Source organism: Myxocyprinus asiaticus, chromosome 48 (assembly GCF_019703515.2).
Source record: "Myxocyprinus asiaticus isolate MX2 ecotype Aquarium Trade chromosome 48, UBuf_Myxa_2, whole genome shotgun sequence".
Lineage (NCBI taxonomy): Eukaryota > Metazoa > Chordata > Actinopteri > Cypriniformes > Catostomidae > Myxocyprinus > Myxocyprinus asiaticus.
This window is the reverse complement of record NC_059391.1, coordinates 1587829-1693393: the sequence shown is the minus strand read 5'-3', so window position 1 is coordinate 1693393 and position 105565 is coordinate 1587829. Positions and strand designations below refer to the sequence as shown.

The 105565-nt window shown below is 42.1% G+C and overlaps 1 protein-coding gene across 1 annotated transcript; it reads right to left on the bottom strand.

The window, feature by feature from the left end:
- Positions 1-3831: 3831 nt before the first annotated feature.
- ccdc136b (coiled-coil domain containing 136b) lies at positions 3832-89100 on the bottom strand. Its single transcript, XM_051692063.1, has 8 exons — positions 89017-89100; positions 43616-43853; positions 33578-33652; positions 19244-19546; positions 14400-14511; positions 13961-14240; positions 12821-12952; positions 3832-6021 (listed from the first exon to the last, which is right to left on the bottom strand). Exons 2-8 carry the CDS (start codon positions 43818-43820, stop codon positions 6016-6018), a joined length of 1113 nt encoding a protein of 370 aa, XP_051548023.1. The 5' UTR covers positions 43821-43853; positions 89017-89100; the 3' UTR covers positions 3832-6015.
- Positions 89101-105565: the final 16465 nt, after the last annotated feature.

Below are 105565 nucleotides of genomic sequence, written 5' to 3'. Positions count from 1 at the left end.
GCCAGTTGAGACACGCTTATTTTTGGACTATCAGAGTAAATGGGAGGGTGTCCTGTCATGTGTAAACGGTGCGCTCATCAGCCCAGCATGACAAAGTCACAGCAAAAATAGACGGTGACTCCGACTTGACTTGGTTTACGGTGTAACTCATGTACATATATTACATGTTATTACAGTTAATCACAAATAAGAAGAACTAGGTACAAACATGTTTACAAACATGTTTAAAGCGGAAGTGCGCAAGTTTTGCGCATGAGGTGATAAGGACATACTCAATAATATTATACCCTTTCCCAAACCCCTTATCTAAACTTAACCAATCAGTAGAGTGTGCAAACATGATAGGAAACAAGTAACTGTCACATATTAGATAAAAACGATGTCCAGCGACGTCACTGGCTGTTGTGAAAGTCTTACGAATTCATACAAATCAGCCAAATTTAGAAAAATCGTATGAATCCTTACGATTTCGCCATGAGCGTGTGTAGCTCAAACAATGAACTTAAAAATATGTTTTAAGATTACAGACAGCTTAATTTGGCTGACAACTGGTTTCCTGATATTTTTATGAATACATTTGGAATCTTTTGTATCTTGTTCAGTTCTATTGGTAAAAGTAACGCAAAGTCTGATTTACTTACTCTAAATCCTTTCTGACTTGTATGTTTTATCGCTAGAAGTCCCTGTTCTCTGACTAATGTCACTGTGACACAGTGTAAGTGATTATAAATGTATTGAGTTGCAGTAGTAGTTGGCACAGTTTGTGTTCACCCCTGTGTATTTTGGGATGTCCTCTCTGTGCAGAGCAATGAGCAAAGTGACTCAGCACAGCAGATTTGGGCGCTGATGATCGTGTGTGATCCAGATTTACTGACACACCAATGTGCTTCATCTGCGCTTCACATGGACATGAAGTTGAAACATGGGGTTTTGTAACCCAAAATTCCAAAAATTTTACAGTTACCTATTAAAGACCACAATTCTGATTCAACTTCATCACAATCTGTGAATATCCAGGTTTAGGATTAGAGATGCATTAATTTCTTAGATACCATAATCCCTTTACACAGACAACAACAGCAGCAGTAAATAACACACTTCATAAATCACATACAGGCATCCAAAAATCTCAACCTACAGATAGCAGACATCCTGTCAACTTTCTGCCTAATTAATTACCCTTTGCTCTTTTTAACCATTCCATTCACACTGCAATAATTAGATGCTGTGCATTCTCCCTTTAATTGGTTTACAGTGCTGCTCTGAATTTTGCAAAAATTGCACTAAATTGCAAATATGACCCTGCAAGGCATCCTACGTTCTCTGGCCTCTGGACATTTTGTTATTATTATTATTGCTTTTACTTAATGTTGTCAGTGACACATTCTGTCAGTAATGTGGGCAAATTTCCTCCCTAGTGTTGGCCGATATCGCTAGATTGTCTTTATAGTAGTGCAACAGTGCCGCCCAATTTTTCTGACTTTTACTTGGTTCAGCCAGTATTTTTCACAGAGTTTTCCATAGGGTTATTTTTATTTTTATTTTTTTTAATTATTATTATTATCATTAAAGAGTAAGACATTGACCAAACCAACCAGCTCCAAGGTGAATCACAACATTACAAACTTTGATTTGAAGCAAAAAAGTATTTGACAATCGGACAAAAACACAAAGGTACAAGACTGTGTACTTAAAGACTTTCAAGAGGGAATGAACCACAATCCCAATAAGCATTGCGAATAACATAATTGAATAACGATGTACTGTAAATATATATAAACTATATCAATAAACTGTTGATTTAAATTTGATGATTTTGAGTATAGAAACTTTAAATTTTATTGCAAAATATCCAGATAAATACTGTATAAATATATAAATAAGTAGTTTGAGAGTGAAAAGTGGATTGATTCGATAACATAATTCGCAGTGCACCGGGGAGGGGATGATGACTGCAGAGTTCTTTTGGTACAGCAGTTTCTTTGCTGAGAATTAGTGGGTCTTTTTCTATTACCAGGATATGTGTGGTGTAATAAACACAATAAAAAAAATAAAAAAAAAGATTTTTAAATAAAATTAACTGATGGCTTCAACAGCAGCAAATATTATTAATTTTCAACCTCAGCGCTCAAGGTAGGACTGCCTTTGAAGGTTTATAAGTTATTGTTAAAGAATAATTTGCCTATGATGAAAATGAATAAGATATTTATTTTACTTCCAGAACCAGACAGTAGCACTCTTTTTATTATTATTATTATTATATATATTTTTTTAATGTTTCATTGGTGTTGATATGATTCCAATCATAAAAGTGGTTCACCTGTGGGTCCTGATTTTTATTTTCCTCTTTCCTATATGTATTTAAACGTATACGTCTTGCCAGGACAGTATGCAAGTATCTTTTGTCCATATGTTTAATTTATACATATTTTTTGTCTTACACAAATTAATGCTGTACAAAGAGCTTATAAAATCTTTACATAGATTATATATAATTTCTATCACCAACATAGTAGGCTTTATAGGATTTAGGAGGCCTAAAGATATAGCAGGCTCAGCCATTTTACTTGATTTAGATTCTAGATTTATATCGGTAACACTTTAAAATAAGGTTACATCTGTTACATTAGGTAGCAACATTAATTAACATGAACTATAAATGAACAATATTTTTTACAGCATTTATTAATCTTTGTTAACATTAGTTAATGCACTATGAGCTAACATTAACTAACAATGAACAATTGTATTTTTATTAATTACCATTAAGTTAGGGATCGTGTACAGACAACCAGTTGTTATCACAAAAGTAATCCCCGACAGGGTGATCAGGACCCCAACATGAAAGCGGAGGACTCTAGTATCAGCCTGAAAGGGTTTATTTTGCAAAAACAACAGTCTGACTGTACATTATCCAGCTGATATCATGGCTACTAACCAAATAAATAAATACATGGACTTAAAATATTGATATACATTGAAATTGTGTAATTATGTGAGAAGTAATAAATCGCTTAACAGCTGAAATCCAACTCCGGGTTGCGTTGGAGTTCTGTTGGTGTTTAGTTTGTAATTAATGACTGTCTGGCTGCTCATTATGCATTTTATTACAAGACTACTTGCCAAATAAATAAATAAATGCACATGAAATATTGATTTGAGTTGAAATTATTTATTATCTTACTTGCAGAGATCACACAGTGATCCGAGAAGCAGGAAAGATTACTCACAATACCCAGATAAGTGGTCTGATACGTGGATGTGTAGTTGTTACTGAGCAATATCGGACCGCTATATGGTGCCATTGACCAGAATGATCAGAATGAAGTATTCTAGAGACCTGTGTAATAAAAAATATGAATAAATACTATAATATATATTGTCCATTGTTAGTTCATGATATCTAATGCATTTGCTAATGTTTACAAATGTGTTATAAAATGCTACCCATACTACTTAAAAACATTATCTAGGGTTAGGGTTGGATTTCCATATCTAAAGTCTTCTCAGGTCTGACCTCATGTACCATCTGACATGAATATTTGGCTTTAATTTGTGTATGATATTTGATGGCACTGCTGACTTCCAGGCATATAAATAGATCCATGTAGTAGAGTGTGCAATGTAATCCAGTCTTGCTCATGTTATTTCAAATCTTTAACACATTAGCGAATGTGATACCTAACTTTCTAACAATCTCATGTGTTTTCCTCATCACCCCAATGAATCTAAGAGAAAAGTAGTCACGTTTAAAATTTAAGTAACAAACCTTATTAAAAAAAAAAACAAAAAAAAACAAAAAAAACAAAACAAACAGTAGACAAGAACAAAAACATTTAATTACTGAATACTTTATTATGTCATTGAAATACAACCTAAAAATGTCAAGTTACAGTTAAGAGTAAAATGATGGAAAAACATAGATTGGAATTTCACTTATGAAATTGTGAAATGATGTCATCATTTCTGTTATGGAACAAGACATTTTAGTTTCAAAAAACAATCCTGAATAATGTACAATACACAATACTTGGAGTCAGGCTGGGTAAATAAATGTTTTTAGAAAGACTTTTAGTATCTATTTTAGATGGTCCATAAAATGTTACAACGGCTATACATTTTCATTTCATGAAACAGTGCACACACTAAAACAAACTCTTAATGGTACTTTCTTTTTGTTCTTAATTCTATAAACTGGACAATTCCTTGTGTACTTAGCAAAGACAATTTCAGTGTTAATTGTCACATAAATGAGAGTTCAGAAAGAGATATGTTGTTGCTTTTTTGTAGTATAAGTGTTTCAGAGAGTTGAAACATCACTGGATTTGTCTGTTAAAAAAATGTAGAGATTATAGTTGAACACCCTCTCCTATGCAGGAGGGCTGCTTCACAACAACATATAGTAGCATATAGGACATACACTGTAGTAAAGTTGAATAATAATAATAATAACATAAAAAAAAGAATGTGGCCACTTTGAACACACTGTAAATCACTTTTTTTTTTTAACGCAAAAATCCATATTGCTTAAGTACAGTAACACCGTTAAATTTGATCAGAAAAATAGTTGCTGTAGCTCATGTGACTGGAAAAGGTAACAAAATAGTTTAAAAAAAAAGATGGGCATCCGTTCAATCCTCAAGACAAACCAAAGAGCTTGAGCACTGAATGCATTTCAGGAAATTTAACACTGTGTTAAATGTGGGTCATGTAACAATGATCCAAAGCATATAAGTAAAGAGGGAGAAATAAAAATAAAAGAAACAGCAGGTGACTCGAATGAAGGAAATTCTGTATTTTTGACATGTGGGGTCACCACTTTTATAGATTTTCCTTTATAGTCTTGTATTTACAGCTTACATTTTCCTTTGCCTAAATATGGCAGCTTCTAAAATGAGGTTCAGCTCATATTCTAGGGGCAATATGCAGATATCTAGATACATTTTCAAATGATTAATCTCTTTCTCTGTATAGACATGAAGTTCAAATATGAACACATTCTTCATAGATCAAAGTAGAAATCTATGTACAATCATCTATATGGCACTTTATAGTGTTGCCACATGCTATAACATGCATCATAAAAAAATACTGAACTTCTGTCAGCTAGCTTTAAAATTAAATTGACAGTTTATGGCAGTTATTGACACTCAATGGCATTAATAAAATAAACCATACAAGGTATCAAATAACCAAATGAAGTATTCATTTATATCACAATAAAAAAAGACACTGACTTTGTTCATCTCATATATTGACTTGAGAATAACAGCACAATAACACCCATTTATGAATATATAAATTAAATACAGCCGTATATTGTCCATTGTCTTGTGTAAGGATTTTTTTTTTTTTTTTTTTTTAGATAGACCTCCTCAACTGTGACCTATTGGTCTGTTGCAATTAATAATTTTTTTCTTTTTCACTTCAATTCAATTCATTCACAAATTAATTTAATTGGCTATAGGCTTATCGAAATATTAAAAATAAGCTTAAAACACAAGACAATCAGTAGCTAAATGGATAAATGAATAAATGAATTGAATGAACATCATTAAAACATTTGCTAAATTAATTTAGAAATATATGAGAATATACAAATTATTAGAGGACTATATAGGAGGTGAATGGTTGTTGCTTGGAGAGCAAAAACAATGTGTATGTCACTGAACAGAATAAATCCTCTCATTTCTCATTTCCCTAGATCACTCTGAAAAGTTATAATCCAGCAATCATAGCAAGATTATTTTATTATAATAAATTGTCAACATAAATAAAGAACAACATGTTGCCTTAAAAACGAATACATTTTAATTTAGTCAAATCATTATAGAGCTTAAAATGACTTAATTATTTGTACATCAGAGAACATCATAAAGAACATCCAATATCCACGTTTTATTAGTTTATTACTCAGACCAAAACATAATCAACTTTTTTATATTCAGATGGTACCTTCTGCTCTCTAGGATACAGTTCAGACCACCGGCAACAAATCAACAGTTATTATCAGCATCATTCCTAAAATGGAAACCGAGAACAGATGGTGATGATTACAAGATTCCCATGGTGAGAAACAAGGATATGCACATTTATGGTACAACGGGTCTTAAGGCCACCCAGGAAAAGGTTCTTTTGATTTGATACTCACTTTGCATTTTTCACAAGCTCCTAAAAGTTATGCACAGTATACAGTATACATTTAAGTTCATAACTATCTATGGAGATATACAGCCAGGGTTGGGGAGTAACAGAATACATGTAACGGGATTACGTATTTAAAATACAAAATAGAAGTAACTGTATTCCACTACAGTTACAATTTAAATCATTGGTAATCAGAATACAGTTACATTCAAAAAGTATTTTGATTACAGAAGAGATTACTTTGCATTTTATTGTCAAATATTTTCTTTAATTTAATATTTAGTCCTTTCAGATGGAAAACATTTATACATATAAATGATGCGATACAAAGTGCATTTGAACAGCGGTGAAACACTTTCTTGTGATGTGTTACATTCATACGAGCAGACAGAGAAGTAAGTTTGGAGCAGAAGAAACAGAAATAAACCTTGTGTAAGTTGTCAGCTTTACACTAAGATAAAATGCTATTTCTAGCCATTTTACATGCACATGTTTCCAGGCACGATCACATTCACGTTGGATCATAATTTCTTTTTTTCTAGTAAGAGCTTTGATATTAGGGCAAAAATCATATTCTTGATAATAATTTTTTTATTGTTTTCCTGTAAAAATATCAAAATATCCTAAAAACAAGATCAATTAGATTAATCTTGTTTTAGAAACAACACTGCATAAGATATTTAGGTTTTTTAGAGAATGTATTTTTAACATGTGTATTTTGTCTTACTGTACTAACAGAGTTCTTATAGTCAAAACAAGTGAAAAAATCTACCAGTGCTGAAGAAGTAATTCAAAGTATTTAGAATACGTTACTGACCTTGAGTAATCTAACGGAATACGTTACAAATTACATTTTACAGCATGTATTCTGTAATCTGTAGTGGAATACATTTCAAAAGTAACCCTCCCAACCCTGTATACAGCTATGTATAGATGAAGTTACATTGACCTCACACAGCAGGCAACAAGACTTCTGGGTTCTTTTGATTGAGAAGCTTTTAATAGTGGATTTGAGAGGTGCTGCAGTTTTATTATTCTGTTAAGCATTACATAATGTAATCATGTTTTTAACGTTAATAATGTTATTATAAAGGGACATCTATGGTTTACAGTAAAGTAATATACAGATCTCAAACGTGCTGTTCATGCAAGACGACCAAAGACTTTGCATGACCTGGAGGCATTTTGCCATGACGAATGGGCAACTATACCACCTTCAAGAATTTGGGGCCTCATAGACAACTATTACAAAAGACTGCACACTGTCATTGATGCTAAAGGGGGCAATACACAGTATTAAGAACTAAGGGTATGCAGACTTTTGAACAGGGGTCATTTCATTTTTTTCTTTGTTGCAATGTTTTGTTTTATGATTGTGCCATTCTGTTATAACCTACAGTTGAATATGAATCCCATAAGAAATAAAAGAAATGTGTTTTGCCTGCTCACTTATGTTTTCTTTAAAAATGGTACATATATGCAAACTTTTGAGCACAACTGTATGTAGGTTGTTTTTTAACTATCAACAAAATCTGCTACACCGGCAGCGCCTGCTATCTCTCCTGTATGCCGCCAGAGGTCGCCATCTCCAGAGTATTAACCCTTCATTCACGAACTACATTTTCCATAACCCTCCGCTCAGACTGATTACTCACCCACCTGTTCCACATTATCTCTGTCTATTTAAGTTCCCTGGTTACACGCATTCAGTGCGAAGTCTTGTTCTGCCTGGTCTGCAATTCTGAGCGTTATTTACCATTACTGTTTTCCCTGTGTTTTGACTCCTGCCTGTTCATCGTTTTTCCCAGCCTGCTTGTGTGTTTTTGGACCTATTGCCTGTTTTATGGATTACCCCTCTGTCTCTCGGATATACTTGGTTTGCCTTTCTTGGACTGTCTTCCTGTGTACCGAACCCTTGCCTGCTTTTTGTTTACCCTTTGATTTGCTACTTTGTTGTACTGTTTATACTTTTATTAAACTGCATATGAATCTTAACATTACTGCCCTGGCATCTTCGCTACAGAATACTTCGCCAAACCTAGATCCAGCAGCCTTCCAACAGTTACACAAGCTTGTTACAGCGCAAGCAGCACTCTTTAAATCCGTGCAGCCAAAACCGCAAGTATCTCCGTTGGGGGTTTCCACTAGTAACTCTTCCAGCAGCACATTGCACTCTACAGTTGTTGTTAATCCTCGACTCTCGCTTCCTGAGAAGTTTGACGGATCACCCGGTAAGTGTTGAGGATTTCTCTTGCAATGTGAGCTTTTACTATCTCAACCACCTTAAATGTATCCCAATGATGAAGCTCATGTTTCCTTTATTGTATCACTGCTGTCCGGAAAGGCACTAGACTGGGCTACTTTGGTATGGAGTCGTGAGAACATTTTAAAATGCTCTTTGTCTCACTTCCTAGCTTGTTTACGGAAGGTTTTTGAACACTCTTAGGGTGGTAAGGACCCGGGTGAACTTCTATTGTGCTTAAAACGGGGGAAGAGGTCTGCTGCTGAATTCTTTTTATCCTTTCGCATGCTAGCAGCGCAAACAGTGTGGGTGGAGGACAATTTGAAACCGTTGTTCCATCAGGGGTTAAATCCTGATCTTCTAGCTGAACTAGCATGTCGTGATGAGGGGAGATCTCTTGATGAATTCATCAAATTAGCCATTTGCTTGGATAACCTGATCAAAGCCCGTCGTCCAGTCAGCTCACTACAGACACTTCACTCTGACATCGCTGCAACCAGTTATCCCGAGCCCATGAAAGTGGGTCTTTCTTCTCTCTCCTCCGAAGAACGAGGATGCCATCTCCGGGAGAGATTATGTATCTACTGCAGACAGTCAGGACATTTACTGAGGAAGGGGGACGCGGAGGTGAGTTTGGAACTTTCAAACCTAATTCTTAACCTATTCTTATGAACAGTTCGAAGTTCCTGTTACTTTGCATGTGCTAGATAATGACATCATGTATCTGCCATTTTAGATTCAGGGGCTGCAGGTAACTTTATTGACCTGGGTCTCACCACAAATCTAAATCTGTCTTTTGTCCCCTGTGTCCCTCCTTTACATGTATCAGCACTAGATGGATGACCTCTGGGATCTGGCAAGATTCAACAGATCACCTGTCCCATTCGTCTTCAAGTTGGACTCCTTCATCATGAGGAGATTCAATTCCTAGTCACTCACTCTCCTAAAAACCCGATTGTTCTTGGCCTGCCATGGCTGAGACTTCACAGCCCTGAGATCTCATGGAGAGATGGACAAATCACTTGGAGTGCTTCCTGTTTCCAATCTTGCCTAAAACTTCCTGAACTCATCTCTCTCCCTCCTGTAAGCACCACGACTATCTACACTGAGAAGGAGATGTCGATCCTGCCATATTATTATTCGGATCTCCAGGAGGCAATCAGCAAATCAAAGGCTACACAACTTTCTCCTCACCGTTCCTTTGACTGCGCCACTGACCTTCTGCTGGGCACCTCTCCTCCATGCGGATGAATATACCCCTTAACTGCACCTGAAACTAAAGCTATGGAGGAGTACATATCGGAGTCCCTAGAAAGAGGGTTCATTCAACCATCCACTTCTCCTGCTTCTGCTGGTTTCTTCGTAGGAAAGAAGGATGGGGCCTTCATCCATGCATTGACTACCGAGGCCTGAACACAGTCACCATCAAATACCGCTATCCTCTCCCTCTGGTACCAGCAGCATTAGAGCAGTTACAATGCGCCAAAATATTCTCCAAACTGGATCTTCGTAACGCCTACAATTTAATCTGCATTCGGGAGGGGGATGAATGGAAGACTGCCTTTTCTACACACACTGGCCACTACGAATACCAGGTGATGTCTTTCGGACTTTCCAACAGTCCATCTGTCTTTCGAGCCTATGTAAATGACATTTTTCATGATCTTATTGGCAAATGGGTAATTGTTTACATAGATGACATTCTGATATACTCTTTTTCCCTTGATGAACATGTTCAACATATCAGAGTGGTGCTCAACCACCTTGTTCATCATCAGCTGTATGCCAAAATGGAGAAATATGAGTTTCACCAATCCACCATCTCTTTCCTGGGGTATGTCATCTCCCCGAGGGGGTCACCATGGACTCTTCTAAGGTGCAAGCCGTGCTGCAGTGGCCACTACCTGTGTCTGTCAAGGAACTACAGCGCTTCCTTGGTTTTGCCAATTTCTACAGACGTTTCATCCGAGGTTTCAGCTCGGTGGCTGCTCCACTCACCTCATCGCTCTGAGGAAAAGCTCTGAAACTAATCTGGACACCTTTTGCTCGTCAAGCTTTCGATGACCTCAAACGACGCTTTATGATTGCACCCCTCCTCCATCATCCAGACCCCACTCGACCCTTCTTGCTGGAAGTGGATGCCTCTGATTCAGGAGTTGGTGCAGTACTCTCTCAACGAAAAGTATCTCCCGCCAAACTCCATCCCTGTGCCTTCTACTCACACAAGTTGTCAGCTGCTGAAAGAAATTGCGACGTCAGCAACCGTGAACTGTTGGCTATGAAAGTGGTTTCTGAGGAATGGAGACATTGGTTAGAGGGAGCTTGTCATTCTTTCCTGGTGATCACACATCATTGCAACCTGGAATACATCCAGTCTGCAAAGTGTCTAAATCCTCGTCAAGCTCAATGGTCTCTATTCTTCTCCAGGTTTGATTTCACCATAACATTTCGACCTGGCTCCAAGAAACAAAAGCCGATGCCCTGTCCCGCATTTATGGGTCCACTACTTGCAACAACCCTGTGACTTCGATAATCCCACCAACCCTCATTGTTGCTCCCGTACAATGGGACATTATGGCAGACATCACCCAAGCTCAGAACCAAGAACCCACTCCCACTGACTGCCCTCCTGATAAGATCTTTGTCACAAGCTACTTGCAGGTTAGTACAAAACCGGTTTTGGTGGGAGAACCTAGCGGTCATGGAATATGTTAAAAACTGCAATGTGTGTGCCACCTCTAAGTCTGTTCAACAGCTCCCATCTGGTCTCCTTGAACCTCTGCCTGTCCCTCATCGTCCTTGGTCCCATATTGCTGTGGATTTTGTCACGGATCTACCCAACTCTCAGGGTTTCACTACCATCTTAACCGTGGTGGACCGCTTCTCTAAGGCCTGTAGATTCATCCCTCTGCCCAAGCTCCCCTCGTTTATGGAATGTGCTGAGAACCTGTTCCAGTACGTCTTCCACTTCTATGGCCTACCAGAAGACATTGTCTCCGACCGTGGTCCCCAATTCACCTCCAGAGTCTGGTCTGCATTCTACAAATTTCTCAACGTCAACGTGAGTCTAACCTCTGGATATCACCCTCAATCCAATGGACAAGCTGAATGCCTAAATCAGGACCTAGTTAAATTCCTCCAGGCTTACTGTCAAGTTAATCAGCATGACTGGAGCCATTTCCTTCCCTGGGCCGAATATGCTCAAAACTCCCTGTTCAAACTGGCCACCGGAACCACTCCTTTCAAGTGCATCCTAGGTTTTCAACCTCCACTCTTTCCCTGGTCCGGGGAGCTGTCTGATATAACTGCAGTCAACGACAGGATGCAGCGCAGTGAGGATATCTGGGATCAAGCTCACATCCACTTATAGCATGCTATTCGCTGACAGAGGGAGCAGGCCAATCTCCATTGGCGGTCTGGCCCCAACTATGCTCCAGGGCAGTGGGTTTGGCTATCAACCCAAGATCTTCGTCTTCGATTTCCCTAATCGTCCCGCTCCCAGAGGTTGTGGTAGACCCCTGACACAGACTACTTCCTCACGTCAGGAGCCGCTCACGGGGGGGCATCTCCAGAGTATTAACCCTTCCTTCATGAACTACATTTCCCATAACGCTCCGCTCAGACTGATTACCCACCTGCTTCACATTATCTCTATCTATTTAAGTTCCCTGTTTACACGCATTATGTGCGAAGTCTTGTTCTGCCAGGTCTGCAGTTCTGAGCGTTATTTACCATTACTGTTTTCCCTGTGTTTTGACTCCTGCCTGTTCATCGTATTTCCCAGCCTGCTTGTGTGTTTTTGAACCTATTGCCTGTTTACTGGATTACCCCTCTGTCTCTCGGATTTACTTCGGTACACAGGAAGACAGTCCAAGAAAGGCTTCTTGGACTGTCTTCCTGTGTACCGAACCCTTGCCTGCTTTTTGTTTACCCTTTTATTTGCTACTTTTTTGTACTGTTTATACTTTTATTAAACTGCATATGGATCTTAACATTACTGCCCTGGCGTCTTTGCTACAAAATCAATATTGACTTGATTCAGCAGGCCTGTATTATTTTATTGGACATTTAACAGGTTCATAAATTTAAACTTCTAAAGCATGAGAAATGTGGCATATTAAAATGAAGTCTACATATATATATAATATATATTGTATATTAGAAACAGGGTGATTTATCCCCACAAACAGCACTTTTTGTGTATTTTCAGCTATATTTAAACAAAAAGCAGTTATTTTCTGGGGTTCCAAAAGAACCTGGGAGTGCTGCAGACAAGCGTTTGTGTGTTAACAGGAACTTCATCCAAATATTCAGGTTTACATTTACATATTCAAAATTATAACTTTACATTCAGATTTGCAATTATACATACATATTTATAAATGTTTACTTGCATTTCAGCATTTCATTGTTCATTATTTGAAGCTGTACCTCTTTGCTGTCAGCAGCCTTCTCCAGCTCCTCCCTGCAGCGTAACAACTCCAGCTCCAGCTCAGCTCGCTCCTTCTGACTGGTTTCATACATTTCCCGCAGCTTTTGTAGTTCATTCTTTAGTCCATCACACTAACAGACATTTTTAGTATAATAAGGGAATAGAACAGCAACTACGTGAATCAAATAATTCATGAAAGGTATGTAATGAGTTGATAAACAAAAAAGGGTAAAAATGTGCAAAAGATTTTTCCAAATTTGTGCAAAATTGAGGGACAAATTTCAGATAAAGCCAGAAGCTATAGACTTATATTATAGACTCTAGTGTAAGATTTGTATGTTATAGACAGAGCGTGAAAACTGCAGTACTACCAAATTAACACTTATTTTCCTAATTCCTAATAGTTCACCCAAAAATGAATATTCTCTCATTATTCACTTTGATGCCATCGCAGACAAGCTCTGTAGGTCCTTATAATGTAAGTAAATGGGTGCCATCAGGCTGCTGGCTGTTTGATGATCCAAAAGTCATATTTAGGAAGCATAAAAGTAATCCAAAAGACTCAAGTTGATCATGTCTTCTGAAGCAAATCGATAGGTTGGTGTAAGAAACAAATCGATAATTAAAACATTTTTAAATCATTGCTTCTGGACAGCGCTGGGGTGCTGTTTGAAATGAACAAACTCTCGTGTGATGTTCATTCTTCTGTTGTATACAAAACGCATGCTTCCAACTTCTCGCGGAAAGCAATTTGAGTTGAAAAAGTTTTAGTTATCCATTTGTTTCTTACACCAACCTATCGATTTGCTTCAGAAAACATTAATTGATCAACTGGAGTCATTTAGATTACTTTTATGCTGCCTAAATATGCCTTTTGGACCATCAAATAGCCAACAGCCTGATGGCATCCATTTACTTACATTATAAGGACCTACAGAGCTTCAACATTTTTCATTTTCTTTCTCATTTTCTTAACATTTTCTTCATTTGTGGTCTGCTGAAGAAAGACATTCATAAACATCTTGGTTGGCATCAGAGTAAGTGAATAATGAGAAAATTTGTATTTTTGGGTGAACTATTCCTTTAACTAAATTTTATTGTGTTTCAACGTTTCGACTTTGCAAGGCAGTCCAGTTTACCTCTCTCTGCACATATGTGACCTTCTCCTCAGTCTGTTTGAGTTGATCTCTCAGGGACAGTATCTCTGAGAATCCTCCTGTCCAGCTGGTAGGGGTGACAGGTTTGCCCTCAAACGAGATGTTCTTCTGTATCCCAGCATCCACCAGCCTGCAGCTGGAACTCATCTGATTCACGCTCATATAGGAGCTTCCTGCTTCTGTTTCTGTGCCGCACTGCATGTCTTTTCCTTCCTCTGTCTCTTCCTGCTCCTCTTTAAGAGTGAGGCATGTACTGCCTGAACTGTGACATCACAGCCAAAACAAGACACATGAAACAAGAGAAATAGCTGCATGTTAATGAGTGAAACAAATTAAAGAGCACAGGAATTCAAAATTGGAGTTTTGTGGCATTTAGTCTATGTAACAAAACAGAGATATGGACGGTGGGACAGTTGCTTACTTTTTCCTTTGCAGCAGCTGTAGTCTGTCAGTCAGCCTCGTGTTTTCATGCTGCAGTGAGTGACATTGCTCCTTTAGACTGTTACATTCATCCATCAGCTGACCCACATTACCTAAGCAAATAACACAAGACAACAGAAACCTGTAACTGTCACATACAATATATATAAAAAAGGAAAATATTAATTTGCATACATTTGTGTTATGCAGGTGCTTTCAACCAATGTGGCCAGCAAGATAGCTTCACATATCATGTATATGGTACCTTCCAGGTAAATATAAATACATATGTTTTGTGATTTGTAATCACAATGAGTCTAATACATTGTACTTTTTTTCACCCCTTTCATGCGCTTTCATTGACTGGAACAATCGCATTCCATCCAATGTGATGTCATGCAGGCTCTCAAATGCTTCATTGTCAGAGTTTACAGCATCTTCACATAACATCGAGAATTAACATCATCTGCCATCCTAGAGCTCCTCTCCACTGGACACTCTGTGCTACAAACATTTCTGAAACGCTTCAGGGTTACGCCCTTTATTAAAACTTGTGTGATTTATGGATGTGACTGCACCACGTTAACCAGCTTTGGAAATTGAATGAATTCATCATGCATTGATTTCAGAATAATATCAACTGAGACGTCAGTGGATGCTTCAGTCATAATCTACATGAAAACATAATGCAAGCATTCTCTAATTTCCCTCTGATTATCAGTTAGAATAAATTGAATTGATTGTCTTGGAATTCTCATGTTGTATGACATACATTTCCTTAGTCCATCCCCTCACGTTTTGAGAAATAATAATTATATTTGAAATAAATAATAATTATAAAGGAATACTTCACCCAAAAATCAAAATTCTGTCATTTTTACTCATTATTGACTGTTATTACGTCATGACCTTTGGTCACGAGACATGCAAGAACCAATGAGGTTTGATGTTATTGATGTGTCACCATTTTTGACTTATGCAAGAAGAGCACTCGCGACTCACGTTTGCGGCTGTGTGTACATTCAAAATGCCTTGGTGAGACATTGTAAACTGTGTTGAGTTGGTCCATTCAGATGCATTAATTATCAAATATTTAGATATATAACCCTGAAAAAAAGTATATTGATATACTCAAGGAATTTGCAAAATTTTATTCACAAGTTTTTTTTTTTTTCGTTTTTTTTTTTTTTAATTTTGCAAAACACTTTTATTAAAAAATTAAATGAACCTTGGCAAAACTTTTTTCTCATAAGCACCTACAGCCTATTTTCAGCTTAAGCTATAAACCTATCACTTCTTAACATCCATCCATCCATCCATTTTCTATAGCCGCTTATCCTATGCAGGGCTGCGAGAAGTGCTGGAGCCTATCCCAGCTGCCTCGGGCTAGTCATTCACAGGGCACACACACAGACATCAAAGGATGGCACCATAGATATCCACAGAGGTCTGAGCTAAGCCCCGAAGATCCACTGACCCCAGAACCGTGCCTGCTATTCACTGCTATTAAGCACAACAGTGCCCGCCAGTGGCGTATTCTCCTAGGAGGCAAGAAAGGCAGTGCCTCCTCAAAAATCTGGATGAGAAAAATAATCGACTCTACATAAATAAAACAAATACAATATTACGAAATGTGAGCTCGGATAATTTGTAAAGCAGTCATATTTCTAAAATCACTCGGTCAATCAGCGACACCTGCTGATAAAGTTTCAGAGGTAGGCAGCGTCTCTCACGCCTCCCTTGAGCACATTGTGATCTCACTGTCGTGAATGTGATGGGGGGGACCACCAAATACTGGCAAAAAGTCACATTAGGGGAGACAATGCCTTCAATTAGTGCTGATTTGTTCAATATGCTGCCAATCAATCAATGTGATAGTGCCCGCCTCTCATGCACTCGTCCTCACAGAGGGCCTCCGCAGATCGCTATAGGTCGAACTGATGGAAGTGGAGAAACCATTTACACAGTTAACAACTAAACGACACAGACAACAGCACTTTTGGTCACATTCAAATCAACCTTGACCTTGAAATGGCTTGAAATATGAAATAGTGTGTCAGTGAGGCGCTTTTTAGTAAACGCTTGCTCCTAAAGGTGCAGCTCCATTCCATCATGAAACCTGTGTGAATACAGATATGAAATAGGCTTGTTGTTGTTTTATTGTAGGTATTGTTTTTGAAGCAAAGTAAAAATAATAATTATAATACAATATATAAACTTGATGAGTCTTTGATTTTACTTGATTTAATAAATAGTCTGTTAATATGAACAAACAAAAATAGAAGTATTCTATGCTTATTAACAGTGCAAGATAACATTGATCTTTCATATACTGTACCTTACCTTACAGAAATCTATATGGCAATCAACATATATTGTAAATAAAACTATAGTTCATATATTTGGGCATATACTGTACATATATATATATATATATATATATACATATATATATATATATATATATATATAGGCTACATAGACTATTATATAAATTAGATGGTAACAAAAAGCAAATATATGTTACATATATGATTCAATATACATTTTTAGTATGTTTAGTATATATTTTTAAGTATGTGACTTTTATTTCAAATATTTTTATATATGCCTACTTGTTTCATATATTTTATTGTAATAAATCAGAATTAAAATCTGTATGGGTTTAAACTGAAAGCTATGTAAATGTCAAATGGAACTGAATTATGAATTTACAAACATGGTGATGATTGTGGCCAGATGATTTTATTTATTTTATACTTTTGCTTATATGATATTATGCTTAAAATCAATCATAATCAGTTATGCAATCAAATTCAAATATCCAGGTTCATGTACTCATTTCTCTATACATTCATACTATCAATGTACTCAATTACAGTATATTCAACATGTATGCTGGGATATTACGTTTGTTTCAAATCCAGGGCCGATTTCTCTTCCCAGTCTGCCCGTCTTTCACCTCCAGAGACCTCAGAGTCGGAGTCAGATAGACCTTTGTGTCTGGTTTTTATTCTTTATTGTCTAAACTTTGTGCACTCGAGACAGACACAGGGTGTCTCGATTGCTTAACTCATCTTGCTGAGTTCAGTCATTTATGATACCTAGCAAGATCAAACATGCAAGGGAATTTTTGACTTAACCAAAGCTATCGCACCTCAGTAAGTCAGAGCGACACCCACCCTGAGTTATTGCCTAACATAATGCAGAACTCTGGTACATAGAAAGGAAGTGCTTTGTGCACATACACATAGGGTATTAAAGATCCTAACAAATCTTAGGGAGGCAGACTGTTCTCTCACTCTTTGTCTCAACTCTGAGGCCTCAGATCTAAACTTTGACTTTTTCTCATTCATTTAGTTCCTTAGATGAGACAATACTCTGTATTATTAGTTTTGTTACAGGACTTGGTCCTTGGGTATATCTTTAGATATATCTTTAGATTTATTTACTCAACATTTATAATCAAATATTTTATTTCTGTATCGTTACATTTACTCAATATTCATCTTTATATTGATTTTTATTTCATTTATTATTATTTTTTTAATTAAAGTTGTTATTCCTTCTACAGATCATCTGATTTATTGAAGTAATTTCCATCTGCTGGTCACTCTGCACCACATGGGATACTTCACTGGCCACTGACTGAACCTTGTACTTAGGATAGACTTCACCGGAAATTAACTGCCACAAGCTTCCAGCCGGACTGCGATGCCCCTCACTGACCTCTGCCTGCATCATCTTGGTTATAAAATGGTCTACTCTCTTAAAATGGAATACTTAGATAATAAATAAATTACCAACCAAAGCCTTCATCTGCCAAATAATAAAGGACACTGCATCTACGTGAACTTCTGCAGTCAGTTCGTGATGGATTTCAAAGACTTTGACACTAATCTAAATTACAGTTCATAAAAAATCCTTTAGTTTAAATTGGCCACCAACATCTACTCATTTTACTGATTTAAACCATAACTTGTATTACACATAGATATCTATTATTGGCATTGTATTCAAATTAAATTAAAAATGATGAAAAAATATAAAACTACTGATTTAAAGTTGTTGATTATAAGTATAGAAACAATATAATTAATTTTATTGCAAAATATTCAGATATGTCCAAATATATAAGGAGTTTAAGAGTGTAGGGAGACCAACTCATCATTCACAGTGCATCATGGGAGTGGGCGGTTGCTCCAGGGCTCTTTTGGCGCATTTTGCTCGCCTCGATTATCTGATTCGTGGATCTTTCATTTCAGGGTCATGGGTAGTGTAGTTCTTCACCAGGAATTCTGCTATTCAAAAATTTATTTTAATTATTAAGTTGAAATAACCAGACTGATAGCTTCAACAGAAGCGTATACAGTACCATCGATTAACAACCCCTGAGCTCATAGTATTTCTGTCATTAACAGTTTATAAGCTATCGTTAAAAATCAATTAGCCTATGGGGAAATTAATGGGATTATTACCTCCGCAACCTGACTGTTTCACTTCATTGTATGAAAATCAGTGATTGCAACATTCTTTAAGATAACCCCTTTTGTGTTTCACAGAAGAAATAAAGTCAAATGGATTTGGAAAAACAGAGTATAATAATGACAGATTTATTTATTTTTAATTTTGGGGTGAACTATTCCCTTTTAGGGCTTTGCTTGGCCTTAACTGTTATTACATATTCAGTATAACGCAGTAGCCAAGAACTGAGACAAATTGGAGTGAAGCTTGAGTCTATGATAATCAATCTACTTGTAACTTTCAATAATGTCATGAATGTAGTAACATGACATTCATCAATAAAGACTATAACTTTCATCTCTGTGTCAGTTGTATTCTCACCCTCCCTCCTCTGCTGTTGCCGTCTTTGGCTCTTCATCTCAATTTCTGCTCTGAGTGTGATGATCTCCAGCTCGTACTCTTGTCCTGTGTTCTCAAGTTGAGAGATCTCAGCTCGTAACCTGCAGAGCTCCTCTTGCAGACAGGCGATGTCGTTCTCCCGTTCAGCTGCAGCCTCCTCCGCTGCCTGCTGCAGCACCAGCACTTCCTCCTGTGCTGTCCGCAGCTCCTCCTGTGCCTCCAGCAGCTCACTCTCCTTCTCCTCCTCTAGACTGTCCATCTCCTCCTGAACAGAGCGAAGCTGGGCTACACGGGTTGGGAGACAATAAGGATCTTTGACTTGAAGTATATATCATGTAATATTCATCTACTGTATGTATTTTAAAATACTCGTAATCAGACTACAGATACTTTTTTATAGATTACATGATTACATATTATCAAGGCAACAGCAGTCAATTGCTAATAATTTATTGATCATCCTAATCATTCTCTTTTTTCAATCTTTAAAATTTTTTCATTCTAAATCAGCACACCGCATATACTGTACATGTTCGGTTATTCTTTGAGTGTTTTCGGAAGAGAGGGGGAGAGGAAGGATTGTGCGTATTGCACTCAGAACTGATACTCGCTACTAGCCAGTCAGGTGAAGATGGAGCGGTCTACCTCAGCATTTTACCACTGGATCTATAGAGATAATTTCATTTTTAAGGAGACACGGGGCAAAACCATCACTGTGCAATGTAAACTCTGCCTTCCAAAAGTTGATATTCTGTCAACTGCGAAGGATACATTAAATCTAAAGAAGATTTGGAGGAATGTTTTTTTTGTTGTTGTTGTTTTTTACTTTACATCAAAACGCATCAAAATGCACAAATGCACGCCATTTCATATTCAGTTGGATTAGCGCCGCATAGTTACTTTAAGTTTCTTAAACTGCTTTTGTAATCAGCTTCACAAATATATATGAATGCACTTAAGGTGTAGTGATAACTTTGAGATGTTTTTATGACACTGATACACAAATATAACTGGTCTGATCTCTTACTACACATGGATGGTGTTTGTAAAATACCAAAATTGCATGACCACATTTGTGTTAGTGTGCCCCGGGAACCTTTCCATAATTTTAGAAACTCCAATAAGAAATGCCTGTTCAACTCAAACATATTTGGGTCTGTCACTGATGAAGTGCATAGACCTCTATCAGCATCACGGGGGAAAATATGAAAATATTAAAACTTCCTTCATTTTTCTGAATTTGTGGACATACGCACCACTCGATTAAACCATTCAGAATTAGGTTGAAAGTAATACAAAAGTAATTAGATTAGATTACCCCAAAATGTAATATATGAGATTACGTTACTGATAGCATTTTTTGTCATGTAATTTGTAATAAGTACCTGATTACAATTCACAAGTAATCTGCCCAGCACTGCTGATAAGACACCATTTGTGTAATTTAATTATACAGTAGCCCCAAAAAGTATTTGAACATACAATCTATCCTTTAAAATGTCTGAATTACTTCGGTTTTGAGGCAAACGCTTAGCCTCTGCGCACAATCGAACACAAAGCCTTTCAAAATATACTTTATGAGACTGTGCATGCATACACAGGTGGCTGGCGCATGAGCAATACAACTGCTGTGAAATACTGGACTATTTCTCTTCAGGAGTTTAGACCCATAATTATGTATTTATTGTCCTCGAGGTATACACATGCATCTCCCGACCTTCTTACACACCCGCTCTTGACATGTGCATCCACTGTTGTTGTTTTTTCCTTTGTCTCCTGTTGTTTACCATCATTACATCTTTTTCTAGAAAAATCAGGCCACACACATTTAGTGCTTGAGCACTCTGTTAATGACCAAATTTGCTTCACTCATCCTGTACGCAGATGCCTAGCATTTGCCTCTAAACAAAGTATACATTGGGCTTTAGATAACTCAGCCATCAAACCCATGGGGTTCTCAGTGCACCAAGCAGACAGAGTGAAAGACCTCTCAGGTATAAGCAGAGGAGGTGGTGTATGTTTTATGATCAACAAATCCTGGTGTGATCAGAGGAACGTACATTCTATCAAGACTTTCTGCTCTCCTGATCTGGAATTTCTCATGCTTCTGTGTCAGCCATTCTGGCTACCAAGGGAATTCACAGCGGTCATTATCACAGCTTTGTACATCCCCCCACAAGCCGACACAGACTGGGCACTCAAGGAACTGTATGGGAGTATAAGTGAGCAGGAAACCGCACACCCTGAGGCCGCATTCATTGTGACCGGGGACTTTAACAAAGCCAACTTCAAGTCAATCGCACCAAAATACTTACAACAAATCAGTTACAACACATGAGGGGACCGGGTTTTGGACCATTGCTTCTCTCCCTTCCGGGATGGCTACAAATCCCTGCCCCACCCACCATTTGGCAAATCGGACCACTCTTCCGTTCTCCTTCTGCTCATTTACATGAAAAAACTGAAACAGGAAGCACCCAACCTCAGAACAATCCAGTGCTGGTCAGACCAGTCAGATTCTATGCTACAGGACTGTTTTGATCACGTGGACTGGGAGATGTTCCGGTCCGCCTCTGATGACGACATTTCAGGTTTTAGGCTGATACCGTAACGTGTTTCATCAGAAAGTGCATAGTTGATGTAATGCTGACCAAAACAATACAGATCTACCCTAACCAGGAACCGTGGCTTAATAGCGATGTTTGTACAGCACTTAATGCGCAGACCTCCGCTTTTAATTCTGGGAACGTGAAGCAGCATAAACAAGCCAGTTATTCCCTACGCAAAACTATCAGAGCAGACAAACGCCAGTACAGGGACAAGATTGAAGGACAGTTCAACACAGAATCTAGAAGCATGTGGCAGGAAATTAATATCACCACAGACTTCAAAGGGAATAAAAACTCCGCTGAACACCGCTGCCTCTCTCCCGGATGAGCTTAATACTTTTTATGCTCGTTTCGAGGGAAATAACACAGCCCTCGCAGAGAGAGCTCTCGCGGCTGAAGCTGCAGAGGTTAGTTCACTCTCCGTCCCTGTAGCAGATGTAACCCAAACCTTCTGACAGATGAATATCCGTAAAGCCACGGGTCCAGATGGCATTCCAGGCCGCATCATCAGAGCGTGCGCAAAGCAACTGGCTGGTGTTTTTATGGATATTTTCAACCTATCTCTCTCCTTGTCTGTGGTCCCCACATGCTTTAAAACGTCCAGCATTGTGCCTGTACCAAAGCAACTCAGAATCACTTGCTTAAATGACTGGCATCCTGTTGCTCTGACCCCCATCATCAGCAAATGCTTTGAGAGGCTAATCAGAGTTTACATCTGACCTGTGATGCCTGCCTCACTGGACTCACTGCAGATTGCTTACTGCAACAACCGCTCCACTGATGATGCCATTGCACTTAAACTACACACTGCTCTCTCCCACCTGAAAAAAAGGAACACATATGTGAGTGCTATTTTTAGACTACAGCTCAGCCTTCAACACCATAGTACCCTCCAAACTTGATGTGAAACTCTGGGCTCTGGGCTTAAACAGCCCGCTGTGCAGCTGGATCCTGGACTTCCTGTCAGGCAGATGCCAGGTGGTTAGAATGGGCAGCAACATCTCCTCATCATTCACCCTCAACACTGTGTTCTTCAGAACACAGCCCCATCACCATCAATGGGGCACAGGTGGAGAGATTCAGCAGCTTCAAGTTCCTCGGTGTCCACATCACTGAGGAACTCACATGTCTGTCAACACTGAGGCCATTGAGAAGAAGGCTCACTAGCACCTCTTCTTCCTGAGATGGCTGAGGAACTTTGGAATGAACCACCACATCCTTACACGGTTCTACACTAGCACAGTTAAAAGCAACCTGACTGGCTGCATCACTGCCTGGTATGGCAACAGCACCGCCCTCAACCACAAAGCCCTGCAGAGAGTGGTGCGAACAGCCAGACACACAATTGGAGGTGAGCTTCCCTCTCTCCAGGAGATCTGCACCAGGTGGTGTGTGAGAAAAGCTCAGAGAATCATCAGAGACTCCAGCCACCCTAGCCATGGGCTGCTCTCACTGCTAACATCAGGCAGGCGGTATCGCAGCATCAGGACCCGCACCAACCAACTTCATGACAACTTCTTCCCCCAAACATTCAGACTTTTGAACTCTTGATCATTCACGATACATATATCAGCACTGCACTTTATTAGCCTCAGACTGGACTCACATTTTATACTTATCTTAATAACACACTGGCAACTGACTATCAACTGACAGCTGAATGTCAACACAACACTTCACTGATTACGGGTGGGGGGTTGGGGGGGTGGTACAGTGTATTTTTCTTGTATACAGTCTTCTTATTTTGTATATACTGTATATTGTATATTATTAGGTTTATATTGTATATTGTGTTGTGTAACAAGATGTGTAAATTGTGTTATGTGTAAATCAGATGTTTATTGTAATTGCCATACTGCTATGTTGCTTGGAACTGCACCCAAGACTTTCACCCACTGTTGCACATGTGTATGTGGTTGAGTGACAATAAAGGGATTTGATTTGAACAAAATATCAAAGCAAGGACATCTGCAAACAAATACTGCTAGCGCTTTTCTCAGAACTAACTTCACATTTATACATCATTTTTGCAATGACTTTGGAACTGTTGCAGTAATTTTTAGTGAACGTATGAAGTATGTTTCCCTCAGGTTCACACAGGCAGTGTTGAGGAAGCTATCTGAAATCATGGTTTAACCATGATATTTGTAGTAAAACCATTGTACCCACAAAATTAACCATGGTTACTACTGTCATGATTACTGCTATAATAGTAGAACCACGGTTTTACTAGTAGAACCATAGTTCCCTTTCAAGTTGGTCACTTTAACGCTGCGTCAGTAGCTGACAATTTTTGAGGCCGCTATAAAATCACGGCAATCTATTGGCAGATGGCGAGACACTCCGCCCCTTCTGTGCACATCATTGCAGGCATATAATACAAAGCACAGTGCCATTTCATCAGGACTTTTCTACTTCAGGGTCCCAATTACATCTAATGCACTGCAAACCTGATTAATCACTTCATCCTTTTTACACATCTAAACAGTGAGTGTATTATTTCTCACTGTTGCATGCCAATGATCAACGTTTGTATCAATGCACTGTGGTGTATTTTGATTGCATTGTATTGTGGTTTTTTGGGGGGTAAAGGAAAGGGCCGCTTGTGTCTCATGTCATTTTCAAAATTGTGTGTGTCTCCCTCCATGCCAGCGAGTTTATTCCTCTGTCTCACGGGCACGGGCACTGTTTGCAATGCATGTGCCAGGCCCCATCAAAATTAATTGTGTTGACTGAGAGCTCATGATCTCAAGAAGCTTCCCTCATCGCTCGCTTTCTATCTGAAAGTGGATACCAGTCTCATATCCTCTCGATATCCGAACTCTGTGGCTCCACAGGGAAGCTAGGACGGGATGTGGAGCTCAGAAAATCAGAGCATGAGTTCATACTGACTCAGGCCTTGCGTCTGTCCTCCTCTCCATCTGAAGTGGTTCTGCCTATTTAGTTCACCCATGATGATATGTGGCCTGTGGCTTGCGTGCATGATGCAGTCAGGTTTATTGGACATGAGGAGGGGGATACTTTGTCGCTAGTGGCTTTGGCTAGTGAGAACTGGTCATGCTCAAATGAAGTGCTCACCGGTGTTTCCCCCTGAGGGATTGAAAATCATGAGAGGATGCAGATGCAGAGTTAATGGAGGTTCAAACACAGACAGTTTAGAAGATTAAGCTCGATTGGCCCATCCCTGATGCGCCCAAGCACAATTGACTCTATGAGCAGGTTTTAATGAGTCGGTGCAGAACCAAGTTCTTCTGCCCGGTTCTGTTCTTCCTTGATCTGCACAATCAGTTTGTTAAGAATTGGTGCTCTCCCTACACAATGAGAGTGTGAGTCTCTGGTGAAGCAGAGTCCTTTAAAGAGCTGAGTTGTGCTATATATTTAAAGAGCTGCACACGCCATCTGCAGATCTATGGGTGGGCTTGTGTCCATCGAAAGGCATATCTGTCTTCATTTATCAGAAATGCACGACAAGTCCTTAAGAAAAGGCCTACTTGCTCGATGCCCTGGTCTCGCAGTAGACACTTTTCAGTGATGCTATGAGTGTCATCACTGAGAAGTTCCAATCAGCTAAGAAACAGTCGGCTGTCTATAAGCACATCCTCCTGAGGCAGGGTGGCACAGTAGCACAGCCGTTTCGCAATCCTTCTCTGTCAATGAAGTACAGTGTCTTGGACGCATCAGTTCTCCCCATAAGGCTTAGAGTCTGAGCCACCAGTCAAACTACAACTGCCATGGCCCAGGAATAAGATTGCTCTTTAATCACTCCACCCAATGTAAATGCTTTCTAGGAGAGCTAAGATTTCCTGATGGTCAATGGGCCTTGAAACTGTGACTGAGCCCTACGGAGTGGTCGCTTAGGACCACAAATCCGTGTCCCGAAACTGCCCTCTCGCTCTCCCCACCATTGTGAGCTGGGATCAAGTATGTGGCAGTGGAGAGTCACGTGACACCTTGCAAGGTTCGGATGTGTGAACGGCGAGCTCTGCGCACTTTGCTAGTTTTTGATATTTTTTATGTCATAAACTGGTGAGATTCAATACACTCTGTTCCATAACATTTCTATGAAGACAATATGTCAAAGAATTCAAAATCATCGGGCTCTGGAGACATTAAAAGACACTTACGTGCTCAAGCTGATACCCTTGACAGGGGTGCAGACCAGGGACTCAATTTGGACGGTGCAGCTGGAGAGATTCAGCGTCAACTGTTGAGCATGTCAGTGATGCTGGCGAAGGTCGTAGCAGACTTGGAGGTTCTTGCTGTAATACATCAATCGATTACTGCCATGGAGTCAAAATTCACTGAGTTGGTTACAAGAATGTCGGATGTTGAGAAACAGATCGATTATCTGGAGTCATCAGAGAGGGAATTATCTGCTAATCCACTAGCAACCAAAATAGATTTGGAACGCGTTTGGGAAAAGTTGGAAGACACTGAGAATTGAACAGGCGAAACAATGTCAGAATTGTTGGAATTCCTGAGCGAGCAGAGGGTCAGAATATGGTGAAATTCCTAGATGAGCTCTTTCCAAGTCTGCTCGACATAACAGGCCTTATGCTGGAAATCGAGTGAGCTCACAGAGTTCCGGCTCGGAGATCTGCGGAGGGAGACAGGCCCCGATCAATTCTGGCCAAATTTCTGAGATCATCCAATAAAGATTTCGTGTTACGTGAGGCGAAGAGTAAAGGAAGGCTTTCTTGGAAGAACCACAACATTTTCTTGTTCCCAGACTTTGTGAATCGACAAGATAGAAACATGGTTGATTCAAGGAATGTAAGAAACTCTTACATCAACGGAAGTTCGCTTTTTCTCTGATGTTTCCAGCCAAACTGAGAATAGATACTAAGGATGGCCGCAAAGTATTTACATGTCCCCAGCAAGCATTGTCCTTCATAAAGTCATTGGAATGAGTAAGCCATGGTGTGATTCTCACATTGCTGCCAAGTGAGCCTGACTCACTGAACATTCACTTGACTGTTCGAGGAAGCTGGGCACCTTTTTTCTTTCTTTTTGTGCTGGTTCAGCCTAGCAGCTGGAGTTGGTTTGTGTTGTAACACTTCTTCAGGACAGTGCTGTGGATGAATCTGCATGTTCCTTGTGCTTGTGCCTCCTATTGGCTGGAGTTTGTTTTGTGGAGAATGTTTGTGGACATTGGAAGGATTAAGAAATCTGCTGCACTCAAGTAACAGCTGGCTCACTGAACATTCGTTTGACTGTCCGAGGGAACTGAACTGACCTTTATTGTGATGTGTGTGTGTGTGTGTGTGTGTGTGTGTGTGTGTGCTGGTTCCACAAGCGGGTGGGTTTTTTTTGTGGAGGAACACACCTTCGGGACAGTTAAGTGGATGAATCTACACGTTCTTTTTGTTTATTCTGCCTATTGGCTGGAGTTTGTTCTATAAATTTTCTTCTGTTATGTAATTCTGCCTCACAAAATCTGTATAGAAACACCGGACTTGGGCAATTCGACGGCAAAATTGTCGCGGGGACTCTCGTAGGCGTACATGGATTGTTTGAGTTTAGAGGGATGGAAGCCAGTTGGCGCTGTCGTGCGCAGGGTTAATGTGCACATTTTTCTTTTTTCTGTTTGTTTGGTTCTGGGGGAAGTTCGGTGTTTGATTATTACACTAATGTTGGAATGTGGTCTTTATAATTTTGTTTTGACACACAATCTATTTTTTCTAATATTTCAAAATGTCAAATGTGAATATGATTGGATTGTCTCTCTCCATGTGGAATGTGAATGGGTTGGGGCACCCCATGAAATGAAGGAAGGTTATTTCTTTTCTTAAATGAAAAAAATATGACATAGTGTTTTTTCAAGAAATGCATCTTTCCCTGCAGGAAGCTGAAAAATTTGGGAAGATATGGGGTGGGCATGTTTTCTTTAGTGCTGGCTCAATTAAGAGCAGGGGAGTCATTACATTGATAAGTAAACATCTACAATTCAAATCTCTCAAACAGATTAAAGATAAATTAGGAAGAGTCATTATTGTTTTAGCAGAAATTCAGGGACAAAGGTTGATTTTGGCTAATATTTACGCACCTAACGCTGATGATCGGGGCTTTTTTATAGATCTTGAAGGGATGTTGCAAGGATTGTTGATGGATTCAGTCCTTGATCATAGTGAAGCAAAAGTGTGTAAGCCCCCTAGAGCAACACTGACACTTCTCAGGATGTGTAAAAATCTTGGTCTTACAGATATTTGGAGACTTTTGAACCCATCTGGTAGGGACTATACATTTTTTTCATCAGTCCATAAGATTTATTGTAGAATAGATTTTTTTTTATATCTAAGTCCCTCATTTTATCTGTTGTTGATTGCTCAATTGGAAACATCTTAGTCTCAGATCACGCCCTGGTGAGTTTAGAGGTGTTGCCACATTTAGAGAAAAAGAAATCATATAGTTGGTGCTTTAATGTATCCCTTTTGCAAAATCCTGATTTCCAACAAATGTTAAAGGCTGAAATCAATCAAGACCAACTGGTCCTCAGTATCTTCTGTGGGCGTGTCTTGGGAGGCACTTAAGGTGGTTCTTAGGGGTCGGATCGTACAGTATGCCTCATTCATCAAAAAATCCAAAGCACAAGAACTCGTGGAGTTGGAAGGGAATTTTAAAAGTGCCAAGGCAGAGCTGAAGTGCCGAATGTCACCTGATGGCCTCAGAGAATTGACCCGATTTAAATACAGATATAATACTATTTTGTCGCGGAAAGTGGAGTTTTGGCTATTCAGGGCAAGACAGTCATACTTTGAGTTGGGGGACAAAGCAGGGAAGCTTTTGGCTAGATATATAAAGCAGAGAGAGTCTTTTTCTACCATTCCCTCACTGAAATCTGCTGGTGGTGAAATTTTTACCTCGGCCTTTGATATTAATAATGCTTTTAAAGAATTCTATCTTGATCTCTATAGTTCCACGTCTTTGTCTACTGATGAAGATATTAGAAACTTTGTGGAACCTTTAGAACTCCCTAAATTGACGACTGAGCAAAAAAAATTCTCTTGATTATGAGATAACCATGGAGGAGCTTGGCGAGGTAATTAAGGCCCTGCCTACAGGCAAGGCTCCAGGGCCAGATGGCTTTGCCGCTGAATTTTTTAGATCTTATGCTACAGAACTGGCTCCACTTTTGTTAGAAGTTTATACGGAATCATTAAAGAATGGAAAGCTTCCACCAACCATGACAAAGATCAGTCTGATTCTTAAAAAGGACAAAGATCCAAGCGAATGTAAGAGTTACCATACAATTTCCCTGATCCAGCTAGACGTTAAAATATTGTCAAAAATTCTGGCTAATCGATTAAGTAAAGTTATGACATCTCTTATACATATAGATCAGGTGGGGTTTATTCTGGGCTGCAGCTTTTCTGATAACATTAGGCATTTCATCAATATCATGTGGTCAGTGGTGAATGATCAGACTCCGGTCACTGCCATCTCACTTGATGCCGAAAAGGCATTTTATATGGTAGAATGGGATTATCTTTTTAAGATTTTGGAAATGTATGGTTTTGGGAGTACGTTTATTGGATGGATTAAGTTGCTTTATAGACACACGCTAGCGGCGGTACAAAAAAATGGATTAATTTCTGATTATTTTACTCTTAGATAGGGGCATCTGGCAGGGTTGCCCTCTTTCCCCATTATTATTCTATCTTGCCCTGGAACCATTAGCAGCCATGATAAGAAAGGTAGATGATTTTCCAGGGGTGTTGGCGGGAGGTATGGTGCATAAGCTTCTGCTTTACGCAGATGATATTTTATTATTCGTCTCTGACTCTACTAGATCTACATTTGTGCTCAAAAGTTTGCATACCCTGGCAGAAATTGAGAAATTTTGGCATTGATTTTGAAAATATGACTGATATGACTGTGTTTTATTTAAGGATAGTGATCATATGAAGCCATTTATTATAACATAGTTGTGACCGAGGCTCCTTTCGGCACAGATACGCTGGCACACAGCTGGCCCCAGGGGTTATGCAAGTATGCGTTCCCACCAGTGAGCCTACTTGCACAAACCCTGTGCAAAGTCAGGGACGACGAGGAGCAGGTCATACTAGCACCCTACTGGCACACCCAGACTTGGTTCTCGGACCTCACACTCCTCGCAAATTCCCCTGAGGAGGGATCTCCTCTCTCATGGATGGGGACCATCTGGCACCCATGACCAGACCTCTGGAATCTGCACCACGATGCAGTTGACGGTAAGTCTCTCGGGAAGCATGACTTGATCATCAATTTCCTTAGAGGCGCGAGGAGGTTGAATCCTCCCAGACTGTGCCTCATTCTCTTATGGGATCTATTCGTGGTCATGTTTGAGCCCCTGGAGTCAGTTGAGCTAAAGGCAGTCTCTTTGAAGACTGCCCTCTTGACTGTGCTCACGTTCATCAAGAGGGTAGGGGACTTGCAGGCGTTCTCTGTCAGCAACATGTGCCTGGAGTTCGGTCCGGAATATTCTCACATGGTCCTGAGACCCCAACTGGGCTATGTGCCCAAGGTTCCCATGACCCCGTTTCGGGATCAGGTGGTGAACCTGCAAGCGCTGCCCCAGGATGAGGCAGACCCAGCCTTTTCGTTTCTGTGTCCGGTATGTGCTTTGCGCATCTATATGGATGGCACGCAGAGCTTCAAACGCTCTGAGCAGTTCTTTGTCTGCTTTGGAGGACAGCGGAAAGGGAGCACTGTCTCCAATCAGAGGGTCGCCCACTGGGTTGTTGACGCCATCGCTTTGGCATATCACGCCCAGGGCGTTCCGTCCCTCCCCTGGGGCTATGAGCACACTCTACCAGGAGTGTGGCGGCCTTCTGGGTCCTGACCAATGGCGCTTCTTTAGCAGACATCTATAGAGCAGCGGGCTGGGCAACACCCAATACCTTCGTGAGGTTCTACAATCTCAGGGTTGAGCTAGTTTCATCCCGTGTGTTGTCAGGTACGAACAGGTAAGTTTGCGGGACAACTGGCTGGGTGTACCACTTGCTCACAGTGCCTTTCCCCTCCTGGAGGGAGAGACGTGTGCTTTTTACCCCCCAGCCGTGTTCACAAGGTCGTGGACCCTGGATGTCCTTCCTCCTTAGCCCTGTGGCAGGCAAGTTCACAGAGAAATTCAATGCCAGCCCAGTACGTGTGCTAATAGGCCCTGTACTGGGGTAGGTGCTCCACATGCACTGGTTGCCTGTATGTAACCCCGTGTGATGTATCTTCCCCATTGGTAAACCCATGTCTTCCTATGGCAGAGTCCTCCTCTGCCACCGGTCGCCGTGTTTGTAGCGCTCCATCCCCTCTGGGTAGGACTTACCACAGGGACTTCTCCACATGCGTCACTGCCGACAAGATTCGGTAAGACCATGTGACATATTTCCACACAATTGCCTCCCCTTCGGGCAGGGTGTGGTCTCCGTGGTGTCTTCCCCTTGGGATTTCCACTCTTTTTTGGGGAGAAAAAAGAAGAGAAGAGGCCACAGCTGGGGCGGTCTGTCCCCATTTTGGGCAGTCGACTTGTCCCCAAGGTGCGGGGGACCGTACGATGCTCATAGGAGCATTGGGGGTGGTTACATGACAGATCTCGCACCGCCAGTCCACGTAACACAGTTCAGCTAGTTGTGGCGTTTCGTATAGGGACCCCTAGTGTCACTACATCGACACAACGTCAAATGAGTGACAGATAGGGAATGTTCTGGTTACTTTCGTAACCTCCATTCCCTGATGGAGGGAACGAGAAGTTGTCCCTCCTGCCACAACAGGTATGTGACCCAGGGAGGAAGGAAGCCGCTCTTTTGCTGAACTTTTGGGTACCGCAGCCACTTGGGCATGCGGCGAAATTAAACAAAAAGACAACAAAAGATTTTCAACCCGGCCCTCCACCGGGGGATGGAGTTGTCTTTTTACCAGCTCCAGGCGAGTGGGTTCCCTGTTCTCTGGGTCGCCCGTCTCAGGGGCGCTTTGACGACCTCCGTGGGTTCTTAGGCGCCGGCTGTGAGACAGGTGGCGTCTGCTTCCTGCGGTGGGCTCCATGCCGGGCCCGGGCCGAAAGGGCGGGCTGTGGCGGAGCCAGTGCAGTCACCGCAGGGGGATGCCCTTGGTGACGAGCAGACGGGGTGCGGGACTTGGTGGACCTGCAGAAGAGCCATGGCGTGCAGGGCAGGGGCGGCTTGTCCAGCAGCGCTGTAGGCTTTAGACATCAGGGACAATGTGAGCCTACAGGGCTTGGACAGGAGCTTAGGGCATCCGCACCAGGTGGCGGAGCTCTGCGGGCATAGGTGCACCGCAAGCACCTTATCCACTGGGGGAATCGCCATATAGCCCCTGGCCACCCCGCCATCGAGGGTAGTGAGAGCAGGGGAACTGCGGAATTGGGGTCGGACAGTAAAAGGTGCCTCCCACGATTTCGTCAGCTCCTCGGAGTGGGGCGTGGCTGCTTTGAGCGGCGCCGCGAGCCCAGGAACCAATCATCAAGCCGCGAGGGTTCAGGGGAGAGCGGAGGGTTCCACTCTAATCCGATGCTCGCGGCCGCCCGGGAAAGCATGTCCGTCATTTCGACATCGGCCTGTAACTGGGCAATCGTCCCCGAAGGGGGAAGCCCAGCTGAAGCTTCTGCGTCTGACTGGACAAGCCCGCTCTCCGATGCTGTGCTCGAGAGCTCATCATCTTCGTGGGCTCCGAACAAGAAGCCAGACTCGCCGTGAGATGAGCCGGCGAACTCATCTGGAAGCCCGATTGGGGCAGACGAGCGTGCTGGGGAATGGGAGGTCCGCGGGGGGATACCCGGCGGAGATGATCCCATTGGGTTCCCCAAATCGCCCCCAGTGCTAGCCGCGCTGGCCTCATACCCGTAGGTAGAAGGACCGAGGCGGGGAGCCGCTGGGGTGGCTTGCTTTCGTAAGAAAAGTAATGTTGCGTTGGTCATGTTCTTGCAATGAGAACATGAACCATCCACAAACGCTGCCTCCGTGTGGGTCGCGCCCAGGCATGAAAGACAGCGATCATGACCATCCGAAGTTGAGAGATAATGACCGCAAACAGGAATAACACACAATCGGAAAGGCATCTTTAAAAAGGCGCGTCTTTAGAAAGACGTTCCGTGTGTGCCGATCTTTTAGAGAAATATATACTCTTTTAGAGGAAAAAAGCTCTTTCAGAAAATATACTCTCTTGTTTTCTGCCGAAGCACCCAGGGGCATTCTCTGCAGTGCACCAGTGCAAAGGAGGGAGAAGCTGCTGAAATGCGGCGTCAGATCCAACAGAGGTGAATGAACAGTAGAATTCAGCTCAATGAGCATGGCCGTTCGGCTCCGAAGAGAAAATCTGAATGAGTGGTTGCATACCAGCTCCTTTTATACCCGTATGTCCGGGGGAGTGACATGCAAATACCACTCACCAATTTTCATTGGCCTTTTATCAAAGACCAGAGGTGTCTCGGGCTCCCAAGAGTGGCCCCTAGTGTCACTACATCGACACAACATCGAGTGAGTGACAGATTTTATCATTTCAAACATATCCAACTTCTGTTTGTGAAATGTTTTGCTTGAAAAGTGTGCTTGTGTGAGTGTTATTTCCATTATAAATAAATGCCCCTTGGTTGTAATATTTGATATCTAATGCAAATACATTCATACAGCTTTAAGTGTTACTCAAGTGTCCAAATACTTTTTGGGGTGACTGCAAATCAACCTCTTTAGGTTTGTGTATGGTGAGCATATCTTACCTTGCAGGTGCTGGATCTGTCTTGCGAAGGCCTCTGCCTGATGTGCACTAGCTAAACGCTCATCCTCAAGAAGACCTAAACAGGGAGATATTTATTTTTTTTTTAGATAAAATAGATAACTATTTAATATTTTTTTAGATAACATGGGTAACTACAGTTTTAGACAATGTTTTAGGTATGGCACAGATTTAAGTATATTTCAAGATTTATTTATTTATTTATTTATTTATTTATTGCAACATAATTGTGTTAAAGTGAAAGATGATTGTTTTTTTTTTGTTTTGTTTTTTATTTCTAAACACATGTTCAGACTGTGTCTAAAGTTAGTGTGATTTTTTTTTAATTATTATTATTATTTTTATTTTTTTTTTGCTATACACATGGAAATATTGAGTCTGTTCCAAAACCTAGTGAGCATCCTCCAGAGGCAGCATTTTAAGACATAATTTCAATTCCAACAGGTAGGTATCTTAATTATGCTGCCTCTTAAGATATTTTGTTTAAGCCAAATTCTAAGGTAGTATCGTATGTATCCAGGGTTGGGGAGTAACGAAATACAAGTAATGGGAATATATATTTAAAATACAAAATAGAAGTAACTGTATTCCACTACGGTTACAATTTAAATAATTGGTATTTAGAATACAGTTACATTCAAAAAGTATTTTGATTACTGAAGAGATTACTTTGCATTTTATTGTCATTTGTTTAATTTAATATTTAGTCCTTTTATATGGAAAACATTTATACATATAAATGATGCGATCCAAAGTGCATTTGAACAGCGGTGAAACACTTTCTAAAGATGTGTTACATTCATATGAGCAGACAGAGTTGGAAGTAAGTTTGGAGCACAAGAAATATAAATAAACCTTGTGTAAATTGTCAGCTTTACGCTAAGCTGAAATGTTATTTCTAGCCATTTTACATGCACGTTACCAGGCACGATCATATTTTTTATCAAGAAAATTCACGTTGGATCATAATTTCTTTATTCTAATAAGAGCTTTGATATTAGGGCAAAAATCAAATTCTTGATAATAATTTTGGTATTGTTTTCCTGTAAAAATATCTAAAAATCCTTAAAACAAGATCAGTTTGATTTATCTTGCTTTAGAAACAACGCTGCATAAGATATTTAGGTTTTTCAGAGAATGTATTTTTAACATGTGTATTTTGTCTTACTGTACTGGCAGTTTTTATAGTCAAAACAAGTGAAAAAATCTACCAGTGCTGAGTAAGTAATCCAAAGTATTTAGAATACATTACTGACATTGAGTAATCTAATGAAATACATTACAAATTACATTTTACATCATGTATTCTGTAATCTGTAGTGGAATACATTTCAAAAATAACCTTCCCAACCCTGTATGTATCCATCCCCAGGAAGGCGATCCCAGAATGCACCGTGATGAAATACTTAAAATCCATTCACTACTGTAAAGTACCGATAAATAACAGATTAATATGATACAAAATCGACTATTTTACCCAAAATGTGAATGTGCTGTGCATATTTAGGCTCATTAGTGTCATTACTCTTGTGTCACCTATATTAAAATCAGTTGCGATTTGAGTGTCCCGTGCGCTGCGTGTGAGAAGCGCTATTTGAATGATGCACGGAGCTGCTACGTAGAGTGTTCCAAATCACTCTCTTATGAGGCATCATTTCAGCAAGGATGCTTCCATAGAAGACAGCTGCCTATGTAAGCAGGAGACGGTGAGGTAGTTCACTGAGTTTAGGAACAGACCCCTTGTCACTCTGTACTGTACTCTTAAAACTCCAGAAGTATCAAAGTCTACCAAGATCAGGGATATAATATATATATATATATATATATATTTTTTTTTTTTTCACATGTTTAATGTGGTAAGAACACCAGTCAGGGAAAACGTGCCATTTCAGGACATAGAGTCACCTAGTTTAGGGAGATCTAGCCTATAGTATGTTGTCACGCCCTAGCTGTGACGAGCCCAATTCAGGAGCAAAACCTGAAGTCTTCAGAGCTCTGGCTGGGGATGCCAGATCTCTGCTCAAGAGAATTTCCCACAGAGAAACATCCAACAACTCTACCAGCTCCAAAAACCAAGGGTGATTGGACCTCTTCGGCACAACCAATAGCGAGGTTTCCTCATATTCCCAAACCTTGCACAACACTTGATTGACACACTTATTTGCATTTCGCTGGCCATTTGTGAGCAAGGCCCTCCAAACCCAGTAGAGTCATGGAGTCCTAAAGGCGACACTGTGTAATCTCAGCAGAGACAAACAGGTCCAACTCGGCTTTCCCCAGTATCTCCCAAATCCTGTTTGAGGACGAAGTCTTCACTGTCCCGGTCTGTCTCACTGATGCGAAAGCAAGTCAGCCCTGTATTTCAGGTGACCGGGGACATGCATCTCACGTATCATGAGGGATGGGACTCGCTCTAGAGGAGAACTCGACACGCCAGAGCCAACAGCGGGCACAAACTGATTCCCCCTTAATGATTTATCCATGCCACCACCATAGTACTGTCTGTATGAATAAGAACATAAAAGCTCTCAGAGCCAGTTGGACTGCCAGCAGTTCTAGACGATTTTTGTGCCACATTATTCACACACCTTTCCAGGTGCAAAATGCTGGATAACGTCATGGTTACTGGTGTAACCTCCGTTCCCTGATGGAGGGAACGAGACATTGGTGTCGATGTAGTGACACTAGGGGTCACTCTTGGGAGCCCGAGACACCTCTGGTCTTTGATAAAAGGCCAATGAAAATTGGCGAGTGGTATTTGCATGCCACTCCCCCGAACATACGGGTATAAAAGGAGCTGGTATGCAACCACTCATTCAGGTTTTACGCTGAGGAGCCGATATAAGGTCCGGCCATTTCATTGGGTAGTTCAGCGTTGTGGCAGGAGGGACCAACGTCTCGTTCCCTCCATCAGGGAACGGAGGTTACACCAGTAACCATGACGTTCCCTATCTGTCACTCACTCGACGTTGGTGTCGATGTAGTGACACTAGGGGTCCCTATACAAAACGCCACAAGGCTGAACTGTGTTACGTGAACTGGCGGTGTGTGGTGGGAAGACTTGCTGTGTGCCTCATAGCCAGCGCACCAGGTCGACACGTAACCGCCCCCAACACAGTTATGAGTGTCGAACAGCCCTTTTTGGGGACAAGTCGACTACCCAGAGATAGAGACAGGCTTAACGCAGTCGTGGCCTCTTTCCCCTTCTCTTTTTCCACTCCCTAAAAAAGAAGGGGGATTATCTGACTGGGCCGACAGGTCTAGTCAGGGGGTGTCCCTCCCAAGGGGAGGACACCGCAGAGACCACACCTCACCCCAAGAGAGGGGGGGATATTTAAGTGGAAGAATACATCACATGGTCTTTCCAACCATGTGGAGAGCCTTCAAGATAGATCCTGCCCAATGGGGGAGGAGTTACTACAACATGGAGACTGAGGGGCTCTGCCCAAGGAAGATGCAGTTTGCCAGTAGGGAAACGAACTAGCGGAAGATATAGATCGCATGGGGTTAGCCTTACAGGGAACCGCCACATGCGGAGCACCTACCCCAGAACCGGGCTCTTAGTTAGCGCGTGTACTGGGCCGGCAGCGAGTCTCTCCGAAAACTCGACTGCCACAGGGCTCAGAGGAAGTCAACCAGGGAACAACTTTTGTGAACACTACTGGGAATTAACAGCGCACGTCTTCAGCTCAAAAGGAGGTGGAAGGCGCTATGTGCAAGCGATACACCCGGCCGGCTATCCCGGGCTTATCCGCTTGTGTTGCGTGCCACTACCTGGGACGAAACCAGTTCCACCCGGAGGTTGTAGAACCTTGCAAAGGTGTTGGGTGTTGCCCAGCCCGCTGCTCTACAAATGTCTGTTAGAGAGGCGCCTCTGGCCAGGGCCCAAGAAGCCGCTACACCACGGGTAGAATGGGCTCGTAGCCCTACCGGGGGCGGCATGTTTTGGGTGAGACATGCCATAGTTATGGCGTCAATGAGCCAGTGGGCGATCCTCTGCTTGGAGACAGCGCTTCCTTTCCGCTGTGCACCAAAGCAGACAAAGAGCTGCTCAGAGATTCTAAAGCTCTGCGTGCGATCCAAATAGATGCATAAAGCGCGCACCGGACACAGCAACGACAGGGCTGGGTCTGCCTCCTCCTGGGGCAGCGCTTGCAGGTTCACCACCTGGTCCCTAAAAGGAGTGGTGGGAACCTTGGGCACATAGCCCGGTCGAGGGTCTCAGGATCACGTGAGAATAGCCCGGACTGAACTCCAGGCACGTTTCGCTGACAGAGAACGCTTGCAGGTCACCTACCCTCTTGATGGAAGTGAGCGCAGTCAGGAGGGCAGTCTTCAAGGAGAGTGCCTTAAGCCCGGCTGACTGCAAGCTCAAAGGGGGCTCTCTGTAGACCCTGAAAAACTACAGAGGTCCGATGAGGGAACAAGGCGCGGCCTGGAGGGATTCAGCCTCCTGGCGCCTCTTAGGAACCTGATGATCAGATCATGCTTCCCTAAGGACTTAACGTCAACTGCGTCGTGGTGTGCTGCTATGGCAGCAATGTACACCTTCAAGGTGGAAGGGGACAGCCTCCCTTCCAACCTCTCTTGCAGGAAGGAAAGCACTGATCTGACTGCGCACCTCTGGGGGTCTTCCTGAAGGGAAGAACACCACTTAGCGAACAGACGCCACTTAAAGGCATACAGGCACCTCGTAGAGGGAGCCCTAGCCTGAGTGAACGTGTCTACCACTGCAGGTGGGAGACAGCTTAGGTCTTCCGTGTCCCGTCCAGGGGCTAGACATGGAGATTCCAGAGGTCTGGGCGCGGCTGCCGGATGGTGCCCCTTCCCTGAGAAAGAAGGGCCTTCCTCAGGGGAATTTGCCTGGGGGGAGCTGTCACGAGGAGCGTGAGGTCCGAGCACCACGTCTGGGTGGGCCGGTGAGGGCGTACCAGAGCGGGCAGTGGGAGGATTCTTGGGAGGCGAACAGGTGCACCTGTGCCTGACCGAATCAACTCCAAATCAGCTGGACCACCTGAAGGTGGAGTCTCCACTCTCCCTTGAGGGTAACCTGTTGTTACGGCGTGTCCGCTGAAGTGTTGAGGTTGCCCGGGATGTGAGTGGCTTGCAGCGACTTGGTGCTGCTAACTCCGTTGGAGGAGACGGCGGGCGAGTTATGACATACAGCAGGAGCGCAGACCGCCTTGGTGGTTGACATATGCTACCGCTGCCGTGCTGTCTGTCCTTGGAAGGGGGCTTTGGGCACCCGCGCCAGGTGGCGGCGCTCTGCGGGCATAGGTGTACCGCGAGCGCCTTTATCCACCGGGGGATTGCCGAATCACCCTTGGCCACCCCACCATCGAGGGTAGTGAGAGTGGGGAAGCTGAAAAGATCGGGACCGGGCAGTAAAAGGTGCCTCCCGCGACCTTGTCAGCTCTTCATGCACTTCAGGGAAGAAAGGAATGGGGCGGGGCGTGGCTTTGAGCGGCGCCGCGAGCCCAGGAACCAATCACAGAGCCGCGAGGGTTCAGGGAAGAGCGGTGAAATCCACTCTAACCGACGCTCACGGCTGTCCGGGAAAGCATGTCATCATCTCCGCGTCAGCCTGTGACTGGGCGATCGACCCCGAAGGGAGGAGCCCAGCTGAGGCTTCTGACTGGACGAGCCCGCTCTCCGATGCTGCGCTCGAGAGCTCATCACTTTCGGGGGCTCCGAATAAGAGGTCGAACTCGCCGTGAGACGAGCCGGCGGACTCACCCGGAAGCCCGATCGGGGCAGACGAGCGTGCTGGGGAATGGGAGGTCCGCGGGGGGATACCCGGCGGAGGCGGTCCCATTGGGGTCCCCAAATCGCCCCCAGTGCTAGCCGCGCTGGCCTCAAACCCGTGGGTAAAAGGACCGAGGCGGGAGCCTCTGGGGTGGCTCGCTTTCTTACGAAGGCGAGCCGCGACCGCAACGTTGCCATGGACATATTCTCGCAATGAGAACGTGACCATCCATGAACGCTGTCTCCGCGTGAGCAGTGCCCAGACATGAAAGACAGTGATCGTGACCGTTAGAAGGCGAGAGATAACGAGCACAACCAGGAATAACACACAATCGGAAAAGCATCTTTAAAAAGACGTGTCTTTAAAAAGACGTTCCGTGTGTGCACTCTTTTAGAGAAATATATACTCTTTTAGAGGGGAAAAATGCTCTTTCAGAAAATATACTCTCTAGTTTTTCTGCCGAAGCGCCCAAGGGCATTCTCTGCAGTGCACCAGTGCAGAGGAGGGAGAAGCCGCTGAAATGCGCCATCAGATCCAGCAGGTGAATGAACAGTAGTATTCAGCTCAGCGAGCATGACCGTTCAGCTCCGAAGAGAAAATCTGAATGAGTGGTTGCATACCAGCTCCTTTTATACCCGTATGTTCGGGGGAGTGGCATGCAAATACCACTCGCCAATTTTCATTGGCCTTTTATCAAAGACCAGAGGTGTCTTGGGCTCCCAAGAGTGACCCCTAGTGTCACTACATCGACACCAACGTCGAGTGAGTGACAGATAGGGAACTGCCGCACAGGGCACCCCAGCCTGAGTTGGATGTGTCTGCCGTGACTGAGTGCATCAGCCTTCTCATAGAACAAGGGCTTTTTCCAAATATTTAGCTCAGCTAGACAAAGGTGTGTCACTAGGAGACATAAACAACTGCGTGTGACTATATGTAACGAGACACTTGAGTTGAGTTAGTGCTGAAGAGGCCTCATATGTAACAAACCCAAAGGGGTTACAGCAGCAGCGGCAGTGATCAAGCCCAGCATCCGCTAGAATTGTTGCAGTGGTAAGGCAACCCCCAGCATTGGCCAATCATCTATGTAGTTCAACACACAGATGCTGCTCAGCCTCAATGGAGTGAACACCACATCGATACATTTGGTAAATGTAAGGGGAGCCAGGGTCAAGCCGAAGGGAAAGACTTTGAACTGGAAATCTTAAGAATGACCTATGGCAAAGGCCATTTGGTCATGAAAGTATGCTTCTTTCAGGTTGATCGACACAAACCAGCAGGAGATTTTCTGTCAGAACAAGAGAGCACAATATTACATTTAGCCCACAGTCGCTGGAGCCTCACCACCGGGTAAGTCTCTGCCTTCAGGGGGAGAACTAGAATGTTGGTGTGCATTTTTTTCATGGGACTCTGCCCAGAGGAAGAGTGCGAGCAAACCGGCTGTGCTACGTCACCTTGTCTCAGCGAGATGTGCTTGAAGGCAATCTTGTTGATTGGAAGCTCTCGGTGAAAGCACTCATGGCATCACGAAAGAGTCCCTTCTGTGACACTGGAGCGTAGAGCAACATGGCTTTGTTCTTGTCACGTGTCTCTGACCAATTCAGCCAGAGATGATGTTCAATGCACACCAGGCTTCCCATAGACCTGCCAATAGCTTGGGAAGTGAACTTGGTAGCCCAGAGCTCCAGATCTATGACGTGGTGCAGCTCTTTGAAGGTCTCTGGGTCTGAGCCACTTTTGTCCATGTCCTTAAGTAGGTCTGCTTGGTAGGCCTGCAAGGTGTACAGGGCCAGACCAGCTTGGTCGGCCACAGCATAGGCCTTGCCAACTAATTAGGACATGAGCCTACGTGGCTTGGATGCACCTGCTTAGATTTCCCTGCCAGTGTGGAAAAGAAGGGGCACAAGTGGGCCGTGATTTCCTCTTAAGCAAAGTAAAGCCCACTGCATCACTGCGTAGGGCAACAACTATGTCTTGACCAGCTGGTGGTGGGGGTGCTTTGAGTCATGCTGACTCAGTAAGAACCATTCATCTAGTTGAGAACACTCACACGCATCAGGTGTTCGAGCTGAACTTTTTTGAGTGCCTGGGTGAGAACCTCCATCAACTCAGCCTAAGAGGCAGACCTCTTTTACTGACCACATATTCAGTTTAAGAGTGTAAAATTGTTGAGAACAATGTTTACCTTAGAAGGAACACTAATCTCCATGATGGTGACTTGCACCATAAAACACAAAACAGCATGGGTAACACTAGACAGAACTGTAAACACAACTACACCCCTTATTAATTATCAAAAACAACTATTTACACTCCACATAAGTCCCTAAACCTTACACGGGCCTACATAATGAACAATTTAGGTGCAAGAGCCTATGGCCACTCCCCCAAACACAGCTCAGCTGAAACAACTGTAATACAACATTTCTAATTGAATTTAGGTAATTTAAATAATTTTGTTCAAACCTCAGGGACTACATTTAAAATAATAAAAACATTTATGGAGTAAAATGAAAAAAAAAAAACAAGCAAAATTTGATAATGTACAATTTACTAACAGTCAAATGTTAGTACAAAAACTATTTATTTAGTTTGTTAATGTAAACACTACAGTGATTGCAAGCAGTGGCACAAAAATATATATATATGCTTATCAAACACAGCTGCGTCATTATTTGCTGAAACCATTGTTGTAACCACACTCGTTAATTATTGCAGTGTCTTCAATAACAGATTTGCCTGTCCCTTTTTTTTTCTTTTCTTTTTTTACACAGAGATTCAAACATCAGGACCGGAAGATTAAATTAGACATTTTCTCTAAATCTATTTAGTATTCTATTTGTGCACATTAATTGTTTTATTTGGATGTTTGTTTGTTTTGTTTTTTTGCAAACATGTTAAAAATTATAAATTTGCTCTTTGTGCCTGACCTAATGTTATGCCTGTGATAATTAATGGAGCCCAAGAACAGCAAAGCATGATCACTGGACATGATCCAGGAATGATCGTGTCCCTGCTGCTCAGGAAAGCCCGTCTGGAACCTTCCCTCTGCATGCAGCTGTCTTTTCACATGGCTGTCTCGTTACTCACATTGGAACAGTTTCAGCACTCTGCAGCCTGCTATCATTACCACAGTCCCTGGAGTCCTTGTCTGCTATATAGCAGCTGACTCTTTAATGAGCTATGGAGTGCTATCAATAGAAACTATTTTATTAGGACTGTCACTGAATACAACCACTCATGAAGATAAATACAAAGACAGACCACATTTGATAATGCTGTAATTATCAATTAGCTTTCTAATTATTGTTATCAATTACGTAAGTTCTCAGTAAAGAATCATATTTTTTTCTTGCGTTAGATAGATAGACAGGGTTGGGGAGTAACAGAATACATGTAACGGGATTACATATTTAAAATACAAAATAGAAGTAACTGTATTCCACTACAGTTACAATTTAAATAATTGGTAATAAGAATACTGTTACATTCAAAAATTATTTTGATTACTGAAGAGATTACTTTGCATTTTATTGTCATTTGTTTCATTTAATATTTAGTCCTTTCAGATGGAAAACATTTATACATATAAATGATGCGATCCATAGTGTATTTGAACAGCGGCGAAACACTTTCTTACGATGTGTTACATTCATTCGAGCAGACAGAGAAGTAAGTTTGAAGTAAGTTTGGAGCAGAAGAAATAGAAATAAACCTTGTGTAAATTGTCAGCTTTACGCTAAGCTAAAATGCTATTTCTAGCCATTTTACATGCACATGTTTCCAGACACGATCATATTTTTTATCAAGAAAATTCACGTTGGATCATAATTTCTTTTTTTCTAGTAACACCTTTGATATTAGGGCAAAAATCGTATTCCTGTAAAAATATAGAACAATCCTTAAAACAAGATCAGTTTGATTGATCTTGTTTTAGAAACAACAATGCATAAGATATTTAGGTTTTTTAGAGAATGTATTTTTAACATGTGTATTTTGTCTTACTGTACTGGCTGAGTTTTTATAGTCAAAACAAGTGAAAAAATCTACCAGTGCTGAAGAAGTAATCCAAAGTATTTAGAATACATTACTGACCCGGAGTAATCTAACAGAATACATTACAAATTACATTTTACAGCATGTATTCTGTAATCTGTAGTGGAATACATTTCAAAAGTAACCCTCCTAACCCTGTAGATAGACAAGTAGATAGAGAGACTTGACTTTTTATTGTCAGATGATCACTGTGAGCTGTGTGTGGCTGTCAGGTCGTCTCACCCTGCTGCTCCAGGAAGCTCTCCTCATGTTTCTGAGAGATGTCTCGAGTTTCTTCCAGCTCAAGCAGAAGCTGTAGCACTTGAGCTCTCAACTCCTTCAGCTCCTGCTCCTCAGACAGCTCCTCCTTCACAGCTGTCTTCTTATCCTTCACCTCCCCAGCATCATGCAGAACGCTGCGCTCTTTTTCGGAGATCTCAGTGCTCATGACGCTCTTGTCTGCTGTCAGATCACACTGTCACTTGGGCAAGAGAGACACGGGAGACAACAGATAGATTCTTCAGAGTGGTCAACTACTGAACCAATTGATAATCAAAACTTTCTCATAACCTTCGGTGTTCACTATAAATCTCCAAATTGGAGATTTATTCAAGAATCTCTTTAGGTTTGTAAATAATGAAAAAACCACTTCTGGCTTTTGGTAAAAATCTAAAAACCACCAGATCAGCTTCACATTGCACCGAAGAACATTCTCGCCTCTCGTAGCTTTTGCTTTTATAAAATGGCATTAACAGCAGTATAATAAAATACCCAAATGCTCAGTACATAAGTACATTTAGTACTCATAAAAATCATGAGGAACAGTTTAATTGAGGACTGTTTACAGGTGTTCATGTATTTGTTATATTACAATAGCTAAATGCTGCTCATTCAATCAGATTTTATATCCGCCATCTTATTTGGGCTAGTTATTATAACCACATTATAATAGAGCTGTTCAGAAGAATATATATAAACAATAAGCCCTTTTGATAATGACACTGTAGGTGTGGGAGCAGATTACGCACAATATTATAATTTTAAAGCATTATTATAATTTACAGCAATCTTTACTACACAAATCATCTTCTGCCCGGCATTTCCAGTCCCACACATCGCGGATTTGCATTGAAAAGTAAAAAAATTGTGTACATTGTCCTGCCTTTTTATATATACAGTCAGGGGCGGACTGACCATCGGGAGAACCGGGACTTTTCCCGATGGGCCGGAAAAGTCCCGAAACGATGCCAAAAGGGGCCGCGATATGCTGAAGTGGACAGGGAAATACATGCACTTACCTATCAACCCTCCAATTTTCCTCCAATTACTAAAATTTTATGTGTTTATAAAGATGAAAGGCTCAAATATTTTGACATGTTTTAATGCAGTGAATATTTGCCAAACAGAATGAAGAAGGCTAATATGCTTGAATTCAATATACTGTATGTGGGTCTGAAATCAGTAAGTACATGTATATCTACAGTAACTGTAGCACATATTCATTCAGGGCAGCCTCATGATGGCAATGTCACTCTAGCAATCTTCATGCTGCACCACAAAAACATAACTATTCTGACATTCCCAGTTTGGAGGATTCCGTCTGTGGCTCAGCTATCTTTGGATATTATCATGTGTGTTTGACCGCAATATTTTTTATTATAAATGTATATGTATTATAAATGTATGCAATTACATTTCAATTTCTTTAAAATTGCTTTGAAATTATGTGTGCTGTGAAAAGTGCTATACAAGACTTTTAATTCACATGAAACTGGGGATACACAGCCCGCGAAGATGATGAGCTCTCGAGCGCAGCATCGGAGAGCGGGTTTGTCCAGTCGGATGCAGAAGCCTCAGCTGGGCTCCCCCTCTCGGGGACGATTGCCCAGTCACAGGCTGATGCAGAGATGACAGACATGCTTTCCCAGGCGGCCGCGAGCATCGGGCTAGAGTGGAACCCTCCGCTCTCCCCTGAACCCTCGCAGCTCGATGATTGGTTCCTGGGCTCGTGGCACCGCTCAAAGCAGCCACGCCCTGCTCCAGTGCCTTTCTTCTCGTGGGGGGCACCTTTTACTGCCCGGCCCGATTCCTCAGTTCCCCCGCCCTCACTACCCTCGATGGCAGGGCGGCCAGGGGCTATACGGCGATTCCCCCAGTGGATAAGGCGCTCGCGGTCCCCCTTGCACGGAACTTGGATGCATGGCTTGTGCTTTCCAATCCATCGCGATGGCTGGTCCGGACCGTCCGACTCAGCTACGCGATTCAGTTCACCAGGCACCTGCCCAGGTTCAGTGGTATCCACTTCACCTTGGTGCAGGATGAAAATGCTGCTACCTTGCGCGCTGAGATTGCTACCCTCCTACGGAAGGGCGCGATAGAACCTGTCCCTCCGGCCGAGATGAGAAGGGGTTTTACAGCCCCTACTTCATCGTACCAAAAAAGGCGGTGGGTTGCGGCCAATCTTGGACCTGCGAGTACTGAACCGGGCTTTACACAGACTCCCGTTCAAGATGCTGACGCAAAAACGCATTCTGGCGATTGTCTGGCATCAAGATTGGTTCGCGGCGGTAGACCTGAAGGACGCGTACTTCCACGTCTCGATCCTACCTCGACACAGACCATTCCTGAGATTTGCATTCGAAGGTCAGGTGTATCATACAAGGTCCTCCCTTTCGGCCTGTCCCTGTCTCCTCATGTCTTCATGAAGGTCGCAGAGGCAGCCCTTGCCCCGTTAAGGGAAGTGGGCATTCGCATTCTCAACTATCTCAATGACTGGCTAATCCTAGCTCACTCTCGGGACATGTTGTGCGCACACAGGGACTTGGTGCTCTCACACCTCAGCCGACTAGGGCTTCGGGTCAACTGGGAAAAGAGCAAGCTCCTCCAGGTTCAGAGCATCTTATTCCTCGGTTTGGAGTTGGACTCAGTCTCTTTGACAGCGCACCTCATGAACGAGCATGCCCAGTCAGAGCTGGCCTGTTTGAAGGCATTCAAACAGAAAACAGCAGTTCCACTGAAAATTTTTCAGAGGCTCCTGGGGCATATGGCTTCCTCAGTGGTAAACACCCCATTCGGGTTGATGCATATGAGACCGCTTCAGTACTGGCTTCAGACTCGAGTCCCGAGATGGGCATGGTGCCATGGGACACATCGCGCGGTCATCACACCGGTCTGTCACCGTCTTTTCAGCCCTTGGACCGACCTCTCGTTTCTATGGGCAGGTGTTCCCCTAGAACTGGTCTCCAGGCATGTCGTGGTCATGACAGATGCCTCCAAAACGGGCTGGGGTGCTGATTGCAATGGGCACGCAGCCGTCGGCTTGTGGACGGGCCCGCAACTGCATTGGCGCATCAACTGCCTTGAGTTGTTGACAATTCTGCTCACCCTGAGGAGGTTTCAGCCGTTGATCCAGGGCAAGCACGTGTTAGTTCGGACAGACAACATGGCAGCATTAGCATATGTCAACCACCAAGGCGGTCTGCGCTCTCGTTGTATGTCACAACTCGCCCGCCGTCTCCTCTTCTGGAGTCAGCAGCACTTCAAGTCGCTGCGAGCCACTCACATCCCGGGCAACCTCAACACTACAGCGGATGCGCTGTCACGGCAGGTTACCCTCATGGGAGAGTGGAGACTCCACCCTCAGGTGGTCCAGCTGATTTGGAGTCGATTCGGACAGGCACAGGTGGACCTGTTCGCCTCCCAAGAATTCTCCCACTGTCCGCTCTGGTACGCCTTGACCGAGGTTCCCTTCGGCATAGACACGCTGGCACACAGCTGGCCCCCTGGCCTGCGCAAATATGCGTTTCCCCCAGTGAGCCTACTTGCACAGACCCTGTGCAAGGTCAGGGAGGATGAGGAGCAGGTCATCCTGGTAGCACCCTACTGGCCCACCCACATGTGGTTCTTGGACCTCACGCTCCTCAAGACAGCCCCCCCCGGCGAATTCCCCTGAGGAAGGACCATCTGGCACCTGTGACCAGACCTCTGGAATCTCCATGTCTGGCCCCTGGACGGGACGTGGAAGACCTAAGCGGTCTACCATCCATGGTGGTAGACACGATCACTTAGGATAGGGTCCCCTCTACGAGGCGCCTGTATGCCTTTAAGTGGCGTCTGTTCGCTAAGTGTTGTTCTTCCCAACAGGAAGACCCCCAGAGTTGCGCAGTTGGATCAGTGCTTTCCTTCCTGCAGGAGAGATTGGAAGGGCGGCTGTCCCCTTCCACCTTGAAGGTGTACGTTGCCGCCATAGCAGCACACCACGATGCAGTCGACGGTAAGTCCTTAGGGAAGCACAACCTGATCATCAGGTTCCTGTGAGGCGCTAGGAGGCTGAATCCCTCCAGACTGCACCTCGTTCCCTCATGGGACCTCTCGGTAGTTCTTCAGGGTCTACAGAGAGCCCCCTTTGAGCCCTTGCAGTCAGCTGAGCTTAAGGCACTCTCCTTGAAGACTGCCCTCCTGACTGCGCTCACTTCCATCAAGAGGGTAGGAGACCTGCAAGTGTTCTCTGTCAGCGAAACGTGCCTGGAGTTCAGTCCGGGCTACTCTCACGTGATCTTGAGACCCCGACCGGGCTATGTGCCCAAGGTTCCCACGACCCCTTTTAGGGATCAGGTGGTGAACCTGCGAGCACTGCCCCAGGAGGAGGCAGACCCATCCCTATCATTGCTGTGTCCGGTGCGCGCTTTACGCATCTTTTTGGATCGCACGCAGAGCTTTAGAATCTCTGAGCAGCTCTTTGTCTGCTTTGGTGCACAGTGGAAAGGAAGCACTGTCTCCAAGCAGAGGATCACCCACTGGCTCATTGATGCCATAGCTATGGCATATCAAGCCCAGGACATGCCGCCCCTGGTAGGGCTACAAGCCCATTCTACCAGGGGTGTAGCGGCCTCCTGGGCCCTGGCCAGGGGTGCCTCTCTAACAGACATTTGCAGAGCAGCAGGCTGGGCAACACCCAAAACCTTTGCAAGGTTCTACAACCTATGGGTGGAACTGGTTTCGTCCCAGGTATTGGCACGCAATACAAGCGGATAAGCCCGGGATAGCCGGCCAGGTGTATCGCTTGCTCATAGCGCCTACCACCTCTTTTGAGCTGACGACATGCGCCATTAATTCTCAGTAGTGTTCACAAACTATGTTCCCTGGTTGACTTCCTCCAAACCTTGTGGCCGTCGAGTTTTCAGAGAGACTCGCTGCCGGCCCAGTACACGTGCTAACTAAGAGCCCTGTTCTGGGGTAGGTGCTCCGCATGTGGCGGTTCCCTGTAAGGTAACCCCATGCGATGTATATCTTCCACTAATTAGTTTCCCTATTGGCAAACTGCGTCTTCCTTCGGCAGAGCCCCATCTGCCACAGTCTCCTTGTTTGTAGTAACTCCTCCCCCGTTGGGTAGGATCTACCATGAGACTCTCCACATGGTCGGCAAGACTATGTGACGTATTTTCCACTTAAATATCCCCCCCTCTCTTTGGGCAAGGTGTGGTCTCCGCGGTGTCCTCCCCTTGGGAGGGACACCCTCCGACTAGACCTGTCGGCCCAGTCGGATAATCCCCCTTCTTTTTTAGGGAGTGGAAAAAAAGAAGGGGAAAAGAGGCCACGACTGGGTTAGCCTGTCTCTATCTTTTGGGTAGTCGACTTCTCCCCAAAGGGCCGTTCGACACTCATAACTATGTTGGGGGAGGTTACGTGTCGGCCTGGTGCACTGGCTACGAGGCACACAGTGGTCTGCCCGTCACATACCGCCAGTTCATGTAACACAGTTCAGCCAGTTGTGGTGTTTCGTATAGGGACCCCTAGTGTCACTACATCGACACAACGTCGAGTGAGTGACAGATAGGGAACGTCATGGTTACTTGCATAACCTCCGTTCCCTGATGGAGGGAACGAGACATTGTGTCCCTCCTGCCACAATGCTGAACTACCCACTGAAATGGCCGGACCTTGTCTCAGCTCCTCAGCATAAAACCTGAATGAGTAGTTACATACCAGCTCCTTTTATACTCGTATGTCTGGGGGAGTGGCATGCAAATACCACTCGCCGATTTTCATTGGCCTTTTATCAAAGACCAGAGGTGTCTCAGACTCCCAAGAGTGACCCCTAGTGTCACTACATCGACACAACGTCTCGTTCCCTCCATCAGGGAATGGAGGTTACACAAGTAACCATGACATTTTTCTTTCAGATGTGAAAGTGGTTATTTAGAGTAAGAAAGGACTTTAGTATTGATCTGTTCATATCACTTTTGAAGACATGGATTTAACTACTAAAGTCTTACGGGTTACTTTTATGCTGCCCTTATGTACTTTTTGGTGCTTTAAAATTCTGTCCACTATTCATTTGCACAGAATGAACCAACAGAGCTGAGATATTCTGAACAACAAACAAATAATTTGAAGTAGAAGAAAGGCATACACATCTGGGATGAGGGTGAGTAAATGAGAGGTTTTTTCATTTTTGGGTGAACTATCCTTTTAATTACACAATGGGTGTTTAATGTTGTTAATGCCTAGTGTATTTAACATTAATTATAAATGTTACTTTATTGTTCTACGAGCTGTTAATTAAAACGTTTGTAAAATGAGTTTAAATGTACTTATTGCATGTATTTATATTCATCCAAAAAATAAAGGAGCTACCATGTTTACACATTTGTTTATGGTATGGGACACATCAGCATGAGAGCTGCATTTACTGTCTGGTACCCACCCACTCATGGAGATAGACTGCACTCACTGTGAGGGCATGAGTCTCAAGAGGCTTTGCTCGCTAATCGCCCTCGTTCTGAGGGACGATTCAGCCTTCCGCATCCTCCCACCTGCCTCTTCTGTGACTCCTGAGGGATTGCATGAGGAGGCACGGTGGGGCCGCGAGGTCGAGCAGTATGAATTTGAGGTGGATCTCGTGCTGACACATGCACCGCGAGCCCCTCAATCTCCATGCACTGCATCTATGCCGATACAGTATGTGCGTGGTGAGATTCATCCCTCTGCAGGAGCGCACGGCCTCGTCACATTTGGCGGTTCAGATGTTGGGGATGATGTTATGTCTCTCACTGCATCTGGAGAGTGGTCAATGGATGACGTTTCCACCCCTTCCCCCAGCGAGGGCGAGGAGCGTACATGCACCACTGAGAAGGAGATGCTTCACGTCCTTTCAAGAGCAGTCAAAGAGCTCGGTTTCGAGTGGTGTCCTCCAGAGGAACCTGAAAAATCTCACCTTGATGAATGGTTCCTGCAGTCTGGACATCATCAAGCGACCGCGTTCCGCAGGTCTCCCCTGTTCTTCCCATAAGTTAATAAAGATCTGACAAAATCCTGTTGCGCACCCTATTTAGCTCTCTCGCACAGCAATTCCACTCTCCTCAATAAAGTGGATCACGGGGAAGACAACAGTTATGCCCAACTACCGCCGTGGAAGAGGCGGTAGCGGTACATCTCTGACCGGCGAGTAGCAGGGCATGGAAATCATGCCCGTTCATCCTTCCAAGCCGTGTCGACTGACGTCCACACTGGCTGGAAAAGCATACTCAGCGGCAGGCCAAGCTGGTTCAGCACTCCACGTGATGGCGGTGCTCCAAGTTTTGCTCCTCAAACAAATGGACGAGTAAGGCTACAACCCAGAGACATTCAAAGAGAGGTGGTTTTGGATCGTCACATCTGGCTGACCCTCATGGAAATGCATGATGTGGAAAAAGCTGCTCTATTTGATGCTCTGGTGTCTCCAGCCAGCCTTTTTGGCGGCTCTGTGGATAGATTTGCTGAGCGCTACGTCACAACTCAGCAGCACTCACAGGTTATGAGATATTTTATGCCAAAATGGAGCAGTACTTCATCACAACCGGCTCGCTCCCGCTCAGCCTCGGGCCAGCGCCCCGCTAACAACCCCATGCCTGCTGACTCGGTGCCGTCAAATGTCGCCGCCGATAAAGCCACGCAAGCTGTGGCCCAAATGAAGGCAGCCGCCTCAGTGCAAGCCGTCATACCGTTAGGTCTGTTACACATGAGACCTCACCAGTACTGGCTCAAGCGATGTTCCACATTGTGCCTGGAGCCTCGGCCACATCACTGTGACTCACCGCTGGGTGTTATGTTGGGTCAAATTTTCAGAAAGAATGTGCTGACCACAGATGCATCCAACACAGGTTGGGTCACGGTGAGTGATGGACGTCTGACTATCGACACCTGGACAGGTGCGAAATGGGTGTTGCATGTCAACCACCTAGCTACTGGCTGTCTTTCTAGCTTTGAGAGCTTTTCATTCCGACATTGTGAATCACCACATTCTGATTTGTCCGGACAACACAACAGTAGTGGCGTATATAAGTCAGCAGGACGCACTGGCCCACGTATGGCCGGTGAAATGCAAGTATGCATTTCCCCCATGTGCCTCCTACATTCTGTCATCAATAAAGTCCAAGTGGACATGAAAACAGTTCTGTTAATTACGCCAAAATGGCCCAATCAGTCCCAGTTTCTGGGGATGGTAGAAATACTGAACAGGCCTCCATGGGAAATACCACTGAGGAGAGACCTTCTCTCTCAAACACAAGGCGTGATTTGGCATTCCCAGCCAGAGCTGTGAAGTCTAGACGTGTGGCCTTTGAAAGGAGCACAGAGGATGAGCCAGAATTGCCTCAGTTGGTGATGAACATCATTTTACAGGCTAGAGCACCGTCCACAAGATGCCTTTATGCAATGAAATGGAATGTGTTCACTAATTGGTGCTTTTCACTCGGCAAAGACCCAGTGAACTGCCCCATACCTGAAATTCGTACATTTCTTTAAGAGCGATTGGACTCAGGGCTCACTCCTTCAATGCCCAAAGTTTATGTGGCGACTATATCTGCGTATCACACACCTGAAGCTGGCACCTCTATAGGTAAACATGATTTCATCATAAAATTCCTTAAGGAGGCGGGGCTGCTGAATCCCCCTCGCCCAGCTACAGTCCAGACTTGGGACCTAACTTTGGTCCTAAAAGTGCTCACGGGGCCCCCCTTTGAGCCTCTGGACTATGTTGAATTACATTTACATTTATTCATTTGGCAGACGCTTTTATCCAAAGCAACTTACAAAAGAGGAATACATTATAAGCAAATCATCTTAAAGATACAGTGGTACGAAAGTGCCGTATTACAAAATTTCACTAGCATCAGAATAGTAGTATTCAAGACAGATAAAAAAAAAATTTTTTTGTGACTAGTTAAGTGCTCATTGAAAAGATGTGTTTTTAGCCATTTTTTTGCAGATAGAAAGTGAATCAGCTTCATGGATGGAGTTGGGAAGGTCATTCCACCAACGTGGTATGATGAAGCCGAAAGTCCGGGAAAGTGTTTTGGTGCCTCTTTGTGTTGGTACAACAAGGCGACATTCCTTAGCCAACCGCAGGCTTCTGGTGGGAACGGAGCTCTGCAGAAATGATTTTAGGCATGCTGGAGCAAACCCAGTGACTGTTCTGTATGCCAGCCTCAGAGCCTTGAATTTGATAACGTGCATCAACTGGCAGCCAGTGAAGAAAGACAAGGAGTGGTGTAACATGTGCTCTCTTTGGTTCATTAAAGACCAGACATGCTGCTGCATTCTGAATCATTTGCAGGGGTCTAATTGTGCATGCAGGGAGGCCTGCTATGAGAGTGTTACAGTAGTCCAGTCTAGTTATTACAAGTGACTGAATAAGAAGTTGTGTGGCATGTTCAGAGAGGAAGGGTCGTATCTTCCTGATATTGTAGAGTGTAAATCTACATGATCATGCTGTCTTTGAGATGTGGTCTGTGAAATGTAGTTGGTTATCAATGGTTACCCCTAGATTTCGGACCATTTTGCAAGGCGTTACTGTAGTTGAACCCTGCTGCACGGTGATGTTGTGTTCAACAGAAGGGTTGGCTGGAAAGACAAGGAGTCTTGGCTGGGTTAAGTTGCAGGTGGTATTCACTCATCCAGGCCAATATGTCTGCCAAACAGGCAGAGGTTTGAGCACTCACTGTGGTGTCATTGGGCTGGAAAGACAAGTAGAGCTGTGTGTTATCGGCGTAGCAGTGGTAAGAGAAACCATGTGCCTGAATGATGGGTCCCAGTGATATTGTGTATATAGAGAAGAGAAGTGGCCCAAGCACTGAACCCTGAGGTACCCCAGTAAGTAGCTGATGTGACTTGGACACCTCACCTCTGGTTTAGTATTTGCGTGTGCTTTCTCTTAACACCACATTACTGCTGGCTTTGGCCTCAGTAAAATGGGTCAGTGATTTGCAAGCACTGTCAGTTGACAGTTCATTTCTGGATTTTGCTCTGGGTCTTTCAAAAACCACTGTTAAACCCAGGAAACGCTATGTGCTTAAGGATCTAACCACACCCTTTAGAGCGCAGGTGGTTCACCTTCAAGCCTTTTTCCCTCCTCCATTTAATTCGAGTGAGGAACAGTCCTTGCATTTGTTTTGCACTTTGCGAGCGCTACACACTTACATTGAGCACACTCGCCAACTCAGATTGTCTGACCAGCTCTTTGTGTGCTATGGAGGACGCACGAATGGAATGTCCATCTCCAAGCAAGACTTTTTCACTGGATCGTTGATGTGATCACCCTGGCTTACGAGTCGCAGGGTGCAAATTGCCCAATTGGTGTTAAAGTACACTCAACTAGAGGTGTGGCCTCTTCATGGGCATGCACATACGGTGTGTCCTTACAAGACATACTGTATGTTTTGCAGCAGGATGGTCTTCTCAAAACACATTCACAAGCTTTTACAATCTAGATGTAATCTCTCTCTCATAGCAAGTCCTCTCTGTCTAGAGCGCTTGCAATTTCATTGGCCAAACATATACTTATGCCCCTCTTTTTAAGTACGGTCTCCCTGTTACTTTACAGAACTGCTTGCATTCAGACCGTTGTATTTCCCAAAAGTCACATGCACATTAATTGCAAATAAACTTCCTGTTTATGGTGTTTGTGTGCCAGCTTTTATACTGGACAGCTTTGGGCCTAAAAGGGCAGGGCTTAAACACCATAGTCAATCCTGGCATTATTGTAGAAAGGTTTCAACTAGGTCATGTAGAAGGACACCCCTATAGCATCAGCTTAGTGACACAATGTCTCGTTCCCTTCATCTCAGGGAACCGAGGTTACATATGTAACCGAGAAGTTATTGGTGGTAATGGGGCCTTTTATCCCACATTTGTGGTAAAAGGACCCCTGGAGGGTTCAAATCAGGGCTGTAACAACAATATACATTGAGAGGGACGTGCTCAGGGACTCATAGAAGCTAAGCGCAAATCTAGTTATTCCAGCACCACACAACAGCACAGTCAGCAGTTTAGGTTAAGAGAGTGAATGCCAAGGCATAGGTATCTAAATAAACATGCAATATTTGCCCACTATTTTGTGATTGGAATGTTGTATCAAACAACAATTTCCAAGGATGCAAACTACTCACCTTTTGGGGAAATTTGTCGTTTTGATTTGAAAATGTCACGTTCTGTACGTGATTCGTGATTGCATTCTTAATTGTGAATGTGAAAACATAAACTGATCAGTTTTCAGCATTTAAGGCATAAGACAAAGAGTGAATGTGTGTATATTAAGAATGAATTGAATGAATGTGGTATTCTGGCTAGCTTTTCAAGTAGCCTTTTAGAAAATTCACTTGACATTGTCTAAGAAAATTATCCATAAACTTTATCACCCTCAGATTAGAACTAGAACATGGCGAGACTAGTAACTTGTGGCTTCTATAGTGTTTTTAGCAGTGGCGAATTCTCAGGATCAGCAAAGCCTTCTCTGCTGGCCTAACATGCCAAATAAATAAATATTTTTCATCCTTTCATTCTCAATCACCTTTTTGCCTATGTATTTTTAATCGCTTTCCACTCTTAATTAATCTACATACAAATAGAGAAAAACGAAAAGTTTATCCAGTCAGAATTTATTCCTTGATGCTTACAAGCAAAGTGTGACAACTGTTTCACAAATTGCATGCCCAAAGCAGCACATGAGTCTGAGCTCCACCCCCTCAGGTCTTCAGAATTTTTACAAAATCCCTCAACCGTGCAAATGAATGGGCAACTAAAGTCAGATTATCATATTAATCAGCCAATCAGATTGATTTATTTGTTCTTGGTGGGTGTGATCTTTAGGATATGTCCCGGTCGAGGCCCTCTAGCTGGCATTGAGTGATGCAATCACACTTTAAGTGATGTAAGTAATTTGAAAGCGAAGAGCGCGAAATCTTGCTGAACAGTTGACTGTCACATCACCACTGAGAAAGAGATCCTTATGGATTTAAAAATAGATGTTCTGCATGACCATGTGATTGCTTAATTTATTAAACAGGAAAGGATGACTGATTTTCACTTCAAGTAAATTGGTAAGTGCTTTTTGCATTGTTATAGCAACATCAGGAGTTTTCTAAGTGTAAATTAGGCTGCTTGAGCATTCAGTGTCAAATCAAGTTTTGAAAAGTAGTGCTGCTTTCCATTCAACTCGGAAAGTCGGATTTTACAACTTCCTACTAGGAAATGTGCAATGGAATGCATCTTTAAATCAGAATTACAACTTGTAGGCTCGTGCAGAAATTCTCAACTCCAATTTCGTCGAGATGCAGGGGCATGCAAACATGTCGACACTCAGGGAGATATACAAAGTATGTGATAAACTTTCACTTTATTAAGTAATATCGATAAACGAGTTTGTTTCCACATTACATGATATTAAAGCTTGTTTAACAAATGCCTGCAGAAACAGGTGTATAAAACATTATAATCTCTTTTGATAATTGTACACCTGAAGCACAAATGCTAGTGCTGCAGCATTGTTTATCAGTTGGGTTGCTAGGAGACATATCTAATGAGAGTCAAACCCCTGCTAAGTTAACGGGAGCGTTGCAGTTCCGAATATCGTGGAATGGAATGCATTTATGGTCGGAGATATCAAGTAGGAATATCCCACATCCAACTTGAATGGAACGCAGCATAACCATGTATCCAGACGAAACTAAATTTATTGCAAGCAACATTTAAATCGCAAATATTATTAGATCGATTATTCCAGGTATTATAGACCTCCTTGGGTCTATAATACCTGGAAAAATCGATCTATAATATTCCACGATATTCGGAACTGCAACGCTCCCATTAACTTAGCAGGGGTTTGACTCTATATATACTGTATATATTGTATTTTTAATACAAATATTATTTGTAAATAAATAACAATAAATTTGAGCTTTTCAGACTAATTTCTTTATGACTTTAATTAATTTAGTGGTCATCTTTCAAAAGATTGCATTGTATGGAATACTTTTTTGGTAATTTAATTATTTATTTATTTTCTTTGGACATTGAAAGCAGTGGTCATATGTACAGTCATTGAATTAAATATGTGTATTTACATATGTACATGAGATATATATTTACATTATTGCACTATGGGGGAGTCCTGAGGCAGTTTAATTGTTCATGTGGAAAATGGCCTGAGGGTAAAAACTGTTCTTGTGTCTGGATGTCCTGGCGCTCAGTGCTCTGTAGCGCCGGCCAGAGGGCAACAGTTCAAAGAGGCAGGGTGTGTGGGGTCCAGAGTGATTCTACCTTCACGTTTCCTCACTCTGGAGACATACAGGTCTTGGAGGGTGGGCAGGGAGCCACCAATAATCCTCTCAGCAGTTTCCTTCTCTCTGATTTGGTGGCTGAACCAAACCAGACAGTTATAGATGTACACAGGACAGACTCAATGACAGCCGAGTAGAACTGTGCCAGCAGCTCCTGTGGCAGGTTTAACTTCCTCAGCTGGTGAAGGAAGTACAACCTCTGCTGAGCCTTCTTCACAATGGAGTCTATGTGGGTATCCCACTTCAGGTCCTGACATATGGTAGAGCCCAGGAACCTGAATGACTTCACTGCTACCACAGTGCTGTTGAGGTGATTTCTCCTGAAGTCCACTATCATCTCCACTGTTTTGAGCATGTTCAGCTCAAGGTTGTTGTGACCGCACCAGACAGCCAGCTGTTCAACCTCCCATCACTGTTGCAGATGAGGCCGATGACCATGGTATCCTCAGCAAACTTCAGGAGCTTGACAGTGGGGTCCTTTGCAGTGCAGTTATTCGTGTACAAGGAGAAGAGCAGTGGAGAGAGAACGCATCCCTGAGGAGCACCAGTGCTAATAGTGAGGGTCCCGGATGTGAGTTTCCCCAGTCTCACTAGCTGCTGCCTATCTGTCAGAAAGCCGGTGATCCAATGACAGATTGGGGTTGGCACAGTGAGCTGGGTCAGTTTGGTTGAGAAAAAATCAGGCAGAATGGTACTGAAGGCAAAACTGATGTCCACAAATAGGATCCTTGCATAAGTCCCAGTTGCAGGATATAATACAGTCTCACGTTGACAGCATCATCTACAGACCTGTTTGCTCGGTAAGAAAATGGAAGGGGGTCCAGCAGGGGTCCAGTGATGTCCTTAAGGTAGGGAAAAACCAGTCTCTCAAATGACTTCATGACCACAGATGTGAGGGCGACAGGTCTATAGTCATTAAGTCATGTGATTTTGGGTTTTTTGGGGACTGGAATGATGGTGTAGTATTTCAAGCAGCAAGGAACTTTACACTGCTCCAGTGATCTATTGAAGATGGGGGCCAGTTAGTCAGTGGAGACTTTCAGACAGGCAAGTGAGACACCATCTGGGCCTGAAGCTTTCCTAGTCTTTTGTTTCCGAAAGACTCAGCACACATCCTCCTCACAGATCATAAGTGCAGACTGAGTAGCAGGAGGGCAGGAGGGAGGTTCCAGGAGGTGTTGGTGTGTGTGTGAAGTGAAGATCAGAGTGTGTGTGTGTGTGGGGGGGGGGTGAGTCTGGGCTTTTCAAACCTGCAGTAAAACACATTCAGTTCATCAGCCATTAGTCAACTCTCTACAGAGAGAGGGGGAAGTGTCTTGTACTTGGTAATGCTTTTCAGGCCTTTCCACGCTGATGCAGGATTGTTGGCTGAAAACTGTTTTTTCAGCTTTTCAGAGAAGTTTCTTTTAGGCACACTGAATTCCTTAGTAAGTGTGTTCCTGGCCTGGTTGTTCAATATTTTATCCCCACTTCTGTAAGCATCCTCTTTGACATGATGAGGCTCAGAGAGTTTTCCTGTAAACCATGGTTTATCATTATTGAATGATAAAAATTCTCCTAGTAGGGATGCACATATCCTTACATCTGTGAGCTCGTCCAGGTCTGTGGCTGCAGCTTCAAAAACACTCCAATCAGTGCAGTCAAAGCAGGCTTGTAGTTCCAGCTCTGCATCATTGGTCCATTTCTTTACAGACCTTACTACAGGCTTAGCTGATTTTAGTTTCTACTTGTAGGTCAGGAGAAGATGAACCTGATATTGATCAGAGAGTCCTAAAGCTGCACATGGGACAGAGCGATATGCATCCTTTACAGTGATGTAGCAGTGGTCCAGCATATTTCTGTCTCTGGTGGGGCATGTGATTTGTTGTTTGTATTTTGGCAGTTCACGGGTGAGGTTAGCTTTATTAAAATCTCCCAGAATAATAATTAGTGAGTCCGAGTGTTGTTGCTCCGTGTCTGTGATGTGGTCAGCCAGCTGTTGCAGCACTGCTTTCATGCATGCTTGTGGCGGGATGTAAACACTCACCAGAATGAATGAGGAAAACTCCTGCGGCGAGTAGAAAGGCTTTCAGTTGATGAAGAGTGCTTCTAAATAAGGACAGCACATCTTCTTCAACGCTGTTCCATCTGTACACCAACTTACGTTGATGTAAAAGCATGTTCCACCGGCTCTCGTTTTCCCTGATGATTCCGCAATACGATCTGTTCTGAACAGCTGGGAGCCTGGCAGATGAAATGCGCTGTCCAGGATGGCTTCATTCAGCCAGGTTTCCGTGAAACACAGAGCAGCAGAGTTTTAAAAGTCCTTATTTGTTTGAGTGAGCAGAAGCAGTTCGTTCATTTTGCTGGCGAGGGAGTGGACATTCGCCAGATGAATACTCGGCAGTCGAGTCCTAAAGCCGTGTTGACAAAGCTTCACAAGCGCGCCAGCTCACTTCCCTCATGTGTGTCTTTTGGCTTGCTTGTAGAGCAATGCTGCGCCTCCAACTATGATGTCTAATAAAACATCAGAATAATCAAATACCTGCACAAAATTATCAGGTATGTTTTGCCGAATATTCAGCAGTTCATCCCTGGTAAAATTTATCAGGAAAGAGTGACAAAAAACATGACAAACAAATAAAAGTAACAAAAACGCTAGATAGCTCCTCATTGAAGCAGCAATCTGCTGCACCATCTTGTTCCTTGTTTTTTTTTTTTTTTTGTTAAGATTCTACTGAAAAAGAATAAACACAATGAGGGTGAGTAAATCATTATGTGTATTTTTTTATTTTATTTTAGCTAGCCAGCTAAAACAGTCATGTAACTTTATAGATACATCAATGATTAAAGAAATTCAAATTACATATGTCTTTTCCTTGAGACAGCACAAAATATAGAGGTAAACTGACTAAAACAGGCAAATTGCTAGCAGACATAGTGGTTATCTTGAAAATTATAACATTTTGGGACTTTATCACATTTAAAGCCTTTATTCAGAAAATGATTGCATTCAGCACCTTTACTATTTTAAAGGACCAAAGAGGACAGTTATATTTGTGACCTCAACACCTGTGACCCCCAAAAAGACATGGTTGTGCCCTTGGTTAAAATGATAGTGTAGATACTGTAATAGGGGCAATAGATATAAGGTAAGTAAAACTTTTGTATGTACTTTTCGACAAAATTATGTTTTTTTAATAGCAAGTTAAGATAATACTTATTCAAAATTTTGCATTTCTTAACATTATAAAGCTACACTATGTAGGTTTTTTTTTTTTTTTTTTTTTTTAGAAAAACAAAATTTTATTAATGCGAGAGTACACGGACAACCCGTCTTCCAAACCATGATTTTGCCTTATGCCGATTCACAACAGTAAGTCTACAAATTTTATTTAGAGCTGTCAGGACAGATTTGGTGTGAAATCGCAGACATACGTCATTGTCCTTGCATGTTTACATCATGTCCGTAAGTTCAGAAAGAAGGTCCGGCGGTGGTGCGACTCGCGCGAGTGGTGGAGAAGCAGGAAGCGAGTGCAACAGCTGTTCAGCAGCAGCATGAAATCACTCTCTGTTTGGTGAAGTTGTTTACCTGCTGTAATGCATGCGTATGTTTTCTGGTAGGGTTGTTATGCTTTAATTGATCGAATGTGTACCATTTTTTCCGGTGAAGTTTCTGTTACATGTTTACTAATGTTCATGACTTCAGAGTATTTTATAACATTGCTGCAGTTTCGAGATTCCCAAAGTGTGTCTCTAAGTGTGTGTGCCACTGTTTTCTTAAGCTTTTTTCTTTCTTTCTTTTTTACCTCAGTCACAGAAATGCACAAGACAGATAATAATAATTTATTTTTTGCCTGACAAAGACCTAATGGTCTAAATGTTGCAAGCAAGTGTAAGCCAATAAAGTATTTTTGGAGCAATAAATCAGTGTACAGACACTTGCCATTTTTTTCCTTTAAACTGTTCCCCATGATTGCATGCTTATCTCAAGTTGTTCATAATATAAAGATTTCACAGCACAGAAATGTAATGTATATTAATTTCTTTAGCATGTAACCAACTCTCTGTTGTAACTTTACTTCCAAAAGATTGATTAAAAACTTTTTATTGTAATTGTAATATTGCTTATTTCTGAAAATTATTTTAATGTTCAATAAAGTATTTCATTATTATTAAATCCTCGTTTTGCATCGTTATATTACAGTGTTATTGTTTGCAGTGCATAGACCTACTACTGTTGTATTACGGTTCACTCTCATTCTCCACTGAGGCTGTAGATTGTAATATAAAATTATAGAGTGTTCAATTGATCTCAGATCAGCCATTTCACAAGTTTTACCTCTTAAATTTATATGTGAAGTACAATACAAGCATTAATGTGTATTGTGTTGTGGATAATTTTTTTTATAAAATAATTCTAAAATATAATTAAGAGTGTTGTTTATCTTCCTCATAAGTAAGTAATATGTTAAAAATGTTTAAGCGAATAACATAATATCAACATGAAAATAGCTCGTCACAGGTAATCTCAGAGTCCTCAAACAATGATGTCCATCCGCCATAAGAGCAGTGCCAAATCACAACTGACGTAAAGTGTTCCTCCGCAAGTAACTTGCAGTTTTATTCTTCAACCGCTAGAGGGCCAAAAGTTGCATTGTGTAGCTTTAAGTATTCTGTAAACAAATGAATCTCCATTGTGATTAGATCAGTGTATGTGAACCCACTTTGAACATACATAACAAATCTATTCGACCCACTTAAGAAAAACTGTGTTTTACAGGGGGGCTTTTTACTCCAAATACAATCATTTCACGCAGTTATTGAAAAACCTTTTATTGAAAACTTTGAACAAACAGGTGTTCAGGAAAGTGTGGTAGTTTTTGTTGCTGTTTAGTGTTTAGGAAGAAAATACAATTAAAAGTGCCTTTAGCTACTAAAAAGATAATTTTTGTTTCTTTTTTTTTTTTTTTTTTTTTGCCACAGTTTGGGCATCCTGAAAACTCCAATTGTGTAAAATAGCAAACAATATGAAAATTAAATGATAAAATGATGAGTCAATGATGACAGAATTTTCATTCATTTCATTTTAACTTTTTAAAGTTTTGCCTGGGTCATGGATTCCTCCAAAATGAGTGAAAGTTGAAATATGTTGGAGTGGTGGTGGCGTAGTGGACTAAAGCACTGAACTAGTAAGCAAAAGGTTGTTGGTTTAATCCCCACAGCCACCACCACTGTGTCCTTGAGCAAGGCACTTAAATCCAGGTTGCTCCAGGGGAATTGTCCCTGTAATAAGGGTACTGTAAGTTGCTTTGGATAAAAGCATCTGCCAAATGCATAAATGTAAATGTTACAATAGTGCAATTTGGTGGTGCAGGATAAAAGACTTTAGAATGACATTTCCTTTTCTTATGAGAGTGTGTTCATCCATTAATAAGAAGTATACTGTAAGTACATGTACAAGCCTGACATCTGCACATACTGTATAAACTACTGCCTCCAAGCCAAAAAACTGAAGAATGTGTCACAATACATTATTTCATTAAGCAACATGAATGAGTCTATTTGTTTTATATTGTGTTATGTAATAATGCTTTTTATTTGTTAATTAATCTTTTATCTAGCTTTTTCATCCATCCATCCACCCACTCACTCACTCACTCAACAGATGAATGCAAACCATAAATAGCATTCAGATCTTTCAATAATGAAGCAGAACTTTCTCACTCCCTTCAGCATGCTGAGCTGTAACTAGTGTAATAAGGAACATACCCAGTCAGACGTCACTTCAGTTCTGACGTCAGTGTGGGAATATTCTCATAAGAGAGGGATTAATCTGTTGCTGGGATGAGGATGTGTCATTAAAGTTTGATAAGGTCTGGTTGCGACTAGGAAATTAAGTGGTACATCAAAGGAAGTACAGTGTTCGCTCCGAAGACTCAATCATCTGTGAAACACACTTATTTTGTGTATTCTTTCTGCTATTCTGTACTTCAGATATTTATTACACTCAATGCAGTATTCTAAAATTCAGTTTTCATTTGCTACTGGATTTAAAAAAAAAAAAAATTCTGCTTCATATAAAAAAGGCAAAAAGTGAGAGTACGTTCCAATAAAAAGGGCTTTTTTTGTAGTCTATGAAACTGCCCTGAATTTCTGAAATATTTTAAAGCATGTAATATCTGTTCCATTAGCATAAAAAAACAGACCGTAAAATTGGCAACATGAGGTTGAAAGTTTTGTCTGCTAAAATCGGTCTATGTATTTCTGAAGTCTTTACTACCTGGTGAATGAAGCTGGAACCGCTGTTCGCATTTACATTCTTTGAATGGATGTTACAAGAAGGGCAAACCGGATCTAATTCTATCAGACATTTGAGTAGTAATAACAATAATATACTCTTAACCCTAAACCTAACCATAACTTACAGTACTGAGACTAAATAACATAATAATAAATAATAATAACAACAAGTTGCAAGATAAGGACTACAACGGTTTTCCATTTTTTCAGGCATGTACAGTACTCTACATGCTTGTGGTTGTTGTAATCTTTATTTTGCAACATGATAGCAACATAATTTTTTTTTAAATATGGCGGCTTAAAAATTCACGTTTGAGGTATGACTGTGTGTAATTTAATTGACATTACAGCTGAACAGCTCTATTCGTCAGTTTTCTTCACAGTCCAAAGAGAATATAAAATGGAATAATCCTTTGTCAGAAAACCCAGTGTGAATGGTTCCATAAGTATAATTTGTTCCAATTCAAAAATTTGTTTGCAAGGAACATTCGTACCAAAAATTTGAGCTTGGTGTGAACAGGTCTTAAAGGCCCCAGTATACTTCATACGAAATCAAAGAACGAATGGGTATGACGTTAATTTGAACAAAATCTGGCCAAAACTAATGTGTTTTTGAATTTCAGGAAAACTTTGTAATGGCTGCTAAACACCTTTTTACTGAGACTGGTCCACATCATCAGTAGGTGTGACCTGGAGCTCCATCTACTTTGAGCTAATTCCAGTTACGTTGTTGAGTCAGTTAAGATCGGTCACATCGGTATAAGCACAAGTGCATAGTTATTAGCTAGCTGATACAAACTTCCCTACATCTATACGATCATTTGTATAGAGACATTTTTCGAGAATATGTTATGTTTTTTTTTGTTTTATGTAAATAAAGCTCTCTCTCTCACACACACACACATACACAGCATGTGTAGGGAGAGAGATTGAAGTCGCACAGAAACAAGGATGGTCTGTGAGTTCCTTCATAAACGTAATGATGTAATGTCTTTGAATTGTATTTATTTAAGGGGTTTATTAATTGGCACATTATGCATAATTAGAATATTTTGTTTTCAATTGACAACCCTAACAAAAACAAAAGACGTCTACTGTATGATCCTGTGTGTAGTGTTTGTTCATGTCCTGTATTTGTGTAGTAGTGTAGGAGACCATGAATAATACATGCCTACCCCTCCATGGCTCTTTGAAGCAGCTCTTGGTACTCACAGTATAACCCACAGCAGCATAACACAAAAGCTTAGAGCACCAAAGCAGACAATAAGAATGAGATGAAAGCAGGCAAACACCTTTAGATCGACAAAGGCAAAAATGGGAGAAGTGATTCACATCTTCAATTCACTTTTGCCATTAAAGAAATGTTATTTTGCTAATAAAAATATGCTTATAGCATTAGCGTTTGAAGACACTGGTGCAGCTTCTATATTTCAACTTACAATTTACTAACAACACAGGCAAAGATGATTTACACTAGTGGTTCTTACTGTAACTGGCCTGCTGGATCCAGGAACTTGAAGCTTGACATGCGCTCTACCTCGGCCCCATTGATGTAGATGGGGGAGTGTGCGTGGCTTCTCCTTGTCCGCCGGTGGTCCACAATGAGCTCCTTAGTCTTCTGGGTGTTGAGAGCTAAGTTGTTGTCTGCGCACCACTCTGCTAGGTGCTAAGCCTCTTCCCTGTAGTCTTGTCATCTCCACTGATCAGGCCTACCACAGTGGTGTTTTCTGCAAACTTTATAATGGAGTTAGTACCATGTACCAGTTTGCAGTCAAAGGTGGAGATGGAGTAGAGAAGAGGACTCAGCACACAGCCTTGCGGTACACCAGTGTTCAATGTGAGGGTGGAGGAGGTTTGGTTATGGAACCTAACATATTGTGGTCTGTTAGTAAGAAAGTCAAAAGTCAATTTGCAGAGTGTTCTGATGTGCTGATGCCAAGGTGAGTGAGTTTGGAGATCAGCTTGGATGGGATGATAGTGTTGAAGGCCGAGCTGAAATTAATAAATAGCATCCTCACATAGGAATTGCTATTGTCTATGTCAGTGGTTCCCAACCTGTTCCTGGAGGCCCACTAACACTCCACATTTTGTATATCTCCCTTTTCTGACACACCGAATTTAGATTTTGGAGTCTCCACTAACGAGCTGATACGTTAAATCAGGTGTGTTTGATAAGGGAGATATCCAAAATGTGTAGTGTTGGAGGGCCTCCAGGAACAGGGTTGGTTACCACTGATCTAGGTGGTTCAGGGCAGAGTGGAGAGCTGTGGTGATGGCATCCTCTGTAGACTTGTAGTGGCGGTAGGCAGACTGATGTGGGTCCAGAGTTGGGGGAAGACAGGATTTCAGGTGGGAGAGGACCAGCAGCTCAAAACACTTGGCAAATATTGGAGTAAAAGCAACAGGGCAGAAGCCGTTAACGGCCATTGCAGCAGCATGTTTTGGTACTGGTACAATGGTGGCTGTTTTGAAGCAAGTGGGGACACTTGCTGGGTCCAGGGACAGGTTAAAAAATATCTGTAAACACCCCGTGTCTCTGGTTGAGGGGGTGTTGTTGGGTGGTTTGTAGTCTGTGAGGGCATGAATGTCTCCCCACAAATGTCAGGCGTCAGAGTTGTTAAAGTTGTCCTCTATTTGTGTTTGGCTTCTTTAATACCCCTCATCAGATTAGCCCTGGATAAATTGTAGGCATCTCGGTCTCTGGAACATAATGCAGTATCACATGATTTTAATAGGAGATGAACCTCCTTGTTCATCCAAGGTTTTTGGTTGGGGTATGTTTTTATTACTTTGTGGCTGGTTACTGTATCTACACACCTGTTGATGTGATCCAGAACAGAGTTTGTGTAGTTCTTAATGTCTGTATGGGTGTCCCCGGTGGCCTGAATAGCAAACTCCATCCAGTTTGTGTGCTGAAACTGGTATCATAATGATTAGTCAGCTCCCTCACACCACACTTTTACAGTGCTCACTGAGTGCTTCACACGCTTAATGATGGAGGTGTATTTGGGGAATAGAAACAGGGAGAGGTGATTGTCCAACACGGGGGATGGGAATGGCTTTATAAGCCCCAGTAACACTGGTGTAAACATGATCCAGGGTATTGTCCCCTCTCATGTGGCAGAAAACATTCTGAAAAAATTTAGGGAGTGCAGTCTTCAAGTTTGTGTGATTGAAATCACCAGCGAAAATAAATATTCCATCCTGATGCACTGTGTGTAGCGTGTTTACAGTAGCACCAAGCTTTTTCATTCCGAATTTAGCATTTGCATCCAGGGTACATATACTGCAGCGATAATAGTACATGTGTATTCATGGGGCATGTAAAAAGTTCTACACTTGATAAGGAGGTACTCAAGATCAGCAGAACAATGGGATTTTACAGTAAAGGCATCAGTGCACCAAGCTTTGTTTACACAAATGCAAACACCCCAACCTTTACATTTACCGAAGTCTGCTGCAATTCTGTCGGCCCTGAAGATATTCAATTCCTCTAGCTCAATCACGCAGGTTGGAATGGTATCATTGAGCCAAGTTTCCATGAAGATCATTAAATTACAGTCCAAAAGCATTATCTGTATAATCAGAAGCTATAGTTCTTTGATCTTATTCACCAGACACCATATGTTTGTGAGGAGGATACTTGAAAGTGCTGGATGATCCGGGTTTAGCTTTAGTCTAGCCACCATGCTTACCCCGTCTTTGTTTACGGTCTCAGTGCTGGCAGCAGACACTTCCTGTCAGACTGGTTGACTAAATAGTGTCCGATGACCTGGTAATCTATTGTGGTAGCAGATGGAATTCTAATGTTGTGTCCAATGCAATACTTGGGCAGCTACATTTGCAATCAAAATTATTCAACCCCTCTGATAAATTCTGGTGATGTGAATTAAAACACATCGACTAAAACCTCAGTAAACAGTCAAAGTAAGTTTTTAATACACATTTGAGTGATTTTGAGAACAAAGAGTTCAGTTTACCCAAATTTTAAAATAAAAAATAACCAATTCTCTCCACAAATGTCTTGTCAAACATATTCAACCCCCAAAGTCAATCATTTGTGGAGCATCCTCTATCCTTAATAACAGCAAATAAATGTTTCAGGTAAGTGCTCTCAGGCTTCGGACACCTCTCTATTAGAATTTTTACACATTTCTCATGAGCAAAATCTTCCAGCTCATTGACATTCTTTGGTTTCTGTGCTGCCACTGCTTCCTTGAAATCTCAACAAAGGTTTGCAATGGGATTTTAATGATGGACTGAAAGGGCCATTTAAGGACATTCCACGACCTATCCCTGAACCAGACTTTGGACAGCTTGGATGTGTCCTTGGTGTTATTGTCTTGATGGAAAGTCCAGTGATCACCGAGCTTCAATTTACACACTGAAGTCATCACAGTTTTTCATGCCACAATGGCTTGATACCTGAAAGAATCCATGGTGTCAGTCACATAGTCAGGATAGCCCTTTCCTGCAGCCGCAAAACACCCCCATTACAGGACTGACCCACCTCCATGCTTGACTGTGGGGATGGCGTCGTTCTTGTCATCACCTTGTCATCTTACTCCAGACCTACTGCTGACCCATGGGTCTAAAACTCATTTTCAGTTTAGTGTCATACGTCTATAAAACCTTCTTCCAGGACTCCACAGGTCTTACATAATTACTTCTTGAATATTCAGTCAACTGGAGTCAACATTTCCCTTGGTGAAGTTTTGCTTTGTTCCACACCCCAAGAAGGTTGCTGTTGTACCATATTTAAAAAATGTATGAATGGTGCTGCCAACTTTGTCTATTGGAAATTGAAGTGCCTTGGAAATGTACTTTTAGCCATGACCTTTCTTGTGTAATGAAATAATCTCCTCTATTAGCTTTCGAGACATCTTATTTTTAATTGCATTTTTTGCATAGAAATACATTTTTTCTTACAATGCTAAGCTTAAATTTTAAAACTTAAATAAGTGCCATTGCAGATTGATGACTTAATTTAGTTTTAAAACAATTACTTGTGTAGCCTTACATATTTAAGAAACAGCTACATGCAATAGGGGTTGAATAATTATGACATGGCTGTATTTAAAAAAAATCCTGCTATTTAGAAATATTAGGTTATATATTCACACTATGACTTTGAATGTGTCACTCAACTAATACAGATGCAAAGTTTAAAAATTCTGGGTCATCAGAAAAGCTTACCTTTGTAAATCCTTACTGTCTTGGGGGGGTTGTATAATTTCAATTGCAACTGTAAGTTTAATGTCCATAAGTGCATGTCGGCTGTATGCAAGGCCGTAGCTAGTGGGGTGAAAGGTGGTAATGATTCTAAGGTCCCACAGGTCCAAGGGGGCCCCATAGCAAATTCTAAACTGTGTTTTTGTAATATAAAGGGGCCCTGAGCAATATACAGTCAGGGGGCCCAGAATACCTTGCTACAGCCCTGGCTGTATGAGATAATAGTGAGGTTTTGGAGAACAACCAAACTGAAAAATACTAGTAAAAATATCACTAATTTACAGAACGTCGAGAGATGCTGAGCCTCACATTGTGCTGTATTTCTATTGCTAAATGATCACCATTACAATTCATGGGAAGATCACAAAACTGTTTTTCCTTCCCAATTTGGAATGCCCAATTCCAATGCGCTCTAAGTCCTCATGGTGGCGGAGGACGAATCTCAGTTGCCTCCGCGCCTGAGACCATCAATCCGTGCATCTTATCACGTGGCTTGTTAAGTGCGTTACAGTGCTCATGTGGTTCTCACTCTCGTTGGGGCATGTGGTGAGTTGTGCGTGGATGCGGCGGAGAATAGCGTGGGCCTCCACTGTGGCATCCATGCACAACTCACCATGTGCCCCACCGAGAGCAAGAACCACACATTATAGTGACCACAAGGAAGTTACCCCATGTGACTCTACCCTCCCTAACAACCGGGCCAATTTGGTTACTTTGGAGACCTGGCTGGAGTCACTCAGCATGCCCTGGATTTGAACTCGCGACTCCAGGGGTGGTAGTCAGTGTCAATACTCGTTGAGCTACCCAGGCCCCCTAAAACTGAAATGTATTAAACATAAAAGGGAAATATTCACAGTTACAACTGTATTCTGTTACAACTGCACTCGGTCTACTAACGTATATATTGTTACTAATACTTCAAAATTAGTATTTGCTGAATTGAAGCAACTTGTGCTTGGTAAAAATATTGTACAATATTTTAAAGAAAAATCATGCCAATGTCAAATACATTTTCTAAAAGGCTACCTTTACTGCGTTCATACACCCACAATTGCGCAAACACTCCTGCCCACGCCCAGTTGAGCTTTGCACTGGCATGAAAATTGGGATTAGAATTAGTGCTCTCACGAAAATTGGATAAGAATTTGCACACGGTCGTAGCACGTAGCACTGCGCTTTGCCCATTCACAAAATTAGAGCCCTATGGTTTTACGTTTTTATTTTTGTTTATTTTTTGAGTTGGTTTTTCTCTAATTTCTGTCTCATGGAGCTTTAACAAATACATTTTTTAAACATGAATAGTCTGAGAGACAAAGGAAAGCAGACATGAGTTTTAAAATTTCTTAATATTAAGAAAATTTGAATAGACTTTCTTCAAGAAACCCACAGTAATAAGAATAATGAGACTGACTGGAGATTGTGGTGGAAGAGAGAACATATTCTAATGCTGCATTCCATTCAACTCGGAAAGTCGAATTTTCCAACTTCCTACTAGGAAAAGTGCAATGGAACACCACTTGAAGTCGGAATTCCAATCTGGCAGTGGGGGCATGGTCAAGTGTCCGTCCGGAGAGAGAGAAAGCGGTAAGGGTGCTTGCACCTGAGCTAAATTATGTCTAACACCTGTCTCTAATTACAGTGAGTATGGGGAGAGCGGCATAAAAGAGCCAAACCGTCAGCAGACCAGAGAGAGAGTCTGAGTCTTGCCGGAGCTCAAGCAGGGTTTGTTGGTGGGTCTGGTGTAGGCCAGCGAGGGATTGGAGGATCTCCACCAACTGGGAGGACTCTAAGGGGCGACTCCCTTCCATCTTCAAATGGATCCCGGGTTTCGGCACCAGTGTAAAAGACTTTCACAGGGAGGACACGGGAAACCAGGTTCCCTATCTGTCACTCACTTGACGTTGTGTCGATGTAGTGGCAATAGGGGTCACTCTTGGGAGCCCGAAACACCTCTGGTCTTTGAAAAAAGGCCAATGAAAATTGCAGAGAGGTATTTGCATACCACTCCCCCGAACATACGGGTATAAAAGGAACTGGTATGCAGCCACTTATTCAGATTTTCTCTTCGGAGCCGAATGGTCGATGCTCACTGAGCTGAATTCCCATGGCTGTTCATTCCCCTCTGCTGGATCTGACGGTGCATTTCAGCGGCTTCTCCCCCCTCTGCACTGGGGCACTGCAGAGAACGCCCCTGGGCACTTCGGCAGAAATAAAAGAGTATATTCTAAAAAAAAAAGAGTATATTTCTCTAAAAGAGCGGCACACACGGAACGTCTTTTTAAAGATACCTTTCTGTTTGTGTGTTATTCCTGGTTGCGGTCGTTATCTCTCACCTTCTGACAGTCACAATCGCTGTCTTTCGTGTCTGGACGCTGCCCACACGGAGACAGCATTCGTGGATGGTTCATGTACTCATTGCGAGAACATGTCCATGGCAACAATGCGGTTGCAGCTTGCCTTCGTAAGAAAGCAAGCCACCCCAGCAGCTCCCCGCCCTGGTCTTTCTACCTGCGGGTATGAGGCCAGTGCGGCTAGCACTGGGGGCGATTTGGGGACCCCAATGGGACCACCTCTGCCGGGTAATCCCCAGCACGCTCGTCTGCCCTAATCGGGCTTCCGGATGAGTCCGCCGGCTTGTCTCACGGCGAGTTCGACCTCTTGTTCGGAGCCCGTGAAGGTGATGAGCTCTCGAGCGCAGCATCGAGAGCGGGCTCGTCCAGTTGGACGCGGAAGCCTCAGCTGGGCTCCTGTATGCCTTGAAGTGGTGTCTGTTCACTAAGTGATGTTCTTCCCGACGCGAAGACCCCCAAAGATGCGCAGTCGGATCAGTGCTTTCATTCCTACAGGAGAGGTTGGAAGGGTGGCTGTCCCCCTACACCTTGAAGGTGTATGTAGCCGCTATAGCTGCACACCACAACACAGTGGACGGTACGTCCTTAGGGAAGCACGATCTGATCATTCTTGAGAGGCGCCAGGAGGTTGAATCCCTTCAGACCATGCCTCATTCCCTCATGGGACCCCTCTGTAGTTCTTCAGGGTCTACAGAGAGCCCCCTTTGAGCCCCTGCAGTCAGCTGAGCTTGAGGCACTCTCTTTAAAGACTGCCCTCCTGACTGCGCTCACTTCCATCAAGAGGGTAGGAGACCTGCAAGCGTTCTCTGTCAGTAAAATGTGCCTGGAGTTCAGTCCAGGCTACTCTCACGTGATCCTGAGACCCCGACCAGGCTATGTGCCCAAGGTTCCCACGACCCCTTTTAGGGATCAGGTGGTGAACCTGCAAGTGCTGCCCCAGGAGGAGGCAGACCCAGCCCTGACGTTGCTGTGTCCGGTGTGTGCTTTACCCATCTATTTGGATCGCACACAGAGCTTTAGAGTCTCTGAGCAGCTCTTTGTCTGCTTTGGTGGACAGCAGAAAGGAAGCGCTGTCTCCAAGCAGAGGATCGCCCACTGGCTCACTGACGCCATAACAATGGCATATCATGCCCAGGACATGCCGCCCCGGCAGGGCTACGAGCCCATTCTACCAGGAGTGTGGCGGTCTCCTGGGCCTTGACCAGTGGCACCTCTCTAACAGACATTTGCAGAGCAGCGTGCTGGGCAACACCCAACACCTTTGCGAGGTTTTACAATCTCCGGGTGGAACCGGTTTCGTCCCGTGTAGTGGCAGGCACAAGCAGGTAAGTCCGGGACAGCTGGCTGGGTGTATCACTTGCGCATAGCATCTTTCACCTCCCCTGAGCTGAAGACATGCGCTGTTGACTCCCAGTAGTGTTCACAAACTGTGTTCCCTGGATGATTTCCTCTGAGCCCTGTGGCAGACGAGTTTGCGGAGAAACTCGCTGCCGGCACAGTACATGTGCTAACTAAGCCCTGTACTGGGGTAGGTGCTCCGCATGTGTTGGTTCCCCATAGGTAACCCCATGCGACGTATATCTTCCGCTAATTCGTTTCCCTGTTGGTAAACTGCGTCTTCCTTGGGCAGAGGCCCCCAAAGGGCCGTTCAACACTCATAACAGCGTTGGGGGAGGTTAAGTGTTGGCCTGGTGTGCTGGCTACGAGGCACACAGTGGTCTGCCCATCACACACCGCCAGTTCACGTAACACAGTTCAGCCAGTTGTGGCATTTTGTACAGGGACCCCTAGTGTCACTACATCGACATAACATCGAGTGAGTGACAGATAGGGAACGTCCTGGTTACTTGCGGAACCTCCGTTCCCTGACGGAGGGAACGAGACATTGTGTTCCTCCTGCCACAATGCTGGACTACCCGCTGAAATGGCCAGGACCTTGTCTCGGCTCCTCAGCACAAAACCTGAATGAGTGGTTCCATACCAGCTCCTTTTATACCCATATGTTCGGGGGAGTGGTATGCAAATACCACTCACCAATTTTCATTGGCCTTTTTTCAAAGAGTGACCCCTAGTGTCACTACATCGAAACAATGTCTCGTTCCCTCCATCAGGGAATGGAGGTTATGCAAGTAACCAGGATGTTTCTTCCACTCAGGTAAGAGTTTCTTTAATGGAGTAACTTGGGTTTTTACAGAGTTGCACAACACGTCAGATTCACACTTTCAAGATACTCTTTAGCTTCACAATATAGACTTTAGCTTTCCAACAAGACTTTAGCTTCACGACAAGACTTTAGCTTCACAACAAGACTGTAGCTTCACGAAGTGCTTCAAGACCCAGACTCTCTTTCTGGTCTGCTGACGGTGTGGATCTTTTATGCCGCTCTCCCCATGCTCACTGTAATTACAGACAGGTGTTAGACATAATTTAGCTCAGGTGCAAGCGCCCTTACCGCTTTCTCTCTCTCCGGATGGACACTTGACCACGCCTCCGCTGCCACATCCAACTTGGAAACAAACTCGATAAACATTCACTTTTAATAAGAAATATCAATAAATGAATCAATGTTCCTATATTACATGATCTTAAAGCTTGTTTAACAAACGCCTGCAGAAACAGCTGTATAAAACATGGTAAATTATACTCTCTTTTGATAAACGTACACCTGTAGCGTTGCAACATTATTTATCAGTTGGGTTGCTAGAAGACATCTCTGGTGACAGTCAAATACCTGCTAAACTAACAGAAGTGTTGTAGTTTTGTTTTACATGTCATCTTCCGAACATCGGGCAATGGAATACCTTTAAGGTCAGAGATCAAAGATATCAAGTAGGAATATCCAGGGTTAGGAGGGTTACTTTTGAAATGTATTCCACTACAGATTACAGAATACATGCTGTAAAATGTAATTTGTAACGTATTCTGTTAGATTACTCAAGGTCAGTAACGTATTCTAAATACTTTGTATTACTTCTTCAGCACTGGTAGATTTTTTCACTTGTTTTGACTATAAAAACTCTGCCAGTACAGTAAGACAAAATACACGTTAAAAATACATTCTCTGAAAAACCTAAATATCTTATGCATTGTTGTTTCTAAAACAAGATAAATCAAACTGATCTTGTTTTAAGGATTTTTAGATATTTTTACAGGAAAACAATACAAAAATTATCATCAAGAATACAATTTTTGCACTAAAATATAAGGTCTTACTAGAGAAAAGAAATTATGATCCAACGTGAATTTTCATGCCTGGTAACATGTGCATGTAAAATGGCTAGAAATAGCATTTTATCTTAGTGTAAAGCTGACAGTTTACACAAGGTTTATTTCTATTACTTCTGCTCCAAACTTACTGCAAACTTACTTCTCTGTCTGCTCGTATGAATGTAACACATCATAAGAAAGTGTTTCACCGCTGTTCAAATGCACTTTGGATTGCATCATTTATATGTATAAATGTTTTCCATCTGAAAGGACTAAATATTAAATGAAACAAATGACAATAAAATGCAAAGTAATCTCTTCAGTAATCAAAATACTTTTTGAATGTAACTGTATTATAATTACCAATTATTTCAATTGTAACTGTAGTGGAATACAGTTACTTATATTTGTATTTTAAATACGTAATCCTGTTACATGTATTCCGTTACTCCCCAACCCTGGGAATATCCCACATCTGACTTGAATGGAAAGCAGCATAAGTCATGGTTCTAATATCAGTGCAGGAGTTGCTTTCTTGTTTAATCCCACCCTTAAGGTGAAAATTCTATCTGAACATGATGTAGAACCTGGGTGATTACTTTTAGTTAGTGCTGAAATATACATATAGCTTTAATTTTCTTTTTGTCAATGTACAGTATATGCTCCTAATGGTGGAGAGAGTTCAACTGTTTGGGAAAGTGGGATGAGTTTTAAAATATTTTAAGTCAGGAGATATTATTGTTATGGCAGGTGATTAAAACTGCAATTTGAATTTTATTATGGATAGAATGCAGAATAACCACATTGTCAGTCAGCATGTATTTTATCCAACGTAGTTGCAAAGTTAGATCTTAATGATATTTGGAGAACGAATAATCCAGCTCTTAAACAATATACTTGGGTAAAAGTGTCAGAGGGTAGAAGTTCATGCAGCAAGGTTGGATAGATTTTATATTTCACATAATTCAAGGAATAGAGTGTGCAATGCTAGTGTTATTCCAAATATTATTTCATTTTACAGTATCAGTGGAAGGCAAAAGCAATTTTTATTGCCATTTTAACACAAAACTCTTACAGAACATTATGTTTTATGCAACTATTTTGGGAAACAGGGCAAATGCAAAAAGACAATTACAGAAACATTACTCAGTGGTGAGATATTGTTTTTTTTATTATTTGTTTTTTTTTTTATTATTGTTTTTTTTTATTTTATTTTTTTTTTTATTTATTTTTTTACCAAAAAAAAAAAAAAAACATTCTGTCAACAGTATTCATCACATTCAATATGAAGTATAAGGACCAGGATTCAAAATTTGGAGTATAAGATCTCTGTAATGGAGGAGAAAATGATGGCAAGGAATGGACATGATCTGGAAACTGCTCTTGCTGAGAAGAAGCTCCAGCTTAGTTCCTTATTGCATGATAAAGTGAAGGGTGCCCTTGTCAGGGCATGTTCATCCAAATTAAAGACATTGATGGTCCGACAATTTTTTTCTTTAATTTAGAATGAAAGACTAGTCAAGAAAAGATGATGGTGTGCTTGAAGAATAATGGTGTAGCTACCTCTGATCCGTCTGCAATGATAAAACTTGCTGTTGATTTTCATTCTGAATTTTACATTGCTAAGACATAAGCTGTGCAGGATCTTTCACCAGGCAGGGCTCCTGGACTAGATGGACTTCCATCTGAATTTTATAAATAATTTTGGGACTTGATTGGACAGAATTATTTTGAAAAGCTGTTAACTTCCATACAGTCTGTGTCTTTCCCTAAATGTAAAAGCAGCATTGTCTCTGTTGCCTAAGAAAGGTGATGTTGAACTATTTAAAAAATTGTCGACCTGTGGCTTTAATATGTATGGTCTATAAGGTTTTTTCAAAGTGCATTTCCAATAGACTAAATCATTACATGAGTATACTAACTATGAAGGACCAATCTTATTGTGTAATGGGTCGATCCATCAGGGATAATTTATTATTGATGAGGGATATATTAGACTATGCAATGTATAATGATCAAGATTTGTGTCTATGATATATTGGCGCTGCATCTAAGTACTTCTATTAAAGTACAGAGGGGCATAAGGCAAGGTTGCCCTCTCTCTGGTCAGCTTTATAGTCTTGTACTCGAACCTCTTCTGTGTAAGCTAATAGATGGGTTGACTGGTTTACATATTGACGGCTCTGTATGTAAATATACATAAATAACTATGTGAAATTATCTGCATACAGTATACGGATGATGTAACTGTTAAAATTAGAAACAGTAAAGATAAAAAAAAATATTTTAGATAGGCTTAAATGTTATGAAAAAGATTCATTAGCAAAAATAAATTGGACAAAAAGTGAAACCTTGTAGTGTAGTTCAGGGAGGTAAAAAAATTCCACAGTTAACTTGTAATGTTAAATGGTATAATGATGGTTTTACATTTCTAGGAGTGTTTTTATGTTCTGAGACATACAAGAAAATGAACTGGGAGGGGTTAGTGGAGAAAGTGTGTGCCCAGTAGTCGAACTGGAAATGGTTGCTTCCTCAGCTATTGTGTTCATCCAAAAATGACAATTCTCTGCCATCCCAGATGTCTTTGACTTTCTTTCTTCAGCAGAACACAAACGAAGATTTTAAAAAAATATCTCAGCTCTGTAGGTCCATACAATGCAAGTGAATGGTGACCAGAACTTTGAAGCTCCAAAAACACATTAAGGCAGCTTAAACGTAATCCACACAACTCCAGCAGTTAATTCCACATCTTCTGAAGCAATATGACAGGTGTGGGTGAGAAACAGATCCATATTTATGTCCTTTCTGAACAATCTATCTCCACTTTCACATTCTTCTTCTTTTGTTTTTAGCGATTAGCATTCTTCATGCATATCGTCACCTACTGGACAAGGAGGAAAATTTATAGTAAAAAGGGCTTAAAAATGTATCTGTTTCTCACCCACACCTATCATATCACTTCTGAAGACATGGATTAAACCACCAGAGTTTTATGGATTACCTTTATGCTGCCTTAATGTGCTTTTTTGAGCATTAAAGTTTTGGTCACCATTCACTTGCATTAAATGGGCCTACAGAGCTTAAATATTCTTTAAAAATTCTTTATTTGTATTCAACAGAAGAGAGAAAGTCATACATATCTGGGATGGCATGAGGGTGAATAAATGATGAAAGAATTTTCATTTTTGAGTAAACTATTCCTTTAAGTAATCAGGAACACAGTCTCGGCTTGTTTGGATGAGTAACTTATTCAAGAATGGCATGCTTATGCCCCACAATAAGTCTTTTAATGTAATCCTATTATCAACTGTTACATGCCCCTGCTCTTTTGTTTTGTTTTCCCTTTGTGTGAGGTTGCCAATTGGATGGGAGCAGAGTCTGGTAAATGGCAACACCTGAACTCTGCCTATTTAAGAACTTTGGCTGCACTGCATGGGAGCTGCTGCCCCAGGAAACCTGCTCCTGTGTTTATTTGCTGTTGTTTTGATTTAGTTTCTTTTTACTTTAAAAGTATGGTGAGTTTATCCTTTGTTTAGTTAGAGCAACTTACATAGCAAGAGTAGGTAAGGAAGTGGGCCCGGAAAATTTGTTTCTGTGTTTTTGTTTTTTGGGAGTTAGGAAGTTTTCTTAACTCTTTAGTTAGTTTTCAGTTTAATTCGGTCAACTCACTGTCCTTGTTTAAGTTTTGCATACATTGTATTTATTGTTGGTTACCTTTTTTTTTTTTAATTGTTTTTTATATGGCCATTACAATTATTATTTTTTGTGTGTGTGTGTGTGTGTGTGTGTGTGTGTGTGTGTGTGCATTTCCAACATGTAAAATCATATTACGCAACCATTTCAGTTTGCTAACAATACAATCAAATCTTTCTGAAACAAATAATCAAAGCTAATTGATTATTTGCAAATAAATCTCCTTTTATACACTTATTGCAGCAAAGTCAGACCTAGTTTGTGATATACTGTTGACACATATTATTATTTATTTATTTTTTAAACTTTCCAGGAATACATCTTTCTGTAATTTGACAGAGAAAGTTATCTGTTCCATCATGTAACATTCTATGGTCAAATCAGTCCAATTGTCTAATATTTGTCTCTCCTTTTTTAACAATTTACATGTTAATGCTTTCTTGCTGGCTGCCAAGAGTACACCAATCAAATATGTTGCTACTGATATTAAGTCAGGACATATACAACCAAAATGGAATAACTTGCTTTGCAAAGGAATTTTAGTTCTAAAAAAATATGTCCATGGGCCTCCTGTATTTCTTTCTGGTATTCTTGAATACATGGACATGCCCAGAAAATATATTAATTTGCTTCTCTACATCCACAATTCCGCCAACAATTTGGAGGATTATTACTGTACTTTGCTGTTTGTAGTGGTGTAATAAAACATCTAATTATATTTTTCCAACAATATTCTTTCCAATTAAGTGATTCCATTGGAATTTCCATATAGCTGACCATTCATCATCCGTAATAGTAATTGCACTTTCTTTCTTTTGCCCATTTATCCCTAATCTATATTGTAGAGTGTGTTTTCATATTCATTAGACTATTGTATATTTGAGAGACAACCGTATATTTAACTCCAGAAGTATGTGCCTTTATAAATAATTCCAACAATGGATTTAAAGTGTTCCCTTTACTTCTTGATCATAATAATTTCTAACTTGGAGATATCTATAGAAATCTAGATTTTCTAATAAAAAAAAATTCTTTCAGTGATTGAAAATTTAAGATTTCACCTTTCTCTATTATAGCACAAAACACAGTAAGTTCATTATTTGCCCACATTTTGAATCAATTATCAAACTGATTCAGAATTAAGTCTGAGTCATACACAACCCATTTCAAAATCTTAATGTGTTTCAATAAGGTATACTTTTTTATCATTGCTGTCCAAACACTTAAAGTTTGGTCCATGGGTTATCAAAATCGTCTATATACTGTTGTAATTTATTGTCTCCCAGTACTGCTTGTATAGGGATATTCTTTAAAATATAGCTTTCAATGGCTTTCCATGGGGCATAATAATGTGGGTCACACCAGTATACCACGTAATAATGCCATGTAATAATCTTTCAATGAAGGGAGGGCCCAACCTCCTTTATCTTTTGGAAGCTGTAATGTTTTAAAACGCACTCTAGGTTTTTTTCCCCTGCCATATGAATCGTGAAAACATCTTGTCCCATTCTGTGAATTGTTTCTGGGTTATGTCTACTGGGAGGGATTAAATAAATAAATCATTTTGATAGCTTCAATTCTTGAGCTCATAAGAAAAGAGACTAAACTGCATCTATTTAAATCTTTGATCTTTACAGAAAGAGGTCCATAATTCTTCCTTTGAATTTCTGATACATCCTTTGTCATATTCTATGCAAAATGTTCTGTTTTACCAATATTCAGTCTATATCCAGAGAGAGGGCCAGAGTCCTGAAATTGTTTTATGCGTTTTCATACATTGGGGTAAAGAATTAATTGGGTCACTTAAATCAATTGGTCATCTGCTTAACAGGCTATTTTGTGCTCAACCCCTTTTATGATAATACCTTTAATTATTTTATCCTCTCTGATGCTTTGTGCTAAAGGTTCCAAATAAAGAGCAAAGAGCAGGGTGACCAGGGGCATCCCTGCCTAGTACCTCTCTCCAAAATAAATGGTTTTGATAGATAACCATTAAACTTTATTCTTGCAGTTGGTGTATCACAGAGTGCCTGCATGCTTCTAATTATGGTCTTGTGGAAGAATTTGTGTAAAACCTTGTAAAGATAAGTCCAATTAACTGAATCGAAGTCTTTCTCAGCATCCAGACTCAGGATCAATTTCTCTGAATGTAATTCCTAATGTGCAGTGAGCGTCTGATATTATCCTGTGTCTGATGCTGATGAATAAAACCTGTATGATCATGGAGTATTAAATTAGGAAGAAACCATTCCATCCTTCTGGCCATTATTGACGTATATAGCCTATAGTCTACAATAAGTATTGATAAAAGTCTATATGATCCACATTCTAATTTATCTTTGCCTTCTTTTGGTATAATTGATATTACAGCCTCTATCCAAGACGGTGGAGGGTACGCATTCTTTAAGACCCAATTAAAGGTGTGAACCTTCTGAAATGCTCAGCATTCCCCCATGAAGCCATCTGGTCCTTGTGATTTGTTATACTTTAATTTATTAATAGCTGCCTTTACTTCGTCTGCTGTTATTTCTGCAATCATTATCTTATTTTGATCATTACTCATGGTAGGTAGAACAATCAATCTCCTGACTTCTGTCTTCCGGCAATTAAAATAATATAATTTATTATAAAACCTTTCAAATACATCTTGGATATTGTCTTGTTTAGTTTGTATTGTATTAGTTCTAGGGTCCCTGATTTTATAATCTGTATAATCTGCCTGTTGTTTTCTTAGTTTCCAAGCCAATAGTTTCATAAATTTAGATCCACTCTCATTTTTTAAAAACTTTTTTCGTTTCTTGAGTGTATTGCACATTTATTTCGTTTCTCATTTTCTTAATTTGCTGTAATACTGACAATTCTTATGTTCTTTTTCCAACCATTTTAACTGATTCTGTAAATTAAGTAACTTCTGTTGTCTAATTTTCTTTTTAAGGGAAGTCGTTGCTATAATTTTACCTCGTAAGCCTGCTTTTGCAGCATCCCACAATATTACAGTTGAGACCTATTCATTATCATTATTTTCTAAATAAGCATGAATTTCATTTCTCATATATGTTTTGAATGAAGGATCATTAAGTAAATTTAAATTAAATTTCCATAAAGTGTCCATAGTTTTATTATCTAGTCTGAATATTAGTTAAATTGTGGAGTGGTCAGTAATATCAATTGTTCCAATGTCACAACTATTAACCCTGATTCTATCTCTATTGAACATGAGGAAATAATCTATCCTGGTGCAAACAGAATGCGTGGGAGAAAAATGGGTATAATCTCTAGTTTTCAGGAAGAGATCTCTCCATACATCAATCAAGCCAATATCCATCATCAATACCTTAATTTTCTGGTGAATAGATTTAGAGAAAAACCTCCTGGTTACTTTCGTAACCTCCGTTCCCTGATGGAGGGAACAAGACGTTGTGTCGATGTAGTGACAATAGGGGTTACACTTGGGAGCCCCAAACACCTCTGATTTTGAAAAAAGGCCAACGGGAATTGGCGAGTTGAATTTGCATGCCACTCCCCCGGACATACAGGTATAAAAGGAGCTGGCTCGTAACCACTCATTCAGGTTTTGTGCTGAGGATCCGAGACAAGGTCCCGGCCATTTCAGCGGGTAGTTCAGTATTGTGGCAAGAGGGACACAACGTCTCGTTCCCTCCATCAGGGAACGGAAGTTACGAAAGTAACCAGGACATTCCCTATCTGTCATTCACTCGACATTGTGTCGATGTAGTGACACTAGGGGTCCTTAAACGAAATGCCACAATAACCTGAACTGTGTTACGTGGACTGGCAGTACGAGACAGGCAGACCGCTGTGTGCCTCGTAGCCAGCGCACCAGGCCGTCACGTTAACTCCCCCAGTGCTCTTATGAGAGTCGAACGGTCCCTTCGGGGACAAGTCAACTGCCCAAAAAATAGGGACAGGCTAGCCCAGCCGTGGCCTCTTTTCCTCTCTTTTCTTCCCAAAAAGAGTGGAATTTGTTTACCGACTGGGGGCCATAAGTGTCTATGTCGGGGGGGTGTCACTCCCAAGGGGAAGACACCACGGAGACCACACCCTGCCCGGGGGGGGGGGAGATTTTGAGTGGAAATACGTCACATGGTCTTACCGAGTCTTGTCGGAAGTATGTCATGTGTCATGGTAGGTCCTACCCGAGGGGGGAGGAGCTCTACAAACATGGTGACCAGGGGCAGAGGAACCTCTGCCCAAGGAAGACGCAGTTTACCGACAGGGAAATGATTTAGCGATAGTTATATCACATGGGGTCACCTATGGGGAACCAGCGCATGTGGAGCACCTACCCCAGTACAGGGCTTAGTTAGCACATGTACTGGGCTGGCAGCAAGTTTCTCCACAAACTCGTCTGCCACAGGGCTAAGGAGGAAAGTCATACAGGGATCACAACTTTGTGAACATGACTGGGAGTCAAAGCGCACGTCTTCACATCAGGGGAGGGGAAAGGCGCTATGCGCAAGCGGTACACCTGACCAGCTGTCCCGGAACTTACCTGCTCGTACCTGACAATACACAGATTGAGACCGGCTCAACCCGGTGATTGTAGAACCTCTCAAAGGTGTTGGGTGTTGCCCAGCCTGCTGCTCTGCAAATGTCTGCTAAAGAGGCACCATTGGTCAGGGCCCAGGAGGCCGCCACACTACTAGTAGAGTGGGCTCGTAGCCCCATGGGGGGCGGCATGTCCTGAGCGTGATATGCCATCATGATGGCGTCAATGACCCAGTGGGCGATCCTCTGTTTGGAGACAGTGCTCCCTTTCCGCTGACCGCCAAAGCAGACAAAGAGCTAATCGGAGCTTCTAAAGCTCTGCGTGTGATCCAAATAGATGCGTAAAGCACACACCGGACACAGCAATGCCAAGGCTGGGTCTGCCTCCTCCAGGGGCAGCGCTTGCAGGTTCACCACCTGATCCCTAAACGGGGTCGTGGGAACCTTGGGCACATAGCCCGGTCGGGGTCTCAGGATCACATGAGAGTAGCCGCGAGGCCAGAGACACAGGCTCTATCGCACCCTTCCGCAGAAGGGTAGCGATCTCCGCACGCAGGGTAGCGGCATTCTTGCCCTTCACCGAAGCGGACAGCGTTGAACCTGGGCGGGCGCCTGGCGAACTGAATCGCGTAGCCAAGTCGGACGGTCCTGATAAACCACTGCGACGGGTTGGGGAGCGCAAGCCACGGCCCCAAACTCCGAGCAAGGGGGACCAAGGGGACAATTGCGTCAGATGTACCGGCGGGTGGGGCCTCGCGGCGGGGTGGAGCCTGAGGTGCCACGTCGAGGGGGCGGGCTGTGAAGGAGCCAGTGTTATTGCGGCAGGAGGACACCCTCGGCGACGAGCAGACGAGGTGCGAGGTCTTGAACCGCTCGCCGAACACAACCGCTCGGCTCCGAAGAGAAAATCTGAATGAGTGGTTGCGAGCCAGCTCCTTTTATACCCGTATGTCCAGGGAGTGGCATGCAAATTCCACTCGCCAATTCCCATTGGCCTGTTTGGGGCTCCCAAGTGTGACCCCTAGTGTCACTACATCGACACAACATCGAGTGAGTGACAGATAGGGAACATTCTCCTACTTTACAAGTCAAGTTCAGGCTTTAAGTGTACATTTAAATCACCTCCACAGATCAATATACCCCCGTGTTTCAATGGCAATAGTCTTGAAAATCTTTTGAAAAAAGGACAAATCATTCCCAGGTGGGGCGTAAATATTAAATAAAGTAACTGTGTTCCGGTTATCATATCTCAGACCAAAATTAACCTGCCCTCTTTATCTATTCATAAGTCTTTAAAAACAAATGACCCGCTGGGCATGATGAATAGTAAATTTGAGTAAATCCCATTTTTCTCAATGTCAGGTTTGGTGTTATTCAAATGTGTTTCTTGTAAATATAAAATATTTTTTCATTTTAGACCACATTTTATTACGTATAATTGGGTTTATTATACTGTTCACATTGAAGGAGATAACTTTGTCATTATTCGTTATGACTGGTTAATATATTTTCTAAATTTAGAGGATATTATAGGCACATTCCCTGAAAGAACAACATCATGAACCAGAAAAAATATATATAAACATTTTGTGCTTCCAATGTAGGGGTCTCAACTAAATGATCCTGTAACACACTAGTGATGGCATCTAGCTTGGAGGGAAAGCCTCCTCTCCCACAGTTAAGTGTAGGGCCCTCCAGTTCACTACCTTCATACAGAATCCAAGAAAAGATCCCTCTTATCAAATATTAGTCTTAGAGTAACTCAAAAGTCAGATTTTGTGTGTTGCAATTGAACAATAGAGAGAAAGAGGTGAAATCAAATCTGGGATCTAAAATACTGAACAGTACAGAGTCCAGTCAAGGAACAGTAACCTTGTTTCTTACTGTGAATGACACATGCTCCCGCCTGGAGTTATCTTCTAAATGATTGTAGTCATTCCTTAATATTTACTGTTTTTGGGGTCTTTCTACCTCTTGGCTTTTGTGGCTTGGCAGTTTCCCAAGCAGGGTGTTTTAACTGTTCCATCAGTGTTTCAGACGGCAGCAGCTTATCCAGGTCAAACCCCCACTTCGCCATATCCTGAGTAGCTTCTTCACCCGTGTGGTAGAGATGAGTACCATCGTCATAAAACACATGCAATCTTGCCTGGTATGGAGTTTGAAAGTGGATTTGTTTCTCTTTCAGCACTTTCTTCACCTCTGAGTAATCCTTTCATTTCTGAAGAACTGCTGGAGGGTAGACATGGTCAAAAGAAGTGGGAGATGGTGAATCCAACTCAAAAGGTATGTTTATTTTAAACTCAGAAATCACGCTTTTCAGCGGCAATAGTCTAAATCACGCTTTTCAGCAGACACAGTTCAGCACAGTCTCTTCTTTTAGGTGTGGTCACCTCTCTCCCCTCACTGGTGTCCGGCTTACTCTTAAAGCCCGTCTCCACTCTCACTGCAATGACAAACAGCTGTTAGAGACAATCATTGCCAGGTGATGATCCTTACCATTCTCATCTCCTGATCTCGCTCTCCATTCACAAGCCGGCGCTCAACCACACCCCCACCACCACACTTCGTCCTTCACTTTGTATCTGAGAAATTTCACTATAATCAGTCTGGGTCTCGCATTCACACCCGGATTCCACGAACAGTTCTGTGTCTGGGGGGAAGTCCAATGTGTCCCCTAGTAATAGTTCAACAAAATCAACCATAGAGTTTCCCTGAGTTTATATTGTCCCTTCTTGACTGGCCTTCTTGATCAATTTGTTTGTTTTCTAACTTGGACTGTAGTTTTATTTCTTTCTGCATCACCTGTTCCACATTTTGCACTCATGTTTCCATTTCTTCTATGCGATTTTCCGTGTGGCTAATTCTCTGATTTGTCTTGTTTAACTCCATATTGATTTCATCCAATTGATGATTTTTCTCTTTACGAAAATTTTGAATTTCCTCCAGAATTCGCTCTATGCTGGTTTGTGTACTGTCCGGGTGAGATTGCAGGTAATTAACATCTTGTTTTGTGCTAACACATGGGCTGTGTCTTGCTGTCTGTGTTCAGTTTCAGGTACTTCTGTGCAAGTTTTTCTGCTCTTCTCTCTTGTTTCCATTGTAGTCACATTGTTCTGTATTGTTTTTTTTTTATCAATAATTATTTTCTTACTCAAAGTTTAGTTGGACTATTTGTCACTTTGTCAGATGAGATGGTGAACTATGCAGCCATTCCTTTGGTGGCCGGAACCGGAAGCCCAACATGCTGTTGCCTTAAGCTCCTATCCGTCTGGGTTTGGCGGCATGCTGTTGCCATAAGTTCCTGTCTGGCCCGGTTTTGGTGACATGCTGTTGCAATAAGCTCCTATCTGGCCATGTTTGGAGACATGCTGATGCCTTAAGCTCCTATCAGACTGGGTTTGGCGACATGCTGTTGCCGTAAGTTCCTATCTGGCCAGGTCTTGGCGACATGCTATTTCCATAAGCTCCTATCCAGCCAGATTTGGTGAAATTCTGTTGCCATAAGCTCCTCTCCGGCTGGGTTTGGTGACATGCTATTGCCATAAGCTCCTATCCGGCCGGGTTTGGCATCATGCTATTGCCATAAGCTCCTGTCTGTCCAGGTTTTGGCAACATGCTGTTGCCATAAGATCCTGTCCGGCTGGGTTTTTGGCTACACACTTGTTGTTTTAAGATTTTTTAAGCTCCACCCGATTTCCTCAGAAGGTTTTCTTCAGAATTTGTAAATATGAATCTGGAATCGCATTACTTAGATATCTCAACATCCAGCAGTCAGCATTCGCAGCTACGGATTCAATACGGCATCACTTGTGATTAGTTAGCAGCGGTCAATGCTTTCATTCTGGCTGTTTTGATCCAGTTAAGCAGCAGACAGCATCATCTGTTGGTTGGGGCAATCCCTGAATTCCCTACTCTGTCCATGCATGGCTGCATGGATGGGTAGAGAGTTTGCCCAGAACAGAATCATGCTGCCAATACCAACAGATTGCTTTAACTGTATATAAGTGAATAAAGTATTAATTCAAGTAGTAATTTGATGGAAGTAGTCCTGACTGAAATCAAGTGTAGTGTTAGTTCAGGCAGGTAACATTAGTCAAGCTCGTTATCAGCTGCCGCTCAGCTCATGACGTCTACCAATACAATTCAGACGCTTATCAGAGCGGTCCAATTTAAGTCCTCCATTTATTTATTGCCTTAGCTGACTTTCCATTGCATGGATGCAAGCTACACTTAACACTCTCCTCCATCCCCAGCTCCACATCTTGTATGGCAGCTTTGTTTCTAGTTTTCGCTACATCATTTTAAGTGTTCATTTAATCTATTATGAAATGAAGAATTGTACCATGTTCATGTTAGAATGTTTTGGAAAAAATGTAACAATGTAGGTACAGTACCGCCGCTCCCTATACGCATATTATGCAGTCTGTGTAGGGCATCCTGTGCACATTAACATCCCCCCCCCCCCCACACACACACACACATACACACATACACACATGGTCCAGTGATCACGTAGCTCTGCGTAGGGCAGCAATTTGGCCAGCAGCGGCCCTGTGTAGGTCTAATTGTCCTGGATCTGTTCTGTCACCCCTGGGGGGGTTATTCGCTGCACTCAATCTTGAAGTACATGTAACTTTGTGCTTTTTACAAGCTGTCTCAACAAGGGGCAGCAAGCCTCAACAAACCTCAAAAGCAGTGCTGCCAAAAAAATAAATAAAATGTGTTCTTGATAGTTGGACAAAGTACAACAAAATACAGGGATCTTGAGACACAATTTTCAATGCTAACTACTTTACAAATGACACAGCATCCTGAAATTGTGGCCATTTTTATGCTGAAAAAACAGTGAGAAGCTAAATTATTTAATTTAATTTTAATTATTAAAATGTATGTATTTATTTATTTTGCAGAGTTAATTAGACAGTTTTTTCCAGGTATTAATCTTTGCTATACGTACTGTATATGTATCATGCCATAAAATCTGTGGATATGCTGTAATTTAAAGTTGGGCAAAACCTTCTGCCGTTTTCCAGTGGACTTTTGTAAGGATCAAATGGGTCAGATTAAAATCATATCAAGCTTTATTGGCAAGAGAAACTTAAGTGTACATTGCCAATGCATTTATAGATACTGATATAAAACAAATTGAATGCTGATGTGTAATTTGTTGGTTTAAAATCTCATAAATATTATTTTCTCTGGCTACCGCCTGCCGTTCAGTGTCTCTCTCTCTCTCTCTCTCTCTCTCTCTCTCTCTCTCTCTGTCTGTGTGTGTGTGTGTGTGTTTGTGTAGGAGAGATCAGTGAAAGCTTATCAGTGCTCTTCTTGTATTGGTGTGGATTGGGGTGTGTGTGGGCTCAGAGCTCAGGGCATTGCTGCATTAGTGTGGATTGGTGTCCGTGGGCGAGAGTGTGTGTGGGTGCTGTGAATTGGCAGGTACAACAATGTGCTGTGTGGGCGAATGAGAGAACGAAATAACACTTTGAAAATGGAGTGAAGGGGTGAAATGAGGCAGTGAATGTGGAGGAGGATCAAAGAAAACACATTAATGAAGACAATAATTATTGGAGAAGAGAACATCTGCATCATCAATTTTAGAGACCACTAATGAAAATTCAGCATTCATCTGTGAGACTTCAGACATTCATTATGTTTCTTTTTATACTGAACAATTCACTAAGCTTTTATTCAATACTTTCAGCATGCAGAACTCCACGTTGAAACACCACATTGCTGCTTGAGAGTTTAAAGGTGGTAAATTGATAGGCTTTAGCTCTGTCTACTAAGACTTTAGCTTTAAACTTTAGCTCTGTCTATTATGCTCATGTTTTTCTTGCTATTCTTCACTTAATGGACAAAATGCAATTCTGTTTTCATTAAAGCCATCCAAACATTGTTATCATGCAGTTTGAGCATATTTGCATTTTGTTCATCACACCATCATGACACCCAGCTCCTTCCAACTTCCTGTCCATATGAGCTCCAGAGCCAATGAATTCACTCAATGTGCAAAATATTAACACTGCTTCACTGGGATGAATTAATTTGTTTTTGTTTGTTTTTTTCCATCCCAATCTTACGACATGTCCTAATAAAAGTTTGAGATGAAAAATTTTAAGAAATCGTAGGAAATGTAGTTGCCTTGTACAAATACGTACCACTTTTCCTCCAATAAAGAAAAGTAATCGAGCCAATGTGTCTACCTGCTATCCAAAAAAGCTCCTTACCCATGCCCTAAACAATATTAGGCAGGTGGTTTTAATGTTGTGGCTGATTGGTGTGTGTGTGTGTTTGTGTGTGTGTGTGTGTGTATGTATGTATGTGTATATATATATATATATATATATATATATATATATATATATATTGTGTTCATTCATTTTTGGATGTATAGACATTTTTACTAGCAATCAAATAAAAAAATTTTTTGCAGTATGTCTAAGAGAAATATTAAAAGCTGCAATCCCATCATTATTCATTGCTTTTCTGTTAATTATCTTCCACTAAATTTTCCTAACTGTTCTTAATATGGCAGAAAATGCAAGTGACGACTACTTTTAAAAGATTTTTGCAAATGCTAATGAAAAGTATTTTTAACATTGCCCCAAAAAACATCTAGCTGAGATAAAGCCAGATCAAAATACAGAGTGCAGTCTTCAAAATCTAGTGTCTTTAAAAGTTTCACAAATAACTTACCACAAAGATGCTATTCAGACACTAAAACATTTTGCAGGAGCATCAATATAAGCAGCATTAACAAAAAGGAACTATTTACCTGCTCATATGAGGACTCCATATCCATGATAACGGCAGGAGAAGAATGAACAGAGCGAGCAGAGAATCACACATCCACTCCAGCCCTCCCCTTCTCTCTCTCTCTCTTTCTAACCTATTATGTAAGGTACAACGTAAAGTCAGTTGGTCATTATTACAAGAGAACCTACACAAAGTGGAGCCGTTAATTGCATGGCTACTTACCAAATAAATAAATGGACCTGAAATTGTATGAGTCGAAATAAGTTACAGAAGAAAGAGAGCACAGAGTAATGCCAGAGTCATGCACATAGAATACGTTGGGAACACGGGGGACTTGTCCCCCGCACTTTCAATAACATCCAGTTTTGTCCCCAACACTCTTTCACAGGGCAAATGTTTTGATGTTGTGCATTTCATACAGCAAATGTGTAAATGCAAATGTTAAAATTCACTGATTAATATCTTAAGAGATGATAGCTGCTCAACCACGTACTTAAAGAGCTTATCATGTAGTGTCGTTTCCATGGCGACCATGTCAATCACTTGAGCTGAATCTCAGCCATTGGTCACTAACTCAACATGGCAAAATACTCTCCTCTCTCATGTTTTTATTGTCACATGTCAAGCAATTTAAGTAATCATTTGGCATCTGTTGATATTTCTGATGATGATCTATAATATTATTACGGTATTATAGCTCTTCATCCAACATTGGATCACAGTGGTTGACACAATTGTGTCAGAGCATCCCAGTTAATTTGCCCACTTTGACAATTGTGTGAATGGCTCACGGCAATAATGGCATAGGCACAAGGAAAAAGTCGTAAGAAAAATAAAAATATATTTCTTAATGCGTCCAAGTCCTACACAGTTGAAATGTATCATTCTAAAGCTTCTATAGTACCAGCAGAGACCAGTATGTCAGTTATATGTGTTTGCAAACATAAACCATGCACAGCTCTATGTGGTGTATGTGGGTGGAGAAGGGCCAGGGGAAACACATGCCCATGTAAACACAACACACATGCACATATGCATCCTTATGTCTCACCGGAATATAAAGAGCTTAAGGAGTCTGATCTTCTGTTCCAGTGTGGGAGGGCAGGCAGAAAACACCAGAGGAGAAAAGAAAAGAGATGAGAATGGAAAACAAAACCTCATTTGTTTGGGTAAAAAATAAATAACTTGCTTTTACCTCACACAGTGGACATTTCCCTTCAGAACTGCTGAGATACTGTATGGTAAGGAACCAAGTATTATCATTTTCCAAAACTGTTGGTACAGCCATATATATATATATATAAAGCTTTTTCTTCTTTGAAGCATAAATCTAACAATATGTATTGAGGTTTATGCTTAAAACAAGACAAAAACACATTTTGCAAGTGGGGTAAGCAAAAGGATGTTTAGAATAAAAGGCACAATATACTGATTTAGAAAATGTATAGATTACTGAATAAGCACATTATGAACATCTCTCTATATCTCTTTATCTTTCTCTCTCTGCAGTGTGAACTGTACTGTAAGGTAACACAATGTAATAAAATGTTTTTATGTAACAGGTCAGAAATGTCTGCTCCATGATATAGTCACACAAACTGTGCAAATCTCATAGGGAATTAAAATAACATAATTTGCATAAAGTATGAAGCAAAATCTGTTTCTTCCATGATCTGCACTGAGCTGTTTTGTTGCTTGTTGATGTTGTTTTGAGTTCACACCCCTGCTGAAAACACCAGCTTAGACCAGCATTAATTTCCATGTGCATCCAAGCTTAACATTTGGCCAAAACGAGATATCTTAGTCAAGTCATTTCTATTTGTATAGCACTTTTCACAACACACATTGTTTCAAAGCAGCTTTACAGAAAATCATGCTTTAACAGAAAATTAAACTGTAATATCTATAAAGTCTCAGAGTCATCATTGTGGATTTTAAATTGTGTCTAAAAATAAATAAGTAAATATGTAAATAATAATTGTATTTAGAACCCCAGTGAGCAAGCCGAAGGCAACTGTGACAAGGAACACAAAACTCCATAAGATGTTGGTTAATGGAGAAAATAATCTTGGAAGAAACCAGGCTCACTGTGGGGCCAGTTCCCCTCTAGCTAAACAGCATGAATATAATGTCAATATTAGTTATTTATGTGCAGTGCAGGTCATGGTTTAAAATTAGTAAATTAAGTGTTAAGAGCAAATGTTTAAACAACAAGATTCTGTACGAACTCTAAGATTAATGACTAATAGGGCTGGGCGATAGGACGATGTAATTGGATGTCGACGATATCTAATAAAGATCCCAATGCCAATTGCGTCACTCAATTGACAAACGATGATCGACAATATTGGGAAATGGCAAAACCATGGATCTGGGAAGTTAGCAAATATATTAAACAGTAGCCCAGAGTGTGAAACTAGCACCCACCACATGCGACGAGGCTGAATCCAGTTCGCAAACTCCTTGTCCAAATGTATTTCATGCGTCTGTAATTTTGCTCATCTACCCGCAGCAGGTGGGCAACCTGCAAGACGTCTCGGAGTGACACATGACAAGAAATGCTGTAAGTCACAAAGACGCGCTTGAAGAAACACACTTTATTATATTTTTAAGAACAGACAAATGAAAAGCCGTCAATGCTTGTGTCTGATTCGCTGTTAAAGGCGTGCAGCGCGAGCCTGTCTCATGGAACAGGTGCATGTAAAGAGTTATTACTCTTTTTTTCTCTGTTTCATTCATCTGAAAACTGTTTGCAAGAATAATGTCATCTAAGAGAATGCTGCAAATGATCTCAGATCATCTCAGGAGGTGCTGTGAGTTTAGTTCACTTTATTTCTATGGAGCAGTTTGCGGGTAACATGCATTGTGAACACAACTCTGCAGGTCCAGTAATATATATCTTTGTATTTAAGAAACAAAGACAAAAGTAATTAAATAAAAAAATAATTAAAGACTTGTTCACCTTGAACCTAAAATGAGTTCTATTTTATTTTCTCTAGGCAGCATTAACGGTATTAACAAAACGCAATACAAACACAAATTCGATAAGAACACACATTTGGCAGCATTAATTTGGGAGCACAAGGGAATTTATTAGGCTTTATTACTATGATTATTATTATATTTACATTTATAATTGTCTTTAGTTCTTAATCTGTAGGCTATTATTAACTTTCCACCTGTTGTCGTTGACGGATACTTGTGTGATGGCAAGTGGAGACAGTAAATGTTTGGAATTGAGGAGGAGGTTAAATAAGATTTTTTGATCACTTGGTTATTTTAATTGCTTTTTTTGTTTAGTTTAAAGTGCCATTTGCCATTAAACAAATTAATTTTAAAGCTAAATCAATAAAGCAAATATACTCTCCGATGCTCGGCAGGGGGTTGACGATATAATCGTATATCGCGATATTTTTTAAGGCGATTATCAATAAAACATTTTTTACATATCGCCCAGCACTAATAAATTTTACTCCAATAAACTATGTTATTTCGATGTTCCCCTAACCCAAACCTAACCATAAAGTCTACACCCTAACCCTAAACCTTAACCATGGTTTAAACATTTACATTTATTCATTTAGCAGATGCTTTTATCCAAAGAGACTTACAAATGAGGAATCCAACAGAAGTGATTCATCCTAAGGAGGCAGTAATAAGAGAAGTGCTGCAATACAAAGTTGCAAATTGCTCAGAGGCTACGTTCACGCATTCAGTGTTTAGGAAATGACAACCGTATTTCATTACAGGTGTGAGTCTTGAAATGTCCTGTTCATACAACAGCTTACAGTAGTGGCTCGAATTCTGTTTGTATAGATACAGTTGGCAAGGAGGACCCTCTCACTCGTGGGGGAAAACAAAGCGCTCTTTACATAGTTACTCATGGATTCCTATGAGAAAAGGGGGAGAACTATCCCATAGATTTGGCTATTTTAACAATGAAAAACATGACAAAAAGCTGTTGTGTAGTTTTTTGTACTTAAAGCAATGACAGAAACCCTGAAATTGATTTTTTTATTGTCCACCAACAGACAGAAATATAAGCCTAAAGAAGAGCACTGCAGCTGCAAGCTGTTGAGCCATGAAGTATTTTCTTAGCAGCGGCAGGCCACTGCAAGACAGAAGTTTACGATTATGACTGTCAAGTTAATATTTTGTCATTTGATTGGAATCTTTTTTTATTATTAACAGTTTATTGATTCCATATAACATATATAAATATAATAATAATAAAAAATAACAAATTATACAGAATCACATTATATTATTTACAACTCTTCCTCCCGAACATTAACCCCCCCACCCAACACGAACAGATCCCCCAGTGGTCAAACGTAATTGACAAAGACTCACAAAAAGACATTAAAACAGTAGAAAATATTAGAAATACATAATGGAAAGTATACATTCAAAAACAAAAAGGCTACAACACACACATTTAAAACAACACGTCTCCCTCCACTGCCCCTCCCCGAGAGCCCTCCAAAAAGGCCAAATAGCCACCCCAACTCCTGATGAACATATCCATGTTGCCTAGCCTTCTATATGACAACTCCTCCAAAGCCGCTACCCTGCCCATCTCCTTGTACCACTAACAAAATGAGGGGGCTCCAGCTGATTTCCATCCTCTACATCACCCATAAAACTCTGGACCCTCAACCAAAATTCTTGAATTTTAACACATCCCCAAAAGACATGGGTTGTGTTTCCATCTTCTGACTGACATTACCAGCAGGTGGGTGTGTCTTTAAGACCAAGCCTATGCAATTTAGAGGGGGTCCAATTTAAAATCTTAAATTGCATAAGGCGAACCCTTGCATCTCTAGAAGCAGATTTGACGTTTTTTAGAATCCTAGCCCACACTCCCTCCTCCAATGCCAAGTTTAGATCTTTCTTCCATAATCTCTCAAGAGAAGTTGAAGTTCCGTCCCCCAGACTCTGATTTAGCAGGGAGTAATGCATTGATGCCTCATGACCTTTTCCAAAAGCAGTAATCACCACTCCCAGTGTATCTGCTGATTTAGGGGGGTGTAAACCACTCCTAAAAACAATACAGAGCAGGTGGCGCAGCTGTAAATACTTATAGAACTGAGATCTAGGAATCCGAAAAAGTTGAATCAAATTTTGAAAGGATCTCAACACTCCATTCTCATATAGGTCACCGAGTGTAGTAACCCCCCTCCCAATCCACTCTGACCAGCAAAAAGGGGACTTGTTGATGCATAATTTAGGGTTCAGCCATATACTCAAGGCAACATTTAAAAAAGTGTCCAAATTAAACAGTCTGGACACTTTTATCCATACCGAGTTCAAGTGCGAGATAACGGGATGTAACTTAACTTCTCCGATTAATTTGATAGAGAGGCTCTGCAGTGGCGAAATAGGGGCAAGAACTTCCTGTTCTATACAGAACCAGGGAGGGGCTCTCTCAGGTGAAAGCGACCAATGAGCCAAATGTCTGAGACAGAAAGCATAATAATAAAATAAAATCTTGGGTAGGCCTAGCCCACCTTTGTCAATCGGCCTATGTAACTTATTGAAATGTAATTTGGGACGCTTACCATTCCAAATGAAGGACTTCGCTATGCTATCAAATTGCTTGAAATAAGAGAGGGGGACATCTACAGGGAGAGACTGCAACAAGTAATTGAAAGTCTGGGACAAAATGAAATTTGAGTACCTAATACATCACCAGCTGCCTTCAGGCCACCAAGGTGGTCTGCTTCTTGCCAGAGCCATTCCCCTGCATTGCCGCCCCGGCTCCTGTACCATCGGAGCCCGTATGCCAGCCTCAGAGAAAAAATCCTCCCGCGGGAAGTCGGCTCCATCTGCCCGTCAGCCGGCCCCCAAGAACCCCAGACAGGCTTCGAGGCGGTCCTGACATGGCCCGCCCAGGGATGAGGTGACTGCTCTTGGACCGGTCTGGCCCGGGACATCTCTCCAGCCCCACCATCGCCCCTGGGCCAGCGTGTGGTGAGTATGACGTCGCCGAGTGCCCTCTGGGTCTCGGCACCCACATGGTCAATAAAAGAGCAGTTTCCTCATTCCCTAGGCCAGTGCACTCGCAACTGCCAGGCGCTGGAAGTCTTTCCGGTCAATTAGGCGAATGCGAGTAAATCCCGTTCCCTCGTTCTCTGTCGAGAGACAGCCGGCGAACAGGTAAGTGTGCTGGTCTCTGGGGCCGCTCGCCCACCCCAGTCACCGGCCACCATTGCGGGCTTGCGGAGCAGCAAGTCCCCCCTGGGCTGACTTCCAGGTGGGGCGCCTGCTCTGCCTTGCTGCAAACCACCCTGCCCATGCACGGTAAGTCCAGTCGTCCCCTTGGTGCCGCTGTCACGGAGACTGAAGGCCTGGTTAGAGGTCTCCAGCCCCTCATGGTGGCTCATCAGGACAATTCGCCTCAGCTACACGATCCAGTTCGCCAGAAGGCGCGTCGTGGTCATGACAGACACCTCGAACTTGGGCTGGGGCACTGTGTGCAATGGGCAGGCAGTGTCGGGGCTCTGGACGGGGCCCCGACTCCATTGGCACATTAACTGCTTAGAGTTGCTGGCAGTATTGCTGGCCCTGAGGAGGCTCCGGCCGTTGATTCAGGGCAAGCATGTGTTGGTCCAAACCGACAACACAGCAACCGTAATGTACATAAACCACCAAGGCAGCGTACGCTCACGTCGCATGTCACGACTCACCCGCCGCCCCCTCCATTGGAGTCAGCAGACCTTGAAATCTCTGCGAGCCATTCACCTTCCAGGCGCCCTCAACCATGCAGCAGACACGCTCTCATGGCAGGTAACGCTCCGCGGGGTGTGGAGACTCCACCCCCACATAGTCCAGCTTATTTGGGAGAGATTCGGGGAGGCACAGGTAGACCTGTTCGCCTCCCAAGACTCCTCTCACTGCCCCCTGTGGTACTCCCTGTCCGAGGCCCCCCTCGGCACAGATGCCTTGGGACACAGCTGGCCTCGGGGGCTACGCAAGTATGCATTTCTTCCTGTGAGCCTCATTGCACAGACTCTGTGCAAAGTCAGGGAGGATGAGCAGCAAATCCTGTTCATTGTGCCGTACTGGCCCAACCAGACTTGGTTATCGGATCTAGCAGGTCTTCCGCCAGCAGTGGTAGACATAATCACTCAGGCCAGGGCCCCCTCTACGAGGTGGCTGTATGCCTTGAAGTGGCATCTTTTCGCTAACTGGTGTTCTTTCCGTGAGGAAGACCCACAGAGATGCGCCATCAGGTCTGTGCTGTCTTTTCTTCAGGAAGGGCTGGAGAGACAGCTGTCTCCCTCTACCATGAAAGTGTACGTGGCTGCCATAGCAGCTCACCACGATACACTGGATGGCAATCCCTCATGACAACAGGTTCCTCAAAGGCACAAGGAGATTGAATCCTCCTATACCGTGCCTGATCCTCTCTTGGGATCTCTCTGTGGTCCTACCTGCCCTACAGAGAGCCACGTTTGAGCCCCTGGAACAGGCCGAGCTCAGCACTCTGTCTCTGAAAATGGCCCTCCTGGTGGCGCTCACTTCCATCAAGAGGGTGGGGGACCTGCAGGCGCTCTCTGTTACCAGCGAATGCCTGGAGTTTGGGCCGGCACACTCTCACGTGATCTTGAGACCCTGGCCCGGTTACGTGCTCAAAGTTCCCACCACTCCTTTTTGGGACCAGGTGGTGAACCTGCAAGCACTCCCTTCAGAGGAGGAAGACCCGGCCTCATCATTGCTGTGTCCGGTTCGTGCCCTGCGCATCTATCTGGACCACACGCAGAGCTGCAGATTCTCGGAGCAGCTTTTTGTCTGTTTTGGAGGACAGCAGAAGGGGAAAGTTGTCTCCAAGCAGAGGTTGGCCCATTGGATTGTGGATGCAATTTCTCTCGCATACCAGTCTCAGGACTTGCCATGCCCCTTGGAAGTCCGGGCGCACTCCACTAGAGGTGTGGCATCCTCCTGGGCACCGGCAAGGGGGGCCTCTCTAGCAGACATTTGCAGAGCTGTGGGTTGGGCTATGCCCAATACCTTTGTGAGGTTTTATAACCTATGCATAGACCTGGTTTCAACCCGAATGTTACACGGTAACAGCGGGTAGACCGGGCGGCCGGTTGGGTGTGCCGCTTGCATTGCACCTTTCCCCTTTTTCAAAGGTGATAATGTGCGCTTTTTGTCCACAACATTTCCCCATACCGGTGAACTCCGGATGCCTCTTTAATTCTTTAGCACTGTCCGGTGATGAACTCAGCAGAGGAGTAACACCACCAGGCCCAGTACTCATGGTATTCCCCTTTTCAGGTGAGCCTGTGTGCTTGGGCTCAGTGCTCCATACGTGGTTATTCCCCTTTGGTAATCCCGTATGATGCGTTTACACTGTTCGGTTTCCCCCTTAGGTGAAACTTGTGTTTCCCCTCGTCAGAGCTTTCTCTGTCTCGGCCACTGTGCTGTGTACCCTCTCAATAGATAGGGTCCTCCTGTGGTATCGTTCCATATGTGTACTTCCCCATTGGTAAGTCCATATGAGGTATGCTCCACATGTTAACCTCCCTCCGGTAGGATGTGGTCTCCATAGTGCTCTCCTTCCTGGAGAGGGAAGAGCACTTCTCAGCACTATTCTAGAAAATGCTCGTCAGGAGATTGCTTAACAGCAAATTAAGAAAGGCACTGCCGGTAGCCTACTTGGGTGAGTGCCCTCTCCCCTCTTACCTAATTCGCTGGAAGGTCACGACATGGTTGAACGCTCACCAGATTAAACATGAAAATAATTAAAAACAAGCAAAATGCGCAGAGCCAGTCGCTCACACGTCTGCTTCTCGCATGGCGTCACATGACCCTCATTTGAGAGGAATCTTAAAAAATATATATATTTATACCTTTTAATATTATTGATGGTTAATGAAATGACTGTACACATAAAATAGAAACCAACTTTACCAGAAACCCCATTTACTTAAAACTTTGCCAAACTGAACTTACAGAGAAATACATCCCCTTAGAAATGTTTGATTGATTAAAGCATGAAAAACAATATGCAGAGCTCCCCTCCTATCATGTCAAGTTTTCTCATGTATCTTGTCTTGTTTTCTGGAGTTAACTCATCTTTATGTCTCTGTTGGGACCACTGTTGTGATGATATAATAACTGAGTTAGTCTTGAATCTGCTCAGATGTTTCCCAAATACATTAAAGCACATATCCAGCATATGGTGGACTGCAGCCACAGTGGTCTTCTTATGGCTTATATTTCTGTCAGTTGGCAGGCAATAAAAAATCAGTTTCAGGTTTTTTGGCATTGTTTAAAGTAAAAAACTACAGGGGGTGCTGACTACCATCCCTGGAGTTGCAAGTTCGAATCCAGGGTGTGCTGAGTGACTCCATCCAGGTATCCTAAGCAAACAAATTGGCCCGGTTGCTAGGGAGGGTAGAGTCGCATGGGGTAACCTCCTTGTGGTCATGATTAGGGGTTCTCGCTCTCAATGGGGAGCATGGTAAGTTGTGTGTGGAGAGTAGCATGAGCCTTCCGTGCTGTGAGTCTCTGCGGTGTCATGCACAGAGAGCCACATGATAAGATGTGCTGATTGACTGTCTCAGAAGCGGAGGCAACTGAAACTTGTCCTGCAAGTTTGAGTTGAGGTGAGGTGAGTAACCACGCCACCACGAGGTGAGTAACCACGCCACCATGAGGACCTACAAAGTCGTGGAAATTGGGTATGAATGGGGATAAATGTTTTTTTTTTAAAGTAAAAAAAAAAAAAAAGTTAAAAACTACACAACAGCTTTTCGTCATATTTTTCGTTGTTAAAATAGCCAAATTTGTCAGATATTTCTACCAGTATTCCTCACAGGAATGTATGAGTAACTATGGTAACAGCACTTTGCTTTCCCCCACGCTAAACCATGACCCTGGGTATGACGTGTTGCCAACTGTATGAATGAGCGTCTCGGTTGCATATGTAACCTCGGCTCCCTGAGATGAAGGGAACGAGACATTGCATACCAACGAACTAGTTGAATCCTTCTTCAGCAACGCTAAGATTGGCTATGGTGTTTAAGCTCTACCCTTTTAGGTGCACAAATCACACAAATCCTCAGAATTTACTGACAGAGGGACAAAGAGCGCATCGCTCGTACCTCAAAAAACTGTAGTGTGGCCAGCTTACACATGTCTTGTTCCCTTCATCTCAGGGAAACAAGGTTACATACATAACTGAGACATTCCCTTACGATCCAGTTCACTTGACATTGCGTCATGCTGATGTATATGGGAAACAGAGTCCCATCATGCTGCACAACCCACAAAATAACGGGGGAGCCTGTACTTAAAAATGGGGGCATAAGTTTATGTTTGGCCAACCAAATAGCAAGCGCTCTAGACAGAGAGGACTTGTGAAGTGAGAGATGTTACATCTAGGTTGTAAAACCTTATGAATGTGTTTGGAGAAGACCAGCCTGCTGCAAACCATAGTTCTTGTAAGGACACACTGTTCATCCATGCCCATGAAGAGGCCATGCCTCTAGTTGAGTGTGCTTTAACACCAAATGGGCAATTCGCACCCTGTGACTCATAAGCCAGTGTAGCACTCACACAGGAGGGAAGAAGGCCTGAAGGTGAACCACCTGAGCTCTGAAAAGCATGGATAAAACCTTAGGCACATAGCCTTTCCTGGGTTTGACAGTGGCTTTTGAAAGACCCGGACAAAACTCCAGACATTAATTGTTGTCTGACAGTGCTTGCAAAACACTGACCTGTTTTACTGAGGCCAGAGCCAGCAGTAATGCTGTCTTAAGAGAAAGCACACGCAATTCAACAGAGTTCAGAGGCTCGAAAGGGGGGCCCCGCGAGCGCTTTTAGGACCAAAGTTAGGTCCCAAGTCGGGACTGTAGCCAGGCGAGGGGGATTTCGCCTTGCTCCCCTAAGGAACTTTATGATTAAATCCCGTTTTTCCATAAAGGTGGCAGCTTCAGGTATGTGATACACAGAAATAGTCGCTACATAGAATTTGAGCATTGACGGAGTGAGCCCTGTGTCTGGCACAATTAACAGAACTGTTGCCATGTCCACTCAGACTTTGCTGATGATAGAATGAAGGAGGTGTACCAGGGGAAATGCATACTTGCGTTTTGCCGGCCATTTGTGGGCCAGCGCGTCTTGGCTACTTAAGTACGCCACTACTGTTGTGTTGTCCGAACTAATCAAAATGTGGTGATTCACGATGTCGGAATGAAAATCTCTCAAAGCTTGAAAGACAGCCAGTAGCTCTAGGCGGTTGATGTGCCACACCCGTTTTGCACCTGTCCAGGTGCCGAAAGTTGGGCATACATGCACCCCAGCCTGTGTTGTATGCATCTGTGGTCACCACTTTTCTTCTGAAAATTTAACCCAGCATAACACCCTGTTGATAGAAGGCTGGCACTGTCCTTGGTGATAGAGCAGCCAGACAGTGGCGAGTCACCGCGATGCGCATGTGCCCACAATGTGGAATGTGTCGCTTGAGCTAGTACTGGAGATGTCTCATGAGTAACAGACCTAACAGTATGATGGCGGATGCTGCCACAATAAAACCCAGCATTCTCTGAAATTACTTCAGTGGTAATGTTTTCCCCAGTTTGAACTGAGACAGACACAGAAGAATGGTCTGTATGTGCTCATTCGTGAGGTGCACACGCATGCTCACGGAGTCGAGACTAATTCCTTAAAATGAGATTTGCTGATTGGGGAAAAGCATGCTTTTCGCCCAGTTGACATTCAGACCTAGATTTTTCAAATGGCAAAGCAGCAAGTCTCTGTGTTCACTCAGTAGTCATGTCAACACACATCATTTCAAAGTAGCTTTACATAAAATCATGCTTTAACAGAAAATGAATCTGTAATATATATATAGTCTTAGAGTCATCATTGTGTAGTTTGATTACAAATTATTTTAAATTGTGTATAAAATAAATGATTAAATAAATGTAATTTAGAACCCCAGTGAGCAAGCCGAAGGCGACTGTGGCAAGGAACACAAAACTCCATAAGATGTTGGTTAATGGAGAAAAATGCATGAATATACTGCCAATATTAGTTATTTATGTGCAGTTTAAGTCATGGTTTAAAATTTGTAAACTAAGTAAGTTTTAAGGGCCAGTGTTTAAACAAAGATTTTGTATGAACTGTAAGATTAATAACTAATGTCTTTGAAGTCCATCCTGGATTAACTGCAGAAGTTCACATAGATGCATTTTCTTTTGTTAGTTTGCTGAAGAAGGCTTTTGTTGGCAATTAATTGATAGTCTATGTATTCCATTCCAAGAGTGTAGTCCATCAATAGACAAAGGTGATGTAAGCAGAGATCAATGACGTGCATCGCGGTTCAACCAGCAGGTCATTTTGGTGAGGTTCGGTGGGGTCCATCCTCAGTCCAAGGTTCAGACATGCATTTTGAACCAATTGAGGTTTATTTATTGAACTTGCAGTACATCCTCTCAATAATGCATTACAATAATCTAGTCTTGAGGTCATGAATGCATGAATTATTTTTTCGGCATCAGCAACAGAGAGCATGTGTCGTAACTTAGCAATATTTCTGAGGTGGAAGAACGCTGTTCTACAAACATTGGAAATTAGATTTTCAATTGGACAGATTGGTATCAAATATAACACCTAAGGTCTTCGCTGTAGAACATCCATCGAGAGTCAAATTATATTTTAGCTGCTTATTTTTAGAGGTTTGTCATCCAATAATTGTACCTCTGTTTTGTCAGAATTGAGTAGAAATTCCTTTGATTTCACTGATACACTCTGCTTATTTGGAGAATTGGAAATTTCATCTGGTTTAGAAGAAATATAAAATTGGGTATCGTCTGCATAACAGTGGAAACTTATTCAAAGATTCCTGATAATATCTCCCAGGGAAAGCATATTTAAGGAGAAACGCAGAGGCCCTAAAACTGATCCCTGTGGTACTCCATACTGAACATTGTTTTTATTTGACAATTCCTCATTTACACATACAAAGTGGTAGCGTTCTGATAAATAGGACCTAAACCATGCTAATGCAAGTCCACTAATGCCAACATAATTCTCCAGCCAGTTCAAGGCAATGTCGTGATCTGTGGTGTTGAAGGCAGCACTAAGATCTAAAAGCACTAGAAGAGAAATGCAGCCGTGATCAGATAATAAGAGCAAGTAATTTGTAACTCTGATAAGTGCAGTCTCTGTACTGTGATGAGGCCTAAATCCTGACTGAAATTGTTCATATATACAATTTCTCTGTAGAAATGAACATAGTTGGGAGGACACTACCTTTTCTTGTATTTTCGACATAAATGGTAGATTTGAGATCGGTCTACAATTAGCCAATTCTCCGGGATCAAGCTGTGGCTTCTTAATAAGCGGTTTGATAACTGCCATTTTAAAGATTCTTGGGAAATGTCCTTAGGATAGCAAGGAGTTAATAATATTAAGAAGAGGTTCTGAGATTACAAGGTATACCACTTTTAAGAGGTTAGTTGGTATTGGAACTAACATACAGTACATGTTGTGGCTTTTGATTTTTTGATAAGTATTGTTAGCTCTTCATGACCTATGACAGCGAAAGACTGAAGTTGCTCTTGAGGAAAATTATGAGACACTGTTTTCTGGGGTGCTGTTATTTCTGATGATTTCTATTATATCAGCAAAGAAATTCAAGTCATTACTGTTGTGCTGTGACGGAATATCTAGTTCAGTTGAGGCTTTATTCCTAACCAATTCAGCCACAGTACTGAATAAACACCTAGGAATGTTGTGGTTTCTTTCTATGAGTTTGCTAAAATATGCTGACCTGGTAGCTTTTAGTGCTTGTCTGTATCTACAAAAAATACCTCTAATTTTGTATTCTTCCACTTGCGCTCCATTTTCTGAGCTTCTCTCTTGAGAGCATGAGTGTGATTATCAGTGCCGGTCCTACCCCATTTGGCACCCTAGGCAAGATGTTAATTATAACAATGTTGGGAAGAAATATGCGAGTGCATGTTATGGTTTCTCAGGCATCATAAATTGGTATCACTATATGTAGAAATAACTTTAATGTAATGTTTTAATGCTTGTAAACCAAGTCAAGTGGTCAAGGTGTTAAATAAAATCACACTGCACTAAATATCTACGCACATTGTACAGTGTATTTCACAGCAGGCACATTTATAGGCTTTCATTATTACAGGGGAGTCTGGGGCCCATCAAGTACACAATATATTGTACTATGATGTTGTAGGGGGGTTTAAAATTATTTATTTTATTTATTCATTTTGCAAAAACAGCACCAAAGCATTAATTTCTGGTGATTTTAGGATCTTTAGTAGCCTATATATATAGCGTAGCATTAATGAATGGACTAAAAACATATTGTCACCTTTTCACATTACACAGCACAAGATGAAGTTTATCAAAGTTACCTTTCTAAAAGCCTGCTGCAGCAGTATCATGGTACAGTGATGGTACAATCTGGTAAAAACCAATATGGTTTTGTTATCTGTCTTCTTCGTTACTGTTTTACTGCATGACAAAGATCTTCAAACGATTCAGCCAGCACATTAGACAAATTCATTGAGAAGAACTGACTCAAAAGACTGATTAATTCACGTATCATCAATTTGATTCACCTGCTGAGTTTATGGCCGTGTTCACAATGGCATACTATCCATACTACTCTCACTGTTTTTTTGCCAAACACAGGTATAACAGGAGCAGTAAGAGTAGTATGGTAGTAAGGCATTTAGTACATGGTCCGTTTGTTCCGTGGGGGGGCGCCACAACACATCATTGGAACACACAGGGCACATTTTGCTTGACACAGATTGAACATATACTTATTGGCTCAGTAGATTGGCGCCCCCCAATCGATGCCGCCCTAGGTGCTCACCTTTGTTGCCTAATGGGTTGACCGGCCCTGGTGATTATTGTACCATGGTGCAAGGCTTTTTTATTTAATTTTCTTTAATCAAAGGGAGGCGACACTATCAAGAGTGCTAGAGAAGACTGTATATATATTTTCTGTTATTACATCAAGTTCTTCTAGCCTTTTTGGCTTACTGAGTATGTGAGACAATTCTGGAAGATTATTAGTGAAGTTGTGTGGTCGAAAGAATAGTTCTACCTAAATGATACAAATTGGTCCTGTCACATTTTTTCTGACTCCAAGAGAGTTGAGAATATCAATAAATGCTAATCTCAATGGGTCATTTTCATAATATATGTGAATGTTGAAGTCACCAACAATTAAATCTCTATCTACAATAACTACTAGATCTGACAGAATATTTGCAAATTCACCAAGGAAATTAGAATACGGCCCAGGTGATCTATATACTGTAGCAGGGACAAAAGATGACAGAGATTTGTTATTTATATCTGACGGTGTCACATTAAGCATTATTAGTTCAAAATACTTAAACTTATATCCTGTCCTCTGAGTAACACCAAAACCTTCACTGTAAATTGTAGCAACACCTCCTCCTCTAACTGTCAGATGAGGCTCATGTTTATAACAATAACTTGGGGAGCAGATTCATTTGAACAAATATTTTCATCCGGTTTAAGCCAGGTTTCAGTCAAGCAGAGCACATCCAAACTATGATCTGTAATAATTTCATTTACAATTAGTGCTTTGGTTGAAAGAGATCTACAGTAATTTTTAGTAGCCCTACCTTTACATGATGTTTATCTTTTTTTTTTTTTCAAGTTTGAACTTGATAAAAACATTTCTAAATGATTTAGTGAGGGGCTTGTGTTTGGTAGTGAGGGGAATATACACATTCTTTATATGATATCTAGGTGATACACTCTCTATGTGTTGTAGTTTATGTGACCAGTGTGACATCTCAAGGCAGCTAGCAGATGTTTGGATTAACCAGTTTGTCAGCTTCCTGACCTGGGCCCCAGTTAGTCAAATACTATCACTATTAATACTATGAGCCAAATTATTAGAGATGAGAGTGGCACCTTCCCTGGAGGGATGGAGTCCATCTCTCTTTGGCAGGTCAGGTCTACCCCAAAAACTCTTCCAATTTTCTATAAACCTTAAGCTATTCTCCGGACACCACACAGACATCCAGCCATTGAGTGACACTAATCTACTACAAACCTCGTCACCACGATGAGCAGGGAGGGGCCAGAGCATATTACAGTGACTGACATCATTTTTGAAAGTGACTGGCAAAGCTGGACATCATTAGTGCCGACATGAATAACAATTTTAGAAAATCTACATTTAGCATTAAGCAGCACTTGTAAATTTGATCTGATGTCAGACGCCCGAGCCCCCGAAATGCATTTAACAGTAGTGGCTGGAGTCTCTATTTCCACATTCCTTACAATAGAATCACCTGTTACTAGGGCTCTTTCAACATGATTCTCAGTGGGTGCATCACTGAGGTGGGAGAATTGACTGGAAACCCTAACAGGAACAGGAGTGTGGTGTCACTTTGCTGAGCGAGTATGCTACCGAGACATCACCCAAACTCCCTGCTGTGGGGGCTCTACAGCCGGAACCAAAGTGTGTGTGTTGCTCGCTGTACTACCCGCATCTGAAACAGTATCTACCGGCTTCTCTTTCTCACTGACCT

Excerpts from the sequence above, each read along its gene's own strand:
- ccdc136b (XM_051692063.1), bottom strand. The coding sequence starts at position 43,820 with ATGAGCACTGAGATCTCCGAAAAAGAGCGCAGCGTTCTGCATGATGCT. Across the intron at positions 33,653-43,615 it reads GAGCTTCCTGGAGCAGCAGG|GTCTTCTTGAGGATGAGCGT; the intron begins GTGAGACGACCT and ends CTCCCTGTTTAG. Across the intron at positions 12,953-13,960 it reads TCACATATGTGCAGAGAGAG|TGTGATGGACTAAAGAATGA; the intron begins GTAAACTGGACT and ends AATGTCTGTTAG.